A 135,643-nucleotide genomic window follows, 5' to 3' on the forward strand; every position below is an offset into this window, starting at 1 on the left:
TCAAATTTGTCTCAAATTGTGTTAGTGATCTTATCCTCACATTGGGATTAGAATTTTCTGGAGAGCCCCAGCAAGATTCAGACCACTCACCCAAATTCTCCAAGGCTGCCTTCAGTTTGTGGACTGTCAGGGTGAACTTTTGTGCTGAGAAAAGCAGCAAGTGTCTACAGAGGCCTCCTGGTGAGTTATAGTCTGATTCCGTTTTTTTTTTTTTTTTTTTTTTTTGAAGACAGAGTTTCTCTGTGTAGCTTTGTAGACCAGGCTAACCTTGAACTCACAGAGATCCACCTGCCTCTGCCTCCTGAGCACTGGCACCTAGTTGTACCATTTCTGTAAAAAAACAAAAAAAAACAAAAACCATGCTTTCAGTAATGACATACAAAAACAACTGCAGGTATAAGATCCTGTCACTATTGGAATACTTACGCTTCACTTAGCAAACAGAATAGAATTACTAGGGGAAATGAGATCACAAGGAACTGTATTATTTTCTCTAGAAACTCCCTGAGAATTCATTTATCTGAACAATAGGGGCTCAAGTAGCCCTGGTTAGGATTCAGCTGTTGCTAAGCTGCAATAACTGCTGCAGCAGCCCTCCCCCCTCCCAGAGACCTGCAGGCACTCTACTCACTGTGAGTCCTTAGCCCACAGGTAACGAGGTACCAAGGCTCTTACCTAGAGGTGAGCACTGGTGGTCATAATGCCTGTTCCCCATCCACTCCCTTGACTCTTGCTGGTGCTGTGGAGAGCACCTCCTCTCCCTTTTCAAAAAGGTGTAGGGAGAGACTCCAATTTGTGCCAGTGGACTCTGATTTCCTCTCTTCAGAACTCTTCAGAGTTTCTTCACAAAGAAACTAGGACAAGTCCCACTCAATAACTGTGGCTCCTCCCAGCATTAGCCTAAATCTCTCCGTCCCAGGGCTGGACTTCATTTCACTTCCCTCAGATTCTCTTTTCTATATAATTCAGCCATTTTGGCTACACACTCTCTTGGTCCTCTTGGTTCCCTCTCTCCTCTTTTCCTCTCTTGTGCTCCCCCATACACACTCTTTTCATGGCCTGGTCTGTTCTGCTAGCCGTGTTCCAGATGCTCCTGGCTGTGCTCTCCCTCATATCTTCAAAGAACCTTTTCCTCAACCATACCTAGGATAGTCATGTCCTCAGTTTCATTCACCCACCATGCTGTCTGTCTCAGGTACAGAGTCCCTGCCATGCTGCCCATGACATTGAATAAATCTTCTGGCATCAGGGAATAATTGGAGACTCTCAGGAAGACTCCCATTTCCACTGTGACCTTTCAAGACTTCCTTTCTTTCTTCAGACTGGGAAAGAAGTAAGAGCCTTACATGGCTCTGGCCCATACCTGGATCTACCCCAACCATGATCCTAGAAGCTTTATCCAAATTTCTCATGCTTGACATTGAAAAAAAAACACTCTGAAAATCCCCTAAATGTCCTGTCTTTGAAACTCCTTCTCCTTTATACACTTTGGTTCATTTTCTTTCACACAAAATCCACAATAATTTTTTAACTTTTTTGTTGTTGTTGTTGGGGTTTTTTTTTTTTGTTTTTTGTTTTGGTTTTGTTTTGGTTTTGGTTTTGGTTTTGGTTTTGCAGTGACGGTGGTTAAACCCAGGGCTTTGTGTTGGTTAGCAAGTGCCCATGATCTAGCTGTACTCAATCTGTAAGTCTGCCTCTTAGTTTCTGCCAACCTTCCAAGTAATGTAATTATAGTCATCAGCCACCAGGCCCAGGTAAACTTTTATTTTTTAGCTTGAGTTAATATGTGTACAAGAGTTATAGTTTTATCAAATTTTGAAAGCTAAAATAATATTTGAATGTGATGATCCCTACCTTTAACACCAGTATTTGGGATGCAGAGGCAGGTGGATCTCTCTCTGTGAGTTCAAAGCCAGCCTGATCTACATAGTGGGTTCCAGACCAGCCAGAGCTTTGTAATGAAATCCTGTATTAGAGGGGATGAGGAATTAAAATTATATGTAAAATGTACAAGATTTAACATATATGAGCCTTGGTTCCAAGACACATTCCCAAATGCTGCACCAAGGAAACTGATATTCCCCTGAGGAAATACACTTCCCAGCTTCTCTTGTGGACTGTAGAAGTTGTTTCTGCCTATAAGGGGCTTCATCTCATCTTCTGTAGGCATTTTGGCCATCTTCACATGTTTGTGACACAAAGTACCCTCTTGCAGTAAATAAACATGGTCCTACCTAAGGTCAGACAAAGCCTCTCTTACTTTCTGCATCTCTGTACTGCTTTTATTAACTTTAAATAATCTATCATATGGTCATTCTCAATACAGATGCAATTTATTTACAGAAACAAGGTGGAGGGAGAGACAACTTTTTTTTTAATGTCCTGTATAGTCGTCGTCGTCTTCTTCTTCTTCTTCTTCTTCTTCTTCTTCTTCTTCTTCTTCTTCTTCTTCTTCTTCTTCTTCTTCTTCTCCTTCTTCTTCTTTGAGACAGGGTTTCTCTGTGTAGCTTTGGAGCCTATCCTGGCTCTCCTTCCATAGACCAGGCTGGCCTCGAACTCACAGAGATCTGCCTGCCTCTGCCTCCCAAGTGCTAGGATTAAAGGCATGCACCACCAACACCCGGCCTGTATAGTCTTCTTTTATTTCTGTCTTATAGAATTCTGCCATATATTGTTAAAAAAATTCTCAAGCCAGTAAAAAAAAGTTTAAAGCGAACTTGAAGTATTTTTAATATAAAATAATATTCAAAATCAGGTACATAAAATTGGTCATAAAAGACTGAATGTTTGGCAAGTTGGCGGTGGGGCATGTATCTTTAATCACAGCACTTGAGAGGCAAAGGCAGAGGCAGATGAATCTCTGAGTTCAAAGCCATCCTGGTCTACAGAGTCAGTTAGTTCTAGGACAGTCAGGGATACATAGTAAAACTGTCTCAAAAAGAAAAACAAAAAAAATATGACTGAATTAGTAAAATGGGTTAAATTTATAATACACCCAGACTCAAGTAGTTATGTTGGATGGACACAGATTCTCTTGAATGGGACACAATCTCAGCAAAGTAGCATACTAGCCTCATTTCAGGTCAAGGATTGTGATGGGTCCTTTTGGTTGTCAACTTGACTACATCAGGAATCAACTAAAACACAAAAATGGAGGGCTCACCTATGAGAGATTTCTGTTTAATCTGAAGTAGGAAAATCTACATCTAATCCAGATATTTGAGGTAGGAAGACACACCATTAATACAGAACTCTAATCCATATCTAATCTGGGTCATGCCTTCTGCTGGAAGCCTATATAAGGACAAGGAAGGTCGGGCGGTGGTGGCGCATGCCTTTAATCCCAGCTCTCGGGAGGCAAAGGCAGGCGGATCCCCGTGAGTTCGAGACCAGCCTGGTCTATAAGAGCTAGTTCCAGGACAGCCTCCAAAGCCACAGAGAAACCCTGTCTCAAAATAAACAACAAAAAAAAAGGGCACGGAAGAAAGAAGCTTTTGATCTTTGCTGGAAGTCCATTCCTTCACTGGCATTAGTGCCTACTTCTTCAGGACCCAAGCATATATTGAAAACCAAGTAAGGCAACCTGCCTTGTGGACTGAAGAAGTTCTGGATTCTTGGACTTTCTGTTCAAAACCAACCATTGTTGGATTAGCTGTACTGCAGCCTGTAACTCTTTCTAATAAATCCCCCTTCTCGTGTGTGTGTGTGTGTGTGTGTGTGTGTGTGTGTGTGTGTGTGTGTGCATTCTATAAGTTCTGTTACTCTAGAGAATCCTGACTAACACAAGGATGCTTGGGAAATAAGACCTGCCAGAAGTTTGCTGCTACATACTCTGGCTGCATAGGCCTGGCTAGCTCCAGCCATGTAGGCCAAACCAAAAAATTACCTCCTATTTATCTACAGAAAATTCAAATTACTCCTCATGTCTCATATGACAGGGTGTATTAGTAAGGGTTCTCTAGAGTCACAGAACTTATGGAATGAATATATATTCTATCTATAGACAGACAGATTAAAAAGGAAATTTATTGGAATTACTTACAGGATACAGTCAAACAATGGCTAGCTATGAATGGAAAGACCAAGAATCTAGTAGTTGCTCAGTCCCATGGGGCTGGGTGTCTCAGTTGGTCTTCTGTATACCCTGGAATCCTGAAAAAGGAGGCTACAATGCCAGTGAAGGAATGGATGTGCTAACAAGGAGAAGGCAAGCAGGCAAAGAAGGAACCCTTCCTTCTTCCATTGTCCTTATATGGGCTTCCAGTAGAAGTTGTGGCCCAGATTAAAGGTGTGCCTTCCAGCGTCAAAATCCAGGTAAAAGGCATGTTGTCTTCTTGCCTCAGGTCTAGATCACAAGTGTGCCCTCCATTTCTGGATTGAAGTTCATTCCAGATATAGGCAAGTAGATAAGTAAGAATAGCCATCCCACGGGGCATGGATTATCTTGCCCAGTGGAGGATCTCAGAGGCAAATAAGAATGACTCTGCCCACTGGTGGTGGCACATGCTTTTAATCTCAGCACTCTGGAGGCAGAGGAAGAGGATCTCTGTGAGTTCGAGACCAGCCTGGTCTACAAGAACTAGTTCCAGGACAGCCTCCAAAGCCACAGAGAAAACCTGTATCAAAAAACAAAACAAAAAAGAAAGAGAGAGAGAGAGGGAGAGAGAGAGAGAAACATGCTTACTGCTGTCAGCACATGGTAGCCTGGATATTTATTCATGAACAAAAGGGGTAAAGAGTTGGTTTTAGCCCTCTGTTAATTCAGTCCATGTTACATGTAATTATTTGGTATAGATTTGACATCTTTCATCTGGAATGAAAATGTTGTAAAGAATTTTTAAAGGGTTCCGCTAATAAGGTTAATTTTTAGAGACATTGTGAAGTAAATCATTTTCTCTTGACAGGGCAAGAGTATACTTTCTAAATTAAAAGTTAAAAATCATTTCTTTTCGGGGAATACAACTTAGAATTAAGTTGACTCTTTATATAGCCTGACAATATAAAGTATATTCACTATATAATCTTCAAATATAAGTATAATAATTTGATTTTAACAAAAATATGTATTGTCATGTTTTCAAATACCAGATATGGCCATTTAAGGTAATAGTCCCAATTAAAAACTTTTTACCAGTTGGGTGGTGAACACCTTTAATCCCAGCACTCAGGAGGCGGAGGCTGGTGGATTTCTGTGAATTCGAGGCCAGCCTGGTCTACAGAGGGAGTGCCAGGATAGGTTCCAAAGCTACACAGAGAAACCCTGTCTCAAAAAACCAAAAAAAAAAAAAAATTAACCTTATTAAATTGTTTTTAACCGGAAATCTGTTTTATTCAAGATTCTTTTTGTTAATTAAATAATAGCTGATATTGTTAATATCTGAAATAAGTATACAAAGTTTATCATAAGTGGATGCAAGGATTATTGCTTATATACTTTCTGTTCAAATTCATTCAGGTGCTGACTTTAACTTCTACTTTTCGTTTTTTGTTTTTTGAGATAGGTTTTCTCTGTGTAGCCCTGGCTGTCCTGGAACTCACTCTGTAGACCAGGCTGGCCTTGAACCCACAAAGGTTCACCTGCCTCTGCCTCCCAAGTGATGGGATTAAAGGACTTTTTTTTTCGACTCATGTTAATCTCAATGTAAAAGTTTTTCTCATTAATGTTGTCTCTTGATGCTTCCCACAAAGTTGTGCTGTTACTGCCTCTTGGCTTATGGTCTGGGTCTCCACCAACTGGCAAGCTTTATCATTGTCCCTTGGATGGACTCTCCTCTGAGGCACTTTAACTGTTGCTCTGCTTGTCACCCCTCTGTCAGCCTCAAAGTAGCTCCTGAGAGATCGATGACCCCAAACCTCCAAAAGGGGTGACCTCTAAAAGGGGACTAATGAGCCATGAGCATCTAACTCACCCCTCTCCTCACTGTGGACACTGATGTTGGGACTCAGAAAGGACAGCTGGACCGAAGCCTCCTTTCTGTCAGTTACCCTTCCTGTCTCACCAGCTGACATCAGCTTAGCATCCTGCAGGACCAACTGACTGCCTGCTGCAGTACTCCAAGGTTAAGAAGCAGCAGATCTGGATGCTGCTAAGATGGGATCTGTGCCCTCTTTGAACAATGTTGCTTCACACCAACAAATCCTAAATGGCTTAAAATATTGTCTAAATATCAGGGACCTGATGGGGAAAGTCCTTTTGTGTATGTTTATCTTATTGGTTGTTGAATAAAGTACTGTTGGCCAATAGGGAAGCAAGTTAGGTGGGACTAGGAGTCCAAGAGGATTCTGGGAAATGTAGTAAAGAGTAGTCTTGTGATCCAGGCAGGAAGTGACATAGCAGGCAGACTCAGAATATAAGCAGGGACAAGCAGGAAATCGCTCTCTTCCTCTTCCTCTTCCTCTTCTTCCCCCTCTCTTTCTCTGGAGTCGCCATGTGAGCCTGGGAAGACAGGACACTTGCTCCTGGCATCCTCTATAAGTCATTAAAAATATATAGATTAATGGTTATGGTTGATACTTAAGATAGAGCTAGCAATGAAGAAATCCTAGTTATTGGCCAGCAGCATTGTGCCTAATATAAGTCTCTGTGTGTTATTTTGGGTGCCCATGTGGTGGCAGGGCTCGGGTGGCTGTCAGAAAACTTTATCGTTACAAAATGGTGTCAGGACATGGTTTTACAAACTTGCACATAAAAACTTCACAAAAGCTTGAAAAGGGATTTTAGAAGCAAAAGAACAGAGACAAACATGACTTCTTGGTAGCAGCATTTTCTCACGTGGTCACTTTTTTGCTAGAAGACAAGCAGAGACACAAGCAGCTCCTTTAAGGGAGGTTTCCTGACTCAGAGGAAAAAAAACTGCAGGGCTCTTGCTAACAATTCAATGGTGTGTACTAGCAGGTGGCCTTCCAAGTTTGCAGCCTGTTGCTTGATGGCAGCATAGACCAAGGCAGTGAGCACAGCTGCAGTGCTGGTGGTAAATGTACTGCTGCCATCTTGTAAAGATAGCAGCTAAAACAGCCACCACTTTAATTTTAGCAATGTTTAGCAGCTAAAACACCAGGTGGCCAGAAAAAGATAAAGATATACAATAAAGACAGATTCAGAGGGAAAAAGAAAAACCTCTAAAGGTTTACAGTGTGTTTAAAATTATACATAGGCTTACGAGAGAAAAGGAAACAGGATAAAGTGTTTTAAAAAAAAGAAAAATAAGAAAATACAGTAACTGGGTGTGTCGACTTTAATACCAGAACTTGGGAGGCAGAGGCCAGCCTGGTGTACAGAGTGAATTCAAGGGCAATCAAAGTTACACAGAGAAACCCTGTCTCAAAAAGGAAAAAAATAAAAGTAAATGAAATAGAGTAATGAAAAAGCCATGTAAAGATGGAAAATACACAGAGTCTGGATATATTAAATGCTATATTGTTGTCTTCAAATTGTTTGGTTGCCAAGAAAAGAGCTACAACTGCTAAAATACATTTGATTATAGGTGCTGCTGAACTAATCTGACTTATGTATTTTAAAAATGCTTTGACTTCTAAATTTAAATATAAGGACAGGTTACTTGGGAAAAGAGATTTTGCTTGTGTTTCCACAGAAAATGGAAATCTATGGATTCCTTCCAGACTAATATGGTTTGATCAAGCAAGAACCCCTGGAGCAGTGGCCCAGCTGATCCTACATCCAAAAGAGCTGAGATAATGCAGACATAGACCACTAAAGCCAGATTTCTGTGTTTTATCATGATCCCCATGGTATGGACATTGCCCCCTTTCCTTTGGGAGGTTTCTATCTAGTTTATGATATATACCTTAGTAGAATACCTGTCATTTCTCCTTGTCAAGATGTTTTTCCTTTTCAATTCGAATCTTGATCAACTTTGATGGTATTCAAAGTTTTTCTTCTCCTGTGGAAACAAATGCAAAACCCCTTCCCCAATGTAACACATGCCTGGTTTCCATACAGAGGTTAGTACATCTTTGAAGTATACCACCTGATTCAGTTCAGCAGTTTTTTCCATAGTCTAGTATCTTTCTGAAGCTGTTTGTCCTTTCTCATTGTCTTTAAGAAAGTTTAGTGTTAATAAGGCATTATGCAACCTATGTTTGGGGGGTTTTGTTTTCCCAGCCTGTCTATGGAGCATCTCCTTTAGTGTTCTATTAGATCTCTCAACCACTGCTTGTCCCATAGGATTGTGTGGTATACTGGTGACATGCTTTATGTTATAATATTTGAAAAACTGTTCCAATTTTGTGGAGACATATGCTGGAGCATTGTCAGATTTTATTCGTGCAGGTATACCCATAACTGCCATCACCTCTAGCAGGTGTGTAATAACAGAATCGGCTTTTTCAGAGTTAAGAGAAGTAGCCTGTTGGAACCCTGAATATGTGTCTATAATATGATACACATATTTCAAATTTCCAAATTCTGCAAATTGAAAGACATCCATCTGCCAAACCTCATTTCTCCGAATGCCCTTAAGATTACAGCCTGCTGGCAATGGAATTTGATTATAAAAGAACAAGTAGGACAGTTTCTCACTATCTCCTTGACTTGTTGCCAAGTGATGGAGAAGTCCTTTTTCAAATCTTTGCTATTTACATGATGTTTCTTATGAAATTCTGAGGCTTCTAGCACACTTCCAATTAACAATCAATCAATTTCATTCATCATTGCCTTGTGCTAGTGGGCCTGGCAGACCTGTATGGGATCTGATATGTGTAATATATACAGGATTAATTCTGTTTCTGATTGTTTCCTGTAATTGTATAAACAGTGAAGTTAATTCTGTATTATCAGGAATGAATTCTCCAGTCTCAATGTGTAACACCACTCTGTCTACATATTGAGAATCAGTAACTATATTAAGAGGCTCTGTAAAATTCATGAGTACCATGACAATCGAGTATAATTCTGCCTTTTGTACAGATGTATATGTACTTTGAACTACCTTACATACCTCACTTGCTTTTTAACCTACCTTACCTGATTTGTTGGCATCACTGTAGAAGGTGAGAACTCCAGAAACGGGAGTTTGTCTTACACAATATGTGGGGGAATCCAGACTGCTTTTTTTTATGAATTAAATTCTGTCAGTTTTGGGATAATTGTTGCTAATCGTTCTGAAAATATCAGTAAGAGCTATTTGCCAATGTTCAATATCCTGCCACAAGGAGGAAATTTCCTCATTAGTTAAAGGTACTATAATTTCTGCTGTATCGCTTCCAGTCAGTTGACTGAGTTTTAATTTGCCCTTTAAAATCAAATCAGAAATCTTTTCTATATGTCTTTAACTTTTTATTCTGTTTATGTGGCAGAAATATCCACTCCAATATGGTATCTTTCCTCTGCATCAGAATCCCAGAAGGGTATTCTCTGGATGGCAAGATAACCAGAATACAGTCTAAATCAAGGTTTATTCAATCTATATGTGCATCCAATATTCTGTTTTCTATCCATTATAATTCTCTGTATGCCTCAGCAGATAATATTTGTGGAGTGTTTAGGTCCTTATCACCTTTAAGGGTCATTTTTAAATGTTTTAAGTCATGTCCTTCTACCCCAATAACCGTCTGTAATTGAGAAATTTCCCCTAATAATTTCTGAAGAAAATTAAGAGTTTGATAGCAATCTCTCCTAATGTAAACCTTCTGTGGCCTGATTCTTTGTAAGTCTATCTTGTAACCTAAATAGTTAATAGAATCTCCTCTTTGTATCTTTTCTGGGGCAATCTGTAACCCCCAATGAGGAAGAACTTCCTTCACCATATCAAACATATATTCCAGAGTTCCTTATTAGAATCTGATAAAAGAATATCATCCATGTAATGGGAAACAAGTGATTGTGAAAATTTCTTATGAATTATTTCCAAAGGTTGCTGTACAGAGTGTTGACACAAAGTAGAACTATTTAGCATTCCTTGTGGCAAAACCCTCCACTGATAATCTCCTAACTGGCTGTGAATTATTAAGATTTGGTACAGTAAATGCAAATTTTTCTCTATCATTTTCTTGTAATGGTATTGTAAAAAAAAAAAAAAAAACAGTCTTTCAGATCGATGACTATGAGGAGCCATCCCTTAGGAATCAAGGAAGGCAATGGCATTCCAGACTGTAGAGAGCCCATAGGTTGAATGACATTATTAATGGCTCTCAAGTCTGTAAGCATTCTTCATTTCCCTGATTTCTTTTTAATAACAAATACAGGAGAATTCCACGGGCTGGTAGATTCCTCTATATGTCCAGCATCTACCTGTTCCTGAACTAGTCTTTCCACAGCCTCTAGCTTCTCAGAGGTCATAGGCCATTATCCTACCCAAACAGGTTCATCTGTAAGCCACTTCAATGGTAGGGCCTTTGACTCCTCTGAAGGTCTATCATTTGTACTTATTTTCTGTACAGCCTGGATGGTTGGTAACCTTTTTCCATAGCATCTTATCAGGTCTTTTCTACTATCTAAAGATCGTATATAATTCATATCCAACACTGGAGGAATATTAATCTGAGTATTCAATTGCTGTAAAAGATCACGACCCCAGAGATTTATAGCTATACCTGCCACATATGGTTTCAGTCTCCCTTTCTATCCTCCTGGTCCAATGCAGAACACCGAGTGAACACTGTCGAACTCTAGATAAAGTTCCAATTCCTAAAAATTGTACATTCACCTCTCTAAGAGGTCAGCTCTGAGGCCAGGACTTTTGTGTAATAATAGTTATGTTTGCGCCAGTGTCTATGATTCCATTAATAACCTTATTATTAATTCTTACATTCAAATGGGCCCTTTTATCATTGATAGAGGTCTGCCAAAATATGCATTTCTCATCTTGTCCATTCACATTTGATTCTTCGTCACTATCCAAACTACCATCTAGAGCAGTATCATTTTTCACAATAGGCAAAGAACTATCTATTCGTCCTGTGATATATTGTCTCCCACTGCTACTGGGAACAATCTGACCTTTCTCGATGTGGGGGTGTTCTTGAGTCCCCCCTCGGAGTTTCCCTGCATTAACAGGTTTCCTTGCATGTCCCTGGTCAATCTACATTCATTGGTCCAGTGTCTGCCCTTACCACAACTTCTACTACAATACCTTCTGTATGGGGCATTGTTAGAATTCTCTTGTCTACAGTTTCTCTTAATATGTCCCATTCTACCACAGCTGAAACATCTAGGTTCCTGGTGCCTTTGTGGTCTCCTGGAGAAGGCTCTTCCTACCCAAGGTTCTGGTTCATAGTAGTGATAACCTCCGGCCTCTTGGTACCTATGTTGACCTCTATAAGGTGCTTCTCCTTCCCAAGCCCTTGCGTCCTCATCTCTAGAACTTTTAATCTCCTGTTGCCTTTTTAAACTTTTTGAAATGGCTTCCCCTACCCCATCTCCAGTATCTTGCACATTATAGTCGATGTTGGCTGCATGCAAAACCCATTCTTCTAGCAGAGCTGATCTGATCTATTCTTTTGCATATTGGGTTTGCATTTTCACAAGCTATTTTATATATAATTGATTGTCTTGTTTCTGGATCTGTTACCTGTAATTCTACTGCCCTAATTAACCTTTGTAAGAAGTCCTGGAACTGTTCTGTAGGTCCCTGTTCTATTCTGGTATAGGCTTCTAGTCTTTCTCCTGGCTCACAAACCTTATCCCAGGTGTTTAATTCTGCTTTCCTGCATATGGACAGTATATGGTCATCATATTCACCCTGAACCTGTGGGTTAGCATAAATGCCCTCACCAAGAATCTTATCCAGGAGGGCTTCATAACCATCCTTTATGCCTTGACGCTTGAGGAGTTTCACCCCTTCCCTAAAGAAGGCCCTCTACTGAATTTGGCGTGAACCTCAAGTACAACTGCCACCAATCATTCCCAGTTCGTGGGTGTCACCCTGTTAAAAGTTGCCCATGAATGTAATAGCTGTTTTACATATGGGCTATGGAGACCATATGAGACAACTGATTCTTTAATGTTCTTAAGATCCTGCAGCTGTATAGGTTGCCATACATAAGCCATCCGTCCCTGAGTGTGTTTCTTAGAAGGTGGCTTTTCTACCATGTTTGCTGGGAACACTAATTGTGTACACGTAACAACCTTAGAAGAGTAGTCATGATGCTTGGGTGCAGTAGGTGCCTCAGATTACAGTGATTCTGTCTCTGAGGCATCCCAATTAACTTTCAGCCTAGCAATAATATCCTCATGAAAAGTTTCTATTTCCTGAATCATAAAGGATCCCAAGCATGTTAGCTAATCTGTAAACTTCTCTAACTGCTTATCTACCCATTTTTCTAGGTCTTTAATATGCTCATCCTTAGACTGCATCTGGATGGCATGGACATTGCCTTCTACATATGGGAGCCTAGACTCAAGGTCGTGACGTGTAGAGGTGGAGACCTCAGCAATCGACCGAATGGACCTATACAATCTGTCAGCCCTGTTCTGTAAATTATCTTCCAAACATTGGAACCTAGACTCAAATTTGTGATCTGCTGCCTTAGATCCTTCAACAATTGATTGAATGGCACTACCCAGTTCTTCAAACCTATCCTGGGTATTTTGCAACTTTGCATCTAAATTCTGGGACACAGAACCTATCTGAATTTCTAGTTGGCTACAGACATTCTTTTTAATTCATCACCATCCTCTGACAGCCTAGCCTCTAATGCCTCAGACATGGAGCATCTCTCTGTGTTTATCTTATCATAAATACACTGCATCTCATCTTGGGTAACAGACAGCTCTGCCTTTAGTGTATTGGACATAGAGCAAAGCTTATCATCCAACTTCTGTTCTACATGCTGCACAATTGTTGTCTGACCTAATCTGTTCTCCAAAACCTCATTGCGTAAAGCTTTTATTTCCTGTGGGCAGGTGGTGAGGTTATCTTTGTCCCTATTCCTGAGTCCTCTGGCTACTAATATTACGTGTGCCAGCACACTAACTGCTAATATTACATACAGGCAGGTAATTGGCAAATCAGCAACCTCCTCGAACATTGAATTCACTTAAGAAGCAAAGATATTACCATTGAAGCAAATGATAAATATTCTGCCATGATTTTACCTGGTGGTGTCTACTCCAGATGTAGTAACTATATTTGACCAGCAGGTGGCACAGGTGTTCAACTAGTTGAATCTGAAAAACACTATGAGCTCTGCACCCAAGTTAAGAGCAGGTGGGAAATGGTAGGCTTTTGGGATAAGGTATTAGAAAGAAACCTCAAAAGGTACTGGGCAGTAATTGCACTCGGTTGCGGCGGCGGTAGGTGGCTTTGGCTGGAACTCTGACATCCACGCAGCTTTCGGCAGCAGCGACAGCCTTTGGGCTCCTCCATGTGGCCCTCAACTGCTGAGAGCAGACTGCTTTATGGCCAGGAGAAGCCATGGATCCTGCTGAGAGCCGAGGCTGGCTTGGCTCAGGGCATTATGCAGCGGGCCCCAGGGCGAGCAAAGGGCAAGTGCTTCTGGCTGTGGGCGGGCCTCAATCCAGGCCCTCTTGTGCACATGGTGGTTTTTCCTGCCTGCGTCAGTAAAACCTGTGGGGATGTCTGTAGAACTCTCCAGCTGGGCAGACTGTTCTCTGAGAGGCTCAGCGGCAGCAGGAACACACCTGTATTGCTCAGCGGGCGGGTACAGCTAGCAGGTTGGCTGCAGAGCTGGGAGAACCTGTGTAGAAAGGGGGCTTTCCCGGTGGGCTAGTCTGCTGTCCAGGTGGGACCGGCGAACACTCCCAAAAGGGGCCTAGTTTTGCAATATCCCACTCCTGACACCAGATAATGGGAGAATTACCAATTCAGAGTCAGGTAAAAATATAAGGGTATTTATTAGGGAGATGCCTTACTTACAGAGTGACCTAGCCAGCCGGCCTGGCAGGAGTAAGTACAGCAAGCTGATGATAAAAAAAAAAGGAAGAAGGGGCCTCCACGTGCATGCTCCTCACTCTTTTTTTTTTTTTTTCCAGTTGATGGAGGCTTTATTTTGGAAAATACAATTGAATTGGGTTTGGGAGGGAGGCAGGGGTGAGAGGGGTACTTCAAATCGAACATTCCTCCCAAGTTTACCAGAGGGCTAGAGCTGATCCTCTGGTGGGTCTCTTATTCCCTGCACTCTGCCATACATCTGTCTCCCCTGGGCAGCTGCAGGAGCTCAGGCTGGCAACGGCTCTGGTGGCTGTTCACTTGGGCAGGATATCAGAGGACTCCGACACCAGCTTCCCATCGCGGGTTTCAATCTTCTTCACAACCACAGCCTTGGTGTGACTATACGTGCTGGAGCCCCCGACAGAGCTGAAGCCGGGCTGGAAGGAGCTCATGCCATAGCTGAAACCAGGGCTGGTGAATCCCCCATAAGCTGAGCTCAGCCCTCCTGAGTAGCCACTGGTGGTCTTTGTATGGGTACTCAAGTTCTGCATTCTAGACTCCAGCCTGCTCTCCTCGCCCTCCAGCAGCTTGCGGTAGATGTCAAGCGCCAGCTTGACGTTCATCAGCTCCTGGTACTCGCGCAGTTGCCGGGCCATATCCTGCTGCAGGGCGGTCTCCAGCTGAGCCAGTTTGGCATTGGCAACCTTAATGGCCATCTCCCCACGTTGCTCAGCATCAGCGATGGCAGCCTCCAGCATTGCTTTCGGGCCTTTGAGGCCTTCGATCTCTGCCTGCAGGCGGCTGATGTTGCGGTTCATCTCAGAGATCTCAGTCTTTGTACAGCACAAGTCATCCCCGTGCTTCCCAGTCAGGGTCTGCAATTCCTCGTACTTAATCTGGTACATGCTTTCAGCCTCAGCCGGACTGCAGTTGGCGATGTCCTCATACTGGGCACGGACTTCAGCGATGATGCTGTCCATGTCCAGGGAGTGGCTGTTGTCCATAGACAGCACCACAGACGTGTCTGAGATCTGAGACTGCAGCTCTCTGATCTCCTCTTCATGAATCAGCCGAAGGAGGTTGATCTTATCAGTCAGCCCTTCCAGTCGGGACTCCAGTTCTACCTTGTTCATGTATGCTTCGTCCACATCCTTCTTGATGAGGACAAAATCGTTCTCCAACTCTGTACACTTGTTGATCTCGTCCTCATACTTAGTCTTGAAGTCCTCCACCAGGCCCTGCATGTTGCCAAGCTCTGCCTCCCACTTAAGCTTCTCTTGGCCCAGGGCTTCCAGCTGCCGTCGAAGGTTGTTGATATAGCTCTCAAACATGTTGTCCATGTTGCTCCTTGATGTCTTCTGCTGCTGCAACAGGCTCCATTTGGTCTCCAGCATCTTGTTCTGCTGCTCCAGGAAGCGCACTTTGTCAATGAAGGAGTCGAACTTGTTAAGGGATTTAATCTGCTCCTTCTCCTGGATGCACACAGCATGGGTGTTGGGGTCCACCTCCAGCTTCAAGGGGCTCCTCAGGTTCTGGTTCACCGTGACTGCTGTGATACCCCCTACACTAGCCCCGCCGAAGCCGCCCAGACCCATGCTGGTACCCAGGCTTCCCCCGAAAGCTGCTGCTGTTGCCCACCCAGGAAAAGCTGGAAGAGCTGATGTGCGCACCGGGTGCACTGGTGTATGAGCGGCTGCTGAAGGCCTGGGGGCCGTAGGTGGACACCTGGTAGGACTTCTGGGTCACCCTGATGGACATGGTGAAGTCTGGAGGGAAGGCAGTGAGCCGAAGATGGAGGTTCGAGAGTGAGTGGAGCAGCTGCTGCTTCTCACTCTTAAACCTTCCCTACATTGGCGCGGTCAGGCATACCTGTAGCCAGTCCCTAGCAGGCATGGTTATAGTGTCCTCTACACTCCAGTTTATGTCAAATTGACAAGCCAGCACATATAGTTAATAGATGACTAGAAAAATATTGTAAGTATATTTTGTAATTCATTACTTACATTTTGAAAATTTTAAATGAATTTGTTATTATTCAGTGTGCATATGGGTGGGTATGCATGAGAGGTCAGAGGAAAACTTTGTGGAGTTGGTTCTCTCCTTCCTACTTTATGTGTGTTGAGAATAGAGTGGCTGGACTGGAAACATGGCTCAGCCGTTTAAGGCTAGGCTCACAACCAAAAATATAAGAGAATACAGTGGCCTATGCTCTATTCCCTTCTTTCCTACTGTGTAAAATAGTGGTTTTTCAGGCTGTGTCTTATCCTGAGAGTTTCCATTTTACAACCAGTCTTTTAGTACATTTTGAGGGTGGAGAATTGTGCTCCGGGGTGGATAAGTAAATAACACCTATCATGTAATATATAAGTAAATAACGTCTATCATATAATATATAAGTAAATAACGTCTATCATATAATATATAAGTAAATAACATCTATCATGAAGTGCAGACTGACAAATTACTTATTCCTGTTAGTAGAATGGATGCACTCTATAAATTTATCCAGATGAATTGAGACTGCAGGGGCACATGGGAATATTGAAATCATATTATAGAAACCAGACTCAAGGGGCTGGAGAGATGGCTCAGCAGTTAAGAGCACTGCCTGCTCTTCCAAAGGTCCGGAGTTCAATTCCCAGCAACCACATGGTGACTCATAACCATCTGTAATGGGATCTGTTGCCCTCTTCTGGCGTGCAGGTATACATGCAGGCAGAACACTGTACACATAATAAATAAATCTTTTAAAAAAAGAAACCAGACTCAAGAATTTATTGAACATGTCAAACCACCAAATGGTACAACTCTCTTACTTGAACTCTATGAAGTGCTGACAGCAACACCCAGCACTGACTGTTCGTCTGATAATCCATGCAGCATCAAGGTGGAACACTCCTGCTTGTTCCTGGAGCTTCAACTCCATTTGGTCCCCTTCTGTTGATGCAATTTATGGCGTGAAGGGTTTTCTGTCTAGCCTTCTAACACAAGATGGCCCAGTTTAGATGAGTTTACAAGCTGAATGTGTTTTCACTGAGCTCAGTTGCTGGCTGACAAGCAGTTCTAACACCTTGGTGGGTGCCTATGTTCTGATCTATGAGTGGTGATCTGAGCAGTCTCTTTTTTCCCAGTGGTCAGTGTTTAACACACATTAGGCATTGTTCTAGTCTTATACAGCAGAGTGGATCAGGATGCCTCCTGGGAAGCGAACACTATGCCCAAGGAAGCAGTCTTCATCACACACTCACCAAGCTGTGCCAGTTCACCATGAGGAAGAAGGCTTGATTATTGTTGAACTGTAACTGCCTTCTAATTATCCTGATGAGTTTACTGCAGTTGACATGGTTGGGTACCATGGTCCCGTACAAGGAACTTAGTTTAGTCCAAGACCAGCAGCTGCCTCTCCCCTTGCATCGCTTATCCTCGAGATCTTGGTAGGGTGCAAGATGTTTTCCACTCTTTGAGGATGTAGTACTACTAGAAGATCTCCCACAACATGGCATGAGTGTCTCGTGTCAGCAGGCTCTGGCTCCAGCGACAGCCCATTCCCTTGACTCACTCTTTATTTTTTTCAATTTTTCGAGACAGGGTTTCTCTGTGTAGCTTTGGAGCCTGTCCTGGAACTAGCTCTTGTAGATCAGAATGACCTCAAACTCACAGAGATCCACCTGCCTCTGCCTCCCAAGTGCTGGGATTAAAGTCATGTGCCACCAATGTCCCAGCTATTGCTATTTATTTATTTATTTATTTATTTATTTATTGACAGGATCTCTCTACATAGCCTAGGCTGATTTGGAACTCTCTGCTGTATGATATGAGAGTTAATATTAGTCACTAAGATTTGAATAAAGAATCTTGTCCAGGCTGGCCTTGAACATACCTGGTGCCTGCTTTTGTCTCCCAAAGGCTAGGATTAAAGCCATGTACCATCATGCTTGGCAGTTTTAAATTTTCTTCTTAAGGTTCATTACACTCAGTTTATAACCCACATGTATTTAAGACTTTTCCAAAGACTAAATAAATAAATAAACAACCCCCACAAGTGCTTTCTTCTGTAACAATAAACAAATGGATGCTTTATTGAGACACCATCTCTCTATATAGGCCCTGATTGACTTGTAACTCACTATGTAAACCAGGCTGCCTCGAACTCAACAGAGATCTGCCTGCCCCTGCCTCCAGATTGCTAGGATAGAGAGATTACTTAAATGATGACTTTCATATAGTTTAGGAAAATGAAGAGTTATGAAATTGGTTTGTTACCTTGTAATCGATACTCTAAAGTTAAATCATGTAGACTGAAGGGGCCAGCCCCCTGCTTTAACAGCCACGGCAGGCTATAGAAAAGACTCAACACGTGCTTGCCTGACCGTGCTTGGCCTGCCCTAGTCAGATACCCTCCTCGTGGTTAGGAACCAGTCAGATGTTAGCTAGCTCTAGGTGTGCTTTATGGTACAAGTCTATAACAGTGACGTGCAGAGCATAGCAACCACCCTGGGAGGGCCTATAGGCCATAACAGCCAGTTGACCCATCAACACAGGGTCGTCCAAGCTCAGAAGCGCACCTATCCTGAGTCTGTGCTTACTCCTAGACACTCCCCTTGCTCTACCCAATATACCTGCCCCCTCCCCTCGTGTCTTGAAGGGAAGAAGGGCCTGAGCTAATGGGATTAGCTCCTTAAACAATGAAAGTCTCTTTGCTTTTGCATAGAAATGGGTCTCTTAGTGATTTTGGGGGTTCAGAATTTTGGCACAATATAAACACTGAAAGGTGAACTCAAGACACACAAGCACAGCAACAGTTAACCATGTAACAGGTCAAAATACTCAAAATGTCTTGTATTAAAGGGATGAACCTCTAAGAAGTAAGGAATATGGACTACAGAGAAAGCATTAACAGAAATTGGCTTTTGCTTTTCTTTCAAATATTGAGCTTAATGATTCATTGAGCAGAAATCCTAAACCTAACATTGCTTTTTAGTGACAACAGTAGTTTTATCTTGATAACTGTAGAATGTACATATATGTTAAATTAGATATTAAAATTCCAAAATTATAACATAACACTATTTAGAAAAAAAAGTGTATTATCCATTAGCAATCATTACAACAGCAAAATTAGCCCACTTCAACACTGACAACAAAATGTAAGTAGGTTTCACGGAGACTGAGCGCACGCTCACCTGCGCGCATGCGTATAAGGACACAGGACTACATTTCCCACAATCCCTTTACTTCCGGCGTGGCCCGGCAGCGGGATCGCTCCGCTTCCGCGTTCGGGCCTGGCTCTATGTAAGAGGCGGCTGCGGTGGCGGCGGCTGTGGCTGTGGCGGCGAGGTACGCGAGCTACGGGCATGGACGTTTCGGGGCAGGAGACCGACTGGCGTAGCGCCGCCTTTCGGCAGAAGCTGGTCAGCCAAATGTGAGTGTAACCGGGGGCGAGGACCGGGTGGTCGGACTTAACCCGCCGGGAGGGTGAGGCCAGACCGGACCCGCCGTAGATCCTGGCGGGAACCTGCGGGGTCCTCTGGGCGCCGGGGACGTGCGGGGTGTGTGTGTGAGGTCCTTCTGCCGTCTCCCTGGCTTGTCTGGGCGTATAGTTTTTCTGGGGTCGAACTCTGCAAACCCAGCAGCCCTGGCTAGTGAGTCATCGTCCTGAGCCGCCTCGTCATTTGTGTGCTTGAATGCAAATTTTCCTCTGCTTAGATTCGCACTGAATACAGAAAGAGAAGGAGGCAGCCAAAGATTTACCAGGAGTGTCGCGCGGCCTGTTTAAGAAAAAGAGAAACAAAACCACATCAATGAGTTGGAGGAGGGTGGAAGGAAGATAAAATTGGAAGATTATTGGAAGATGAGTAGGTGTTCGGGCTGTGGGCAATGGGGACAGAGAATAATGTTCTCTTCCACAAGGTGTGTGAACTTGGCCCAATGGTGACAGGAAGCCGCTGTGGAGGATCAGGGAATGAAGGAGCTGGGATGCCCTCTGCTCATGGAGCATTGCTGAGTGCTTGTTTCACTTAGCCCTTTTACTGAGCTTCCGGAAGTGTTGAGAAAATTGCTTTTGGCACAGTCTTTTCCCTGAGGGTTGGTACTGTTGGTAAAGGAACAGATAGTACAGTTATGTCAATGCTCGATCATGTTGTGGGTGCTAAAGTGTTAGATGAGTAGGACTGGAGCAGCCTGGTGACAGATTGAGCTCTAGAAAGAAAAGTAGGAGGGTGACAGGCCACCATTCCCGGCTTATCATCGTGAAGGACTGTTGTAGGTGGAGACTTCTGGGTTTTGGAAGCAAAATAGTCAAGGAGATAGGGATGAGGGTGAGCAGGTGCTGGCATGGTTGGTGATGGGCAGGCAACTTGCACCCGTGTTTTACATGTGGTCTGCCTTGAGCTGGTCCATCATGAGTGTTGGGAAGGTCCCTGAGTCCCTGGAGATGAATTAAGGACCCAAGAGAGGCTAGGTAGGCAATTTGGGGAGTGTTTTCGCTCTGGAGGGGTTGGTGGGGTTCTTTTTTCACTCATGTTCCTAATGCTATATCACTGTCCATCATATCGGTTCATTAATTGATTGTAGAAGATACAGTTGGCAAAGATTATAAAGGCCCACATTAGATGATGGAAATTGAAAGAGGAAGACAGATTCCAGAGAAAGGGGAATGTGTGGACACATTTGTGACTTACTGGGTGGAGGGGGTGGGGTGAAGCAGTGTGGAAGGAAGGAAGCTGGGCTAAATTCGGGGAAGCATCAGTACATCGGAAGGAGTGGGTACTGTATCAGTGGCTTGGTACCACACAGAATAACTATCAGACAGTTTTGCAAACAGTTCAGCAAACAAGTGTTTTTGTTTTTGTTTTGTTTTTGGCCTTTTGAGACAGGGTTTCTCTGTGTAACAGCTATGGCTGTCCTGGAACTTGCTCTGTAGGCCAGACTGGTCTGGAGCCCACAGAGACCCACCTGCCTCTGCGTCCCAATTGCTGGGATTAAAGGCATGCAACACCATAGCACAGCTAATGTACGCTTCTTGATGGAACCTTTGGGGGCATAACCTGCTTATAACCCCATTGAAGTTGCTGGCCAAAATCTACTGCTTACACTTGTAAAACTGAACTATCCTCTTTCCTTCCTGGCCACTTGCCAGGGTCAGTGTTTGTTCCTGGAGATTGTACCTTGTGCTTTCTTTGTGACCTATTCTAACATTGGCTGGTTTTTCTGACACTCCAGATCAGGCTTGGAGAACATTCTCTGAATTTCACAGGTCAGTTTAGAATAATGGAACATGATCTTATTGTCTGCATCCTTAACCACATCTATAAGTCCCTTTTGAGGTATGGTGAAGGATATTCACAGGTTCCAGGGAGTAGGATCTGTGTATCTTTGTGGAGGCAGGCAACATTTGCCCACCACATTCGGGTGAACATATCAAAGGTTGGCTTTTAAGAGCAAGCAGGTGTCTTAGTTTGCTTTCTATTGCTGTAAAAAACACCATGACCAAACAGCAACTTGGGGAGGAAAGGGTTTATTTCATGTTACACTTTATCCCCACCATCAAGGAAAGCAAAGATAGGAACTCAACCAGGGTAGGAGGGGCTAGAGGGATGACTCAGTTAAGACCACTTGTTACTCTTGCAAAGGCCCCAGGGTTCAATTTCAGGCACCTGCATGGTGTCTCACAGCCATCCATAAGTCCAGTTGCAAGGGATCGAAAGCCCTCTTCTGACTTGAGCAGGTACCAGGCATAAACTGGTGCATCTCCATACATGCAGGCAAAACTTTTGTACACATAAAAAGTAAATAAAAGTAGGAGAGCTGTGGTGGCACATGCCTTTAATCTCAGCACTTGGGAGGCAAATCTCTGAGTTTGATGCCAGCCTGGTCTATAAAGTTCCTGGACAGCCAGGGCTGTCGAGAGACCCTGTCTCAAAACAACCAAACATATGTATATGCAGAGCAGCCAAGATTGGAGGAGTGCTGTCTACTTTCTTCTTCATGGCTTGTTGGCTTGCTTTTCTTTACAACCCAGGAGCACCTACCCAGTGGTGGCACTGCCCACAGTGGGCTGGGCCCTCCCGAATCAATGATTAATCAACAAAATTCCCCACAGGCTTGCAGGCCAATCTGATGAGGAAGTTTTTTTTTGTTTGTTTGTTTTTGATTTTGATTTTTTTTTTGTCTTTTTTTTTTTTTTTTTTAAGTTGAGGTTCATTCTTCCCAGATGACCATAGCCTGTGTCAAGTTGACAAACAACTAAGCAAGCTTATTGGGTGCTCTCATTTCTTTGGTTTGCTTGTTTTCTCTCCAGGGTTTACCTTATGACTCAATTTCTGTGTTCATAGAGTTTAAGAGATTTATATTGTGCTAATCTACACTTTTTTTTTTTTTTTTTTTTTTGGAGAAAGGGTTTCTCTGTGTAACAACCTTACCTGTCCTGGAATTGGCTCTATAGACCAGGCTGGCCTTGAACTCGAAGAGATCCACCTGTCTCTGCCTCCCAGAAGTCACATGCTGCCACCACCCAAATCTGCACATCTTTTGTTCTGACTTCTTCCAGTGTTTAAGCTGTTGTTTAATTAGGCCATTTTAGGAAATGCTTCAAATTCTAGTGATTTATAATAGATTAGGAATAATGAAAGCCTGGGGCCTATGTATCTTTGTGGGGGGGGCAACATTTGCCAACCACATTTGGGTGAGCATATCAAAGGTTATAGGGAGTAGCTCAGTAGGAGATCATTTATGTAGTTCCCAGGAAGCCCTGGGTTCAGTTGTCAGTTGTTGGGGAGCATGGAACTACCTGGGATGTTCTGAAAACTTTCAGTGGAGAGGCAACACCTCTCATTGAGGAAAAAGCAAGTTTGACAGTTCTAACTGGCAGTCTAGTCTTCTTAGCCTTCCATTGTGTCTACCTTTCTGGACTTTAATAGATTGCACAAATGAGGGCAATGTGTATAGCCCAATGCCATCATCAGGCAGTCCACTGGTTTGTACTCGGATTTATTTTTTTTGTAGCTCTCTTTATGGTCCAGCTTCTCTGATCTTTCCATTTTAGCATTCAAAGGTCTTGTTTTAGTTCTTTGTTTTTACTTGCTGGAGATTGAGCCCAGGGTCAGTATATACTCTTGATACTGATCTGCACCTCTAGCTATTGTCTCTTTTTAAACAGCTGTTACTAAGTATTTAGGGTGTCCAGAAGATTGTGACTGAAGACTGTCTCTACTGTTGTCATGAGCTGCTTGCTCTTTTTCCTTTCAGTGTCTGCTTTGGTGTCAGATACTTAGGATCCGTCCCTGTCCCCTCATCTAAAATGGGTCACCCTCTGCTAAGTTTAATTCAGCTCCTTTTAGTTTCTTAGGACAGTCCAGTCCTCTGTAGGATGAAGAGTACAGGAAGCAATGTTTTCCTGGGGACCACCTGCTCAACCTCTCGTGTTACAGTGACCATTGTATTATGTGTTGTAAAACTGGAATCTTCCCCTTCTCTACTCATTGCCTTTGTGACCTTTCATCTGTGAAATACTAGTCTAGTTTGTCTCACTAGGATGCTTGGAGCAACATTGGAGAGACTTCTGTGCGAGCTTTACGAGGTCTGGGGACTGACTGAGCAGAAAACTCTTCCAGTGGCCTCGCAGTGATTGGAGACACTATGGTTTGGGTTGATGAAGGTGGTATCTCTAAGCCCAGATAGTTTGATGCAGTGACATCTAAAGAAACCCAAAGAAGGAAAGTAGGTAGGAAACAATTGATTGGTTCGCATTGATTCATTTTTTTGTTTTGTTTTTTCGAGACAGGGTTTCTCTATTGCTTTGGAGGCTGTCCTGGAACTTGCTCTGGAGACCAGGCTGATCTTGAACTCACAGAGATCTGCCTGCCTCTGCCTCCCAAGTGCTGGGATTAAAGGCATGTGCCACCAACGCCCGGCCTCATGTTGACTCTTAATGAAGCACCCATACTCCCTGCAGAACCCTAGGGGAGACCCTTCTTATATCTTCCTGAACAGGGCTTTGTGGGGCTTCCTTGAGGGATTTTTGATTCATGCATATATGTCTCTGGTCTTCAGGCTCTTGGAAAGCAAGTGCGCATCTGCCCTGACTTGTTCATACCTAACATCAAGTAGGTCTACAGCAAATGGCATGAACAGTTAGTGAATGCCAGAACATCGCCAGCTACTTCTCAGGGTTTCTATGTGTACGTGTAAGCCACAAATTGATAACTGTTCGAAACTTCTCTCTACCATGTTTTGAGACAGTATCTCTCACTGAGTCCGGAGCTTACTGATTCAGCTACACAGATTGGCAGCAAGCCCCAGGGATCCTCTTTCTACCTCCCCAGCTCTGGAATTACATGTTTGTGCATCCAGCTTTGTACATAGGTGCTAGATCTCAAACTTAGGTCCTTATGCTTTCCAGCAAGCCCTTTACCCACTGAGCCATCTCCCTAGCCTGTTCCCTGTTCTTAATTTTCCTGCTGTGCCACCCTCCCTCTCCCGCCACAACCCAGGTAAGAACCTTAATAAACTGAGCACTGTTATTGAGTAACATAACATAAAAACTGATAGAATATATGCAAAATGATCATATACTTTATGTTGAGGGAAACTTATTCTTGAGGCTTTTAGCTCTGGTACTCTTTAGTGTAAAACATTTCTCTTTTTTTGTTTTGTTTTGGTTTTTCTGTTTTTTGAGATAGAGTTTCTCTGTGTAGCTTTGGAGACTGTCCTGGAACTTGTTCTATATACTAGGCTGGCCTCGAACTCTCAGAGATCCACCTGCCTCTGCCACCCAAGTGCTGAGATTAAAAGCGTGTGCCACCACTGCCCAGGCATTTCTAAACAGATGCAGGAAGGAGTAGCTGCAGCTGGGGAAAGATAGGTCTGTTTTAGTGTCCTGGTAAAATGTCAGAAGGCCAAGGAGAACGTGCTGTGGGGCCAGGGGCTAGTGATTTTTGGTGTTTGTCCACGCCCCCCAAAGTATCACTTTTCATGGTAGCACATACATGTATTTATTTTTTTTAAAGATTTTATTTATTATATATACAACATTCTGCTTCCATGTATATCTGCACACCAGATCTCATAAGGGATGGTTGTGAGCCACCATGTGGTTGCTGGGAATTGAACTCAGGACCTTTGGAAGAGCAGTCGGTGCTCTTAACCTCTGAGCCATCTCTCCAGCCCACATGTCTTTATTTTTATCTATCTATCTATCTATCTATCTATCTATCTATCTATCTATCTATCTATCTATTTTTTGAGACAGGGTTACTCTGTGGCTTTGGAGACTTTCCTGGAACTCGCTCTGTAGACAGGCTGGTCTCGAACTCACAGAGATCCGCCTACCTCTGCCTCCCGAATGCTGGGATTAAAGGCATGTTCCACCGTCAGGCCACATACATGTCCTTAATTCCAGCACTACCATCCCTAGGGAGGCAGATGCCGGCAGATCTCTGTGAGTTCAATGACAGCCTGGTCTACAAGCTAGTTCTAGGATAGTCGGGGCTACACAGAGAAACCCTGTTTTGAAAAACCAAATAAACAAACAAAAAGACAAGGGTCTCATGTAGCCCAGGCTAGCGTTGAACTCTGTGTATCAGAGGTTGACCTTGAACTGATCAATCAACCCATACCCAGCTAGCTGTGTTAACACTTGTCATCATATACCGTGTGTGTGTGTGTGTGTGTGTGTGTGTGTGTGTGTGTGTGTGTGTGTGTGTGTGTTTGAGATAGGATATCACTGGGTAAACTGGGTAACTTGAACTGGTTTGGAGATGCTAATATTGTAGGCATGGGCCAGTCACCATGCTCAGAGCTGGATGTATTTGTTCCCATTGTAAGGTGAGGAAGAGGGCCTAGAGAAGAGCTCATTGCTGTTGTAGTTAGTTTACTCTTTATATTACAGTTGGATGCTGATTGGACCATACTATGATATTAAAGACAAATAACTTTTAAGTATCTGGGAGAACAAGGTTGTATCCATTTCATGAACCTGGGTAAGGGGATACTCAAAATTAATCCCAGCCAAGTGCAGTGGAAGCCTTTAGGGAGGAGCCTGCTGCTACTGAGTCTCCAATTTATGTTCGGATTCTCCATAGGCCCTTAGAGACTGGAGTATGAACCCCTAATGCCTTTTATTTCCCTTTAGGGAGGCAAGTTGAGAGTCTTTCACACAGCCTGGGGTGGCCTTGAATTCTAGGTCCTCTTACCTTGCTGGGGTTGGGATTATAGTCACCACACCTAATTTCCTGATGATCTTTGACCTCTTGCCACAGAATGAGCCCTACCATGAACCTACTAGAGCTGACATACTTATATCATTCTGATCAGAGATCTTTCAGCTGTTGTCTGATGGTGACCAAACCTATGACTCCTTGACAGTAGTGCTAGACATTCTGAGGTTGGGGACTAGAGTACAATATTACCTGCCTACTGCAGTCACTGACTGGGGCAAAGCCATTGCCTTAAAGCATTCCTTATGCTAATAATAGTTTCAGTTAGATACCTGAGGGAAAATTTCAAAGGAATTCTAGTGAACTTTCCAAACTTCAAGTGGGCAATTAAAATCACAAAGCCAAGCAGGATAGTTCAAAGACCCTTATGTCCTATTTTTTTGTATTCTACCTTCTCCCCTCAGCTGTTCCGACACCGAAGTTGTGTTTAGTGGCTGCCCATTGCCTATAGACTCAACTCTTGAGTATCCGTTCTTCCTCCTGGGCCCACACCTGTGTGTCTCACCCTCATTCTACATTATATCTAACCAGGCTACCAGTGAATCCTTGTATGAACCAAACTCTTTCCTTGACTGCTGTGTGCCTTGTTTGTTCTGCCTGAAAGACTCATCCTTTCTGTGGCTGAGCTGGGCAGCTCTTCTTCCAGGACAGTGGGCCTCCTGTCTATCCCTTGTCCCCTGCAAGTCAGTGAAGACAAGGCAGTTTGTACATGACTATTTGAAGGCTTATTTCCTATTAGTCTTAATTCTATGGGGAAGGAACAGCATGAATACTTTTGAAATTAGCATCTACTCCTATCTGGCCACAAGTGTTAGAATGCACAAGATTCTTGAGTCTGTCTGACACAGGTTTCATGAGCACTCATGTGGGCCTGTTGAGATGTGGAGCTGGGGATCACTGTTGGGTACTTAGCTTGAGTAAAGACAGAAGTGACACATGAAGATGTTGGTCAACCAATTAAATCAGCTTGGGATACATAAATGAGGATGAGCCACCTAGTAATACTCTATTCTAGTCATCTTCAAGTGTTCATTTCCTTCGCCATTTCTTCCCAAGACATAATCCAAGAGTGTTCATACTCTGGTGAGATGGGATGCTCACTATTGCATCGTGGAATGGAGCTTTTTTATTTTTTAAGATTATTTTTGTTTTTATTGTGTGCACAAACTTGTGTGTGCATGTATATGTATGCACTTGGATACAGGCAGCCTTGGAGGTTAGAGTCCCTTGGAGCTGGAACTATAAGTTTCGGGAATCAAATTTAAAACCTCTGCAGGAGTAATATGCTCTCTTCATCTCTGAGCCATCTCTCCATTTCCTAAAGTGGAACTTTTTTTTTTTTTTTTTTTTTTTTTAAGACAGGGTTTCTTTATGTAGTCCCAGCTGTCCTGGAACTCTGCTCTGTAGACTAGACTGGCCTTGAACTTGGAGATCTGCCTGTCTCTTCCTCCTGAGTGGTGGGATCAAAGGTGTGCGCCAATGCCTGGCGACTGAGACTTTTATCAGTTGTGCTCCTGATGCCTGTGGAGAACAGTAGAAGGGGCCAGAACCCCTGGAACTGGAGTTACAGATGGTTGTGAGCCACCATGTGACTGTTGGGCATCTGCCCAGGTCCTTTGGAAGAGCAGCCAGTGCTCCTAACTGCTGAGTCATTTCACCAGTCCCCTTTTCTCATTAACACTGACTTTTAAAGAAAAAAAAAGATTTATTTTTATTTCATGTGTATAAGTGCTTGCTTGCATGTATGTAAGCACATTGAGTATGTACCTGGTCCCTCAAAGGCCAGAAGAGGGAGGGTGACAGATCCCTGGAATTGGAATTACAGATAGTTGTAAGCATTATGTAGGTGCTAGAAACTGAACCTCGGTCTTCTGTAAGTAGCAGGTGCTCTAAACCACCAAGCCATTTCTCCTGCCCATTGTGGTTTTGTTTTTTGTTTTTTTGTTTTTGCTGCTGCTGTTTTGGTTTTTTGAGTTAGGATTTCTCTGTGTAGCCCTTGCTGTCCTAGAACTCTGTAGACCAGGCTCACCTTGAACTCAGAAATCTACCTGCCTCTGCCTCCTGAGTGCTAGGATTAAAGGCATTCACCACCACTGCCTGGCTCTTTTTTTTTTTTTTTTTTTTTTTTAAATGGATCCTGATGAGTAGTCCAGAGCTATAAATCAAGATCTTCCCATTGTTGGGTGTGTTCCACCAACCTTTTCAGAAACGTATGTCTGTAATTCTAGTTTTTGCATGCAATTCCAGGGTTTCAAGGCTAGCTTGGGCTACACAATTAGGTCTTACCAAGAAAAGATAATAAATAAGGGGAGTCAACTCTTTTTATCTGGTGTTTCATAGATAAACAAATAGACACCTGTCTGAATTTAGAGAGCCAAAGGTATTGAACTTATTGTCCCCAGTGAGAGGCTCACTTCAACTCCCAACTAGTTTCTCTTTTTTTTTCCTTAAAATTACTTTATTTTTGAGGATACCTCCCATAATAAACTTGTCTCTCTTCTTTGAAAATTATTTATTTATGATTTTGTTTTTCAAGACACTCACTTTGACTGGGCAGCAGTGACACATGCCTTTAATCTCAGCACTCAAGAGGCAGAGGCAGGCAGATCTCTGAGTTCGAGGCCAGCCTAGTCTACAGAGTGAGTTCCAGGACAGCCAGGGCTGTTACACAGAGAAGCCCTGTCTCAACAAACAAAACAAAACAAAACAAAACACTCACTTTGGCAGGATGACCAAGAACTTCTGAACCTACTGCCTCAACCTCATGAATATAGGATTGGCATGTTGGGAATTGAACCCAAGGCTTTGAGTGTGCTAGGCAAGCATGCTCCAATAAATCCCCAAATCCCTCCCTCCCTCCCTCCCTCCTCCCTCCCTCCCTCCTCCCTCCCTCGTCTTACTGTGTAGCCCAGGCTGGCTTTGAACTTAGAATACTCCAGCTTCTGAGCTGGGCTTATAGGTGTCTACCACCATGCCTGGACTTCTGTCCTGCTCTTAAAGTTTTTATTTTTACCTTTATTTTATCTGTATGAGTGTTTTGCCTGTATATATGTACACCATGTGCATTCAGTGCCAATGGAAGCCCAAAGAGGGTACCAGATTCACTAGAACTAGGGTTGCTATGGTTGTAACTTGCTCTGTGGGTATTAGGAACCTAATCCAAGGTGGATGTAGCCACTTTTCTTTCTGGGCTGTTGGTGTCAGAATGGAGTCAGGCTGTGTTGGGACGTGTCCCTTATTTACCACATTGACCTGAGCAGTTTCCTTTTTGGTTTTTCAAGACAAAGTTTCTCTGTGTAACTCTGGCTGTCCTGGAACTCACTGTATAGACCAAGCTGGCTTCGAACCCAGAGATCCACCTGCCTCACCTCCCAAGTGTTGGGATTACAAGTGTGCACCGTTGTAACGATAACTCTTTCCGCCAGCCATTTGAGTTCCGCCGTCACGTTAGGGCCCCAAATAACACACAGAGTCTTATATTATTTACAGTGCTGCTGGCCAATGACTAAGATTTCTCATTTGCTAGCTCTGTACTAAGTATCAACCATAACCATTAATCTATATATTTTATAAAGACTTATCTTATCAAGGACACCCGCCTTATGTGTCCTGTCTTCCCAGGGATCTCATGGCTACTCTTGCTACATTTCCCAGAATCCTCCTTCTCTCCTAGTCCCGCCTAACTTGCTTCCCTATTGGCCAACAATGCTTTATTTATCAACCAATAAGACAAACGTATACACAAAAGGACTTCCCCCATCACACCTGGCTGAGCAGTTTTCTTAAATGGTGCCATTTTATATATACAGCAGTGTCAGGAGTATTGCCTGCTCAATGCTTGGGCCTGGTGTTTTCACAGCATCTACCTGTATAGCAAGCGATCTTTCTGAATTTGAATGCACATTCAAATTTGAGACCCTCTCAGGTACAGTGGCAATAGGACTGGAAGGGATGGTTTTAGGAGAAAGCCTCTGAAGGAAGGAAAGGTTGGCTCTGGTGAGTGTGTGTATATACTTGTACATGTGTGAGTGTGGTTGCATATATGAACTTGCAGAGGACAGAAGGGAGGCGCAAGCCAGGTATCCACCCTGCAGAGAAAGCCTTGGTGCTGCATTGATTCTGAGTGATGGATTCGAGGTGATTTGGGTTGTGGGTGTCAGTACCAATGCTTCTAAGGAGAAATGTTCCAGCAGCAGTGGTATGGAGAGTATGCCTGGAAGCAGCCTTCTGAAAGGGGCATAGGATGAGCCTGCTCTACAACTAGAACCTGTCTTTGTTAAAAATGGGGTGAATGGTTCAGGCACTTACCTGAATTGTGATCCTTGGAACTCACATAGAGGAGAAAGGAAGAATGAAATCTACAAAGTTATCCTCTAACCTCCACACGTCTGTCTGTCTGTCTGTCTGTCTGTCTGTCTCCGTTTCTCCTCAACTCCCCTTCCACGCACACATGGTAAAATTTTGTTTTTAATTTTTGAAAAATAAAACAACTGTTATGATGAGAGAGTAAGGGATCACTTAAGGCGGTTCTGTTTGGTAAGCAAAACAAAAACGTAGTCTAGAGAACAGAAGGGAAGGAAGTAGGAGCCAAGGCTTAATGGCCTCTCAGCTACTACTCCATAGAGTAGTATCTCACTTCTGCTTTCCTCTAGAGGGGCTGTTGGATGAGGGGATACAGACTTCAGACCCTTGGCCTCAAAGAAGTGGCTCTGTGGCAGCAGCCTCAGCCCTGCCTCTCTCCTCAGCTCTGCCTCCCTCTCTCCCCTCAGCCCTGCCTCTGTCTCTCCTCAGCCCAGCCTCTCTCTCCTGTTTTGGTCAGTATAGCCAGAATTTTGGGTGTAGCACTTCACTGTCTACCAGATAACATTTATAGGGGGTTGAAAAACAGGAAAGTGTTTCTGTAATCTCTCTGCCCAGTTGTGCCAATATTGACATAGGGATACATTTCCCCTAGACCTGTGTGCTTCTGGCTGGTGGGCACACACACATATGACTGAATGTCTGTTATGTTGGTAGGCACACATACATATGACTGAATGTCTGTCATGTTGGTAGGCACACACACAGACTTTCCTGAGTCCAGTTTTGAGTTGTTTTTTTCCTGCCCGAGGCTGTTTTCTCTGCAGAGGCTGGTTCTAGCTGGCCACTGTGTGCCCACAGATTTCATTCACAAGAGGAATAGACTATGCATAGCTCTCCACTTGCTTAAGATAAACATACTACTTAATGTTTGGGGGGGCAGTTCTTCTATGGACCTTTGAACATTCCCAGAAGTAGAGCTAATAGGAAAAAATTTTCCAAATCCTTTGAGAGGTAACAACGTGTGACCAGTTCTTTTTCACTTGCACTTTCTATTCCCTTCAGGACTATTTTACCCTCCCACCCAGGATGTCTTGTGATTTTAGCTGTGAGTGCCAGTCTCTAAAGATAGGGCTCCTTGCCCCAGCACCACAAAATCATATTGGCACAGTGTGGTGTAATTGCTTGGTGGCAGTTGAGATATTCTGGATCCCAGACTGGCATCAGGTCAGAGGGTCTTTCCAGCTCTTGGTTCATGTGTGTGTGTGTGTGTGTGTGAGAGAGAGAGAGAGAGAGAGAGAGAGAGAGAGAGAGAGAGAGAGAGAGAGAGAGAGAGAGTGTGTGTGTCAGGGTCTCACTATCTAGCTCTGGCTGTTCTGTAATTCACTGTGTAGACCATGCGCTCACAGAGGTCCGCCTGCCTCCTGAATGCCAGGACTAAAGGCATGTACCACCACTCCCATCATCTTAGTTCTTTTAAGGTTGGAAATACCAGAAGCTCATGTCATTTGAGCCAGTTCAGAGTTTAAAGGGCAGTAGGCAGGCTGTTCTTCAGGCTAGCCCTCATTGATTTTGCTCTCTGGCCTTCCTGGAGGAAACAGGAGGAGAAGAGTTTAGCTGAGCAACTGAAAAAAAGTGTGAAGAGGAAAATGTGCAAGTCTCTGCTCTCTTCAAGTCCAAAATACCCATTCCTATGTGTGGGCAAATAGTTAAATTCTGAAATATGCTACTTTTTGTCTTGTGAACCTGGGGCTGGAGAGATGCCTCAGTGGTTGGGAGTGCTTCCTGTTCAATTATGAGAATGGAAGTTTCAATCCCAGCACCATGCAGCAAGCTGAGCATTTTACAAACACACCTGTAACTCCAGCTCTGAAGAATTTAGCACTCTTTCTGGCCTCTGTGTGTGCATAGACATGCACCTACACACACATGAATGAATGAATTGCAGGGAACCTGCAAATGTTTGTTAACTGCATGTCAACTAATAAAAGAAAGACTTTGTGCTATAGTTTAGCAGATGTGCCTCAGCTGCCTGTTACGTCTAAGAGCCCAGGTGTTGCTTTGGTGGCCAAACAATTGATGTCTCACCATTTCCTTCCTAGAAGGTGAGACCACCTGGATACAGGGGCAGTTAATTGCTGCTGTGCATTAGAAGGTGAGCAGTGGGGCTGGAGAGATGGCTCAGAGGTTAAGAGCACTGGCTGCTCTTCCAGAGGTCCTGAGTTCAATTCCCAGCAACCACATGGTGGCTCACAACCATCTATAATGAGATCTGCAGGAATACATGCAGGCAGAACACGGTATACATAATAAATCTTAAAATAAAAAAAAAAAAGAAAAGAAAAAAGAAAAAGGTGAGCAGTGATGTGGGATGCTGCCACTTTAAGGACTTCAGGGAAGCAGAAAACTAGATGAGAGGCAGGCCTGTGTGGGGCAGACAGAGGCCTTTCCTCTGGGGTATAGCTTTATTGAAGCTGTAGCTAGAAGGTACCATGTGTGGGCATGGTGACCTTACCCACCTTAACGTCCCTACCAGCTTCTTACCCTGGGAACTGAAGAATGTATGGTTTGTTGCTAGGAGAGAAGCTTCATGTCTTTAGCTGACGCAGGAAGGTTTAGAAATGTGAATAAGCTGGGAGTGGAGCCAAGAGCCCAGCATGCACAGCCCAGACTCCATCCCGAGCACCACAGAAAGGAAAATGAATCAGATTTTCCTCAACAGTGGCTGAAGTTCACTGTGTAGTTCTTAAGAACAGAAAGGCATTTTAATTTATACTCTAAGCAAGCAAATCTCCCAAGTTTTTGAATTAGCTTTAAACTTTAAGGTCTTCCTTCCTTCCTTCCTTCCTTCCTTCCTTCCTTCCTTCCTTCCTTCCTTCCTTCCTTCCTTCCTTCCTTTTTTCCCCTTTTGGTTTTTCCGAGACAGGGTTTCTCTGTGGCTTTGGAGGCTGTCGTGAAACTTGCTCTTGTAGACCAGGCTGGTCTCCAGCTCACAGGGATCTGCCTGCCTCTACCTCCCAAGTGCTGGGATTAAAAGCGTGTACCACCACCACCCAGCCAAGTTTTTTCTTTTAAGATTTATTTTAAATTGTGTTTCAGGAGGTAGTGCATGCAGATACCTGAGGAGGCCAGGAGAGGGTGTCAGGTCTCCAGGAGCTGTATTGCAGGTGGATGTGAGCCCCCCAATATAGGTTCTGGGAATCCTCTGGAAGAGCAGTACAGAGTCTTAACCTCCGAGCCATCTCTCTAGCCCCAGGATTTTTCTGTGTCTGTGATACTTCATGAGCATTTTGCCTTTTTAAAATCACTATTTATATTTTATGTACATGAGTGTTTTGCCTGTGTGTATGTATGTGCACTAGTGGTGCTTATGGAGGTCAGAAGACGCATCAGATCCCCGAAATGTGGGTGCTGGGAAATGAACATGGGTCCTCTATAGGAGCAGCAAGTGCTCTTAACAACAGAGCCATCTCTCTAGTCCTTCTCTACCCCCTACCTCCTTCTGAGACAAATTCTCACTGTTGCAGCCCTGACCGAAGTGTACCACCACACCCTGGCTAGCCTAGTGCCCCTGTCCCTGCGTTTTAACACAAGGTCTCATTCTGTAACCCAGGCTGATTTCAAATTTGCTTTCATCTTCCTGCCTTGGCTGCTCAAGTGCCTTATATTACAGATCTGAGCCGTCATACCTCACTAATTCATGATTAATGTTTAATGACAGTATTATCTCAGTCTCTAGTCCAGGAGAACCTGGAACTCACTCTGTGGGATAGACTGGCCTCAAACTCCTGGAAATCTGCCAGCCTCAGCCACTAGTCATAGAACTGAGATTAGAAGGGTGAACCACCATATTCAGCTTTCATTATTTTATTCTTTTTCCCCCTACAAATAACTTTGGTGTGTGTGTGTGTGTGTGTGTGTGTGTGTGTGTTTCCTAAGACAGGGTTTCTCTGTAATAGCCCTGGCTGTCCTGGAACTCTCTCTGTAGACCAGGCTGGCCTCAAACTCAAGAGATCCACCTGTCTCTGCCTCCCACATGCTGGGATTAGAGGTATGGGCCACCACCACCTGCCTATAGGGGCCAGTTTTATTCAAACCATTACAGCAGACAATTTAATTTTTAATGACTAAAAATTTTTTTGTGTCTGGGCATGTTGGTGCACATTTTTAGCCCCAGCACTCAGGAGTGACTTGCAGGACAGCCAAGGCTACATGATGAGACACTCTCTCAATAACAAAAAGTAATACATCTATTAGGTTGGGCATGGTGGCACATGCCTTTAATCCCAGGGTTTGGGAAGTAGGGGCAGGAAGGCAGATCTCTAGAAGAGTTTGAGCCCAGCCTAGTCAACATAGTAGATACAGTTCCAGACTAGCCAAGGCTACATAGTGAGACACTGTCTTTATTATCCTTTTGTGTGGTGTAGGTGTAGGGGCTGCAGGTCAGCATCAGGTATGTTCCTCTGTCCGAGCTCTCTGCCTTATTTCTTGAGGCTCCAGGATCTGCCTCTCTGCACTCCCAGCACTGTGTTACAGATGAGTGCCACTGACTAGCTTTCTATGTGGTGCCAGGCACAACATTCGGGTCCTCATGCTTGTGCAGCAAATGCCTTACCCACTGAGACATCTCCCCAGTCCCTTCATATTTAGAATGCATATGAATTTCAACAGTCATTGGCCCTCTACTTATGTACTCTTCTCAAAGGTAGCAACCACCTTTGACTCTTGTCCTCTGGCATATGCCTGTGTTCATATTAGCTTGCACACACTGCTTCCTTGTGAGTTACATGAATGATGAATGATCTGCAGACTTGCTTTGTAGCCCTATGCTCTATTATCTGTGTTTCTGCTCCCAGTGTTTGGCTGAGTATATCAGTAATGAATGTTCACATTTTATGCCTATACAAATAATGCACTACTGTGCATAGAGGTATACTACTGTTGGTAGTTGTTTTTGCCTTTGGACAGGCGCTTCTCTGTGTACTTGTTGATAATTCTTCCCATGTTTTATACTTGTGTCTCAGCACAGTTAACTTGGGCTTCTTGCTACTGGGTTCTCTGTCAGTTATAGTCTTTTCCTGGGACCTGCCTTCTATAGCCTATAGGTGTGGCATTAGGGACTTTTCCAAAGAGTAAGTCCCTTAGTAGTTTCTCATTGTGAAGAGGGAGGTAGGAATGGTGGGCAGAGCCTCCCTCTGAATGCATGGAACAGAAGGGACGCCTTTCCTTTTCTCCTTGACAGACAATGGTAAAAAGGTGGCACACATCTTCATTATTTATCTCTGGTGACAAGCCTACCAAAACCTTTGTCATCCTGATATTATATAACCCTTCCCCAGTTATCTTCTAGTACTTTATTACTAGTGGTTTAGGTTTTAAACATTCAGGGTGAGGGATCTCACATGCAAACTGTGTGCTTCTGTCCTTGGTGGGTGAACAAACTGTATACACAGGTATACAGCAGTCCACTTAGATAAGATGGTATGGACAGAAATTCCTAGCACTTGGCAAAGGAGGCAGGACCAGACTTCAAGGTCATTTTCAGCTTCATAAGGAGTTTAAATAGCCAGCCTGGGCTACTTGAACCCTGTCTCAAAATCAAAACAAACAACAATAACAACAATAAACCCCACAACAAAAACCAAGGCCAGATAATCCCAGCAATCAAGAGGAAGGAAGGAGGATTTCTGAGTTCAAGGCCTATCCATGATAGTCAGAACTATATAGAGAGACACTGTCTCAAAAAGCCAACACCAACAAAAACAAAAGCACACACAAAAAATAAACCTTAAAAATGGGGGAAAGCCACCTGTCCTTTGAGCTCAGGATGGTGAGTTCTAATGCCCAGAGGGAAAAGAATCTTTGTTAGACATCTGCAGGAGACTACAGGAGTGGTGTCCTTTTCCTTCAGTGTTAAAGAAGGCAAGCCAAGGTAGGAGCCGGGCATGGCCTGTGGCGGAAGGCAGTGATGAAGAGAGTGGGGTCAAAGAGCTCTAGCAGAGCTGAGCTGGGTCCCTGAGTGATAACCAGGGCTCTAAGAACAGGGCATGAGAAAGGGTCAGGAGGCTCAGGGATGAAGGGTAGGAGAGACTGGTCTGTGCTTGTTAAAACAGCCTTTGGAGGGCCTTTGTGCTGGAGTGGTAGAATGCCCCACTGTTGAGGGTGCCCAAGATGAGTCAGTTCAGGTGGGAACAGCTTTGTATGCTGGACTTTATTATAGAGGATGTCATCTCACTGCACAGGAAGGTTCTCTCACCTTTTTTTTTTTTTTGGGATAGGGTCTCATTGTGTAGCTCAGGCTGTTGTGGAACTATGTAGACCTGACTGGCCTCAAACTCACAGAGATCTCACAGAGATCCACTTGCCATTGCCTCTCAAGGGCTGGGATTAAAGCAGTGGCTCTCAACCTTCCTAAGGCTGTGACCCTTTAATACATTTCTTTTGCTGTGGTTACCCCAACCACAAAATTATTTTTGTTGCTACTTCATAACTAATTTTGCTACTGTTATGAATCATAATGTAAAATATATGATATACAGGATGGTCTTAGGTGACCCCTGTGAAAGGGTTGTTCAAGCTCTGAAGGAATCCTGACCCACAGGTTGAGAACTGCTGGATTAAAAGCTTGTTCTCTGGATGCCCAGTCCCAGCAGGGTTTCTTAATGTTTCACTCATTTCTGCTTAGATAGTGCTGGGCAGTGTCTTTCAGATATACCATGCTTCAAGGGTGGCTGTGGAAGCCAGGGCACCTTCCAGCCCTTCTTGTGAAGGGAGATGTAGGCCTGTAATGATTGATCAGTCCCCAGGAGGCTGCTTGGAAAGCGTCCTGTGGATGGGTTGGGAAGATGGGAAACCCTCATTCAGGGTGGTCAGAGGGAGCTAGATAGCAGCCAGGTTTATTCTAGGGAGTGCTACACCTGATCACAGCCTCTGACAATGCTGGTGCTCTTACAGTACAGGAGGACCTGAACCTCAGTAAGAGCCTGAATCAGGCCACACCCAAGACCTGCAGGGGTAAGGTGCTTGTCTAGGACAAAGTGCAGTGTAGAGGAAGGTTGGGTACTTGGCTGCTTTCCACTCTACTTGACTAGAACTAAGCAAAGACATTTCAAAATATGGTTCGCAGGACTGAAAACAGCAGTCAGGGCATCTGGCTTTATTAAATATGAAGAGACTATGCAGGCATCATGAATGGGATGTGAGATTGGCAGAGCATGATATTGTTCTGCACAGCTCACAGCAGATCTGGCTTCTTCCAGTTGAGCTGGTATCCTGTCCATGTGGTATGGTGTGTTGTTGTGGTAAGTGTGGTCATCACCCCGCCCCCACCCCACCCCCAGTGTATTCAAGATTGTCAGAATAGGATTTTCTTTGGCGTCTAGCTAGTTTGATGCACCTTGAATGCTGGGTCTCTCCAACATTTGATTCCCACACCATATATATCATGTGACGTGACTCTGATGGGAGGGTAGAGCTCACACTTCAGCAATGTCCCCTGGCATCTGGTGATGCAGAAGAAACTTGAAGTAATAAATTGATGCTGAGGAGCTCTGCTTTCGATATTACTGGAAGCTAAGTAGTACCCTGACCTGACCAGGCTTATTAGGAACTGTTGGAAAGAAAATGAAGTTAGGGCTACTGGAAAGTTTCTGCTAGTGTTTGTTAAGCTTGACCTGGATTAGGTTCTATTCCCATAACAAAAGGAGACAGCCCTGATTTACAACAGGCCCTTAGGCCTCTAAAGGGCAACTCAAGGGGCAGCTAAGGGTCTCAAAGCTTTTTGCTGTTAAGTAAGTCCCTGTGCTCTTTTCAGGAGGGGCCTCATTTGACTGGTTTTCTGCTTTGACTGGGACCCTGTAACAACCGTGAAAAGAGCAACACTCATATGCTTCAGAAAGAAAGAGTCTGGCAGTGTGGTCTGCAGTGTACCGCTCCATCTGCCCAAGTGGCCAGACTTACATTTTGCTCTCTCTGCTTAAATTGTTCCAAATGTAACCTGGGACCTCAGGGAGATTTAGGGATGACAGACAGACAGCATATGTGGAATGTATAAGCCCAAGGCCTATGTAAGCAGGTAAAGTTTCCTGTTCCCTTTTATGTTAGTCAGACCCAGTCATGTGCTTTTCTTTTTGCCTTTATTAACTTTGAGTAGTCCTAGTGATTTCTCACTGAGAAGGCACATTAATTCAGTGACACTGAATTAATGTGCCTACTGCTCACCAAGCACATTTCTTTGTCCGGGTCACTGATTGTGGTTTGTTGTCCTACTGTCTCAAAGCTGTCACAATCTGCTATGTCCTGGATCTGTCTGTTCTCTGCAGAAAGCTACCAGGTGCTCTTACTGAGCTAGGCTGTACTGTGTCGTGAAAGTAACTGGTAGCAGCTTGGGAGAGCCCTCTTAAGAGTTTGGCTTGGTCTTAGGTGACAGCTGCTTATGACTGTATCACCTCAGGCTCCTGTGCATGCTCCCCTCATCCTGGGTCCATGTGAATGTCTGTCTGTGCTATCTATTCATCTGCAAGTTTGTGACTTGTTGCTCTCCCTTGGGACCTTGGTGTCGGTAGATTGTACTGTACTTCTAAATTCTTACTTAAGTTTCTGTGACTGTTTACCTCTCAGTTCCTTTTTCATATCTTCCAGAAGGCAGAAAGAGGAAGAGGTAGGTAGGGCTTTGGGCACACAGGTAAGGCATGTGCTAATTCCTGAGAGTCTCCAGAGAAAAACCAGCTCCACCATTTTGGGTCAGATTAAAGCAATCTTTTATTAAAGTACTAAATACTGACCAAGATGGAAATTCATCAGGAATACTCCCTGGAACTTGCAGCTGAGTCGCCCCAAGACTTGTGTTGTTGCAGCTTTTTCGTTTTTATTTTATATGCATTGGTGGGAAGGTGTTGCATCCCCTGGAACTGGAGTTACAGGCAGTTGTGAGCTGCCATGTGGGGGCTGAGAATTGAACATGGGTCCTCTGGAAGCACAGCCAGGGCTTTTAACTACTGAGCCATCTCTCCAGCCCATTGTTGCAGCTTTTATGGACAAAACCCATAGGCCACCTTACCTTCCTATGAAGCTTTGTTATTTTTCAAGAACTACAACTCCCAGAATCCCAGGAAGTTACCTGCTCCTTGGGCTGGTGGGGCTTACAGGTTCTTTAGGGTATAACACATGCTTCTGAACACAGGTCTGCTTCATCTCAGTGATTTTATTACCTACTAGGTGATGTTTCCATTTGCACTGTGGAGGCCTTGCAGCCTCAGCCTTTTGCCCTGGGTCTCCATTGGCCCTACTCCTGCATGTGTCTGTTCCTACACTTCCTGTGGACTGGTTCTTGGTACTATTCTACTTCATTACTATTGTGTCTCTTGTGGCTCCAGGGACCTTTCTCTTCATGTGTTTGCTTCTCACCAGGATGCCTTGTAGTCAGGCATCTGCTGATGCCATCTTGTCAGAGCCAGAGCTTCAGAAGTAGATAGGGGAGGCCAGAACTTCATATATGCCAGTTAATGAAGGATTTAGCAATGTGATGTTTAATTTATTAATTATTGTGGGTGGAGAGGGTAAGTGTGCTGTGACATGCTTGTGGGGATCAGAGGACAACTTTATAGTGCCAGTTTTTTCCTCCCACTTTTTATGGGTCCTAGGGGTCAAACTCTGGCCAGCAGGCTTGTGCAGCACTTGTTTTTACCTGCTGAGCCGGCTTACTCAGCCCATGCTGTGTTGGTCTATCTCACATTGATACTCCCACCTCTGCTCTTTCCATGATTTCATGGGTGCAGCTCTTCAGTAAGTAGACTGTTGGTTTGTGTTTGGGATGTCAGAATGCTTTTGAGTATCAACTGGGCTGGGCTTTTATCCCATGCTAAATTAAACTACAGAGCCCCCAACTTGCTGATTGGTTTACCAGCAAGCCCAGTACTGCAAAGAGAAGACAAGCATCCAACAGACCAGAGTATCCAGGCCTTAGGCCCCCAGCTTAATACCTCTCTTCCTTCCTTTTTAAAGAAATACTTCTTTTCTTTTAAAGATTTTGTTTATTAAGTATACAGTGTTCTGTCTGGATGTATACCTGCAGTCCAGAAGAGGGTACCAGATCCCAGTATAGATGGTTGTGAGCCACCATGTGGTTGCTAGGAATTGAACTCAGGACCTCAGGTCAGTGTGCTCTTTACCTCTGAGCCATCTCTCCAGCCTTTCTTATTTTCTTTTATGTGTATGAGTGTGTTGCTTGTATGAATGTATACATACGCTTGCAGTGCCCTCAGAGGCTAGAGAAGATGATGCATTTCCTGGAATAGGAGTTACAGGTGTTTGTGAGCACATGTGGATGCTGAGAATCAAACTCAGGTCCTCTGAAAGAGCAGCAAGTGCTTTTAACCCCTGAACCATCTCTCCAGCTCCCCATACCTGTTTTTTCTATGTGTTTGTACAGGCAGAGGGAGGCAGTATGTGCTCTCAGAGCTCTGTTTGACCCATGTCCATCGCTCTTTCTCCCATAGTGTGAAGTAGAACGTTTCCTAGGCTAGTCCTTTTATATCTGTGCATAAAATGATTTTAGATGTTTTGCTATTGTTTTATATTAATGTGGACTATTTCCTGTTGTTCTCAGTAGTTAGATGTTGGAGCTGGTCTCTTTGGCTCTGTTAGGAAAACATGAATTGCTCCACACAGACTCTTGCCTTAGCGGGAATGGGCTATGATGTGTGTGAACTGTTCATTTTACATGGGAGGAATCTAGAACTGCAGTCCACTGTACTCAGATGTAGAGCTGGGTAGTGGCTCAGGTTATTCAGAGGCCTAGAAATAGGGGCTGGTTGGCCACCCTCTAACCTAATTAACAATCTCAGTGATGATTGTGAGCAGTCTCTTGGGACAGTTCCATTGTCCTATCTGTTTCCCCTTCTTGGCCCTGCTCTTACTCTGGTTAGCTCTGGCCACTGCCCTGCTGAGTGCCCTCCTTTCATCCCTCTTCAGGACTCAGCTAGGTTGGCTTCCTGGGGACAGCACCTGTCCACCAGGGGAGACCTGCTAGTGTATGTAAATATCTCTTCTTTTGTGTTTCAGTGAGGATGCCATGAGGAAAGCTGGTGTGGCCCACAGTAAATCTAGCAAGGATATGGAGAGTCATGTGTTCCTGAAGGCCAAGACCCGGGTAAGACCCTGCTGGCCAAAGTCCCCAGCAGAGCAGTTCCAAGAGGGGAGTGTTGCTGAGACTGAGACCCTTCTACGTGGATCCTGGAGAGGGGGAGTGCTTGCTTGCTGATCTCAGATACACCACAGTCTGAAACCTCCCATATCTATGGAATAGGCAAGACTCCTGGATGGGCACTGAGGTTACAGGCCCTGCTTCTGACCCTGGTCTCATTATTCACCCTGATATATATATAGTCAGCTCCTTGGAGCCCACTGCTTCTATGAAGGAGAAGCTAGCTTCATGCTCCCAGAACTTACACATTCCTGATGCGCAGGGGTCCATTCCTCTTTGGTTCCTCTGTTCAGAGAGGTGGGCAATGTTTGGTAAAGTTGAGATTGGAACCTCCCAGGTGGAATTAGAAGAATTTCCAGGCTGGTGCAGCACCCTGGCCTTTAGGTGATCTTCTTCTAATGTTAGTTCCTAGGAGTGGAGGTTAGAAGTGAAACAAGGGGCTGGAAAAATGGCTCAGCAATTATGAGACTGTGCTGTTCTTGAAGAGGACTCAAGTTCAGTTCCCAGTTCCCGTGTAGGATGGTTCACAACAGCCTAAAACTCCAGCTCCATGGGATCTTCTGGTCTCCACAGGCACCTGCACTCCCTTGCACATTACCTACCTACCCATCCTGCCCTTCTCCCTCCACCACCCCTACCCCACACAATTTTAATTTAAAGCTGGGTGTGGTGATGTATGGTTTTAATCTTAGCACTTAGTATTTGAGGCCAGCCTGGTCTACATATGAGTTAGGCTGGCCAGGTCTACAAGTGAGACCATCTCCAAATGAATGAATAAATGAATAAGTAAGCAAACAAATAAATGAGTAATAAATCAATAAAGTGAATAATCCATTTTAAAGAAGTGATTCAAGGGCTGGAGAGGTGGCTCAGAGGTTAAGAGCATGGCCGCTCTTCCAGAGGTCCTGAGTTCAATTCCCAGCAACTACATGGTGACTGACAACCATCTAAATTGGGATCTGGTGCCCTCTTCTGGCCTGCAGGCATACATTCAGGGAGAACACTGTATATATGATTAATAAATAAAATATTAAAAATGAAGTGAAATTGAAGTAGAGATGGAAGTGTGTTTCTATTTACATATATATGGAAGGACAAGTCTGAGAGCTTACAGACTCCTCTGTGGGTGAGTGACATGCATTTTGTTTTTCTTTTAAAAGCATTATTGAGATTGAATTAAGGACGTATGAAATTTGCCCACTTGAGGTATATAATTCAGCCATCTAGGATATTCTGAGTCGTGAACAATTTTTGCAGTGTAATATTAGAATATTTTACAGAAGCCTGATACACATTAGCAGTCATGCTCCATTTCCCCCTAACCACAGTGGCCACTCACCTACTTTATTGCTATGAATTTTCCCATTTGAAACTTGCTTTATAAACACAATCATAGGGCTGGAGAGATGGCTCAGCGGTTAAGAGCACTGACTGTTCTTCCAGAGGTTCTGAGTTCAATTCCCAGCAACCACATGGTGGCTCACAACCACCTTGAATAAGAGCTGGTGTCCTCTGCTGGCATGTAGGCACAAGACTGTATACATAATAAATAAATAAAATCTTTAAAAAAAATAAACACAATCATAATGATTTTTGCAACTTACTACTACTACTTTTTTTTTCGGGGGGCTTGGGAGTGGGGTGGGGGGGGGTTCTGAGGCAGGGTTTCTTTGTGGCTTTGGAGGTTATCCTGGAACTTGCTCTGTAGACCAGGCTGGCCTTGAACTCACAGAGATCCACCTGCCTCTGCCTCCCAAGTGCTGGGATTAAAGGGGTGCACCACCTCTGCCCCCTGCAGTTTACTTCTGTCACATAGCATGATCTTGTCAGGGTTCATACATTAACCGTGTTGTAGTGCATACCTGATTCTTTTTTATCAAGACAAGGTTTCATAGTGTAGATTAGGCTGTCTTCAAGAGAAATGACCTGCTTCTGTTACTCCCTACATTTGTCACTGTCATTGTCACTACAGTCACTGGTAACTGTGGTCTGATTGGTGTTTGTCTGGTCAGTAATGGCGTCACACATCTGTTTAGTGCTTTTCAGCCATTGTAAACATCTGTGGTGAAGTGTCTATTTTTGTCCTTTGATGTTTTTAAATAGTTCTTTATATATTTGGATACATAGATCATCTAATTTGCAAATATCTGGGAGATGGGATATTGTATTGTTTAGGTCTATCTTTTGTGTTGTTTCATTTGATTTGCAGTGGTCCTGCTGTTGTCAGAGACTTGGGTAAAGCACTCCACCACTTAGCTTTTTTTAACCTATATTTTTGAGACATGGTCTTTGTAGCTTTGATTGTCCTGGAACTTGCTATGTAAACCAGGCTGACCTTGAACTCACAGATATCTGCGTGCCTCTAGGTCTTCCAAGTACTGGGATTAAAGGCATCCACTGCGGTTAAAGGAATTTCAGTAAAAGCATCCACTGAAGTTAAAAGAATTTTGGTAAAGACTTATTGGAAGCCAGGCATAGTGGTGAATGTCTTTAATCCCAGCACTCAGGAGGCAGAGTCAGGCAGATCTCTGTGAGTTCAAGGCCAGCCTGGTCTTCAGAGTGAGGGACAGCCGAAGCTACAAACAAAACAAAAAAAGGGGTTGAAATGAATCAACCATCTCTATTTCTAAACTGTAAATTTCATTGGTTTAGCTTTGTTTATTGTCTTAGTTCATGACAAGCCGGTGGTATAAAGAAATAGCCCTTTAGTTTTCCTAGGTCTGTGGGTCTGGAGTTGAGGTGGTTGGAATTGTCTAGCTGTGCGTTTCTACTAGTCTGTCTTCTGCCTTTTCTTGGGGCTGCTTTTCAGGGGTGGCTGGCCTGGGCTAGGCTGGGCTGGAAGATCCATTAGAGGCTTCACTAACAATTGTGTGTTGCTTTTACTATGTGACCGTCACATAGTATCACTAGTGATGTAGCTGAGACTCAGTGTATCACTGTGTTTGTGTTTCTGGAGAGAAGAGCTGGAACTTCTAGTCCTCAAGTCCTTTGTATATAGGAAGTTTAAGGCCAGTGTGGCAGGTTCAGGAAGGGGAAGTTGCCTCTGCCTTTTGGTGTGATAAGTGGCATGAATGGGCAGGGAGTTCAGTGTCTGTTGCGTTTCTACCACAGAGACTAGCCATCTGGAGAAAGCTTTCTAGTGGCTAATGGATAAACCTTAGATCCCAAAGGAGGTGCTCAGAGGTTCCTCAGCCCATCACCAGTGCAGTTCACTCTTGAGACAGGGTCTGACCATAAATCTTCTGACTGGCCTGGAACTTGGAGAGACCAGCTTGCCTCTGCCTCCCACCAGCCGGGATTAATGGTGTGCACCACCACACCTGGAAATGTCTGTATTTTTTAATGACAGTGTGCTTGAACACTGCCGGATGTCTGCTTGCCCTCATTTTACCTGCTGTTCTCCGTGGATGTAGATGCCTATTGTAGTGAGAGCCTTCCTACCCAAGGATCCTTGACAGCCCAGGTTCACATGCACCTGCTGTGACTCCCAAGGCTTTGTTAGAACAGTTGTGAAGAGATTTAAAAGGTAGCACTCCAGAGTATTGAGGAGAATGAGGAAGGGGAAGAACTGGAAAGTCAAGAGTCATGGAGGAAGGGAACAATGCAAGTACAGGAGACAGCACCCTCTTCTGGCTTCTGCAGGCCCTGCACTCATGTACACCATTCTTCACATATACACATAATTAAAAATAAAATAAAATAAAATCAGAGATCTTAGAGCTTCATTAGGGATTTGAGTAATAATAGGAGGCAAAGGTGAAGTATTTTTTTAAACAGATCTTTCCTCAAGTTTATTTGTAAAAGCATCATAGGGTTCTGATCGTCTGCAAATAGTGTGTAGGTGTCACACCAGTCCATCTGTCTTCACATGGCAGGGGCTTCACAGGGGCCTGGTCACCTGAGCTTGAGCTGAAGCCAGGGCCTGGGCCTTGGGCCTCTGAGGCCTCTGAGGCCTCTGCCTTGGTTTGAACTTTGGGCTTCGGTTGGCTGAGCCTATGACCCTTGGCCGTGTAGCTTCTGATCTGCTTCCCAAGCTTGGGGTGAGCAATGGAAGGAAGATGGCTGAGTTTGCAGCTGGGGCTCTTTGGCATCTTGTGCTTCACAGGGGCCTTGATGGCCTCTGTGTATGCTCTCATGGTCTTCGCATTGTTTGCCTGCATCTTCTTCAGGCCTTTCTTGTTGTGTTTCTAGGCAAAGCACATGCTCCTCTGGAACTTGGGGTCGACCCTCTTAAGATTTCATGTTTTTTGTAACAAAGATTTCTTGATGCTATTTGTGCCATTTTCAGGATTGGTTGTGTGTGGTGTGGTACTTGGACTTGGCCATGTGTGAATAGCAACCCAAGGCTCCCAAAGTGCCTGAGACCAGAAGAGAAACTAGGTGAAGGCAATTTTAAAACGGTCTGTTTCTTGTCTCCCCACTTGCTAGACAAGTGCTTTACCAGCTCTATTTGTAAAATGTGAAGAATTTTAATACAAGACAAAGGATTCCATTGACAGAGGACAGTTTTAGAATTAATAGTTTAAAGTTTATTCATTAGGTTCTCTATAGTATGTACTGTTAGCATGAATTTAAGATAACAAAGCTGGCATGGTCGTTTAATCCCGGCACTCAGGGATTAGAAACAGCGCATTTGAGTTGAAGCCAGCCTGGTCTACTAAGTGAGTTCTGAGTTCTAGGCCAGCCCCGCTCCAGTGCTATATAAAACTTTTTTTTTTTTTTTTTTTTTTTTTGAGGCAGAGTTTCTCTGTGTAGCCCTGGCTGTCCTGGAACTCACCCTATAGATTAGGCTGGCCTCAAACTTAGAGATCTGCCTACCTCTGCTTTCCAAGTGCTGTGACTGAAAGTGTGCACTACCACTGTATGGCCAACAGTTTTGTTTTTTGTTTTTTGTTTTTAGATACTAGCTAAGCTTTCTAAGTCCTCATTCCTTAAAGGGCTAGTGTGAGCCACCCCCACCCCCCAGTATCATTCTAGTTTGATCATTTTATCTATGAAAAAGGACCTTTATGGAAATCAATTATTTTTACATATCTACTCTTTTTTGGTTGAGACTTCATATTTGTCACATAATTTCATAAACAGAGCCAATCCGTTTTCATCTAAGCCCCAGCCCACAAGTTACATACAGAGAAAACAACCTAGGCATCCTAGCATTCTATAAAAGAAGTAGAGGTAGCAACAGAGCACAAGAGGGAGGTACTTAGTTAATGCTTGAAAGACTAACAAGAGACTTATTTATTTATTCATTTATTTGTTTATTATAATCAGGGTGGGGTCTGTGTTCTTCTTGCTACCAAGAAGCTAAGTTCAAAATTTATGTTTTTAATTAGGGCAGCAGTAATGGTTGACACTGTCTTATACACTCCTGTAGTTTCATAGTAATTAGCTCAGTCACATACAGATCTCATTTGTTAGTTACATCTACAGTTTGGTTTCATAGTGTTTTAGAGCCAACAGCAATCAGTTCCAGATCCTAAGTCATACTCATCAGCTATGAAAAGCCTGTGCATTTTATTTGTTCTGTGTGTGGTGTGTTCATTGAGCAGTCTAAGCAAACATCAGCAGAGTGACTGGTACTGTAGTCCAGTTGTTGCTGACCAGTGTCCTTGGCTGCTGTGGCAACTCTAAAGAGGACACTTCCTTAAGAAATAACTCCACATCCTCGTGGACAGTCACTTCTGTCATCTCCCTCCCCAGCTACCTGGCTGGGCCCAGTGCCCCAACATTTTTCTTCTGAACTGCTTGCATCTTTATTTGCCCTCTGAGTGCTGGGGTCACAGGCTTGTGTCAGCACACCCAGTTTGTACAGTGCTGGTGATTAAAGCCAAGGCTTTGTGCATCTAGGATGCACTGTCCTATCAACAGGCCTACATCCCTAGCCATAGGCAACTACTTTATGGCTTTAACTCCAAAAGCACAAGCAACAGAAGAAAGCAGGCAGTTCTGACTTCATCAAAACAACCCTTTGGAGGCTGGTGAGATGACTCAGTGGGGAAGGCACCCTCCATTCTATCCCTGCCACCTACATGGTAGAAGAGAGTCAGTTCCTGCAAGTTGTTCTCTGACCTCTACTTGCGTGTCCATAGCATGTCTACCCACATGCAGATAGTTAATTAAAATACAAACTTCTTGTGCATTATAGGACACATCAAGAGAGCAAAAAACAACTCATGGCATTATATATTGCCAGAAAATATAAATAATATTTGATGAGAATTTACTCTTAGTTTATATAAACAACATTTAAAAAATAGGCAAAGGATTTGAATAGACATTTCCCCAAAGAAGGCATAAAATGGCTACTACGCACATGGGAATATTCAACACCGCTAGTGAGTAGGCTGGTGAGGTAAAAGCTCAGGGCGAAAAGCTATCAAAGAAGCAACTCGTGAAAGTTGCCCTCTGACTGACCTTCACACATGTGCCATGACACAAAGTGCCCACACACATATCACACACACAAGCACAAATAATAGGTGAACTAAATTAAAAAATAACACCATGAGGTGTGGACATGATGACATACTCTTGTAACCCTAGCACTAAGGAGGCTAAGGCAGGAAGATTGTCACAAGTTCAAACCAGTCAGAGATAGTAAGATCCTGCTTCAAAAATAAAATAAACAAAGAAACCCAAACCACAGTGAGATACCAGTTCATACATATTATGATGGCTGTGATTTAAAAATATATATATTATAGCTAGTAGTGGTGGTGTACCTGTAGTTCTTGTTACTAGGGACCTGAGACAGGAGGATTACTTGAGCATAATATAGCAAGACCCCATTTAAAAATAAAACAAAAAAAGACAAGAAGTAGTGTTAACAAGATGTAGAGAAATCAGAGCCCTTTTACATTGCAGATAGGAAAGGAAGATGGTACCCCTGCTATGAAGAACAGTATGGTGATTTCTCAAAGAATGATGACACACTGTGTATCTATTCCTTTGATATGGGATGTCCTTTATGCTGCAAATATGTGTTGCTTTTTTTTTTATTTTATTAGTTCTAGTTAGGGAACAAGCTTATTTCAAGTCCCTTCTCCTTCTCCCTCCCCTCACCCCCAACCCTCCTCCCCACCCCCAGTCTACCCCCCACCCCATCCACCCACCACTCCCCAGGCAGGGTAGGGCCCTCAACTGGGGCTCTGCAAAGTCCACCAAGTCTTCCTATGCTGGTCCTGGGCCCTTCCCCATGTGTCCAGGGCCAGAGTGTAACCCTTCACATGGGATGGGCTCTCAAAGTCCCTTCTTGCACCAGGGAAAAATACTAATCCACCACCAGAGGCTCCCTGGAGTGCAGAGGCCTCCTTATTGACATCCATGTTCAGGGGTCTGGATCAGTCTTGTACTGGCCTCCCCGACAGCATCTGGGGTCGATGTGCTCTCCCTTGTTCAGGTCAACTGTTCCTGTGGGTTACAGACCCCTTCGTTCTTCATTCCTCCCTCTCTTCAACTAAATTCCCGATTTCGGCTCAGTGTATATCTGTGGATGTCTGTCTCTGCTTCCTTCAGCCACTGGGTGAGGGCTCTAGGATGGCATAAAGAGAAGTCATCAATCTCATTTTAGGGGAAGGGCTTTTGGGTTATCTTTTCCACCATTGCCTGGATTGTCAAATCGTGTCATCCTTGTAGGTCTCTGGAGATCTCCCTAGTTCCAGATCTGTTCTCTGGCCTATAGTGGCTCCCTCTGATATGGTATCTCTCATCCTGCTCTCTTTCCTCTATTCCTCCCACAACTCAATGTTCCTGCCCCTCCATTTCCTCTCCTCTTCTCCTCTTCTCTTTCTCTTATTGTAGCAGCTCCTTCCCCCCCCCCACCTCTTGCCCCCAATTAGTTCAGGAGTTCATGCCACTTCCATTCCTGGGGACCATTTATCCCTTAGAGTCCTTCATGTTTCCTAGTTTCTTTGGTGAAGAGCATTATAGACTGGTAATCCTTTGCTCTATGTCTAAAAATGTGTTGTTTTTATTGGCTGATGAATAAAGCTGCTTTGGCCTATGGTGGGAAAGCCAAACTAAATATAGGGAGAAAGAAGGCAGGGTGGAGAGAAATCACCAGCGACCACTGAGGAAGCAAGACATGTAGAAAATGAGGTAATACCACGGCCTTGTTTTGCTACAGCTGCAGGTGATGAAACACAAACCACAAAACTCAACAAAACCCACATGGAGCTTATTGGAGAAAGGGAGGGGTTGGTAGGTATTGGCCAACCGGGAACAGAGATGAAAGGGGAAGGGGGGACAGAGATTGAAGGGAAAGGGAGAAGAAGAAGGGAAGAAGGGGTGGGAGGCACTTAAAAGGGAAACCTTGCACATATGTATAGAGTCCTTACCAGCCAATGTAACCCATGATGGTAGCCATGCAACACAGGACCTTTTGAGCTATGTAAGTATCTGCCTGAATGCCAATTGTCAGGGAGTGGAATCAGCATAATGCCTGAATCCTTACACAGATTAATAGAAATGGGTTCATTTTCATGTAAGAGCTAGCTAGTAATAAGCCTGAGCCAAAGAATTATAATTAATATTAAATCTCTGAGTGATCATTTTATAAGTGGCTGTGGGACAGGCCAGGACACAGAAAATCTCATAGGTATTATTTAACATAAATGAAAATCTCCAGATTAAATCTTGTACTAGTGTGTCCATATTACAATTCACAAAAGCTAGAAGTGGAGGAAATGGAGAGATAGCTCAGTGGTCAAGAACACAGGCTGCTCTTCCAGAGGACCGTGGCTCAATTCCCAGCACCCATATGTTGGCTCACAACAGTGGTAACTCCAATTTCAGAGCATCTGATGCCCATTTCTGGCCTCTTGGGGCACTGCATACACATAATGCACAGACATATGAGGCAAAATACCCATACACAAACTAAAGTAATAACTCTTCCTTCCTTCCTTCCTTCCTTCCTTCCTTCCTTCCTTCCTTCCTTCCTTCCTTCCTTCCTTCCTTTTTCTGAGACAGGAATCCTTTGTATAACTTTTGAGCCTGTCCTGGAACTCACTACACCACGCTGGCCTCAAATTCACAGAGATCCACCTGCCTCTGCTTTCCAAGTGCTGGGATTAAAGATGTGTGCCACCGCCCAGAGAAATAACTTTTCTTAAAGCCCAAAATAGAGACATTCCAATTGCTTATTAACTGATGGGTAGATAAACAGAATGTGTCAGTATCTGGCAGTATTGTTTGGCCATATAAAGTATGAAATATTCATGATACCACAAAGTGACTCTCAATTATGTGATAGACATTCTGTATGTGATGTAAAACAGTCACAAAGAACTGCATTTTTATGCATTTGCTAAGATATTCATAATTGGCAAACTAATGATGAATTACTAGTGTCCTGTGGCTGGTGTAATAAATGACTGCAGATCTAGAGGCTTTGGTCGCTGGGTCCCATGGCTCTATCTTGGGGCTTTCATTTCTCTTCAAGGGTAACATGATGGGGAATGTCCTTCTGTGTATGTTTATCTTATTGGTTGTTGAATAAAGTACTGTTGGCCAATAGGAAAGCAAGATAGGTGGGACTAGGAGTCAAGGAGGATTCCGGGATGTAGTAAAAGCAAGTCTTGTAATCCAAGCAGGAAGGGACATAGAAGGCAGACTCAGAATATAAGCAGGAAATCACTCTCTTGCTCTTCTTCCTGCTCTCTCTGTGGAGACACCATGTGAGCCCGGGAAGAGGACACCAGCGGAAGGTGTCCTCAATAAGATAAGTCTTATAAAATATATAGATTTATGATAATTAAGTCTGAGCTAGCATATAAGAAATCCTAGTCAAAATGGCCAGCAGCATTGTAAACTAATATAAGTGTGTTATTCTGGGTGCCCACGTGGCAGCAGGACTCAGGTGGATGAAATAAAGACTTATCGTTACAGTAACACATGCTTGTAGTTGGCTAGTTTTGTTTCTGCCTGCCTTCCTTCCTTCCTTCCTTCCTTCCTTCCTTCCTTTCTTCCTTCCTTCCTTCCTGATAGGGTCTCACTTCCTAGATGAAGTAATGAATAAAGCTCCATAATTTCCCTTTGTTTTCAGTTGAGATTAACCTTACACTTTCATCTGGAACCATGTATGTTATGCATGAATACCTTGGCTTCTAATGTCATTGGCTGATAGTCTCCACTAGTGACCAAGTATGGTCATTGTTAAGTTTAAGATTCTTTTGCAATGGGCTGTAGAGATGGCTCAGAGGTTAAGAGCACTGACCGCTCTTCCAGAGGTCCTGAGTTCAATTCCCAGCAACCACATGGTGGCTCACAACCATCTGTTATGAGATCTGGTGCCCTCTTCTGGTGTGCAGATATACATGGAAGCAGAATGTTGTATACATAATAAATAAAATAAAATAAAATAAATAAAATAAACCTTAAAAAAATTCTTTTGCAAGCTTTGCTTGTGTCCCTAGTCTTCCACTGAGAACTGATACAGTTTGGGGTTTTGTTTCTGTTTTTTTCTTCTCTAGCAGAAAAGGACCACCTAAAAGATGCTTTTTTTTTTTTTCTCTTATAGTATTCTGCCAACAACTTGATACTGATTTGTTTCTGTTGCATTTTTCTTTTGGTTTCTGTCATTTTCTCAGTTGTGAAAGCTTGACATGGTTTCTGAGTGCAAAGCAGCAGCACAGAGTGTTTGGAAAGTTTGGAAAAGGCTGCTTTCTGCCTGCTTCCTGACACTTGATACTTTCCTGTGACTAGTGTAACCTAAGTGACTGTATTCAAATTCCTTGGGTCTTTTACAAAAGGTAGCATGTGGTACAGAGTGGTGGGTGATAATTGGTGGTTCCTTCTGATTTCTTGTGGGTGCTCATCCAGGCTGCTGCTGTTTGTTCTTCCTGCAGGACTGATGGGTATTTTGAAAGCCTGTAAGGCTGACACCCACACTCTTGTGGTGGTGGGGGGGTGCATGAGCTCAGGCCTTAACATATGCCCTGCTGCCAAGCTACATCCCCAGCCGCTTCTGAGCCTTTTCATCATTTCTCTGTAAACTAGCCAGTGATAGTCATCTTTATATCAGTCAGTGTTGAGATTATGAAAGTTGTTAATACATGTGAAGTCTTCATACTTGAGCCTGCTAACATGTTCCTTTTAGGCATGTTGTTGTTTCTAATCTCATAATACCCAGCATTGGGTGCAGCCTGAACACATGGAATTGTGATGCTGAGCAGAGCAGGAGGAGTGAAGAGATAAGGACAGTTAGAGATCTACCCCTCAGCCGCTTTTCTCAGTCCTCAGATCCTCGGTGTTTTAGAGGCCTTTGGAGACAAAAGAAGGGCCATACTCTCTTTTAGAACAGAGGCTGGGAATGCTCACACATGTGGGAAGGTCAGTTTGACCACCAGTGCCCACCACTGAAGATAAGCAGTCAAGGAACAAAAGGCAGCCAAACCTTGGGGTCAAGGGTACAATGACAGTAGCCGAAGTCTCCTATGGAATGCCTCCTTGGCAATTTACCCAAACACCCAACATGTTCCTAGATGACTAGCCCTTGGGAGATGCATAAAATATGCTCTGCATGAGAGTCCTGAAACTAAGTGCTTTCTGTGCCTCACCCCTCTGTCCTGGTCTATAGAGATGAATTGGACTTTGATGACTGTCATACTGTAAGCCAGAGGTGGTACAGGTCATCTCAATATGATCTGTCTACACACCTGGCTCCAGGCACTGGATTGTTTGTCTCAGCCTACGTGTGGAAAAGACTTTGGGGACATACTCCTGTGCTTGTGTTTCTTAGGTCTAAGTAAATATATGTCATTCCGTCATGTCTTTAGTAGAAAAAACTTGTCAAACTCTTAAAAGATCACAGGAGAAAACAGTCCAGGCCTTTAACAGAAAGTCACATATGCACCTGTCTGGCTCTAGGGTTCTCTTCAACTGGACCTCAGCCATCTCATTTCCATTACTGATTTTTTGACCCCAAACATCCCTGTTCCCATTCACCACAAGATCATACTTTGGATAGCAGGCCTCAACAGACCTTCAACTGTGGGGTTTCATTCATCCTTGGCAGATTGTCTTTCAGTCAGAAATTGATGGGGTATTGGAAAGGGCTATGTTGACAGAACCTCTTTAGTGTCCCTCCTTTCCAACTGTGTGTCCTTTCCTTCTGTCTGACCCCCACCCCTTGGTGACAGATTTCCCCCAGCTTCCCCTTCACCTGACTCTGCACCTGTTCCTTTAGTTGGGAAACAGTGATAAATGGAGTGTGGACGTTCATGAAAGATAACAGCTGTAGACAGTCCTGACTGGCCAGGCAGTGGTGGTGCAGGCCTTTAGTCCCAGCACTCAGGAGGCAGAGGCAGACGGATCTCTGCGAGTTCCAGACCAGCCTGGTCTACAAGAGCTAGTTCCAGGACAACCTCCAAAGCCACAGAGAAACCCTGTCTTGAAAAAACAAAACAAAACAAAAAAACAAAAAACAAAAGACATTCCTGACTGAACAAGTTTCCATACTCGTTCAGTCTGTGTTCATCTTCTATCATTCCTTTGTCAACTTGTCAGTCCCAGGATGACTTTGCAGAACAGCTCTTGTAAATGGCAGATACTGAGGGCTTTGTTCTTCTGAACTGCCATGCTGGCAGAATGGGCATTTCAGTGGAGGGAAGGATGGATGGCATGAGATTTTAACCCAGTCATCTTTTTGATGGCCTCAGTATAGACTCACAGTAGTTGTTTCCCTAGAAAACCCAGAAGTGTCCTTAGATATACAGAAGTCAATCAGTGGAAAGCAAATCCCACTGGGCAGTTTCAGAAATGGGACAGCACAGAGAGAAGGCCTGTGCAGGCAGTGGTCTGAAGGTGGATATTTGAGAGGGACTTTGCTCTTTCTCTCATCTGTTCAGCTAACAGAAGAGCATCTTCATTCATCCTGGAAGTTCTGGAGGGCTTTGGAGAAAAAAGAAAGACCATATCTCACTTTTGGAACACTCATGCAAATTTGTGTGTAAATACCTGTCTCACCAACAGGGGAAAGGCCACCACAGTGTTGTCACAAAAAGCAAAAGTACTAACATATCAATAGTGTATGTCTTGTGGCCTTGGGCCAAATCCTTGGACAAAACCAGTAGACACACATTGAGTGCCCTGTGATAAGAGGGGACTTGCAATGGGCTTTCTTAGCTGAAGTGTTCTCATCCGGGTGGAACCTTTCTACACCCTTCTTAATTTGTGCCTCTGAGAGGGGAAATGACAGCCTCCCTGTGAAAGATGGATTCCAGAGGAGGCCAAGAGGGTGAGGACTATGGCCCTCAAGGGGTGACAAGGGGGAGTCACATACCTTTTCCTCTCCATTTGGGATTAAAGTACTTCCTGTTTTTACTTTTAGGACGAATACCTTTCCCTTGTGGCCCGACTCATTATCCATTTTCGAGATATTCGTAAGTAAGAGTTCATATTTTTGGGTAGCTGTTTGTTGAAGGGCTTGTTTTGGGGCTGTGTAGGGGGAACTGTCAGGCAGGCCTTAGCATCTGAGTTAGAACATTGCATGTTTCTGGGCCACCACCATCCTAGGCCTCAGCCTCAAAAATGTGGATTTTGACTTATAGAAATGTTGGTCTCAAAGTGATTTAAAGTGGGCTGCTGTTCTCACTCCTTATGACTTTCACATTTGCAGTTTACTTTGTAATGGGGTGTTAGTCCCTAAAAGCTGATTTTGTTAACCCTACGAGGGTCAGAACTGTGTGTTTGTATGAGCCTGAAGTTTTAGAAGTCAGTTCCCCAAGTCCCTGTTCCCTCTGTCTGCTGTGCAGAGGACTCTCACTTCAACCCTTGTCCTCTGATTCTGAGGGGACTGTGGTATTAGCCGCCTGATGAGCAGCTCTCTCCCTGGCTTTTTGTTTGTTTGTTTGTTTGTTTTATTTTTGTGTGTGTAGCCTTGGCTATCCTGGAACTCACTCTGGAGACCAGGCTGACCTCAAGGTCACAGTGATCTGCCTGCCTCTGCCTCCCAAGTGCTGGGACTAAAGGTGTGGATTTTCAGTCAGGAATTGTCATAACCTCCAGGAGCAACACTGTTACCACATTTGTGTTAGGCAGAGGCAAACCAAGTGTTCCTGAATGGCCACAGCCTATGAAGGGCACCAGAGCTGGTGAACACTAAGTTCCAGCTGACAGTTGTATAGCTTGTCTTGGGCCCATCCCATGTTGGGGACAGAATGTAGGTTGTAGTGGCAGTCACAGCTTTCAGTGTCAGGTCACTGAGAGCAAGAGAAGACATTGTGAATTCTAACACTCAGTGATAATTACTTCACACTAACTTCTTTTTTTCTTTCTTTTTTCCCTCCAAGACAGGGTTTCTCTGTGTAGCCATGGCTGTCCTGGAACTTGCTCTGTAGACCAGGCTGGTCTCAAGATCACAGTGATCTGTCTACCTCTGCCTCCTGTGCTGGGGTGAAAAAGGTGGACCCTCATGCCTGCCTATTCCTCACTGACTTTTTAAAAAAGATTACTAAATTATGTGTATGTACAAAAATACATACATGTACATATGCATGCATATACACACATATACATCCATACATACATACACCCCCCCACCCCCACCCCCACACACATATGTGTATGTATAGTGTGTCTGTGTATGGGTACACATATGTGAGTGCAGGTGCCCATGGAGCCCAGAGGTATCAGGTGCCCTGGAGCTGAAATTACAGGCAGTTGTGAGATGCTAGATGTCGATGTTGGGAGCCAAACTCTGGTCCTCTGCCAGAGTAGTGCATTCTTAACCAAGTATGGTGGCACACACCTTTAGTCCCAGCACTCCAGGAGGCAGAGCAGATGGATTTCTGTGAGTTTGAGGCCAGCCAAAATACAGGAAAGGGGCGGGTCATGTTCTTAAGCACACTTAGTTTCTACTACTCTGATAAAACATGACCAAAAGCAGCTTGAGGAGGAAAGCTTTTATTTTGTCTTACACTTCCAGGTAAGAGTCCATCATCACCGAGGACATAAGGGCAGGAACCCGGAGGCAGGAACTAAAGCAAAAGCCATAGATAAGTCCTGCTTACTATCTAGCTCTCCTGGCTTGCTCAGCCTGCTTTCTTATAGCACTCAGGACCACCAGCCCAGGTGGTACTGCCCACAGTGAGCTGGGCTCTCCTACATCAATCATCAATCAAGAAAATGCATTACAGGTTTACCCACAGGCCAGTCTGATAGGTGCATTTTCTCAGTTGAGGCTCCTTTTAAAATGACTATTCTGGGTGGTAGCACACAACTTTAATCCCAGTACTTGGGAGGCAGGGGCAGGCAGATCTCTGTAAACTCGAGGCCAGCCTGGTCTACGGAGTGTGAGTTCCAGGACAGCCAAGGCTACACAAAGAAACCCTGTCTCTGACTCCCCTCCCCCCAAATGTCTACAGCTTTGTCAAGTTGATAAAACTAACCAGCACAACCATTGAACCATTTCTCCAGCCCAGTTCCACACTAAGTTTTTACCAGAATGCCAACAAGGTAGACTTCACTGATCTTACTTTCTTTGGGGTATTGGGAGGAACTTAAGGGCATGTAGGAGAAGAGAAAGTCTGGAGAGCAAGCAGCTGGAGATACTGTATGGATTTCCATGCCCAACTCTTTGGGATGGTAGTCAGGGATGCTCACAGGCCACATGCTCCCATGGAGGACTAAGCAAAAGGCTCTGGACCACCAGTTGTTAGGACACTCCTTTTGTAGGGCTGGGTCCAGCAGACAAGTGTTCCAGCTGTGAGCAGTGTCAGGTAGACTCAGGTCCCTCACCTAGAACCTGGAGATGATATCACTCTAGAATGAGCTGAAAGTGGAGATGCCGAGTTCTCAGCACTGCTCTTCTAGCCCGGCATGGATTCCTGTCAGTCCTTTGGTGATTCATCATCTAAGCCAAGACTGTAACTTGGGGGAGTTCACTGAGATGGACCCCCAAGTTTCTTTGCCTTCTCTGCTCCCAAATTCTGTTTGTGTGCAGCAGTGCTGGGGGTAGGTATCTCCTCCCTAGTTAGAACACCAGTAGCTCCTTGGAATTAAGGATCTAGGTTCTGTTGGCCTTCTTTCTATGCATGGTCAGTTGAGTTTTAGCAAATGACTCCTGGGCAGACACCTACAGAACTGACCTATCCAGGGAAATGTATGTTTTATGCAAAGCTATTTACATGGGTTTTGTGTTTATGTTTCTCTGTAGATAACAAGAAATCACAAGCTTCTGTCAGTGGTAAGTTTTCCTTTTGAAGTACAGTTTTTCCCAACCTCCAGTTTGGGGTGGCAGGAATGAGACAGTGCATGCCTTGTATGTGGGGGTCAACCACTTATTGGACTGGAACATTTAAAAGCCCTCAGGTGGAATGTCAGCTGACCAGCTATGCCCCAGCCTCTTCTCCACCCTTTGCTTTCTTATAACTGAAGTCACCCTAATGCTTTTCCATCTTGTTTTATTTAGCAAAAAGACCATAAAAATTTACAAGGCTTTGTTTGATTCATTACCTGGAAGAAGCATTGTGGCATATTAGTATAATGACCCGTATTAATATGTCATATTAGCTTTGGGGGCATGTTGTGAAACAGGTTCTGTCTTTATGTAGCCCTGGCTGTCCTGGAAATATATGTACAGCAGGCTGGCCTCAAATTCATAGAAAACTGCCTGCCTCTGCCTCCTGGAGTGTTGGGACATAAGAAAGATGTACACCACCACACACCCAACTGTATTCCCTTTTTGTTGTTGTTTTGTCTTGTTGTTTTTTTTCTTTTTTTGAGACAGGGTTTTCCTGTGTAGCCCCGGCTGTCCTGGAACTCACTTTGTAGACCAGGCTGACCTCAAACTCAGATCTGCCAGCCTCTGCCTCCCAAGTGCTGGGATTAAAGGCGTGTGCTGCCACTGCCCGGCATATTCATTATCTTAAGTTACAAAATTGTTTGTGAATTCGGAAATATTTTTATTGTAATTCCAAGGTTTATCATATAAGGGGAAATGTGTCCATTGAATCAAACCCTGGGCTCTGCTTTCGAGCTGTCATCATGAGGTTTGCAGATCCACTCTGGCCAGCTGATCTTCAGCCTGCTGTCAGAAAAGGATGTGAGGCTCTGTGGGAGAGTGCTTGCCTAGCATGTGTAAGGTACTGGGCTCTTTCTGCAGAACCGCCACCCCACCTCACCCCCAAAAGAAAAAAACTGTACACTAGCACTGCAGACTGTGGTTGTGTGTCTAGCACTAGGCCTGGAGTTGTAAGTGCCTCTGCTTGAATAGCTCACTTGCCTGCAGCCCAGGGCTGGTCAAGTACATATGGCCCAAAGAATGCCTGGCCTCTGTAGTGTTGAGGCATAGGCTCATTGGGCACCACCCACTTCTCTAGTGACCAGCCAGGCAATACCTGTCTAGAGGCAGTTGTCTGCTATGAGTTTACACTGCAGTGATGATGACATCTGGTTCCTTGTCCTTGGTTGTGGCATGGCTCACTGATCTATACTTGCTCTCCTGAGTCTTAGTGGGCATGGCTTTGCCCCTCGGGACTGTGGAGTCCTCTCATATTCCTGTACTTGCTCTGATGTGCTGCTCCTGGCCTCAGATCTGTGCTGGAGTGGATTTGTATAGAAATTTGGCTGCAAAAAATGGGACATTGGTGTGTCAGCCTACTTGTGCTCTCCCTAGGAGTGCCTGCCAGTGCCCTCTTTCTCTACTCTAGCCACCGTGTTCCCTGCCTGCTAGGAAGAAGGGCCTCCTACTTCAGTGTCTCTGGATGTCTGTGATGGGTTTCCCCGTAGGAGGCCTGGACAGGGAGGAAGGGTCCAGTCACTAGTTGACTTGACGTGAAGTGCACGTCACAGGGTCCCATTGTAACCCAGCATTAGGACACTGTCACAGGCTAGGCTGACACATGGAGTATGTTCCCTGGTTCTGAGGCTCATGTTCTAGCAGTACCCAGGGTCTTGTCCCCTGGGAACTGGGGAGAATTTCAGGCCCCTGGCTACTACTTGTTTTGGAATTTGAATTGGTCAAATACATAGGCAGGAGGAGATCCATGCCCCAGGAGCCATCGATTGCCCACTTTGAGTTGCTTTCCTCAGACACTGCCCTTCTGTTCCCACAGACCCCATGAATGCTCTGCAGAGCCTTACTGGTGGACCCACTCCAGGAGCAGCTGGGATTGGCATGCCTCCTCGGGGCCCAGGACAGTCCCTAGGTGGAATGGGTGGCCTTGGTGCCATGGGACAGCCAATGCCCATTTCTGGGCAGCCACCCCCTGGAACCTCTGGGATGGCCCCTCATGGCATGGCTGTGGTGTCTACAGCAACTCCACAGAGTAAGTACTGTCTTCCTTGGCAGGTACACTGCATGCTGTTCTGTGTTTAAGGTGTCACTGGGAAAAGTGTCAAGTAGCATCAGCTAGCTCTGTCCTGGATAGCAGGATGTACAGAGAGCACCAATCCTTCTCTGTCCTGGACAGCAGTGCATACAGAGGAGAACACCAAGCCTTCTCTAGGTCTGGATAGCGGGGTGTACAGAGGACACCAAGCCTTCTCTGTCCTGGATAGCGGAGCATACAGAGCACCAAGCCTTCTCTAGACTTAGAGAAGTGAGCACTGCTGACCTTCCCAGCTGGAGCTGTGAGGATTGGGAGAGGCTTGGGTATTTGGTTGATTGTGCTTTATTTGGTTGATTGATTGGTTTTGTTTCTTGTTTGGGGGGTTGTTGTTTTTTGTTTGTTTTAGTATTTCAAGATAGAGTCTCTCTGTGTAGTCTGGCTGTCCTAGAACTCTGTAGACCAGGCTGGCTTTGAACTCAGGATCCACCTGTCTCTGTCTCCCGAGTGCTGGGATTAAAGGCATGCTCCACCACTGCCGGGCAAGGCTTGTGTTTTATTAGTGAAATAGAAACTATCTGTTGAGATTTGTGGACACAAATAAGTGATATTGTTTGCACCTTATGCCCCCACAGTGTGCCTGGAGGTTGTGGATGTCTGCTGCTACTTTTATTCCACAGTCTTGGCTATTGATTTCAGTCATTCCTCTATTGGCTCCCCTCTCTTGAAGGAGGTGCTTTGCCCTTCTCACACCTTTCTGTAGGGTACACCCTGATTCCTGCATGCAGTTGCCTGGCTGGGACTTAGGTTGTAGTCAGCTGTGTTAGTAGATTCTTTTGTTTGTTTGAGACAAAGTCTCCATATATAGTCTTGTCTGGCCTTGAACTTGCTCAGTACTGCTGCTGCCTCTGCCTCCTGAGTGCTGCAGAGATTATAAACTTGTGCCCTATTCCTGGCTACTACTTGCTATTTTACAGTAAGAGATTGCTTTAGAATGTTGGGATTGGAATGCTTTTGTGATTTATAATTTGTCTTGTAATCCACTCCTAAGAATTGGTCTTAAATAAATTATTTTCCAGATATTCAGTGGAGAGGCTGTGGTATCCTGTCCATACATACCCTCTCTCCAGTTCGATGTTGGCCCACATCCTGTTTTCAGCTTCCAGGGGGCTGGTCTGCTGGGTGGCTCTAGTTGAAAGCTAAAGTGGCTGTCCACTTCTACGTCCTGCTGTGCTCTCTGCCCTTGCCCTTGCCCTTGCCCTTGCCCTTGCCCTTGCCCTTGCCCTTGCCCTTGCCCTTGCCCTTGCCCTTGCCCTTGCCCTTGCCTCCTGTGTTCACCTGAAGTAGATGCTGCTGGCCTCCTGGTCTGTCTCCCTGATGCCTTCCGAAGGCACTCCTATGTCATTTAGCCCAGTTCGAGTCTTCAACCATTGTCCCTAAAAGGGCCCAGCCTAGGTCATAGGTTGCAGAAATAGAAGCCGCCGATACACTTAGCAGTAGAAAACCTCTCCGGAGTTCTCAGGACCCTGGTTCAGTCCTTAGCACTGGTGCGGGGGGGGGGGGGGACGACGACTTGGTAAATGTTGATAAGAAGAAGAATCTCCTGCTGAACCTGGTGCCCTGAGTTTAATCCCTAGAAGCCACATTTTGGAGAGATCTGTCTTCTATCAGTTGTCTTCTGACCTTTACATGTGTGCCATGGTATGCATGTGCCCCCTATTAAATCAATGTAAAAAATTTAGAAAGTATATTTGTACTTTTTATTATATATAATAAGTTGAAAATTATTCATAAGACATTAGAAATAAGCTATAAATTTCAAAGCACTAGGAAAAATGGAATAAGAAACAAGCAACAAACAGGAGAAGTTTTACTTCCTATCAGTATTCACAGTAGCTTAGATGTGGAAGTAATTATCAGTTCATGACTGAATAGACAAAGTAAGGGTGGAAGTACAATAGAATGTTATTTGGCAATACAAATAATGCCAGTGAAGCTGATAACCTCCACAATCTGAGTGACCTTTGTGAATGCTATCTAAGTAAAAGTAGAGCACATGTGGTTTCTAATGCCATTTGTATGACATGTTCAGATAGACAAATCTTTAGATAATATTATTGCTTTCCAGAGGCTGGGTACCTTGTCCATCCTAAAGACTCACTCCTCGTTTTCTCTTCGAGGGTTAGAGAGTAATTCATGATGTTAAATTCCATAACCAACACAAATGCCACTTCCTACTTGCTTTGTCAGTAGGCAATGGCTATTGCTGCCTTCCTTGTCACGTTGCTCTGGGATACCTGCAGGGTGGCACAGCCTAAGTCTAGATGCCCTCTCCAGCTCAGCTGCAGCTCCAGCAAGTGGCATTGCAGCAGCAGCAGCAGCAGCAGTTCCAGCAACAGCAGGCAGCACTGCAACAGCAGCAGCAGCAGCAACAGCAACAGCAACAGCAGTTCCAGGCACAACAGAATGCCATGCAGCAGCAGTTCCAAGCAGTAGTACAGCAGCAGCACCTCCAGCAGCAGCAGCAGCAGCACCTGATTAAGTTACACCACCAAAGCCAGCAACAGCAGGTACAAAGTTCCCTTGTTAGTCCTGGGGCTGGGACAAATGTCAGCTAAGGTCTTCGGCTTGCTCCATCTTCTGGAATCTCCTTTCCCGATGCTGACAGTTAATCTTTAGCCTTACATACGGTCTTTATGGCCATCCTCATGAGGATCAGACTTCCGGAGACAAAGAGCCTGTCCCAAGAGGTATAAGCATCTGCAGTTGCCTGAACTTCAGGCCTACCTGCTATGGGAATTGAACCTATTTCACTTGAATCATCCTAGTTGTGAACCATCCTTTAGTGGTCAGGGCACAAGAACAAATTTAGTTTGTTCTTAGTCTATAAAACAGCTACTGTTGGTCTAAAGGGCTCTGAGTCCTGATTTTGGCATGCTGCCCTTTCCATTGTGGGAGGCTATCCAGGCAGGTCTTCCTGAAGGCTGTGCCCGTTTCACTTACCCCAGGCTAAGGCTAGCCCCCCAGGGACTCTTGAGTGATAACTGAGTATTATTATTTTGTCCTCAGATACAACAGCAGCAACTGCAGAGGATGGCGCAATTGCAGCTGCAGCAGCAACAGCAGCAACAGCAGCAAGCTTTGCAGGCCCAGCCACCAATGCAGCAGCCACCAATGCAGCAGCCACCGCCTCCCCCTTCTCAGGCCCTGCCCCAGCAGCTGCAGCAGATGCATCATCCACAGCATCACCAGCCACCACCTCAGGCCCAGCAATCACCAGTTGCTCAGAACCAACCACCACAACTCCCACCACAGTCACAAAGCCAGCCTTTGGTGTCACAGGCACAAGCCCTCCCTGGACCAATGCTGTATGCTGCCCAACAGCAGCTGAAATTTGTGAGTACCCAAGTCCTGGGGCATAGCAGCTACATCTCTTGGGGTGTTGTGTGTGGTCGTCTCTGTGGATGTAGGTAGTGTGTCCTTTGTGCACTGGCTTCAGGCAACCTTATTCGAGTCTTCTTATCCAGTTCCATAGCACATGTAGGAGAGGGGGTGTTTCCTGCAGCTCTTTCCACTTACTTCAGGCTGTCACATCTTCTAAACTACATGGCTGATTTCAGTAGTATCTGTGGCATGTCTGGTACACATGGTTAGATTAAGAGGTAATCTCACCGTGTGGGAGGATATGCTCATCAGCTGTTCTGTGGGTTTGTTTTTCTGTTGGTGCCGGGGGTTGAACCTGGGAGCTTTATGCAAACTAAAAATGTGCTGTAACACAAGCTCTAGCCCTTTAGGCCTCATTATTACCATACTTCTGAGACAAATATTCATATAAAACTTAATAATTTGCTGCCTCATTGCACATCTTGATATAAAGTAAATCTCACAGCATCACAGGAAACAGACTACTGCTACCAATACTAGTTGCCATGAAAAGAGACAATTTGAGCATCCTTTCTGCTCCTGAGGGTTTTGTGGCCTTTTCTACCTGTAATTCATGAAGTGACATGGGATCTCACCTTGGCTGAATGTCAGGGTAAAGAAGAGTTGGCTGGAAGGGTTGTGAGTTGCAGGTACAGTCACTCACCAATTACCTGGAGCTAGCCTTTTGGGAACAGAACTGTGTGTACTCCCTGACAGGGTGCCTTCTAGAATTTGGGCCTGGTAGCTTGGAAATCTAAAGAGAAGCTACCAATGTAGATCTGGCCAGGACCTGCCCTGTGCCTGTAGTGGCGTCTCCAAATGGTAGTCCCACAGTTATGTGTGTTTCCTGTCTTGCATCACCCAAGGTCATCTTTCTAGGTAAGCCATCTGCCAGCTGGCCAGCCTGCTTTCCTTCATGGAGTCTGGGCTCTCAGTGCCACTCTTACCAACTGAGCAGGCCAGGCTGTGTGCTCAGCTTTGGAAGTTGTTGCTTAGCTTGTGTTGTGAGGGCTGTCTTGTTTCTTGCCAGATTTGGGGAGGTGGGACTTGGTTTTGCCAACTCATAGGCAGGCTAGAGTGGGATATTTCTTTTGACCTTGTGTGATCAGGTACAGACAGTAAGGTGACATCATAGCTCATGGTGTCATTGCAGTCCCATCCCTCATCCCAAAAGGAGGCTTCTTCTTTAAAAAAAGTTTTTGATGGGGGGAAGGGGTTTCGTGTGAGCCACAATTGGAGTGTAGAGGTCAGGGGACAACTTTATAAGGAGTCAGTTCTCTCCTACCACATAGGTCATCAGGCTTGGCGATGGGCACCTTTACCCACTCAACCATCTCGCCAGCTCTGAAAGTTCCTTTCTTAAAGCTCCCACAAAGGTAGTGGGTGCTCTACTCTCTCTGCAGGTTCCAAGTTGCTTTTTCCTTCCTCCTTCAAGGTCCGTGCTCCGATGGTGGTCCAGCAGCCGCAGGTGCAACCCCAGGTGCAGCAGGTACAGCCCCAGGTGCAGCAGCAGGCGGCAGTGCAGACAGCACAGGCTGCCCAGATGGTAGCTCCCGGCGTCCAGGTGAGGGCCTTGGGAGCCCAGGGTTTCTTTCGTCACTAGCAAGTGCGCTCCTGCCTATGCACAAAGCTCTGTGATGAAAGTTCTGTTGGATTAGAGGCTAAGATGGTAAAGTGGCCGTCTCTGCTTGGTACTTGCCTGGTGTGTGTTGTTTTTCTTTGGGTACCCTCACCTTCCTTCCTTTATAGCACTTGAAGGTGATGCTTTAGAGGAAAGCTTCAAAGTTTCATCCTCTTTCAGCTTCTACTGGAACCGCTGAACTCAGCTGCTGGGATGGAGGGCAGCTCTTTAGAGGGTGATGGGAATGGTATTTGGTATCTTATTATGCTCTGGCATGTGCCATAGCAGGGTCAGGGAGAGAGCATCCTGGGCTTGCTATCCTCAGAGGCTTGTGCTCTGTGAGGAAAGTGTTTTACAACATTCCTGTCACTGACAGGTCACACCTGTTCTCTGTATGTTGATGACAGCATGCAGGAGGCTTGGGCTAGCTTTTCTTGGTGTCTGAGGAATTGGACCTCTGGGTCCTTGTGATTTGTCTCAAAGATCTGCTTCGTCTTTGTGCTGGCCACAGTTCTTCCCATCAAGTAGGCACACTGAGAATCCTGACTTGGGGCTTAGCCAGGAGCTCTGGCAAGACTCTTGCTGGGTCCGGTCTACAGAAAGGACCACTGACTACACTGTGCTGAAGCTCATGAGCCAGGTGAGCTTAGGGTCCAGATGCACAACTGTGAGTCAGGTGCTTAGGATGTGTCTGGCACCATTGTGCATTGTTGAGGAGTGCTTAACGACAGCCCTTCCTGATCCTCAGTGCTACATCCGCGAGGGTACCTGGGTCCAGGGTTCTTGTGCCACCTACACAACCAGAGTCACGTGTGTGAAGACACCGTGGGTTTCCTGTGTGTGACGTGGGGAGGCTGAGCACCTGTGGGGTTGCAATCCATTTCCCATCACTACTCTGTGTCTTTGGCTTCTGGTGGCTCCTTCCTTTTGATGAACTGTGCAGAAGAGGTATGGTTGAGAGTCAGCACAGTAATGACACAGTGACTGCCCTGCTGCTGGAAGCTATTTTTCTGGTTACTTTATGACCTTCTCTCCATTGACCTGGGACTCAGAAGCTGTGAACCTCTGCATTTCTAGCTCAGCCCAGTAAAAAACAGAGGGTGTCCCCTGTCATCCATCTCTTAGCATTGGACAACAAGTAGCCATGAAAGAACAACAGATGCCGCCGGTGTGGGCCTATTCTGATTGTTTGCTGGCTTCTTGCTGGAGGAAGTGTGTATCTTGTTGCTAGCTTTGTTTTGGTGTCTTGTCAGCCACCAGAAACCATGTGGCCATGTGTGCTTAGTGCTCCACAGCAGACCTCTGTGTCAAGTGCACACACGGCTTCCTTCGGTCCCTTGCCCCTGCCTTGCTACTTCAGGAGTGTGGCCAGCTGTCAGCAGTCACCTGGAGCACACAGCTCTTGTCATTGTCCCTTCTACCCCAGTGGGAGATCAGTGGCAGGTGCAGTTTAAGGTAGGCATAGGCTCTTCCTGATCAGGTGGAACAATGAGAAATTGTCTTACCTGGTGGTTAAGAAGGTGGTGGCCCTTCTGGTTTATTTCCTCATGGAATTGGTTTTTAGGACTATGCTGTCGGTGTTCTGGTGCTGCCTTCAATGCCTTCTTTGGGCCTGTTGTTTCTAGTGCACTGTGCTCTTCAGTCCAAATGTGATGTCTCAGGAGTCAATCCTGCCACTGCTGATTTTATTTTTTGAGATGAATGTAATTACAACCTCTTTTTTAAAAACTGTTATTATATGCACAGATGCCTAAATGTATGTATATCAATTATATTTCTTAACATAACCTATTCAGTCCATATACTGTACTTGTATGCATGTTTTGGGGTCGTATCGTTAGTACTCAGCAACCAGCTGATGTGCTCTTCCTTCCCTGGGGAGACCACTGCTTGTGCCCCCAGCTTTTCTTCAGTTGCCTCTATGTCAGTTGAGGCCTCATAGCTTTTCCCTGTCCTCTTTGGCATGTCCTTGAGTGTCATCTTGTCCGGCTCACATTTGGGCAGTCTTGTTGGTGAGACTTCTGATGTTACTAGGAGACACAATCTCACAACAAACTCCCTGATCCTTTGGCTCTTACAGTCTTTGTGCCCCCTATTCTTGAAATGTTCCCTTAACCTTAGGTGAGGGAGAGTTTTGTAGACATATCCACTGGGACTGGCTTCATAATTCTGCATATCAACTGGCTATTGTTTTCTGTAATGATCTGTGTCTGTTGCAAAGAAAAGTTTTCTTAATGAGGGGTGAGAACTACACTTCTCTAGTACTGAAGTAGTTGGCTAGGTTTCCAGTACCAGACTTAATTCCTTCTTGTTAAGTCGGTCTTATGTCCCATTACAAAGCTGTTCATTACTGTCATATGTGTGCCAGTGACTGCATTCTTAGGGCTATCCTGCCTTGCTGGTCGTTAATATGGTTCATAGACATCATAGCTGGGTAGGACCGCTGGCCGCCTTCCTCTTTGGAAGGAAGTGCATGGTGCTTTCTGATACAATGAAGGTTGGCTAGTCCTCGGGGTCATTTCAGTTCCGGGGTCTGTGGGCTGTTTCTGAACTCCATGGTGTCTTCAGCAATAAGGGGCTTGTTTTCCACCTATGGGGGAAGTAATCAAGGGCAACAGCAATAGACTGTATGTTTGGGAATCTCTTGGACTGCCCTGGCCAACAACTCAAAAGAGGGCTTCTCATGTCTACTATGGGGTTTTGTTAATATGGTCTTTGGGTCTTAAAGGGAGCACTTCCAGCCCTGATGAGAAAAGTTCATTAAAACTTGTGTGTGTGTGTGTAAGGGGGGGGACAGATTTTATACTGTGTCACAGTTTTGTGGGACCGATGGCTGGTCTCATTGCATTTTCTGGGGAGAGGAGCATGGCTGGGTGCCTTGGGAATGATAGGCCCTCCTGAAGAAAAGGGCCCTGGAATCAAGGCTTCTTTGAAATTCAGGTTGCCTCTGTCAGGAAAAGGGCTGTAGTACTCTTATCTGTGAACCTTAACAAAGGGTGATAACTGCAGGAAGAGAGAAGCGGGGGAGGGAGAGAGACAGATAGGTGTAAGAGAAGCTGTAGGGGAAGCTGGAGCCAGCCCCTAAGTAGGACCTCTAGAAGCACCCAGAGCAAGAAGCAGTGGCTGCTGTTTCTGTTTTTTTTTTTGTTTTGTTTTGTTTTGTTTTTTAATTTGGGCTTGCCTCAGGAACACCCGGCTGACCTTTAACTTCCTGTGGCTGAGGCTGAACTTGAGTGTCTCATCCTTTTTCCACCAGTAAGTGTGCAGGTTACAAGTGTGCACCACACTCAGTGGATGCAGTATTGGTAGAGCCAGGACTCCATCATCTGTATCCCAGCCCCTGTGCAATTTCTATGCCATGTTTTCCACAAGGGTGTAAAGTACCCAAGGTGGTGGTGTGTAGAAGGAAGGGTCATTTTGGCTCCCAGGCGTGGAGGATTCTGCTTACAGCTGCTTGACTCCATTGCTTGGGGCCCTTGTTGGGGCAGTGCCTCATGACAGGGAGCATGTGGTAGATGGAAGCTGCCCCTTGAGGCAACTGGGACATAAAAGAGAGGAAGGGACCCACACTCCAGTTTCTGTAGTCCTATCCTTTAGTAGTTACTTTTCCTGTTGCTGTAGTGAAATACTCTGACAAAAGAAATTTGAGGAGTTTTTCTGGCTCACAGTTTAGGGTCCAGTCCATAATGGTAGGAGTCAAGGTTGTAGAAGCTTGAGGCAGCAGGCCACATTGTATGTTACAGTCAAGAAGCAGAGAGCAACCAGGCATAGTAGTGCACACTTTAATCCCACCACTCCGGAAGAAGAGGCCAGCAGATCTCGGAGTTCAAGGCCAGCCTGGTCTAAATAGCAAGTTCCAGACATATTCCACCTACAAAAGCAGAGAGCAGTGGTTTCTTGTACTCAGGTTACCTTCTCAGGCCCAGCCCCGGGAGTGGAGTCATGCACCTTGGTTAGTGTAGTTAAGGTAATCCCTCACAGGGATGCTGGGAACTTGTCTGCAAGGTGATTCAAAAGACGATCAAGTTGACAGTTAACACTATCACTTCTACACACACTGGCCTAAAGTAGAAGTCTTATCTCTTCCAGTAATACTAACCTGAGAAATGAGCTTTAAAAACATTTGTTTAAGGGCTGGAGAGATGTCTCAGTGGTTAAGAGCACCAACTGCTTTTCCAAAGGATCTGGGTTCAATTCCCAGAACCCACATAGCAGCTCACAACTGTGCCAGTTCCAGGGGCCCCTACACTCTCACAGCAACTTACATGCAGGCAAAACACTAATGCTCATAATATAAAAATAAGTTAATATTTTAAAAAGTTTTCAAAAAAGTATCCTATTTAACCCCAGCACTCAGGAGGCAGAGGCACTGAATGTCTCTGAATTTGAGGCCAACATGGTCTACAAAGTGGGTTCCAGGACAGCCAGGGCTACACAGAGAAACCCTGTATCAAACAAAACAAAACAAAAAGAACCCCATGAGCATGGTAAGCAAGTGCTCTGCCACTGACCTCAGCCCACAACCAAGCTTCTAAGGCTTATGATTTGAGATCAGAGAGCGCCCTCTGCAGGCAGAGACTCCTGTGCAGCCTTATTGGAGTGAAGCTATCCTTACTGCTGTGGTCAAGTATTGCCTTGTTTTTGGATCTTGAAGTGATTTTGCAGTGTATGGTTGGGTTCAAGTCAGTTTTTTGTAGATTCTCAGGAGTGGTGGCTTTGAGGGCTCTTGCACAACATGGCCAGTTATCTAATTAACCAGGAGCTCAAAGACGGGATTTCCTACCTGGTACCCATGTATTCTGCCTGGACAAAGAAACCACATGCCGCAGCTTTGTGTGTGTGTGAACTACCACATGCCACAAAACAGCCACCAGCCAGCCCTGTGAAATTTGTTGGCATTAATTCCTGAAGTGAATCCCCAGTAGCAAAGGTATCCTGGTAGAACCTGTACCAGTGCCAGGGTGACAGGTATGGTGATTTGTGTGGTGATGGTAGTAGAGCTCTTTGCCTGGGGTGAATGTTCTAGAAGGATCCGCAGCCCTATGCTGTTTGGTTTATTCAGCTCTCTTATCTGATGGTGTTCATGTTGCTGAGAGAGATGAAGTCACCTTCAGTGGAATTTACTGGGGTCCAGCAGTAAAACCAGAGTAGAGTATGTCTTTATTTTCCTAATGCATTGGCCTTTTCACTTTCTGTTCTTCTAGTAATACAAAACTGAGCAATAACTTAGGTGACAGAGAAATGCCAACCAAGACGGACGGACATCTGTCATGTGTACACATACAGTATAGCTGACTTAGAATTGATCTTTGACTGAACCTTGACCCAAAGAGTCCCTGTGTCCCTCAGCCTTCTTGTACAGTGGCCACAGCTGGGAACTAGGCTGACTGTTCTGGTCTTTTTGGTGGAATTCCTTTGCAGTATATTGAGAAATACAGAAAGGTTCATTGACAGCAAGTTGCACTTGGTAGCTGCTCATCTGATCCTATAAATGTTTGTGGTGCTTTCCCCTGGGATTTCTGCCTGGAAGAAAATGAGCTTTCCTTATCAGAAGTTCTTCATAAAGAAAACCATGAGGGCCTGGGGAGAGCGTATAGAGCATAAGAGCACTGGCTGTTGTTAAGGACTCGGATTTAGTTCCCAGCACCCATGTGGTAGCTTACAGCATGTGTAACTAGCTCTCTCTTCTGCCCTCCAAGAATACTGCATGTTCATGGTGCACAGACATACATGCAGGCAAAACACTCATACACGGGAAATTAAAGAATCCTTAAAAATAAACTAGACCTATCTGGAGAGACAGCTCGGAGGTTAAGAACACTTGTTACTCCCCCAGAGAATATGGGTTCAGTTCCCAGCACCCACATGGTGGCTCACAACCATCTGTAACAACCATCTGTAACTCCAGTTTCAGGGGGTCCAATGCCCTCTTCTGCCCTCTGTAGGTACTAGGCATGCTCATGGTACAATATATTCATATAGGCAAACTCATAAATGTAAAATAAAGGGGTTGGAGAGATGGCTCAGAGGTTAAAAACACTGACTGCTCTTCCAGAGATCCTGAGTTCAATTCCCAGCAGCCACATGGTGGCTCACAACCATCCATAATGAGACCTGGTACCCTCTTCTGTCATGTCGGGATACATGGAGACAGAACAATGTGTACATAATAAATAAATCTTTTTTAAAAAAAGTAAAATAAATCTTTAATAAATACATAAGAAAACCAACCAGAGGGTCCATAGTGTTTCCTTTTCTGTGGCTTTTGTTGTTTCTGGAGACAAGTTGGCACCTCTCACCTCACGCGGTTTTCTTCTGGATACTCTGTCACTTGGAAGGAGTGTTGCAGATGGCACTGCAGCCACCAGTGTGAATGGAGCTTCCTGAGTGACCACCAATTCTATCAAGAACCCTGAAATAAATTATCTTTATCTCCTTCTCATTCAGGGTAGGCAGAGGGCTCTTGAACACCTAGCCCTCTTTGTGTCTGCCAGTGACCCGTTGAGGGATGGGCTGTTTGAGGCAATATTCCTGGTTTGACAGCTACCATCAGGACCAACAGGTTTGTTTACTGCAGGAGTGGTGAGGGTTGTGCCTTTCTTGGCTCTTAGGATGTTCTCTTTGGAGTCTTCTGTGGTGCTTGCTGCATGCACCTCCTGTGTGTGAACATGACTTTGTGTGGTACCATGGAGCCCTCAGGGGCCTCTCCTGCTCTGGTAGCTCAACTCATAGCTTCCCGGGACTCAACGGTTTGCTTTTTTGAAGTGAGGTCTAACCACGTTGCCTCTGCTAATCTCTTAACTCCCGGGTTGAAGTGATTACCTCACATCCGTTATTGGGTTTGTTTTGTTTTGGTGGTTAGGTCTTACTTTCTGTACCAGGTAGTGTTATTTTGTTCTAATTTGTGACATGCAGAGTGCATGTAGGCCTTGCTTTCCAGGAGTTAGGTTGGGTTCCATACCTACCTCAGAACACAGAGTAAGGGCAGCCAGCCCCAAAGCCATGACAGTGATAGCCTGCCCTTGACTGGCTGTATGAATCAAGAAATAGAAGTTGATCCAGGAGAAGGTCTCTATTGGCCTTAAAGCTCCTGACTCTGGGGCTGTTTTTATGTCTTTGTGGAGAGCCCTTCATCATTTGTGAGGAAGCTCCTTAGGAGAACCCCAGGCTTTCCTTCTATCCACCCCCCATTCCCTCTACACTTCCAGAACCAGTGTCCCCAAGAGGCCAGATAGATCGGTTTGCCTTGGCCTCCAGGTGCACTTCTAAGAGAATGCTGTGCTGAGCAGGTTGCTACTTCAGTCCTCTTTCTAAGTTTGTCCCAAGAACTTGGTCTCCCTAAACTGCCACCTGAACAGTCTGGCTTTGACACTGCCCAGGCCATAGCATGTGTTCACCTACAGCTCAGAGGTGTGTCCAGGACAAACACCCTGAGCTACAAATGTGTGCTTGAACATGTCCTTGAGCATCCCTGCACATCCGTGTCACTTGAAGAGGCCTCACCTCTGTGGCCACTCCACGAGGCTGCACACACCCTCACCCGGCATGCACTGCAGTTCTTGTTGCAATTACCTTGTCTGTTGTCCCTCTATCCTCAAAGATGATTGCTGAAGCCTTGGCCCAAGGCGGGATGCACGTAAGAGCCCGGTTCCCGCCCACCTCCACCATGTCTGCTGGCCCATCAAGCTCCATCTCTTTGGGCGGACAGCCCACAGCACAGGTATTTACAGATCGGGCTTTGTACAGAGCTCGGCCCAAAAACTTGGGGTTCCTCTGAGCACCTCCATGAAACATACCTCCTTTCACTGTCGGTGGCTTCCTTCCTGGTGGCTTTCATAGCAAGTAAACAAGGGTTACATTTTGTGTGAGGCCAAGCCCTACTGGTCGGTCGGCCCTCCCTCCCTCCCTCCTCCCTCCCTCCCTCCCTTCCTCCCTTCCTCCATCCCTCCCTCCCTCCCGCTCTCCCTCCCTCCCTCCCTTCCTTCCTTTCTTCCTTTCATTTGAGACAGGGTAGCCTGGGTAACTCCCTACTAGGGTACCTCTGTGTAACCCTGGCTGTCCTGGAACTCACTCTAGACCAGACTGACCTCGAACTTGAGATCTGCCTGCCTCTGCCTCTGCTTTCTGAGTTCTGGGACTAAAGGTGTATCACCATGCTTGACTCTTGCTGATGTTTCTTCAATGGCTTTTTCTTTACTTTAAAATTGTCATACTACTTTTGTTTTCATGGTAAAATAAAACAGAAGACATGGGCTAGGGATATAGTCAAGTTGGCAAAGTACTTGCCTAGCATGCACAAGGCTCTGGGTTTGATCACTAAGCTCTATGTATAAAATTGAGTGTGACAGTAATTCTAGAACTCTTGAAGTGAGTTTGAAGCAAACCTGGGCTCTGCTGTCTGATGCTGTAGCACTGTCTGCAGCTATTATGTTCCAACCAAGCATCTGGTTCTCAGTAGTACTAGTCACATTTTAAGTACTCACTGCTGTTGAGTTGTATGGTCCAGATTACTGCAGACAACCATCATGGGGAAACATTTTGCTGGGCCAGAATATCCTAGAGTTTGCTGGGAGGAGTGAGTCATTGACACATAGAAACTTTGTGGACTACATTCTGTGCACTTGATGATCTCATGGAAATATGCTGTGTACTACCATGTGCAATTTGGAGTCACATCTCCCCCCCACCCCCCACCCCTGTGTATTCATTTGCTTAACAGCATTCCATGTGTCAGGCATTGTTTGAAGATTATGAGGGTAGGCTGGTGTTAATGTCCTTTCATTACAGAGCTTTCCATTTTAGTGAGTTTATCATAAAAATCCTGATCCCTAAAAGAACGTTAGAATTCCTTTTCCTACAAAGGAAAGTGCATCTACGATGGAGTCGCTGCTCTTGCCTAAGGGCCCACGTGATGGACTAATCCCCCCCATGACATAGTCAGACATGGAACAGTTGTGTAGCTTCCTTCAAAGAGGGTGCAGAGGCCTCTAGCTCAGTATACATTGGGTTCTCAGAGTCAGGTGAAATTGTGGGGACAAATGATTTAACAGCACAGAAGACTGTTAGGAGAAACTGAAAGTCCCCAGCATTTTGAGGGTGTGATGTATGCCAGATCTTGAGTGACGTTCTTTGTGTGTAGAGCCATGTTAGTTCTCATTGTGGCAGGTAAATTCAAGCATTTAGTTTCTTTACAAGTGGAAAGGAGCTGGGAGGGAGCATGTTGAGGATCAAGACTTAAGTCCTGTCAGTAGATTCTCTTAGGACCCCTCAGCTGCTTTTGTTGCTGCTCTGACAGCCTTGCTCTCTGCTAACTGACAGAGCCTGTCAATGTGTCTCTTTAACTAGGTTCTGTCCTCGGCCTCACCCTGCCTCCATTCCTACTGTGAGGTAGCTCTTGAGTTGTCAAGAATCTATAATACTTCCTAACCCCAGAAGGCAGGAAAGTTGGTTGAAGGAGAGGGAAAAATAGATAAAGGCTAAAATAAAAAGTACTTGGAAAAATTTGGGTCACCCTCATAGAGCATTGTTGCTTGATTAACTGAGCCATCACTGGTAGATGGCAACTTGAGTCCACCCAGCCTTACTCATAGTCCTCCTGTGAAGTGCCGGCAGGTACGGGATGTGTCCATGCAGCTGTTGGAATCAGGAGGCAAGGTTGTGCTTTGTTTTGGTGTGATTTTTATTCTATTTATTTTGTTTCATTTTATTGTTTTTTGTTTTGTTTTGTTTTGTTTTGAAGCATGGTTTCTCTGTGTAACCCTGGCTGTCCTGGAACTCACTCTGTAGACCAGGCTGGTTTTGGACCCAGAGATCCACCTGCCTCTACCTTCGTAGTGTTGGGATTAAAGGCGTGTGCCACTGTGGTCCATCTGGTTTGATTTTTTTTTTTTTTTCAAGTACATTCATTTTTGCTTGCCTGCTCAGAAGATAAAGGCCCTGAGAATACTTATGGGAGAGAAGTCTGTGGAGAAAAGCCGGGAGACTCCCCTCTGGCCATACAGTACAGCTGTCTGATTTCAGCCCTTCCCACCTTCACAAGGGCCAGGACAGCAGCATCCACATTGCCTGTCTGTGCTACATGGTGAATATAAGCAGACAGCACCATGACAAGAGTGTTCCTTGGTTCTCTGGAGTGGGACTCCACATTCATGCTCAGGACTGTCAGAAGCAAGGGCAGTTTTAAGTGCTAGGCAGGTATAGGGTCCAGAGAGAAACAGAATCACAGTGCCATCCTGTCTCAAGGTTCTCTGTGGCCCTTTGGATTAGCCTCCCTCCCCAGCTGTGGTCCCTCTGACCTCCCCTTCTTTGGTTTTTCAAGACAGGGTTTCTCTGTATTGCTTTGCAGCCTGTCCTGGCACTCACTCTGTAGCTGGTCTTGAACTCACAGAGATCCGCCTGCCTCTGCCTCCAGAGTGCTGGGATTAAAGGCATGCGCCACCACCACCAGGCTGATCTCCTGTTTGTTCTTTTTCAACAGTCTTCCCAGACTCTTCTGACCCAGCTATGATGTGTAGCTCCCTCATGATCTATCCTAGCAGACTGTCACCACTGCTGAAGCACCATGTTTGTGGTGCCGGGGCTTTCCCTGAGACTCTGAGCAAGCCACCCCACTGGTCGCCGTGGTCCATGCCTATAACGTGCAAGTGACAGATGGTGTGCACAGGTCTGTCAGAAGCTCTTCCTCAGGGGCCACGCTAGCCTTTGTTAGCACCTGTGACATGCCCATGCCTGGGCCAAGAATGTGACCTGAGAAAGCACAGCCAGTGCCCATCCATCCATCCGTTGTGTCCCCCCACCCCCAAGAGGCCTCTGCTCCTTGCTAGGTCACTCCGGCTAGAGATAAGTCTTTGCATTGCTTCTTGTACCAGGGGTGTCTGTGATGACTAGGACTTGAGTAACTTGGCCCTGACTCCTAGAATGTTCTTCTAATGGGCTGGAGTTTCCCGGTCATGGAGGTGAAAGGTGCCCTTGGTTTGTTTTCCTTCCTGTTAGAAATCCAGGCTTCCCGATAGAGGAGAGACCCTCATTTGTTTGTTTTGTTTTGTTTTGTTTTTCGAAACAGGGTTTCTCTGTGTAATAAACCTAGCTTTTCTGGAACTAGCTCTGTAGACTAGGCCTTCCTCTGCCTCCCAAGTGTTGGCATTATAGGCATGTGCCACCACCGGCAGGAGAGACCCTCTTGTCCCCAAAGGCATGTCCCTTTGGCTGGGTCCTGGGGTTTTCCCTATATTGGAGGCTTCTCTGTCTCCCATGCTCTCCTGATTATTGCTTCATTTCTTAGACTACAGCATCATGTCTTGGGACTGCTATGTCCTCAGCAAGGGCAAAGGGTGTCAAAGCATGTGTCCTGTGCCCAAGTTGGGTGTTAAGGTGGGACATGAACTGTGAGATTTCTTCCTACTACGTGGCCCTGTTCAGTCTTGTGTCCCTCTGAGTGCCTAACTGTCCCATGTAATATGCCTGAGCTTTAAACTGTGGCCAAGGACAACTGCTGCAGCCAGTATCAAGTGTGTAGGCAGTTGGCACAGAGAAAGAGAAGGGGTTCCAGGGTCTCTTGAGAACATGTGAGGGGCAATAACTCACTATAGCGAAGGCCTGTCCAACAGGGCAGGGCTTGGACCCCAGTCTTTTTTGTACCCTCTGTAGTCTGCATGGAACTGTATGTTTCTGGGTCTTTTGATAAGTTGATTCCAAGCAATTTTAATGATCTGTGTGACATGTGCCTCCTGTGTCCATGGATTCTGATGCATCCCGGCACCACAGGTGTGCTGGATGCTCATAAGAGACCCCACATTGTCCACCCAGCCCACCTCTGACCTCAAGTCAGGGTATATCTCTGCTCAGAGGAAGGCTGGGGTGACTGCCCAGCAGCCTGATGCCTGAATTTGCTCTCCTGCTCCCCACTGTGCAGGGCTTTCTTGGTCACAGCATGATAGCATTGTCTGGGACACTTTTTTATTTTTAGATTTTATTTTTAATTATGTGTTTATGTTTGTGTGTGTATCTATGTGGAGGTTTGTACATGTGAGGGCAGTGCCCACAGAAACCAGAAGGCGGCACTGGGTCCTCTGGAGCTGGAATTTTATAGGTGGGTGTGAGCTGCTCCAGGTGGGTTCTAGGAACTAAACTTGGGTCTGTGAGCTTAGTCAGTAGTTCAGAGATGGCTGAACAGGCTGTCATGCCAGGACCCATGTCGTCCTTGGCCTGGCCAGTGTGGGTGGGGCGAGCAGGTGCGTGAAAGAATCATTTTCCTTGTTGAATCTGCACCTATTTCCAGTTGAGAAGTTAAGAACCTATTCATGGATAGTAATCTTTACCCAGCAGTCCCCATGATGTGGCAGAGATGGTGTGGGGGGATGTGGAGGTGTGGCCCCACATGGGCATCGGTGTCTAGTAAACTGGGAGAGGCAACTGGTTGACCTGGTCTGTGGAACTGGCTGGTCTGTAAGCCACGATACAGGCTGTGGAGTTGCTTGGTGCACAGTGATTGCCTGGGGTGTAAGAGGTGCTCCCTTGGATGCTTGGGGCCTTTCGAGTTGGTATGGCTCCAGGGTGTCCCAGGATCATAAGAGAACAATGGGCAGCATCTTACGCTTCTCTGCTGAAAAGTGGGGGTGTGTATATCCTGTTGCCTTTGCCTGGCTCTGTGATTTCTTCAGTTCTAGGAATTCTTAGATAAAAGTCAGTGGCCCTGGTGCTAGTGGTGGTACAGTCCACCCTATGTCTGTTGTTCAAATGTGCATTGTCAGTAGAGGCCAGCTACCTCTGTGAACAGAGCCAGGCCTCTGAAGCCATCCTTAGGTTCTCTGAGCCCAGGGAGCTCTGATACAAGTCACTCGTCCTTTCAAGTAGGCTCTGCCATGCTATCCAGAGGTGCTGTGGAGTCAGTAAGTACCACTTATAGATATGCATGTGGCTCCTTGGCCACCTCACCCCAGGTAAGATCAGGTGAGGCAGCAGTTTCTGCACACACAAGTCACTTCATCCAAGGCCATGTCCTTGGAGCTAGAGTCAGACTGGAAGACTCATGGTGGCATACAGGAAGACTGTCCATATAGGCTAGCCAAGGACAGTCTTTTTTGTTTCGGGTTTTTTTTTTTTTGTTTTGTTGTTTTGTTTTGTTTTGTTTTGTTTTTTTGGGGGGTTTTTCTAGCCAGGTTTTCTCTGTGGCTTTGGAGGCTGTCCTGGAACTAGCTCTTATAGACCAGGCTGGTCTCGAACTCACAGAGATCCGCCTGCCTCTGCCTCCCAAGTGCTGGGATTAAAGGCGTGCGCCACCACCACCTGGCAAGGACAGTCTTTACTAACCCTTAATGAAGTGTTTCCGAGGCTATGCAGAATATGACAGAGCATAAGGCCTTCCTAGGTTCCCTCCTTACACATCAATACTTGAGAAGCAGGCCTTTACCACAGCTATCCCAGTCCAGAAACCTGAAATCCTCATGTCCCCCTCCCCCGCCAAGGACCGAGGCTGTCCACCTGGCCTTCCTCCAGCCCTTGGATACCAGGTGCTATGTGCACCCAGAGGCCAGGCTTTTGCCTGGGTGTGTAGCATCTTGAAGAGAAAAAGGGGTGGATAAGACAGAAGGTGGGGCAGGGTGTGTGTGTAGCGTGGAGCTAGCTAAATCTCCTCACTTCCAGGTCAGCCAAAGCAGCCTCACCATGCTGTCTTCACCATCACCGGGCCAGCAGGTGCAGACCCCACAGTCGATGCCCCCTCCCCCACAGCCATCCCCACAACCTGGCTCACAACCCAACTCCAATGTCAGGTAGGCTGCTGGGGATGCACACAGCCCCCTCCTCCCTCTGCTCCAACCTCAGAGCTGGCATGGTGTTCTGGGCTCAGACCTGTTTTTATTCACCTGGCTGCAGCTCCGGCCCCGCCCCATCCCCCAGCAGCTTCCTGCCTAGTCCCTCACCGCAGCCTTCTCAGAGCCCAGTGACAGCACGTACCCCGCAGAATTTCAGTGTCCCCTCTCCTGGACCTTTAAACACCCCTGGTAAGTTGGGCCTGGGCTGTTTGGACAGCTCTACAAGGTGCCTAATGCCCCTTCCCCTCCCAAGGTCTCAAACTGTGTAAAGGGCTCATGGGACCCTCGGACCTGTTGTGACACCTGCCCCACAGGTTGTAGCCATCCATCTTACCTCTCCTGTCTTCTCCAGTAAACCCCAGCTCTGTCATGAGCCCAGCTGGCTCCAGCCAGGCGGAAGAGCAGCAGTACCTGGATAAGCTGAAGCAGTTGTCCAAGTACATCGAGCCCCTGAGACGCATGATCAACAAGATCGACAAGAATGAAGGTAGGCTGGCCCAGACTAGGGCAGGGCGGGGCTTCCAGGGCCTGCTTCTTAGTGTCCCTCTCTCCCAGACAGAAAAAAGGACCTGAGTAAGATGAAGAGCCTGCTGGACATCCTCACTGACCCCTCTAAGCGGTGAGCACTGCTCTAGGGCCCTGGGCAGGACTGTGCTATACCGCTATACTGCCATACTGCTCACAGACAGTCCCCAAGACTTGGTGACAAGGTGGCTTTAACAAAGGGTCCGGCAGCTCTTTGGCCCATACATGAAATACAGACGGCTTCACAAGTAGGTGTGTGCCAAAACTTCAACCCTGCCTGCACCATCCAGCACCTACCCCTCAACCCTGTTCAAGGCTTCTTGGGCCTCACATTTCCACCTGTCACTGTCAGACCATAGTTCATGGGCCACTATAGTCCTGGCTTGTAGTGGCCCCACCTTTAACTACCTATGACTGGCTAGCTGAGTCTGCCTTTGAGCTCTCCCTGACTTGCCAGTGACCTTTGGCAGACAGCTGTGTCTCGCTTACCCCATGGGCTGTAGGCCCAGCTGCAGCCATGTGCACAAGTTATAAAGATGAACACTGGCTGCCAGGCTTCCAGCTTCTGCCTACCAGCCACAGGGTGTTAACACCAATGTTCAGGACTGTGTGCATGGGTGTATCTCCACACCCACTGAAGTGTCACAGCTCAGCTCACCTTAGACTCTGCTATCCTTCAGGAGGGTCCTCCCAGCTGTCTGTCAGTCACTGCTGGGTGGGCCTGTTGGAGCAACACAGTCCTCCAGAGCCAAGATGGGCCCAGAGCTGGCCTGGGTGAGATTGAGACCCGACTTGCTGGGTCTGTTCTGGAAGAAGCTAGTGGGCTGGGACTCCTGTGATGGTTTCCAGTGGCCAAGACCCCAGAGGCTGCCTGGATGATGATAGGAACTAGCACCCAAGGATCACCTGGTCTAGCCCTTCAGCAGTGTCAGATCATGTGCCTCTCCTTAGGTGTCCCCTGAAAACCCTGCAGAAGTGTGAGATTGCCCTGGAGAAACTCAAGAATGACATGGCAGTGGTGAGTGGAGCCCAGGACCCTCCCTGTGGAAGGAGTTAGCGCTGTCAAGGACAGAACCTGACCTGGAAATGCTCCCTAAGGGAGCGAGAAGGGAAGAAGTCACAGCCCCCAGTCCTGTGTCTGCCAGCTCTGTTCGGGGTGAGGGTACTGGGGTGGGAGTGAGGCTGCAAGGTTGGAGATAGGTTCAGAGTCAGCCATCATTGTTTGCACTCCATCAGGGTGGGGGCTGTTGAGGACCCTGGGGTCTGGAAGACCCCTCAGAATGATGAGGCCTTGAGCCTAGGACACTGACCTTGTCTCCCATCTTGTCTCTAGCCCACACCCCCACCACCACCAGTTCTCCCAACCAAACAGCAGGACTTGTGCCAGCCACTCCTAGATGCAGTCCTGGCTAACATCCGTTCGCCTGTCTTCAACCATTCCCTGTACCGCACATTCGTGCCAGCTATGATGGCCATCCATGGCCCACCTATCGTGTATGTACACCCAGGTTGGGCCTAGTGATAAGCAGCCGGCCAGAGGTTGTGTGACATCTGCATAATCACTTTAGTCCCCTCCTCCAGGTCCCCAGTGGTGTGTTCCCGGAAGCGCAGGTTTGAGGAGGATGAGCGGCAGAGCATTCCCAATGTGCTGCAAGGTGAAGTAGCCAGGTTGGACCCCAAGTTCCTGGTGAACTTGGACCCTTCTCACTGTAGCAACAACGGCACTGTCCACCTGATCTGCAAGCTGGGTGAGTGTCTGGGGACGGGGTGAGTGCTTACCATCCATGCTGGAGGCCAATCACCAGGGCCTTCAAGCCGCACACTTGCAGACTGCCCTGTGCTTCCATGGCCTGCCACACTGCTGCTCTAGCCTCACTTTTCATTCCCTGACCCAACTCCTCAGATCCTCCAGCCCCTAAGTCACAAAGGTAGCTGTGGTTGCTAGAGGCCCTGGGGAAACAGCTGGCAGGATCCTGTCTGCACAGGTGCTTCCTGGCTTTAGAGCCTGAGAATCTTTAGAGCCTCTGGGTCTGCAGCAGGCTTCAGTGGAACCCTGTGGAGAACAGAGAGCCCTTTCAGGAGCAGGCTGAGCTGGGCAGGGTTGTGTTAGTGTTTGCCAGGCTTTTGGCCAGGTCATATGTGCAGTTTTTGTGTCACAGATGACAAGGACCTCCCTAGTGTGCCACCACTGGAGATCAGTGTGCCTGCTGACTACCCTGCTCAGAGCCCAATGTGGATCGACCATCAGTGGCAGTACGGTGGGTGAACCTAGAGAAACCATCTGGAGACCCAAGGCAGGCAGGGGTCGTCTCTGGGTATTCAGTGTCCCTATACAGCAGAAAGATGCTTCCCATCTCCCCAGTGGGCAGGGTAGGCTCACAGCAGTTGCCTGGAGATAGAAGAGCCACTGTGTCCTTTACTGTCCCTTGTAGAGTTCCAGGGTACCTGTCAAGTGGGGGAGGGCAGTCAAGTTCATGATACTCCTTTGGAGCTCTACAAGGTGACCCAGGGCCACCAGCATGAGCTCATGCAGCTCCATCTGTGTGATAGGGCTCCAAGGAGAGCCCCTTGGGTGGGAACAGTACCCCATACGACATACGAATTCCAGTTTTTAACTGAAAGTGTGACTTGAAGATCCCACCACCATGGAGCGCTGGGGACTAAGGAATGGTGCTCCTTCCCAGAAGTGGGGCAAGAGCTGACTCGGGCGGTGGCTGCCTCACCAGGCTTGGCCCTCACAGCTCCCGCTGCTGTGTTACAGATGCCAACCCCTTTCTGCAGTCAGTGCACCAGTGCATGACCTCCAGGCTGCTGCAGCTCCCTGACAAGCACTCAGTCACAGCCCTGCTCAACACCTGGGCCCAGAGCATCCACCAGGCCTGCCTCTCAGCCGCCTAGCGAACCTGAACTTCTGGCTACAGATTTTACACCACCTACCAGACGTTACTAAGCATTGGCTTCTTCGAGGGCCTGGGTTAGGTTAGCTTTCCTGCTTTTACTTTCTGTCTTGGGGGCCTGCCACATGTTCCCCATGCTTTGTGCAGTATTGGCCAGATAGCTGTGGAGCTGACTGCATGAGGGCCTACGGTGTTCCCAGGAAGGTTTTCCATGGTTTCTTCCAGAAGTCAGGCCCCACACTTCCTACAGCCATGCTTCCTACAGCCCTTCTGGACTTCATGTACACTCAGTAGCATGAGAACTCAGGTCCATCTAAGCGTCTCTGTGTCACAGTACCATTGTACTTGTGTCTGGAGAATGGAGGACATAGGAAACCCTCACTAGACACAGTTCCCCAGCCACAGGCATGTGGACACATCACAGGAATACTTCTGCATCGAGGGCACAGGTTTCAGTTTGAAGGAAAGGCCAGTGAGGCAGCAGCAGGTTCTCTGCTGCTAGCAGGACTTCCCCAGAGTGCTGTTGGGAGGAGGGCCAGCTGGGGTGGGTAGGGGCTGTCCCTGTGTTAGTGCTATGAGACATGACTGTCATTGGGACCCACAGCCTCAGAACACCATATTCTTACTCTCTCCACCACCAGGAGTACGGGCTTCCTTCAGAGTGCTGTGGCCGTAAGGCACCTGCCACACTGGGCAGCAATGGGTAGAGCTCTGATGAAAAATTTCCCTTTTTATATGTGCACTACTCTGTCATATGATTCTTATAATAAATTTATTATTCCTGTGTTTGTCAGGAGTTGGCTGCATTTACCTTTTTGTGAGTCTGGGCCCACTGTTATGGTGCTGTCTGTCGTGGGAGACTGGGCTTGATCCACTTGCTGACATTGTATCCTGATTCAGGCCCCGGGCTTGGTCCAGTTCTACTGAGGTTAATACAGGGAGTGGCAGTGGTGCTGTGAGGTCTGTGCTGCTGGGCAGGAGTAGGCATAAGTTGACCTCTTCTGGGTTGCAGCAGCTGCTCTGGGTTAGTGTGACCTGGAGAGGACAGTTCTCCCTCAGCTGTTGTCCTGGGATCCCCCAAACAGCTCAGTGCAGCCTGATTGTTGTCCAGGCAGTTCAGGACAGTGTCTTATTTGAGAAGTGATGCCTTCAGGCCAGTCCAGTAATGAAGCCAACTGGCTCCAGAATGCCATTGAGACTGCTGGTGCACCTGGCTGCCTAGAGAGGGCACTTCCAGAGCAGGAGGGATACCTGGCAACTGTGAGGAAGGAGGCTTAGGACTTGGAGAAACAATTTTTATTTTCATTCAACAGGTGAATAACATTTTATAATGTGCTTTTGCATAAATGCAGTAGTAAAATAATAGAGAAAATAGACAGTTTCCTCAGTTCTGAATGCAAGTACTTTATCTATCATGGGTTCTGTCTGCCTTGGAATTTCGTGTGGCTGAAAAATAGGGTTGTTGTGAACCACCATCGAGAGAGGACGGCCGGACTCCGGGGCGCCGGCTCAGCAGCACGGAGCGGTGCAAGCGCCGACTCTGCACCACTTGCAGCCTCTTCTGCCGCTCAGCAAAGTTGTTTTTCAGGCTTTGTTTGAGTGCAGGCAAGATGGCCCGCTCTGCTGCAGGCATTGGGCTCAGAATTAGGCTGGGTGGAGGAAAGGACAGTCATGACAAGCAGCCGCCAGCTGCCTCAAGGGTGCCCTGGAATTAATGGCTGTGCTGGGAGCAGGGCCTGCCTGGCTTTACTCTGGACACCCTACCCTCCTGTCCCTTGCAGCATCAAACTGGGGGTACCCACTCCACTCCCTGTGCCTGGGACTCACCACTTCTTAGAGAGGCCCTTGGCAGTGACCTTGGGGAACTGCGTGGACTCCTGGTCCCTGGGAAAGGAAGTTAGCCATGAGGCCCACACCTCCTCTGGGCTGGGGCAGGGTGCCGGGCACAAGGCACTCACTTTGGAGAGCCCAGCCCAGCCTCCTCGGCTGCAGCTTTGGGCCTTTGGGTCCCTTCCAGGAGTGACTTGAGGTGCTGTAGCTGAAAGGCAGGGGAAGACATGGTGGGTACAGTGTCCTGTGCCACTGGCATTAAGGGTCACATGCCTGCCCAGGGCCTCACCTCCTGGGCCTGCAGGAGGTTGGCGTTCCACAGCTGACGGATGACCACCTCACACTGCTGCACTGTGGTGGGCTTGCGCAGGTGCGGGGGCAGGCTCAGTAAGGGGACCATCCCTGTCCCTTGCCGGCCATGGCTGCCCCCCACCAATGTGGCCCCTGAATTAGAAGGCTCTGCATCCTCGTCTCTGAAACATTACAGCAGCCCAGAGGCGACCTGTGGGAATGAATGGTCTAGCCACCCACCCACAACCTCCCTGGGGCAGCACTCATGCCTGCCAGTGTGGATGAGGCCTATTTCCATGACCCACTAGCCAGGGTGCTCTGCAGCCAGCTTTGACCCAGGTCTGTCTCTTCTCCTGCTGTATTGAGGAGGCAACCAGCTGGCTGCCAGGTAACCCCACCCAGCATGCTTCTTGCCCAGAGTGGATCCAGGAGTTGGGGCTTCAGAGAAGTAGGCGCCTGACTTCTGGGGAAAGTGGGGTCGCAGAGCTTGGTCTTGCTCTGTACTGTTAGCTCGTGCCTCCCAAAGGCAGACTGATCAGACATGTGCCTGCTCCAGTCTTGTCAGGCCCAGGGATCCAACTCAAGTGTTCTTGGTAAAAACAAACTAATAACCAGGTGTGGTGGTACACACCTGTGGTCCTCATTCGTAGGAGGCAGAGGCAGGTAAAGAAAGGCCTGCAGAGTACGTTCCAGGCCAGCCAGGACTGTACATCAAGACCCAGGTCCCCCATCCCACCCCCCTCCCAGCAAACTAATTAGGAGGCCACATCACATTTTTTTTCTCTTCTCTGAGAAAACAGTAATTTAGGGGTTTCCACTGGTCCCCTGTAGATGAGGTCAGCCAGGGGTCTTGGCAGGACCCCCCACCCCAGGGGAGAGAAGAAAATAGTGTCCAGTAGATGGACAGCAACCCGACAACTGGCTGCTCCCTGGAGCCTATTTTCATCATAATGGAGTCAGGTCTGTGGAGACAAGGTAGCCTGCTGGTCCCAAGGGGAAACCTAGTTAAGGGTAAGCTTGGGGCCCTTGGGGTGCAGGGCTGGTTCTCAGGTGCAAAGCAGGCCTTACTTGGCCTGTCCCTGTGCCCCCAGGGCTCTGTCCAGCTTGCTGCTGTGGAACAGGGCAGCACTGCTGAGTGACTGTTCTTCCAGGTCTGTCTTTTGGAGGGCGTCAGACTTCAGCTCTTGCTTCTTGAAGGAGGTGGGCTGGGGCCTGGTCTTGCCTTGAGAGTTGGCTGCAAAGCACACCAACAGGGCCATCATAAAGGGCCTTGGAAGCCACAGACCTATTCTCTAGGCTCAAACAATGTACCCAAGAGGCCCTCTGCTGTCCTGAAGAGAGAGAAACTCTCCAGAGGGCTACAGAGAGTGAAGCCTGTGGTGGTGCCTGCTGAACGTGCCAGAAAAATCAGTGGTGGATGCTGGCTTCTTTTGGGTAGAAGAAACTGTAGAGGCCTGGGATCTGGCGTGTATGTGTTTATTTTCCAAAGCCTGCTAGTCAGCTGGGGCTGCTTCTAGTGAAGGCATCTAGCCTCCTCTAGGAGGTGAATGGAAGGACAGCCTGGGCAGGGGGTCAGGGCTGTGGGTGGAGCGGCATACCCTCCTCCCACAAGGAAATGGGCTGGGGACTTATTGCTTGAGTTCCTCTGTAAATGATACAACTACTCACTACCCTACCTGTGTGGGCCTGCTACATCATCTGGCTGTACCACACTGACAGCCAGACCTCCCCTCAAGGGCTCCTGGCCCACAGTCCCCTTTCTGGTTGTTTCTGTACACAGGATATTGGGACTGCCCCCCTTTACCACAGAGAAGGGTTTTCAACTCTAGGCTGCCCCAGTCTGGGTCCCTTGCTCACTGGATGCTGTGGAGTTGGTGGTGGACTTGTTGGAGTGAAGGCTGGATGTAGAGACGCTGCCTGTGGAGGGAAATGCAGGGCTCAGCCTGAGAGGAAACTGACCCTTCATGCTCAAGCAGGGCCTCCCCAAGCCTGGCAAGGCTGTGTTCCACATTACCTTACGGTAGCTACACACCTAGATGAGCCCCCACAGGAGCAGTTACCTCTGGAAAGGCTTCTGCAGGGGCCAGCTGCAAAGCAGAGGACCTGTGACCAAAGGAGCAGCTGGCCCTGAGGCAGGTCCTGGACCAAGCACAGCCTCCACTCCCACCTCTACGTCCTGACAGGGCCACCAGGAACTTCACTGGTGGGGCCACCAACTTGGGCTGCAGTGGGCTCAAACAGTATGCCAACTCATGCTGCTGTGCTGGAGAAGAGCCCTCCCACCACTGCTCTCTGCATGTCTTCATGAAGAGCAAGCCTGGGCATGCCAGGATTGGAATATTTCCAAGCAAACATCTTTAACAATCAGATCACCAGATGACCTGAAAGCTTACTAGAGAAGAGAACCTTGGAACTCAATTGATGTGCCCTTGGGCTGTGCTGTTGGAGGACCGACAAGATGAAGCCACTATGGGCAAGTGGAAGGTTCTCAGATCCCTAAGGTTGCTGTGGAGATGGCAGGAAGGAGTCCCCAAAGTGACAATCACCTCACTGTGGTGATGGCACCACAGCTGCCATCAACTTCCCAGAGTAATGAGGTCCAGGGGATGGAGGCTGCCACAGCCACTCCTATTTCAGGAGTTCTGCTCAGCAGAGAGAGGGTCTGCAGCCTCCCTACTGTTCCTACTATACAGACCTCATCATGCTTTTGGTGCTGAGAGCAAGCAAGCCAGCTGTGGCTGGGGAAAGTGGCATGTGTCCAAATGCCCAGAACTGGTCCCCCCCTGAGTTAGCATGCAGGGCTTGGTGTTGCCACATGAGCACGAGTGCTAAGTGGTAGCTCCCAGCAAGCAGCTGAGTCCTACCTTTTTTCTGAGGCTTCTCATTCATGATTAGCTTGTAGTGGAGTTCTGAAAGCAAGTAAATACTCATTATCACACCTAAAATCTACAGCCACTCGAAACAGAAATGTGGCCTCTTTCCATGGGTCCCACCAGCTTTTTCCACCAAGCCTTGACCTCAGGCACCTCAGGTCAGAAATGCCTCTGGCTGATCCCTGTCATCCCCAACAAGGAGCCTATCCACTGGGCCAGTCAGGGACAGGAGCCCCTAGCAATGGGTTAGTGGGGTGTGACATTCAGACACAGGGAGAACCTCAGGAAAGCATCAAAAGAGGGTCCTACTGTAGTAAGGTGCCCAGAGAGGATCTTCGGCATTCCAGGAAGAGAGCACAGGCCCTGGGTGGGAAGAAGCTGAGGAGCGCTAGCTAAGGTGTGAGGCAGACTGAGGAGCCCGTTCATGTCACACAGAGGCCTGAAGTTCTGAGAGGTGGAAGGGATGTAGGGCAGTATCCAAGCAATCCCTGCCTATGATCTTTATGCTATTAGTTGGTGACCATTTACTTGCACTTGCTTTGCTGTTTAACTTCCGCAACGGTTTTAGAAAAACGAGGTGGGCCATACCCTGCTCTGGGCAGAGTGCACAAGAGGGTCAGCGTCTGTCTGGGCTGGTGGGCACAAAAGGACCACACGAGGACCAAGCCTGTCGGCGGGCTCTACTAAAGAGAAGCCGCCCACGTTCTTCTCCAAGACTGTTCAGAGTTGATGGCCGTGGCCTTAGCGCTGTAAATGCCGGGCCAGCACCCAGGGGCTCACCCTTGTTCTCCCGCTTCAGGTGCTCTATCTCCTCGTGGAGTTTGACCAGCGTCTCCGAGTGCTGCTGCTGTAGAAACTGCAGACTCTTCTCCAGGTCCAGGATCCGCTTCTGTGCCTCGTTGATCCCGAGCGGAGCCGGCGGCGGCCCCGCGTGCTGCAGGCCGACTGGAGGGCGCGGGCGTGGGCGGGCCGCAGTCCGGGAGCCTGGGGTTGCAGAGCTGAGGGGCCGCGCCCCGGCCGCCACCCCCGCCCCGCTCATGAAGGCGCTGCGGCCGCGCTCAGTACCCGCTGCGGGAGCCTGGCGCCAGGTCGCCATGGGAACGGGCGCGCCGGAGAGGGCGGGGCGCGCCATGGGGCGGGGCCTGCGGCTGCGTTCCGCCCGAAGGAACGCTCTCGACTCTTGAACCAGTCAGAACCGCCCACCTTTACAGCTTGTTTGCGGGTGCCTGTGGCCACCAGCGCTCTACATCGGGTCTCACTCCCCACCTTTAGCTTTTGAGCTGCGCTCTCTCTTCGTTGCTAGCTGGGCAGGCCCGCGAACCCCAGGATCCTCCCATCTCCCTGCCGCCCTGTGCTAAGATCCCGGGTGTACTACCGAATTTAGGTCCTCATACTTGGGCAGCAATCACTATACCTACTTTTGAACAGGGTCTCGCTCTGTAATGCAAGCTAGTCTGGAACGGTGATTATAGGTGTGTGCCACAGCACTGCTTTTTTTAAAGTCGGTCTTAGTCTCTCACTTTGTTTTAAAGTTTGCTTCTTAAACACATAGCAATAGCTTAAAAAGAGGGAATCCTTGTTGATATTAAGCAGAAAGAAAAAAAAAAAAGCTGTCTGAACACATACAGGAGAGACATCTAAAGAACAGGAGGACCTTTTATCCCAAAGCTTAGGAGGCAGGCAGGTGGATCTTTGTGAGTTTGAGGTCAGCCTGCCCTACAAAGCGAAATCCAGTCTTCAAAACAAATAAAAAAGACCATTTCAAACTGATCATGGAAACTAATATCTATAATCCTAGCCTTAGGATACATATCGAGTTTCATCATAGGCTACAGTGAGATCCTATTTAGAAAAGCAAAACAGGGAGATGGTTATAGTCCATCATGCAAAAGCCAAGACAGGAACTCAAGGCAGGACCCTGAAGCAGAAACCAATGAAGTAACACTGCTAGCTGGTCCCTCCCAGGCCCACCTGTCTAGAGATGGTACCACCCACAGCAGGCTAGGCCTACGTTAACAGTCAAGAAAAGGTTCCACCGGTTCAAGTTTGCTTTCCCTGGGTGTACCAAGTTGACAACTAAAGCTGTGACAGCAGGCAAGGACTTGCTGGGAAGCCTGACAGAGTTAAATTCCTCAAACCCACAAGATAGGAATGCTCACTCCACTCCTTCAACTTCTACTCTGACCTCTACACATACACCATGGAACATATATGCATTCAATCCATTCTTTTTCAGCATAAGTAAGTGTAAAAAAAATTAACTCTGGGGCAGGTGGAGGGGTAGTCATGGTAAATATGACCAATATATCGTATATATTATGAAACTGTCAGAGTAAAAAAAAAAATTAAAAGGATTCACTCCATAAATATTGATAGACTAGGCAGTGGTGATGCATTCCTTTAACCCCAGCGCTTAGGAGGCAGAAGCAGGATCTCTGAATTCTGAGACCAGCCTGGTCTACAGAGTTCCAGGACAGCCAAGGCTACATAAAGAAACTGTCTCAACAACCCCCCTCCCCCCCAAAAAAACAAGACCCTGATAGTCAGGGTTATTGATAAGGGTAATCATTCAGAAGCTTTGACCAGGGGAATTGAGAACACTGGACCCTCAAATGGCAACATCTCCTCCCCGATGAGGGGTTGCACTGGGAAGATGCTGCCCTGGAGCTGCTAGGACTCTTCTGGGGGCTGAAGGGATGGCTCAGCAGTTGGTCAAGGGCACTGCATAAGACTGGGGTTTGGCCCCAGCACCTCCAACACCTCTCTGGTCCCCTCCAGTAATGCATGCATGTGATGCACACACTAGCAGCACTTTTTCAAATAAACATTCTTGAAAAAAAAAAAAAAAAAAAAAAAAAGCTTTTGGAAGCCAGAGGCGATGCTTGTTCCAGATGGGCAGGAGCCAGCTCTGAGACGTGGGGAGGGGAAAGGTCACAGCTCTCTTGTGACACCCAGTGTTAAAGTGAATCTCATCGGCAACTCCCAGGCAGAAAGGATTACATGAAGTAAAGAGGTGCCACCATGTCCAGTAGCTTGCTCCATAGTTCCTGAGTGCCCGGGGACCCCATGCAGGCAAATGTGTTAAAGACTGAGCCCAGACAGTGAGTCTCCAAAGAATGTTTTATTCGGATCCTTGGTCAGTTATGTTTTGGGCAGACTTCTGGTCATGGGTCCCATGATGTATTCTGAAATTACATTGAAATACAAAGTCCAGTACTAAAACTTTAAAAAAAAAATTTTGTTTTGTTTTTTCTTAAAAACCAGCCGTATACACCAGAACAAAGGATTGCCCTTTAAAAACACTGTGGAGATGCTGCTGTTGCTAGTGTCACCTGTGGGATGAAGAGGAGGCCTTTGGTATCTGAGCTTTTTGCTGTGAATATGTTGTTCTTTCATACAGGTATTGCGACAAAGGTGACCTTCCCTTAAAGTAAGTCCTCGGTTTTACAAATGAAACCAACACTGTTGCATTTTATGTCCACAGAAGCTGGTAGGACCCAACTCCATCCCCAAGCGGCTTGAGGACCAGCGGCCATCTTCAATACTTGCCCGTCACTTGGCACTGTGGGGCCTGGAACCCACTCTGAGTAACACCTCACTTAATGGCTTGTGGACCATGCACCAGGCCCTGACCTGTCATGCCTGCTGCTGAGCGTCTCTAGGGGCTGACTAGCTGGGGGAACAAAGACCAAAGGCAGTAGCAAAATTGATGTTTACAGTGAATCAAGAGCTGACTTTTCTGTTTCTCCTTTGGAGGGATGTGGAGCTGCTGTCTGGTATTTCACGGAGAGAGAAGATATCACAACCCATTCTGCACACCTCACAGAGAGGCCTAGGCAGAATCAGCTCCCACAAAGTCCAGCCCTAGAGGCTGTTTGGGCATACTAGTTCCTGAGCTCTGCACAGAAAAACAGTAAAATGGTTACCAAGGCCCTGATTACTAGCCCAGCTGCTTGTGGGACCTTGGGCTGAAGGTGAGGACCCATGGTCAACACTGATTGTCCTACAGATGGCTCCTGAACCTGACATCATCCCTTCCATGCCTGGTCTGGACCACTGTCCCTTCCTACTTTAGGTTCTTCTGAATAACTCCATCTTTGTAGGGAAACCACTCCCAAGAACTCTGAAGATGACCAGACCCTGTATTCCTGGCTTCGAAGCAGCCTGCGAAGGGCCTCTCAGACCCAGGACAGGGTCAAATGAAAATTCCCTTAAGTCTGACCAGGAGAGATGGTCGGCAGGTCAGAGCTGGTGCAGCTTCCCCCTCTCAGTGAGCAGTGTCATAGCTACGGCATAGAGAAGGTAGCCGAGGATCAGGAGCAAGGAGCAGGGCAGGGGCCCAATGCAGAACAGAGAGGCCACAAAGAAAGCCATCAGGAGCAGGAGCAGTGTCCGGTAACTGCCCAGGAAACGCAGGCTGAGCCTGGGGCCCCGGGCAGGACTGGTCACCGGCCTCCGGCCCACAGGACTCAGCAGGTGTCTATTGCTCAGTGCTGACTCGGTGAGGTGATAGCGACAGAAGCTGCCAAGGAAGTCATTCCGGGAGCACAGAGCTGCCATCTGGCCTGCAAACTGAGTAAGAAACAAGGATTCAGCAGCATTGGGGACAGCAAACACCCTCTCTTCAGGCTGCCTCTAGGACTAGGTGCTTTCCACGGGCTCACTATCAGGGCTGTGAAGGGCAAGATGCTGTTTAGGGCAGGAGCACTCTGGATGCAATGTCCAGAAGCATCCCGGCTGCCCCTGGGCTCACTTACTCTGTGGTTGATGGCAGAGGACAGCCGGAAGAGTGCTCGGACCAGACTGGTGATTTCATAGCTCCGGATGGGCTGCAGCTCTAAGTCCCCCTGGTACTCAATTTCAAACCTTCGCAGACCATTAATGATCTAAAAACCCAGGCAGTGGGGAAAGTTCCAAAAATACATCTTGGCAAACAACACGGGGAAGGGGGTAGGGGAAGCCAAGGACAGATCGTGTGACCATTATGCGCCCCCATTGACAGAGGTGTAGTGGCCTGTTCGTGACCTACCTGGTAGCGACCCAGGGGTGTAAGGATGAGCCCTTCTTCCCCCACAATGCAATCTGGTAGCTGCTGCTTTCCATTCTCATCCCGTGAGTTCCCCAGGGCAAGCGTGAGTTGGGCCAGCTGGGCTTCACTGAGCTGCCAAAGAGAAGAAAGGCTTCTGCTTTCAGAGGGAATTTCAAAAGGAAGGAAGGGGAGAGCTCTTCACCCCCACCGGAGTGAGTCCCTCACAGAGCGAACTGTGTAGGACATACTCGGAAAATCTGACGGAGGTACTCCAGGGCCTTCTCCAGGTACTCATCTGTCTTGCGGACACTGTCCTGACCCATCTCATCCAGGTCATTGCCTGGGTAGCAGCTATTTGGGTCTGTGGTGCCAAAGCCCAGCCATGACAAGAAGGAATGGCTAGCTGGGCTCTCCGCATACTGATCAGAGATGGACTTGGCAGTCTGCTTGGCCTGTGTGATGAGCTGAGCAAGGCGTAAGACCTGCAAGGGAGACACAGGCATGACAAATGGGCTCAAGGGGACACCCAAGGAGGCGTCACTGCCATTTGGGCAAGGTGGCCCTGGGGAACTAGCTCTACGAAGAATGCCCACCCAGAGCAAAAACTGACATTTGCTGGGCATTGGTGGCGCACGCCTTTAATCCCAGCACTTGGGAGGCAGAGGCAGGCGGATCTTCATTGCTTCAGGGACCTCACATAAGGATGGACCTTTGGCCACTCACCAGGGTCCGGACTTCAGGACCAAACATTGGGGTGTATTTGCAGTCTTGGCCCTCCAGGCTGTAGACATGGCTCTTCACCTTGAATGAGGCATCTGTCACAACCGGGGGCCATGATGACAGGAAGCTGCTGGTGACTGTGAAATGCCGATGTTGGCGGTGGGGAATGATGAGTTCTGGCTCCAGGAACAGCTGTTCTCCTAGAAAGCAAGATACAAGCCAAATCTGGAACCTGCTTCCTGGGAGCTACTGGTAGAATTCCAGAACATTTTCTCAGGATCCTGAAGAACTGTGACAATGCTGTACCTCCAAGGCCTACCTGAGTACTGTCTTAGGGGATTGTAGCTTGAGGACCCAGGCCCAGCAACACCAACAGTAGACAAGTACTAGGAGAGCAAGAGCAGCCAACGCCTGTCATTGCCCACCAGTTTACAGGAACAGCAGTTCTGAGAGAGTTGCAGCTTAGAGCTCCACTGCCCATCTTTGAGTTCAGTACAGTCATTACCTGGCTGCCAGCACTAGGAACGGGAGAGTCAACCAAGCTCGGAGCTTTTATTACACTTCTGATGTGCCCTCAAAGTTCCCAAGCCAGCCTGTTCTAAGCCACAGTGAAAGTCCTTGAGTCCCGCAGCACCTTTGGGTTCCTCCGCCCTCTTCAGCACCTCAGGTCCTAGCTCAGTAGAGCTGGCCCAAGGCTGAAGACTCACCTTTCTGGATCATCTCGGTCAGGTTGGGTTGAGCAAAGACCTTAGCCACTCGGAAAACCATGAGTGCGTTCTTGGGGCTGACCAGGTCTGTGCGGAGTGCACGATTCAGGAAGCTCACAAACAGCTTGGTGTACATCAGCAGGTTTTCCTGGATGAAAGGTGCCCTGGAGAAGTGGCAGGATGGGGCAAGCCAGAGGAAGACTATGCTATAGACCTCTTGTTGGAGGACAGAGCCACACTGGTCCTTACTCTGTACAGCTCACCCCCTCCTGACTCCCCCAGCTGCTGCTGCCATACAAGGGAGTCACAGACATTAGGCAGGAGAGGAGTGGAACACCTTAGTCCTCTGGTATGACTGGGCATCGAACATACAACCCTTCTCAAGAGGGCATGAGAATCACAGCAAGTTCTGTTGGGACAGGATATGAAGGGGAAGACCAAGACCTGGGAGATGAAAGGCCATTGTGACCCCAGCCCCACAGGAATGTAAGAGAACGGGGACACGGCAGCTGCTCTATGCTGCTAAGGGTGAAATGGGGGCCTTTGGGATGATCATGAAGCCAGGCTAGATCAAGGCAAGGAGATGGGGTTCAAGGTCACTTCATGCCCATTTTGTAAGACTGAAGCACCACACACCCAGGCAGCACACTTCTGCACAAGAGGACAGTGGCATCACCAGGGCAGATGGGCTGGAGGCACTCACCATTTCTCTGACACACATCGTGGCTGGGAATCACTGCTCTGAGCCTGCTTCTCAGGGGCATACCTCCATGGCTGCAGGTAGCTCAGCCACATCTCCAGAACCTAGTGAGGGACATATGCACCCTGAAGGCACTTGACTTTCAGGCACATCCTTTGATGGTCTGGGCCTGCTCCAAAGATAGTCCATAAAAAGATCCCACTGGGCCTGGACTTTTCCCCAACTTCAACGTAGATGCCTCCAGGAACACGCTGTAGAAACTCAGTACCTCAGGCCAGCCCCTTGGGGAGGGCCATGGGAGCTGAGCATGGTTCTTCTGTCCCCAGGAGTCAATAGTATGGCAAAACTCACCAAGGCTTCATCTCTAAGGCCTATGATGACAGCCCTCCTGTCAGCCCACCCCACAGGCTGCCAGCATCATGGCACAGAGGGCATGAGTGAGGGAAAGGGCGGGGGCAGTTGCTTACAGCTCTGAAGGATGCATCCAGAGGCCAGTGGCCGAAACAGTGCTGCAGGAAGACATATAACTTCTGCTGGACAAACCGTGGCACTGCAGCCCTGTGGGGGAGGGTCATGAGCTGTCACTTGCCCAGGGTGGCGTGCCTGCTCACAGGGCCAGCCCTGGCCTGCAAGTCTGTTCTCCCAGTAGGAAACACCGAGCACTCCCCTGAGGGGCTATCTGTTTCTAGCTCTGTTCTCCAGAGGGGAGCAGAGGTCAAGAACACAGTATGTACATTGTCTTTGATGTCAGACCCTGGCATCAGCCTGCCCCCTGGCTGAGGAAGGGGTTAGACAGAACAGCAAGGCTGGCCAGTAGCCCTTCCCACTGCATAGTGAGCATCCGGAGTAGTGTTGCTCTGCATGTATACCTTTATGCCAGAAGAGGGCACCAGATCCCACCATAGATGGGTGTGAGCCACCAGGTGTTTGCTGAGAATTGAACTCAGGACCTCTGGAAAGCAGCTTAACCTCTGATCCATCTCTTTAGCCTCCAAAGTGGTGGTTCCCAACCTGTGGGTCGTGACCCCTTTGGGGCTTACATTATGATTCATAACAGTAGCAAAATTACAGTTATGAAGTAGCAACAAATAACTTTATAGTTGGGGTCACCACAACATGGGGAACTGTACTAAAGGGTCACAGCATTAGGAAGGTTGTGAACCTCTGGCCTAGAGGGCAGGCTTTAAGAGCAGAAGCAGCTAGGCAGCCCCAGCCCTCTGGCCTCTGGCCTCAAATATGCCAACAGGGATCAGTCACAGTGGGCATAAGGCAAACAGAGGCCTAGGAGCCCTAGCACATCCTACACCCACCGCTTGAATTCCTCCAGGGGGCTGGTGGCATGGGAGTGTGTCGACGGTGAAGCCTGGTCTGGCTTCAGGCTGTTGGCAAAGGCGTGCAGGTGCTTGAGCAGCAGACGCACCACCAGCACGTGCTCCTCAGTAGGCGTGAAGGACTCCTAGGGAGGAGGGGGTCAAGGCCACATGAGATCTCATGGTTCTGCAGCCTCACAGGAAACCAGCACCAGGCCAGGAAGGTCACCCTTGTGCTGCTGGATCTACACTGACACCAGCTCAGAGCACTGAGGCATGTGACCTTGTGCCTGCCCTGGGTGGGCTGGTGAAGCAGACAGTCAGCAAAGAGCACCTCATACCCCACCTTGGCAACATCTGGCCATGCACCCTCAGATACTGCAGCCTGTGCTGGGCCTCCAGAGGGTGAGAACAGGTAGGCCACTAGCCCACCTAGGCTCTGGATCAAAAGGTTGTCTGGCTGCCTCCCAACACATTCAAAAGCTCACCTTGCTCAAGTGAGAGTGTTTCTTTTCTCCCCAGTTCCTTCTCCAGCCACAAGCTCAGGCCTGCCCAGCTGCCTGTCCTAGTCACAACCAGACGGGGACTTAACCCTGGAGGAAGCCAGGGAGTTACTTCCACCACTGCCAGTAGATCTAGAGTCAGCTAAAGTCCCCAGGACTAGAGCTTTCATCCTCAAGCTTGTGAGGTGAGCTTTAGACCCTCACAAACACAAAATCTTTGGACCACAAGTAGTCTCTCTGGTTGTTGAGCATCACCTGGGAGTAGGTAGTGCTTGTCGGGCAAGGAGTAGAGATACCACCTGGAGTCAGGAGTGAGTTTAGTCAGGCAAACCCCCTCCCCTGCATCTTTTGGGCCCTGATGACTTGTGGGGCTGGCAAAGGGTTTGGCCCTGTGGTACACATGAGTCCAGGAGACCATACACAGGCTCTATGTACAGCAATGTCCACTTAGGCCTCCCTGTCATTAAAATGCTTCCACAACAGTTGGACATGACGGCACACACTTACAATCCCAGCATTTGGGAGGCAAAGACAGGGAACTTGTAAGTTCTAGGCTATCACAGGCTACACATCAGGCCAGCCAAGGCTACATGATAAACTGTCTCAGAAAGAAGGGCAGAAAAGGCCCCACACCCAGGTCACACCACACTAGCTATAAGAGGGCTGTTCTCTTCTGCTTATCTAGAACTTTAAAGTCTTCCTGGAGGACATCCTGCTTCCAAGGAAGAACAGATGAGACCGTCTACACCCTCTGAAACAGGAGATCTAACCTAATTCCCACTTTGCAACATTAACAAGGCGGGCCTGGTGATCTTGACGATCACCATCTCATCAGGGCTCTGACCTCAGGAGGGGCCAATCCCATCATATGATCAGTGGTTTAATGGTTCACATCCAGAGCCAGTGCCATAAAGCCAGCCAGGTTCTGCAAGACCTTAGCCACTGAACTGCCCTGCCAGCCTGGGCTTTTTGAGACAGTCCCACCATGTAGCTCAGATTGACCTCAAAGTGGCAGCCTGCCTGCCTCCTCACAAGTGCTGATCTAGTTTGGTCTCAAAAGCACTTGTCTCCTGCCATGAAGCCAGTCAGCATTATAGCCATCATCAGATGTACCCCTCTTCCACTCTGGACCAGCACTGAGTGAAAACAAAAGCAAAACCCTTTTTGTCTTGTTTGTTTGTTTTTTCAAGACAGGGTTTCTCTGTGTAGCCTTGGCTATCCTCAAACTCACAGAGTTCCTCCTGCCTCTGCCCACAGAGTGCTAGAATTAAAGGTGTGCACCACCACTGCTCGGCCCTTTTTGTCTTTATAATTGACTAGTTTATGACACTGTTAATAATAGAAAATGGACTAGAACATATAATAGTAACACAGACTAATCAATACTAATGACTACAGCTCCTGCTCATCCCCTCTACATACAGCTCCTCTCCTGGCAGCTGTTCTGACACCTGAGCAGTGACATCAGCTCAGTCCCTCAGCTTAGAAAGCAAACAGCACCATCTCAGGAGCCACAGGCCATCTCCCCCAGCAGCAAGCACTGCCTTATCTTACCTAGCTTTTCATGGAGGTTCTAGATGACCAGCCCTAGGCACCCTTCCCAGTCAATGTCCTCCCCTCTCCTATGGAGTTGGATGGGGGGGGCTCACATTCTAGAGGGGCATTACAGGTGACTCCCGTGCCATCTGCATTTTCCTTCTTTTTCTTTTTTTGGTTTCTTTCTTTTTTGGGTTTTTGAGACAGGGTTTCTCTGTGTAGCCTTGGCTGTCCTGGCACTCACTCCGTAGACCAGGCTGGCCTGGAACTCACAGAGATCTGCCTGACTCTGCCTCCCAAGTGCTGGGATTAAAGGCGTGCGCTACCAACGCCCAGCCCATCTGCACTTTCTAATGACAAGAGGATGTGCTCCCAAAGCCCATAGCAACTCCCACCGTGCCCAGCCTCCTTGGGCTCATCTTCATAGCTTCTGCTAAGGGGTCTTCCCTGGAAACTGCTTCACTGCTGAGCCCTCCCACGGGAGCTCACAAGCTGCTGCATCTGAGCAGGAACCCCACTGTGAGAAGCATTTATTATCCAATGCCAGCAACACGCACTGTTTTTTTTTTTTTCATCTTTGCTCTTCCCCAGGGTAAATCAGACACAGCCCTGTTTTGGAGCACATCTCCACATTTCTATGGTTTCACACAAATCAGCCAACTCCACTCCCCTAAATACCTGAGTTCTGAGCTTCACTCGACTGACTGACCTCAAATCCATTCACACACTGGTCATTTCTGCCTACGCAGGCAGCCATCTCCATGAGGTCACCACTTGCTCTCATTTGCCTCTGAGTCTGTAAGTGGCTGGGGCCTAAGGGCTCTGGGGGAAACCCATGTTCTCCCTACTCTCTTCAGGCTGGGTAACATCTCTGAACAGGGCAGGAGTCACATTACACATAAGTCCTCTGTGTAGTCAGACCACTGCAAGGCTCCCTGACAAATCCTGAGAAGTTGAGACAGCTCTGCAGGCTAGGGGCAGAGGAGGAAGATTCCATAATCTATGGCCAGCCTCGCATAGCCACAGGACCATACACCAAAACCAGGCTAGCCTGAAAACCCGTAGGGCAAGTCAAGCTAAAGGAACTGGGCCTGCCTCTAACACATGGGTGTCATTTTGCTCAGGACTCTCTCTTAGGGACCACAGCAACTCTCTCTTCTGGGAGACCCTTACTGTACCAACACACACTCTTGCGCCACCTTGGGGCAGGGGAAGGGAAGGAAAGGCCAGTACTTGATAGGCGTGGAGGGCCTGGAGGCTGGGTTGGGCAGGGCTGTGGAGGGCGCTGGAGACATTGAGTCGGTAGTGTAGAACCTCCAACTGAGAGACAACAAACAGAGAAAGGCCAAGAAGAGGCAGATAGGAGAACATACAGGGTGGGGAAGGGAAAGGGGTAAGGACAGGGGAAGGGAGGTGGGGAGAGAAAACATGAGGAGCCCAGGAGAAAGAACAAAGGAGAAAAAACAAAAAACAAGAACAAAAGTTCATCAGTGGCAATACCCAACAAACTGCCCAGCAGCCCTGGTCACCCGCAGGCAAGCCCCAGCTGAGACAGATGAACCCTCAGGATCCCCTACACAGCTGGTCAGCCCTCACAGGATCCCCTACACAGCTGGTCAGCCCTCGAAGGATCAGCAAGAAGTCCTGGGCTGCTGGGGATGAAGGCCTCAGCAGCTCTGAGGCCTGCAGTTATGTTTTTCCAGAAGCATAACACTGTCCCACTGATATGCACATCAGGGTCTCACTGTCACTGTGTGATTATATATATATGACAATGTATGTACATCAGGATCTCAGATTATATATATATATATATATATATATATATATATATATATATATGACAACGTATGCACATCAGGGACATGATGCTGCTACCAAGGTCTACAAGTCGAGGCTCAGAAAAGAAACCTCTGAGCCAAGCACAGAAGGGCTAGAGGGAGGGGGTTGCAACTGGCCCTCTGTATATATGGGATCCATATGGACTTGACCAACCTAATTTAAAATATTTTAGAAAGGCATCTGTCCTGAATGTATGTGTACATGAGCTATTATAAGTAACCTTAAGTATTTTGTTTTGAAACAGGGTCTCACATTGCAGCCTATATGGTCCTGGAGCTTGCAATTCTTCTGCCTCAGCCTCTTGTGTGCCAGGATTACAGGCACATGTAGGGAAAACCTTAAAGCAGGATAGTCAGTTATGTGCAAGAGCATTTTATTACAGGGGAATAAATGGTGCAAAGATCTAGAATCCTGAGAAGCAGACTCTGAGACTGTCCCTTGATACTGAATGAGGAAGTACTGAGGAACAAAAAGTTTACCAAATTCGTTGGGAATACAGCTCAGTGGAGAGCATGCCTAGCAATGTGTGAGGCCCGTTCAACTCCCAGTACCAGGAAAAGGAAAGAGGGGACCTATTCACCAAATCGGTAGCTAAGTATATAACAAAACCAATTCTCATACATCTAAAACCCATAAATATCCTTCCATGAATGGTTCTCTCCAATCTAAGCAGGGGGACCAGGCTCAGTCCAACAGGCTGCTCTCTGTCCCTACACTAGAAACTGCTAAAGGCGGGCACTTACTAGCTACAACTGGAGAGACAGACTTCTCTACCTCTTGTCTCTCAGGGAAGGAACCCCCACGAACCTGATAGTCATATTCCCCTAGAGGCTGGGGCAGCCCAGGACAGCAGAGATAACAGCCAAGCCAGCAAGCCTCCCAGCCCCACCCAAGCACCCTCTACCCTACCTCCCTCACCACTGCCTACTAAAGCACTCCTTCATCAAAGCACAGCCAATGCCAGCGCAGTCATGCCCCACAAAGGTCATGCCCTATCAGCATGCCCACCAACCACAGGAGAGAAAAGAATGGACTTGCCAGACACTGAGGAGCCTCCAATAAGGTGAGCAAACACCCTTCCTTCCTCACAGGCTTCCTCTGTGCCAGACCCCAGGCTCAACTGCAGTGCTCCGAAAGGAACCTGCAGGCCACAGCCAGCACTGACCCCAGTCACTGAGAGTGAACATGGACTCTGGACCCAGTCTGACCAGAGTGGACTCCAGGTGCCACATTTCATGCATGGGGCAGTCAGGGCTTGGTGGGGACTGGAGGGGATTTCTAGAAGGTACAATACAGGTCCCAGTAACAGAATGAACTGTGGAGGAGGGCAACTACTGCAGCTGTCTTTCCTGGTTTCCAGCCACTGGAAACCTCTGGGTTCTATGTTCTCGCAGGAGAAGGCAGAGAAGTACAGCTGGCCAAGGAGCAGCAACCTTCCCAGCACACCTCACCCACCCAAGGTCTGGCCAAGAAGAAGCAACTGTGGGGACAAGAAGGAAGTCCTCTTCCCCACACAGAGATAGCCCACAGATTCTTCACTCTGACCAGAGAAGACAAAAAGGCCTTTTTGGTTGGCTCTTTAGAGCGTGTGTGGCTTCCACTCACTGGAAAGACAGCAAGAGTGACAGGAAGACACTGCAGCAAAGCAAGCCTACCTCATCAAGGCCAAGCCATGTAAGCAAGGCTGAGCCAGCTATGGGCTGGGAACCTGGAGAAACCCAGTCCCAGCCTTCTGCATGTTAGCCGAGAGCATGAGCAAGTCTGGCTGGAAGCAGGAAGGGTGTCACAGGCTCTCCATGGTGCCCAAGGCCCAGAAGAAACCTTCAGCCTTTCCCTGTCCTCCTTCTCCAATGTGATGCTATGAATAGACATTAAGGGGGCTTTGCACTTTGAGGGTAGTGGGCGTCGCCATCTCCAACACAGTAGAATGTTGGAGTCACAGAAATGACTACAGGGATGCTGTGGTAGCAGGACCCAGGGTCACTACTGAGTTACAGGACACACTTCTCAATGTGAGTACCATCATCCACACACTCTTCATTTTAAAGGAAGTGCTTGAGAAGTCACCTGGCAGTGACAAAAATCAGTCTACAGAGTAAGAAGATACAAGCAGCAGTATGTGCTGATGCTGCCTATATGTGACTCTATGACTCTCAACGCCCACCAGGCCACTCGCTAACAGAACAAAATCATTTTACTCTGACCAGCCACTAGAGTACTTGCCTAAGGGACACCACCACCAAGAGGTCTCAGGGACTCTGGCACCTCCATATCTCTGCAAATGAGTATGCTACCCAGGAGGGAAGGCAAGGGAAAAGGCGGAGGGAGAAGCAAGCCAGGCCACATGCAAGAGGGTCCCAGAGCCCACACATCACAAATGGCTGCTTGCTGGTGCTCTGCAAATCTGAGCGGCAAGCAGGCCAAAGAGGCGTAAGGTCACCATAGTATATAGGGGCCTGCTCAGGACCACCTGAGAGGATCAGGGCACTGCTGACAGCAGCAGAAAAACTGGACATGAATCCCAAATGGACTCATAGCTTTCTCTGTCCCAGAAGACCAAGATCATCAGACCTGAGCCATTCCCAGTGGTGGGAAGGGACTGTGGAGCTGTACAGCAAGGACTTCAAAGAGGACAGACCTCAGGCTCAAGGGTCACTTATGTACAGTATCCAGGTGAAGGGTGAACAATGGGCTTCTGCTTCCCTCCATCAAAGCTGAGACAAGTGACTCATGCTGAAGACAAGATACAGCAGGCTAGCAAGGGCAGGAGACAGGAATGGATTAATAACCACAGAAACATACCTTGGCATGAGGGGACTGCATTTTTTGGTACATCTCCAGGGAATAATGATGAAGCCACATTTCAACAAAAACCTGCAAAAAGACATTAACTGATCAAATTGTCAACAGGGCACTACACCATCAGATGGTGAAGTCTTTCCAACAAATGGTGCTGGAAACAGGCTGACCACATACCAAAGAAGCAAGCTGTGAGGTACCTGACCCCACACACAAGAATTAATGCAAAATGGAATGCTGGCCTATGTACAAGAGCTAAAACCACAAAACTCAGAAGAAAACATGGGAGGAGCATGGCCATAACTTCTTTGAAATGACTATATATATATATATATATATGTGTGTGTATACACACACACACACACACACACACACACACACACACACACCAGGAATGTTACCAAAAACAAAGCTTTTGTGCAACAAAGACACTTTACTAGAGTGAAAGCAATCTACAAAACAGAAAACAGCCAGGCGGCAGTGAAGCACTCCTTCAATCCCAGCACTTAAGAGGCAGAAGCAGGCAGATCTCTGTGAATCTGAGGCCAGTCTGGTCTACAAGAGTTCTAGGACAGCCAGGACTGTTACACAGAGAACCCTGTCTCAAAAAAACAAACTAAACCAAACAAACAACAACCCTCAAGGCTGGCTGTGGTGAGGAAAAAAACCTCAACCGAAACACCCAATGCTCACAATCTAATTAAAAATGCACATATGTCTCCTCTCCTCCAAATAAGATAGACAAAAGCCAATAAGCATAAAAAGACAGCCAACATTGCTAGCCATTAGGGAAATGTAAATCAAATGGCACCACTTTATACCCACTGAGTGGCTACAGCAGCTACTCTGTTCCCATGAACAGCTTACAAGCTCTGTAACTACTGTTCTAAAGAATCTGTTGCCTTCTTTTGATTTTTTTTTAAAGATTTTATTTAATTTTATTTCATGTGCATTGGTGTTTTATCTGCATTCATGTCTGTGTAAGGATGTTGGATCCTTTGGAACTATAAGTTACAGACAGTTATGAGCGCCATGTGGGTGTTGGGAATTGAACCCTGGTCCTCTAGAAGAGCAGCCAGTACTCTTAACCACTGAGCCATCTCTCCAGCCCCCCTGCTGCCCTATTTCCCATGTGAAAAAAACAGAACCCCATGTACTCTGGGGGGGGGGGCGCTATAAAACAGAAAACAGTAGTAAGCAGAACTACCATGTGACCTTGCAATGTTATTTATAAATACATTATACCCCCAAAATCTAAAAGCATGCGGGGCGGGGGTGGGAGGCACTGGAGAGATAGATGGCTGTGGATAAGCACTTGTTGCTCTTCCAGAGGATCTTGGTTCAGTCAGTTCCCAGCACCCTCTAAGGCAGTTCAGATTCAAAACTCTTCTGGCCTCTGTACTTAAATGGCATATACTCACACATTCATATACACATAAATAAAAGTAACACTAAATAAATCTAGAAGTAAATAATTGTACATCAACATCACAGCAGGCTAATACTCCCAATAGCTAAAAAGCAAACATACCCCAAATGTCTACAGACAGATGAATGGATATAGTCATCTAACCATTAAAAATGAGAGATTAGAGACAAGGTCTTACTATGAAGTGCAGGCTGGCCTTGAACTTAGATCCTTGGGTCTCAGCTACTTAAATTTGGGATTACTAGGATGTGATACCAAGTCCAGCACAAGGAAGGAAATTCTGATCATGCTACAAGAATGAGGACATTGTGTTTAAAAAAAAAAAAAAAAAAAAAAAAAAAGGCAAATGAGTCACAAAAAATATTTCAGCCAGGCGGTGGCAGTGCACACCTTTAACCCTGGCACTCGGGATGCAGAGGCAGGCAGATCTCTGTTAGAGGCTAGCCCTGTCTATAGAGCTAGTTCCAGGACAAGCTTCAAAGCTACAGAGAAACCCTGTTTTGGAAAAAAAAAGTAAATAAATTCATGTAATGTAGATAAATCATCTAGAAACAAGGTGCCTAGATTAATACAAACTGAAGCAAAATAGTGTTTCCTGGAACAAGACAGAAAGGAAAATGGAGAACAGCGAAAAGGGTTAATTTGTTTTTCAAGAAAGCTCAGGGAGCAATTATAAGAGCCAGAGGTCAGGGAGAACTGGAGTCCAGTGTCTTCTGGACATGACAGGACCACTGTACTCATGAACTCCAGCACAAGATCAGCACAAAACCACACTAGCCAACATCCCAGCATGGAGAGAGGACCTCACAAGCTAACTAACTACCCTAACTAAGGAGCTTCCAACCACTGATGACTTCTGGGAGTGTGTGGGGGGAGTGCTCTTTGGTGGTGTAGCTCTCTGCAGGTCAAATGAGCTCCAGGGGATAGCTCCATTCTCACAAGTACGTGGGCAGCACAAAATGGGCTCAGTGAGTTACAAAGGCAAAAAAGTAAGGGAGAGAAAGAGGAAAGAAGGAAAAGCAAGCACCGGAAAGCTGGGAGAAGTAGGGGAATTGGGGAGCAGATCTGGGAGGAGTAGTGGGGATAAGTGCTCCAAATACACTGTATGCATGTATGGAATTCTCAAAAGTTAGTAAAATTATATATTTAACCATTATATTTAATGCAATTTGGAGGGGCTCAGCAGTTAAGAGTACCTGCTACTGCTGAGTGTTGGTGGCGCACACCTTTAATCCCAGCACTTAGGAGGCAGTGGCAGGTGGATCTCTGTGAGTCGGGGCTAGTCTGGTCTACAGAGCGAGTTCCAGGAGAGCTGGGTCTGTTTCACAGAGACACCCTGTCTCCAAAAACCAGAGTACTTGCTACTGTTGCAATGATTGAGTTCCCAGCAGCCATACAGTGCTTACAGCCATCTGTAGCTCCTTTCCAGGGAAGCTGATGCCCTCTCCTGGCACATGGTACACATAAACTCGCAAAGGCACACACACAGGTGCATACACTTTTTAAAAGTGTATCACGTGCACAGCAATCAATGTACTCAGTACTTAGTACTACTTGAAAATGGTTAAGATGCACTTAGCGGGCACTGGAGAGATGGCTCAGAGGTTAAGAGCACTGACTGCTCTTCCAGAGGTCCTGAGTTCGGTTCCCAGCAATCACATGGTGGCTCACAACCATCCGTTATGAGATCTGGTGCCCTCTTCTGGTGTGCAGATATACAAGGAAGCAGAATGTTGTATACATAATAAATAAAATCTTAAAAAAAAAAATACTTAAAAAAAAAAAAAAAAAAGATGCACTTAGGAGGCTGAGGTACATGGATATGAAGTTCTAAGCCAGCCTGGAGTACATAGAAAGCATCTCAAAAAAACAAAAACCCAAAAGTAAAAAAGTTAAGATGATAAAGTTCATGTTATATATTTTTTTTCTACAATCAATATTTTATAAAAAATAAAAAGAAATGGTGCTCTGGTTCAGGAAACAGAACCCTCCTACTCTTCTGTCCTCATGGCAGATCCCGTGAGCCATCTGTACCAACACAAACTCCTCTGGGAACACTGATGACAATGGCCTACAAGGTCAACTATGAAAATAAGTAGGAGGCTTCTAAAAGCACAGCACCCCATGTTCCAGTTGTGTAAAGTTGGGGACTGAATTCCAGCCTATCCAGTCTCTGTCAGGAGGAACACTAGCTACCACAGCAGCCCCAGAATCCAGCCCAGGAATAAGCTGATCTCCCAGACACGGGGACATGGAAGAGGGTCCCCGAGGGCCTCAGTCCTTCCACTTGTATCTTCTGCTCAATGGGTGGGAGCTCACCGATGACCAAGGTGGTGGTGTTGGGGGCCCTCACACCTTCTTTGTATGATGCAGCATCATACAAAGAAATCTCTACAGCAGAACCTAATATCCAACAAAGGAAACCAACACTAGCAACACACACCAGTGTCAGGGAAATAAGAGAGGACACATGGAACATGTTCATAGATGGATTCATTGGAAACCAAAAGCCCGGTGAATGAATATATCCTTGTGAGAAAAAAAAAAAAAAAAAAAAAAAAAAAAAACCACTGTGGACAAGGACAAGGGAATCTGTGACAGAAACACTGTCTATGACACTTAGCAGTTTCTCCTCCTCATCTGCTATCTAAATGCCACAGCAAGAAAATGTCATTTAGACCCAGCCTCCAGCTGACTAGGTGTCTTTGGGATTTGTGCCCCACAGGGTGGAAGGTGTTAGCTAAGTAGTTTGCTCTGAAAGAGAAGCAGGGACTGGCTTCCTTTGTTTTTACCTGGAGCAGAGTTTCTGAGCGCCAGATCTCATGGGACGCAGGGTCTGCATTCACAGATGTCTGATGAGAGATGTGTCGCTTCAAAAGGCTAGTGTGGAGACCATAGGAGGCAAAGGGCATGGCTGGTGTCCTAACAGGAGATACAGAGACAACAGTAAGTTAGGGACCCCTGCTGACACCAAAATCAATGATACCAATAGTCAACTACAGCATACTGAATCACACAGTGCCACAAGGTCCATACTGATACACTTGACATCTTTACTAAGAACTGTCCAAAAGCAAACGGGATTCTAAAAAAGCCATGAAATCAGAATGTCACAACTTAACAGCATGCTCTATTAATAACTATGTGATTTAGAAAAGCAGATGCTAGCATAAATGACAATTTAACATTCTTTCCCACCAAGTCCTTGATCCAGGTAGAGTACATATTTGAATTTATAGTAGAAAAACCTGGTTAACATTCTTAAGCACAATGACCAAGCACCTATTACCACTAATGGAGCACAGGGATGGCAAAGATCTGATAGGACACTTGGAAGAACTCGGTACTACTGTGGTGGACCTAGGCATGAGCAGATACCCAAGGAAGAGAGTATTTACATCCACCCTGGCAAAAACACATAGGGACCTCTGCCACAGCAAGGCAGTACAGGAGGGATAAGGGACCAAGGGCTACAGAGATGACTTCTGTCCTAGTTGGTTTTTTGTCAACTCAACAAGTTGGAGTTATCTGGGAAGAGGAAGCTTAATTGAAAAAAAAAAAAAAAAGGCATCAAACTGCCTATAGCAAGTCTGCATGCATCTTCTTGTTTAACAGTTGATAAAGGAAGGTCCAGCCTAAGGAGGGTGGGGGCAGGACCACCCCTGTGCAGGGAGTCCTCAGTTGCATTAGAAAGTAGGCTGAACAAGCCGTGAGGAGCAAGCTAGTATAAAGTGTTGCTCCATAGTTTCTGCTTTAGTTCCTGCCGACTTCCCTGAGTGATGGAGATGAGACAGACCCTTTCCTCCCCACACTGCTGTACTCATAGTCTGTATCACAGCAATAGAAATCCAAGACAAGACCAGGCATTGGTGGAGCACGCCTTTAATCCCAGCACATGGGAGGCAGAGGCAGGTGGATATCTGTGAGTTTAAGGCCAGCTTGGTCTACAGAGTGAGTTCCAGGACAGGCTCCAAAACAATACAGAGAAACCCTGTCTCGGAAAAAAAAGAAAGAAAGAAAGAAAGAAAGAAAGAAAGAAAGAAAGAAAGAAAGAAAGAAAGAAAGAAAGAAAAGAAAAGAAAAAAAGAAATCCCAGACAACTGTGCACAGTGAGTAGCCAGCAAGTACCAGATTCAGCCAGCAGACATGGGTGGAGTAGCTAGTGCTGAACACTAACAGTCTCTTAAGATCTGACAATGGCTTAGCAGCATACCAGCCTCCCAAGGTGGACAAATGCACTGTGCTCAATCAAGAAGAATATGATGGCCTTTAGGAAACACAATGGAATACCAAATGGTCTAGGGAAGCCAGGCATATTTGTAACCCAACACTCAGGAGTTGGAAACAAAAGGGTCATGAATTTGAAGGCAGCCTAGGCTACACAGTGTGAGTGACAAGACAAAACAAAACAACCATATATCCTTTATAAACAGAGGGCCATAGCTGTGTCAACAATTTGGAAATCTGGGTTAAAAAGCCTGTGAAAGTTCTATCTGGCAACTTTTCTTTATGTGTGACATTTCTTCAAAATAAAAAGTTAAAGCAAGTTAACAAACTATGCCCAGGCAATCACTTAGCACCTGAATTCCACCTTGGAGAGATTAGGAATTTACTGGACCTCCAAGACCTCCTCCTTAGCTATAGCACTACCAATGTATCAGGGTCATGTCACCAGCCGTCACCACCTCAGCAGCCTCACCTCCCAGGTCTCCTCCGTATTTTGAGGGCATTTGCCCACATGGTGAGTTGTAGATGAAGGCATGCCTGGTATGCAAATACCAGCAGACATGGACTGAACCAGAGCCTGCATCAGTGCCTGCCTACAGTCTCCTAGAACAGGTAGTGGGTCAATGAGGTCAGGGAGGGAGCAGAGAATCTCAGACAACTGCTGCTGGGGCAGAAAGGTTCCTAAGGAGAACGATCAAGAGGCTCTGGGCTAAGGGCCCATTAAAATCTTAGAAAAGGCCAGACAGTGGTGGCGCACACCTTTAATCCCAGCGCTCAGGAGGCAGAGGCAGTTGGATCTGTGTGAGTTCAAGTCCAGCTTGTTCTAAAGAGCAAGTTCCAGGACAGCCAGAACTGTTACACAGAGAAACCCGTCTTGAAAAACAAAAACAAAATAGAAAAGGGCTGGAGAGATGTCTCAGTGGTTAGGAACACTGGCTGCTCTTCCAGAGGACTTGTGTTCAATTCCCTATCCCCATGGCATTCCATAACTGTCTGTTACTCCAGACAGGGAACCTGACACCCATGGCAAAACACCAACACACACTAATAATAAATAAATAACCTTAGAAAAACCCCAAACTGTTGCCTCCAAGTGTACTGTACGCCAAGTGTACATGCTGTACTATGCAGCAGTATAGCATTACTCTTAGCTTGTGGCCTGGCACAAAAAGCTTTGAAGCCCAGGCTCTCCCCTTTGACCCCCCCCTCCACTGATTTCTATGTACAATGATCTCTTTTGAACACAAGACAACCCTTCCCTCTCCACTCTACTCACTGCCTTAGTAAGACTCAGAAGCCATCTGCAGTGAGGGCTACTCCATGGCAAGGCCTTGTCAATGAGGCCAGAAACAAGTCTTACCCCCTTCCTGTCTTTGTCAGGGCAAGGGAAGTTGAGAATTGGACCCCAGAAAGTTTGGGGAACCTTGGACACAGATACCAATACTTAACTGGGCAATTCCACTAATGAGGCCACTCCCAGCAGAAGAACCAGGTCTTAATAGTCAAGGCAGCCTTACCTGGGAGCTGGTGAGGGGCTGGATCCCCCTGGACTGGAGGAGAGTGGTGGAGGCACACTGCCTTCAGTGGGCAGGAACCACGACAGGTACCTGTCCACCAGGATGAAATAGGCACAGTCTGAAGTACGAACATGGAGGGACATAGGCATTGGCTAGAAAACCAAAATTGTTATTAGTGCTGTAAGCACTGGCATTTACAAGGCTGAGCCCTGGCCCTTCACTGTGGGGTCTGTACAAGCCACATTCAGAGGTATCCCTTCATTACCTTTTGAGAGATGAGGCTCAAAGCAAAGAAGAACATATAGTATTCAAATGGATCTGGTGACAGTGTCAAGGGGCAAATACAGAGGTAGTAGACCACCTTCCAGTGTCCTGGCCACTCACTCAACCTCCCATACCTTGGGCCACCAAAGGATACTGAGAGCTAGGTTCAAGCCAAGGCCTCCAGTGGGGGGAAATTGGACCTTGTTGTGGTACAGAGGACTGTCAGGAAGGACATTCTCCTGGATGGATGCCTTCACAGGGCCCTGCAAAGAGAGGAAGATTGGTGGGCAATCAACAACATGGTACCCTCCAGCTGCTGCAGTCTTTGAAGGCTGCTGAGGCAGACACCAACACAAAGATCCTGCTTTACGGATACAGGGTCTGACCTCTCTGGGCAGGGCTTTGCTTAGAATTTTCCTCTAGCCCTCATAAAGCTTCACACACATCAGTGTGGTAACTGGGTGTTTTTAAGTCCTACCTCCTGTTTCTCACACCTCTTGAGCATCACACTGCAACCTTCCCTGAAGGTCTAGAGACTCAGGAGAACAGGGTAATACAGTCACATGGGCCTGCCTGTTATGTGAGCCACCGCACAGTACAGTCTCCATCAGCAACTTGTAATGAATTTTTAAAAATGTCACACTGGAACTTGTAAACTGTGATGCTCTAAGGCCCTGAGAGACCTCCCTGCCCAGCCACCTATCTGGCCCTCTGCTCCCCAGTGCTGCTCACCACCATGGCCATGGCTTACTCACAGGAAGGTAGCAGACAGGAAAGTCAAAGTTATAGTCTTCAGCTTGAAGCTTATAAACCAACTTCATCATGGGGCCACTGAACACAAGATTTAAAAAGGAAAGGGGGGTCTGTCAACATGAGGAAGTACTCAGCCCCCCCTTCTCAAGCAGGAAACCTACCTACCTTGGGTCTAGAAATTCCATTGCTATGCTGTACTCCACAGGGTTCACACGCCCCTGGAGGCATCGGAGATTCCAACCAACAAGGACACCATCCAGGCTGCCAAAGATGCTCTCCACCAGCCATGGGAAGATGGCATGCAATTCCTGAAACAGTGTACAGTGAGTTAGTTGGCATGCTCACTGAGGACCAGTGCCCATCCTGTCTCTGTTCTAGTTTGCAACATACACTACCTGCCTGAGGTCACTCTGATATAGGGCCACAGAAGCTCTGCTGCAATGGTGAAGAGTGAACTCTTCCACTATTGTCACATAACACACCAACTTAGATTTGGGCCAATTCGGTGTTGGTGGCTCACACTTTTAATCCCAGCATTCGGGAGGCAGAGGCAGGTGGATCTATGTGAGTTCGAGGCCAACCTGGTCTACAAAGTTACACAGAGAAACCCTGTCTCAAACCCCCACCCCCCCCAAAAAAAAAATCACTGAAACGTAATGTAACAGCAGTATTAATTTGGTGTCCAGGACAACTTTAGGGGCTCATCAATTCCAGTGTGTATTAAATTCACATTTTCAAATTATTTATATCAGAGGTTCTCAATTTCAGTACTATGGATATTTGGGGCTGGATACTTTGTTGTTGTTTCTGAGACAATGTCTCACAAAACCCAGGTGGGCCTTGAACTCCTGATCCTTCTGCCTTACAAGTGTTGGGACTACAGTATGCATTACTATGCCAGGCTTTAGGCTGGATACTTATTGTTGCAGGGAGCTGTCCTGTGTATTGTAGGATGTTTCTAGCATTTCTGGCTTCAAACCACTACAGACATTCAAGGATTATAGGAGATACCCAAAGGGAGCTGCAAGCAAAGCTGTACCTTGGCTGGAAAATCCTCAATGACTTTCACCAAGTCTTGGCAGCGCTGTGCAAAGGGCTTATTTAGAGAGTCAGCTTTCAGGGTAGCCTAGAAGATAGTGAGAAGAAAGGTAGTAAACAGTGTCTGCAAACAGTCTTCCTCTAATCAAGAGAAACATAAGCAATGAGTCCACCACTTCAGGCAAAGGCCCACAGGAAGCTTCTAGAAGAGAGACACTATATAATTCTACCACCTGTAGACCAGAAATTCTCAGGTGCTCTTTTAGGCATTCTGTTACTTCAGAGTGCTGCATCACCAAAAGGAAACTGACTCCCATTGGCCCACAAACAGGGTCAGCATTCGATCAGCCCCACAGTTAGAACAGGATCCCTGGTGTATGGAGGACCTTTACGCAGTTCACAGGTGTTGAGTTTATACACAGGAGACGCAAACTACCCACCTCCTCAAGCACCCATGATTGTACCCCTCCTTCCTTTTTTTTTTCATCTTTCTTTCTTTCTTTCTTTCTTTCTTTTTTTTTTTTTTTTTTTTTTTGAGGCAGGATTTCTCTGTGTAGCCCTAGCTGTCCTGAAACTCACTCTGTAGACCAGGCTATCCTAGAACTCACAGAGATCCACCTGCCTCAGCCTCCTGAGTATTGGGATTAAAGGAGTACACCAGTACCACCCAGCCACCTCTTTTCTCTTAACCAGTGGACAGCAACTTACTGGAGTCAAGACCATAAAAAAAAATATAAGGCAATGATGTAGTTAAATTATAAACTCAATCTGAAACTACAAATGGCCTCTGTCAACTCAATATTCATCAAGACAACCAATAAGATAGAGAAACACTCAGGACAGAAACCAAGGAGATCTACTAAGGTCATGGGATGTGGGGATAACACATTGACTCCATGGAGCAAACAGACTGAGATCAGGAAATGCTAGACTTTCAACAAGCAGGCTTGAACCACGCCAGTCTAATGCCCTGACCACCTCCAAACAAGGAACTGCATGGGGCCTATAGCAGAGAGGCAAATCTGACTATTAAGGCCATGGGCCAAGCCAGCTGGCTCCAAAGGTGTACACTAAGGAAGAATATTCCATTTTGTTTTTGTTTTTCAAGACAGGGGTTCTCTGTATAACAGCCCTAGCTGTCCTGGAACCTGCTCTGTAGACGAGGCTGGGCTCAAACTCACAGAGATCCACCTGCCTCTGCCTTCTGGGTGCTGGGATTAAAGGTGTGCGCCAGGCGATGGTGGTGCATGTCTTTAATCCCAGCACTCAGGGAGGCAGAGGCAGGAGGATCTCTGTGAGTTCGAGGCCAGCCTGGTCTACAGAGTAAGTTCTAGGAGAGCCAAGGCTACACAGAGAAACCCTGTCTCAAAAAAACAGAAAAAAAAAAAAGTTTACAAAACATATCTTCTGGGAACTGAAATGAAAAATCTTTTTTTTTTTTTTTTTTTTTTTCTGAGACAGAGTTTTTCTATGTAGCCTTGGGTGTCCTGGAACTCCCTTTGTAGACCAGGCTGTCCTCAAACTCACTGAGATCTGCCTGCCTCTGCCTCCCAAGTGCTGGGATTAATGGCATTGGTCACCACCGCCTGGTGAAACAAAGAACTTTTCATCACTCACATCTGTCTCACATTCTGCTTTCCTAGCTTCCTATTCTAATCTTTAAATTAGAGCCCTAATGGCAGCAGTGTCCCTTTAGTTTTCACTGATAACAATTATACACATAGAGTTTATGCATCACGACCACTCTGATACATATTCTCACTTTGGGGACTCAGGAAAATAACATTTGAATCAACTCTTGTTTTTGTTTGCAAATGGCTGTTCATCACGTAGCTCTGGCTGACTAGGAATTCACTATGTAGCCCAGGCTGGCCTCAAACTCTTTACAATCTTCCAATCTCAGCCTCCCCAGTACTGGCTGAATCAACCAACTTGGTGAATGAGAAAATTAGAGTTCAGAGATTAAATACATGCAACATCCTGCACTAAGAGAAGGCATAGAAAGTATTCTAACACTGATTTTGGTATTGTTTCCTATTTAAAAAAGAAAAAAAATCAGTAGAGAGTTTTTCAAGTCGGCTGAGTACGGCGGCACATGCCCACTATAATCCCAGCATTTGGGGAACTGAGGCAGGAAGGACTAGACTTCAAGAGGCCTGCACAGCCAGGCGTGGTAGTGCATTCATTTAATCACAGCACTTAGGAGGCAGAGGCAGTTGCATCTGTGAGCTCAAAGCCAATCTGGTCTACATGGCAAGTTCCATGACATCAGAGCTACATATAGAGACCCTGTCTCAAAAAGCAAAGAAACAGGGCAGCGTGGCACTATAGCAAGGCTCCTTGTCCCCTAAAAATGAGTCTTCCAATTAGCAGAAAGAAGCCCTAAGTCTCTCAGCTACAGAACCATCAACAGCACACTTCCAAAGGCAGCTGACACTTACCAGGAGGAAGCTGGGCTGTTGTAGGTGAGGGAACGCCATAGCAGCCTCTGGGAAGGCAGAAATGGCTGCCTTAGGGAACCACTGTGGAAAAACAAAGACAAAAATCTCCACATCTTCTGTACAACAGATTAGACAATTTCACAATGCCCAGGAGAACAGATGTTGAACTCAGCACAAATCACACCACATCTGCCTTTGACTTCTAAAATGCAATACGCATACATACCACAGTAGCCACAAAGTTAACTCTGAAACACTTGCTAGATGTCAGGACTGGTTTAAAAGCTTTCCATTTATTTCCTTATCTAATTACCCGTGACCATCACCAAGAGTCTTCTTGCTTGGCTATTCAATCAAACGCACATCTAAGCACTGTTGGACAGAATCAACTGAAGTACAATGTCAGTGTACTTTAAGATAGAAAGCAGAGTCCAGCTAGAAGTTAAGATCTCAAACTGGATTCTGAGAACCATTTGAAAAAGCTTGGAAGCATATCTCCCCTTCGAGCCTGCAGATTTCGGCCCTTCTAAGGCCCCACGCAGATAGTTCACTATGGCATGAAAAAACAAAAGACCCAGAGACAGATTTTGGGGTTCAAGCTTCAAGCTGAAGGTCAGAAAAGCAAAGCAACAGGCCACTAGCTCTTACCTCTCTCTACCTCAGCTCAGTCCAAAGGGGCGATCCTCAGACTGCTCCCAATTTCACTTCTCCTCAGATTCACTCAGACTGCTATGCTCTCCTCAATGTGGCTAGAGACTAAACTCTCAAACTGAATGCCAGCTCTGAGACCCTGCTCCTGTCTTATATGCCTCCCTAATGCTGGGATTCAAGGTGTGTGATCCCTGATGCTGAGATCACCTTTGTGTGAGCTGTTTCTTTTGGGACTGGATCAAGTTCATGTAGTCAGCGTGGTCTTGAACTAACAGAGATCTGTCTACCTCTCAATCCTGAGTCCTGGGATCAAAGGTGTGTATCACCACTGCCTGATCTCTAAAACTTGAGGCTGGCTTTTTTTTCTGAATCCTCAGGCAAGCTTTAATAAATCATAAATAATATATCACCACACCTCACATATGTCTGGACTTGTGACTATGTAACTAAGAAAAAGCAAATACAAAAGGTGCTAAGTTAGGAAGAATAGAAAGAACACCTTCACAACCCCCCCCAGGCTGACACAAATACGGTAACAGGTAGAGAACGGCAAGATTTCTCAACACCCCACCAGTATGCAGCAGAGCAAAGACTTCAGTAAACTCCTTACAAGTCTCTTATTTGAAAGAGAAGGGCAAAGCATATAACGTGCTCTTTGCAAAAAATGAAGAGCAAGTTCTAGGAAGCCTTTGAAATGGCCAACAAAAATCAGGAATAGCTCTGCCAATTCCTACCTCTCTGTGCCCGTGGTCTGAAACACTAAATAATCCTAGTTAGGGCAGAGAGGAAACTTGCCTTCCACTGGTAAACCAGTGCTATCCTTTCTGACACACCTCTGCCCACTTCAGGAGTAAAGTTGCCAGGGTGGCAACTGGCAGTCTGTGAGGAAAGAAGTTGCGCAGTAGGAGCTGAAGGGAGTTGCAGTTTTGAGGAGACCACCAGTCTTTGACATTGACAAGAGAATCACTTCCCAGGTTTTCCCAATCCCTAAACTAGCTATCAGTTTCAGTGTTAAGGAAAATTTAAAATGTTTCAGTCTGACCCACATTGCAAACTACTCCAAAATGTGTGGACTATTTGATAAGGGCGGAGCTCTAGAGGCGACAAGTAACTCTGTCCTCACAGAAAGCAGGCAGCTGAAAGTGAGGGCCAGAGATGTCAAACGTGGGTCTTTCCACAACTCCTACCCACTCGTTAGACCCAGTCAGCCACCACCCCCCTGTGCCAGTGTGCACGCAGTGACAAAGGCGATCGCGTCACCCGACCCCTCAATACCCACTTTCTTCGAGCGCTGCTTCCAACTCTCTTGTTGAGGTTGCTAACGATTGCGAGTCAACGCTCTCAGGCCAAACTTATCGCGCCACAGCCAAGACCTCCTTTGGCTGTCCCCATTTATTGATCACAATTGTTCTATACGCAAAGTTTCGAGACTACCCTATTACAGAGGCGGAAACAGAGGCTCGGAGAAGTCAGAAGGTAGAACCTGGACCCACACCGAGTTCTACGACCAACATCGCTAGCTGAGCCCAAGGCTCAATTTTTCACCCCAAGTCCTCCCTCCCTCCCTCCCTCAACTCCCGCATCGAGCGTTCACCGAGCCTCTACCGGGACTGCCTGTGCGGACCACGCAGGAAGGCGGCAGAAAGGCATGGCCCTGGGGGTGGCGTGAGGGTGCAGCTGGGCCCTCAGCTGCCCGCCGGCCCCGCTCAGGCGGAGCGGCCGGGAGGCCCGAGTCCCACGGCTCGAGGGGGAACGGAGCCGGCCTCGGCGGGGACTCGAGGAAACAGCACGGTGCGGGGCTGCCTCGCGCGTGGCTCCCGCCACTCACCTGCCGGACGGATGGCACAAATCTCGAGCTTCTCCGAAATGGAAGCCGCCATTCGGCCACTGGGCGCCGCAATGTCGTCATCAAGCGGCGCCGGACGCCACGCCCCCTTGGCTTGGCGGGAATCAGAGTAAGGTCTGAAACGCAGAGGAAAGCCAAGAAGTACACTTCCAGAAAAATAGATGTAGGCGCCGGGCGTTGGTGGTACACGCTCTTAATCCCAGCACTCGGAAGACAGAGGCAGAGGCAGGCGGATCTCTGTGAGTTCCAGGCCAGCTTGGTCTACAAGAAAAATAGATATAAGCAAAAGTTCTCTACACATGACTTCACTGACACAGAAACAGTCCGGAGAATTAAAACTGGGTCTATATGAAATTAAAAGTTCCTACAAAGGAAATTAAGTACAGCCAGCTTAAAGAATGGGAGAAAAACCTTTCCCAGCTGTACTTGGGGGCGGGGAAGGTGATGTTAATATCTAGAATGTATAAAGAACTACGAAAATTAAGCACCCAAACAACCAATCGATAAATAGGCAAACATGAGCCGACAGTTCCCCCAAAGAAACATGGGGCAGGAGAGGTGGCCTCCAAAGGACCCCAACGCCCATATCTGCATATGTAGTAAAACAGCAGGGATGTAGGTGTGGGCTATGAAGCTAGAAAGGAGATGTCAAGAGAGGCATTGAGGAAGAGGGTGGTGGAAGAGGAGAATATAGAGGAAAGGGGGCAACAGGAGTGGGAAGGTACGGAGGCAGGGGGCGGGGCGGGGGGGATGAGAAAAGTGAGGAGGTGAATCAACAACAAGAGATTGTTTGAAAATGCCATTTAAACAAATCCTCATACTTTATAAGCTAATTAAAAATTTTAAAAGGAAGAACATGCACAAAATAGTTGTATGTAATCATGAATACCCTTCATCCAACAGGCATTTACCAGGCACAGTTCTGGGTGTTGCTACCTAAGTGAACCGTGTGATCCCCGTACAGCAGACAGCTTTGCATCACACTATCCCGCTGCCTAACACAATGCCCTGTGCACACTACGCACTCAAGCAGTCAACTATGTAAATATTCCTCTGGACCCCCCCCCCCCTCGCCCATCTAAAGCTGCCTGGCTGGAACCTATGGGGAGCCTGCATGCATGGAAACGGGTGGCCAGTAGGAGGCGCTGTGGGATCTCCTGGTGACCTGGGCCTCAAGAAGACAGAGGGGTGGAAGGTGGGGGATTGAGTGTTTTGACTACGGGTATGTCTCTGCACCATGTTTGTGCCTGGTGACAAAGAAGGTCAGAATAGGGCATCAGATCCCCTGGGACTGGAGTTACAGACAGTTGTAAACTGCTTTGTGGGTGCTGGAAATTGAACCTCTGTCTTTTGGAAGAGCAGCCAGTGATCTCTTCAGACCCATATAGTCCTCTTTAAAAAGAAAAAATAAAGTGTGTGTGTGTGTGTGTGTGTGTGTGTGTGTGTGTGTGTGTGTGTGTGTGTGTGTCTGCATGTATGTCTGTGTACTATGTGCATGTCTGGTGCTGGCAGAGACCAGAAAAGAGTTTTGGATCCCCTGAGACTGGAGTCAAAGTTGTGAGTCGACATGTTGGTTCTGGGAATCAAACCTAGGTCCTCTGGAAGTGCTCTTGATCATTGCATGATCCTTCCAGCTTCCTTTCTTCCTTCCTCCTTCCCTCCCTCCCTTCCTTCCTTCCTTTTTTTGACACAGTACCTAGAACACAGAAGCCCCTGGCCTCTGCCTTCTGAGTGCTTAGACTGAAGGTATGCACCACCTTTCTCAATAAAGCCTTTCATTTATAAGCTTTTATACAGTAGTCAGCATGCCCCATCAACGAAGAAGCCTCCCAAATAGCAGATTTGGTGATGGGGTGGGAGTGGGGAACCCCCCCAACTCTTAAATTAAAAAAATTATGTGTGTGTGTGTGTGTGTGTGTGTGTGTGTGTGTGTGTGTGTGTGCCAATGTGTGGCTTTGGCTTTGTGTGAGTGAGTGTGGGTGGGTGTGCCTGTGGGCCATGCAATATGGTGTGTATGAAGAAGTCAAAGTTAACAGACAACTTCTGGAAGTTGGTTCTCTCCTTCCACCATGTGGGGTTTAGGAATCAAAGCATGTGCAGCAATGCTGCCCTTGCTAACAGAGTGGACAAGAGCCTTCACGAATACTCCACGATTCTGTTCACTCCTGAGCAAAGGCAGGTAGCACAGTAGAGATGGGTTTCTACAGAATCTTTAGTTGTAAATGATGCAAATGCAGTCATGCTGAGGGGCTGCAGGAGAAACTGGAGGAGACACCTGCACCTTCATACTAGCACTCCTCTTATTTAATCTCTGTGACTTTTGTGCTCGCCCCTCCACAGTCCTCCAGGGCTGCCAGGTCCACCTGGACCTCCCACGAATCTCTTCATGCCTTCTCGGCATACATGAGATTGAACATGTAACTCAATGAGCCCAAGCTTCTGCTGTGATGTTGATATTGGTCCACATTCACACAGTCACCTGCACCTGGGCCAGGCCTCCAGGAGACTGGGGACAGACTGGAGGTTACTGCTCACCTGCCTGGGAAGGGACAAAAGCACCCCATGCTTGAGTCCTGAAATAGTGACTACTTTCCTTTACACAGAAGACACACTTTTTTTTTGTTCCCTCCCATGGCCCCCTTCTCCCAACACTCTGAGGATATCATTATTTCTACACACACCGAAACACTAAGCTCTTGTTTGTGCCAGTCACAGTGCTGGGACAGTGGGAAGACTGTGCCAGTCACGGGAAAAGTAGGAAAGAGGAACTTTGGAATTGGTTACACTGGCTGGGTTCCCCAAAGGCCTGAAGGGCTGTCTCCCAGCAACTGTGATGTGTTGTGCCCAGGGAAGGGGATAATTTTCTCCATAGCCTTCAGCAAGGTGATGGGTCATTGTAGTAGTACTTTGATATTCAGTGTGCTGTATTCAACTGTGATACCCCTGGGAAGATCATCCTCATGCTGACCCTAAGTCCTACAAGTAAACAGGCATATGCACAAGGGGCATGCCAAGGGCCAGAGGTCCTGTGAACCCTGCAGCTACTACAGTATAGGAGCAATGTATTCTGTGCTCCAATGGAGGGGAAGATGACACTCCGAAGTGGGAAAGGCACTGTGAGTTTCAGAAGTAAAAAACCGCAGCAGTATATAGGATTAAATGGGGCACAGACCAGCAAATAGTTCTCAAAGGGTAATAAACTACTAACAGTTGCAAGCTTTACCACTGCTTTGTCACAAATGTTCAATTCTGCTGATGTACTGCAGAAAACACACACATGCAATCTATACAGGATTGTGCAGGTTTTCCACATAAAATACGGCACCTGGCCCAACATCCAGAAGGAGACAATCCCAGAGCAAAAAGTCTTCATTATAGCCAGTGTACATAAGTGGTGGTGCACACCTTTAGTCCTAACACTCAGGAGGCAGAGGCAGGCAGATCTCCATTAGCTCCAGGACAGGGATACAGGAAAAAAGAATCTTCATTAAGAATGTAAACTGGGTGTTGGTGGCTCACGCCTTTAATCCCAGCACTCGGGAAGAAGAGGCAGGTGGATCTCTGTGAGTTTGAGGCCAGCCAGATCTACAGTGAGTTATAGGACAGCCAAGGCTACACAGAGAAGCCCTATTTCAAAACAAACAAACAAACAAAAAATGATGAGATCTGTAGGTTTGGTTTTTTTGTTTTGTTTTCTTGTTTGTTTGTTTTCTTTAATTCACATCTACCAGGCAAGATGTGCCTAGAGTGTAATAGTGGTATGGCTGTTATAGGATCACCAATGACTCTGTAATTCTATAATTGGTCTTAATATAATCTGCTCTACAGGAGGGAATTTGTGCCTATACTGTGAACTGGAGGTGGAATTTCTTTCCCGCCTACCAGTTCCCAAATCACAATATGGAGACTTCTTATTAATTATGAAAGCTGGGCCAATAGCTTGGGCTTGTTCTATCCAGCTCTTCTAACTTTAATAAGCCCATATTTTATTAATCTGTGTTCTACCATAAGGCTTTTACCTCTATCCCATTTTGTGTTTCCAACTCATTCTGCATCTAGCTGGCTTCTCCACTCTTCTCTCTCAGAGAGAGAGAGAGAGAGAGAGAGAGAGAGAGAGAGAGAGAGAGAGAGAGAGAGAAAGAACATGTGGAGGTGCTCACTTAAAGGGAGAAGCTTGCACATTGTGTATTGAGTCCTTACGCAGTCCCGTAACTCGTGATGTAGCCATGACGTGGCCACACAACACAGGGCCCCTTGAGTGAAGTATCTGCCTGAATGCCGATATGCCTGTCCCACCCATTGTCAAGAGGTAGGGTCAGCATAACGGAGGGTTCCAACAGACATATCTTCACACAGTGTAAAGGAATATTCCACAACAGTAAATAAAGCTGGTCAAAGTCAGTGCAGTGGTGCATGACTTTAATACCAGCATTGGAACAGAGGCAAGCAGATCTTGATGTGGTTAGGTCTGACATTGCCTGTGACAGGGCTACATGGCTCCAAGAAGCTGCTTTTCTAACTAGGTAAAAGTGCCACACAAATCTACTAAGGTTTTAGAATTAGAATAAACTATTTTAACATGTTGGGCAGCGGTGGCGTACGCCTTTAATCCCAGCACTTGGGAGGCAGAGACTGGTGGATCTCTGTGAGTTCGAGGCCAGCCTGGTCTAAAGAGTGCCAGGACAGACTCCAAAGCTACACAGAGAAACCCTGCCTTGAAAAATCAAAATCAAAACAAAACAAAACAAAACAGAAAGCTCCTGTGAATGTGTAGCTCAGGGAGAACTTGGGAAGGCACAGACAAAACCAGGACCCAAGGGTAGATGCCCAGGTGCCAGACAAGCTGTTGCCAGCAGGCAGCTAGACAGGTAGTTACCACAGCTGAAGGCAGAGAATCAGTCTGCCTACAGGAGGCAGGAGATTCCTGCTATGATGGGTCCTGATGCCTTAATCCCAAAACTGCATGTGGTAAATGTTTTGTTTGTTTGTTTGTCTCTCTGTGTAGCCCTTGCTGTCCTGGAACCCACTATGTAGACCAGGCTGGTCTCAAACTCACAGAGATCCACCTGCCTCTGAGTCCCAAATGCTGGACTAAAAGTGTGTACCACCACTCCAGACTGCCTGTGATAATTTATAATGTGGCGTTTCTAATCCTCGCAGGTCTAATCCTGACTGGCAGCCCTCTTTAAAAAGGGAAGTCCACCCTGAGCACTAGAGTGCTTGCCTCCTAGCTAGGTTGGAAAACATATTATGAATTTACAGATTACAAATTTGAGAAAAAGGGCTAAAGGGAATAATTAAAGGAAATACTAGAGTTTTGTCTCTAAGATCTCCCTGTTTCATATATCCTACAACTTGATCTCTTTGTAGGGGACCGGATACTTGTTAGGTTTCTGTGGGTGGCCTAAGAACAGATAGAAGGCTGAAAGAGCTGGTAGTCTGATTGTAGATAGTCAGGAACATGTTTATTCATGGCAGGAAGGCATGCTCTGTGGATGGATGAATGAATGCCCCTATCATGTGGGCAGATGAGAGAATGCCCACAGGAAGACGCTGCAAGCTCTATGCGGGTGGATAACTGCCATTATGTTTATCTCCCACAGTTCCTCCCTTCCAGAGTCCTCTTGCCTGGCCAAGTCTGGGCTGGAAACAGTTTCAGCAGTAAATTTTTAGTATTTATTAAGTTTTTCAGGTCATCTGCCTCTATTTGCAGGCAAACCCAAACTAACTGTGAGTATAGGCTCCCAAGAGGTTGGTTACCCCAAGTCTATCCAGGGAGTCTGAGGTGAGACACTGGTAAAGGTCATGCATCTGTCTGCTTCATACTGAGAAGTCATGGATTCCGGTTGCCATGAACTTGTGACCTTATGACATTTTTGTTTTTGTTTGTTTTGTTTTTCGAGACAGGGTTTCTCTGTGACTTTGGAGGCTGTCCTGGAACTAGCTCTTGTAGACCAGGCTGGTCTCGAACTCACAGAGATCCACCTGCCCCTGTCTCCCGAGTGTGCTGGGATTAAAGGCATGTGCCAACACAGCTCTGCGTGACTTTATGACATTTAAAGGTATCAGACAGTGGCCCTCAGAAGTAAGTGTTCTCTCTTGTATAGCTCTCGTGTGTGTGTGTGTGTGTGTGTGTGTGTGTGTGTGTGTGTGTGTGTGTGTGTGTTTGTGTGTGTGTTTTCTGTCGATTGTCAATTCCTGTTCCCAATGTAAAACCCAATAAGTAATAAGACCCATTTGAACAAATCTATGCTGATTATAGGGCAGGGGCTTTGTCACTGGACTCAACAGCAAGTCCTCCTGTCCAGTGAAGACCAATGGTTCCGTTTTTTGTTTTGTTTTTGTTTTTGTTTTTTGTTTTTTGTTTTTTGGTTTCTTGAGACAGGGTTTCTCTGTGTAGCTTTGGAGCCTATCCTGGCACTCGCTCTGGAGACCAAGCTGGCCTCGAACTCACAGAGATCCGCCTGCCTCTGCCTCCCAAGTGCTGGGAATAAAGGCATGTGCCACCAACACCCAGCCCAATGGTTCAGTTTTATAAAGGAACAATATCTTTTGTAAGCACTCTTGTTTATCTCACGAGATAAACAGTGGTAAAAGCAGCTAGTGGCATGCTCACCGTGGAGATCATAGAGAGGACTCTTTCTAAAGATCTCTCAGTAGCTACTCCAGCATCACAGAAGGGATCCCTTAGTAGAGTTTTTGCCAGATGTGGTAACATCTATTTGATGATGCCTTACTGTGTATTTACTCCTTCTCTATGATTGTTAGACATACTCATCCAAAACCAAGGGCACAGTACAGGAGGGACTCCATGGACTGTACACACACTGTCTTGTGTTTTCCAATATGTTGATCTGGGAACTTACAAAGTTTCATAGTTTAACAGTATGCACACAGGTAATGTTAATTTATCCCATTAACCTATGTGTGTAGTTTGGATTCAGCCTTTTTTATTAAGTGGGTAGTGCCCAGCACTAACATCTAAGCCAAACACCTGCCATCTTTGTAAGACCCATGATGGCTATTCATGAAATATGACAGCTGGGCTTGATTGCAGATAATTCCTTCACAGAGCAGGGGTGAGAAGGGTCACTGGACCCTCACTGAGTCCCCAGCCTCTCCTCTCAGCCAGCTGTATAAAATTCAGGCATGGGCGTTGGTGGCACACGCCTTTAATCCCAGCACTCGGGAGGCAGAGGCAGGTAGATCTCTGTGAGTTCGAGGCCAGCCTGGTCTCCAGAGCGAGTGCCAGGATAGGCTCCAAAGCTACACAGAGAAACCCTGTCTCGAAAGACAAAAAAAAAAAAAAAAAGTGACAAAATTCAGGCATAACTGCATGTGACCTTGTGATGTGAAGGAAGAGTTAGAGTGTGTAGGTTGGGGAGACTAAGGAGAGAGGGGTCATCCTACACAGAAACAGGGAAGCCATCATAGGCACTGAGAGAAGACATTACAGTGTGGCTGCTTTCAGAACACCCACACTCCTGTTGGAAGCCCTTCATCCTTGTGTAAGCCCAATACACACATCCCTGGTGCCCCAAGGTGAACTTTGACGGTTTGTCATGGGGATTCTTTCTTTTAAGGTTTGTTTATTTATTGTGTGTATATAAGTGATCTACCTGTGTGTCTGCACACCAGAAGAAGGCATTAGATCCCACTAGAGATGGATGTGGTTGCTGGGAATTGAACTCGGGACATCTGGAAGAACAGTCAGCAGCCACTGAGCCATCTCTCCCACCCTGTGGTGGGGATCTTCTGAGGAAGAGACATCGCTTATCCCCCAAGAGGAGAAACTTCTCACAGCAGCCGGTATTGTGTCTCATGGTGTTAAGAAAGACAGCCAGTGAGTGGAGTGCAAGGCAGAAGGGTGTACAAATGCAAACAGTTTAGTAAACAAGGACTCGTGTGTGAAGATTAAGATGGCTGGATGTTTCCAAAATGGAAAAGAAAACTAAAAAGCCTATGCAAGCTATGAAGGTCCGAGTGAGTTGTTTAGGCTTGTTAGAGATGAAACTTTAAAGATCGCGCGTGTGGCCACCTGGCGGTAGCACACACCCTTAATCCCAGCTCTTGGGAGGCAGAGGCAGGCAGGTCTCTGTGAGTTCAAAGTCATCCTGGTCTACAAAATGAGTTCCAGCACAGCTAGGGCTACACAGAGAAACCCTGTCTCAAAAACTCCCACCCACCCCAAGACAAAAAAAAGAAAAGAAAAGAGGCAAAGAAAAAGAAAGTTCAGAGGAGAGTTCCTGTCAAGCCCGAGTAATTCTTGAGGACAAACTTCTCAGTGACTTTGACAGTAAAAACAAATGATTAATTATGGCCACTTACATGGTAATAAACAAACATCCGGCAAGGTATTATAACCAAACCTAAAATGATTGATTGATTTTTTTTTTAACAATCCAAGGGATTGCACTGCCCAGACATTAGACTTAAATCCACATGGGATATTATTTAGACACATTTCTCATTAATGATTTCTGTCTTGTGATAGGGTCTCTCTGTGTAGCCCTGGCTGACCCAGAACTTGCTATGTAGACCAGGCTGGCCTCAAACTCACAAATATCTGCCTGCCTCTGCCTCCCAATGCTGGGATTAGAGGTATGCGGCATCTCATTGGTAGGAGAACGATGCTCAGATAGAGTATTTCACCCTTTGTCTCACTTCAGAGCCTGTCCATGGTCAAGGACAGGTCTATTTAAAAAAAATAAGCCAGTGCGTTTGGACATACCCTGCGTGCTGGCTTCCCCTGCCTGGAACGTGGAAAGCTAACCCTCTTGCCTTCTCTTTCTCCTCACATTTCTTCCCAAACACCAGTCAGTGACTTCCTTTTTTACCTACTTCTTACAGATGGGGTCATGTTAATAGGCTCTCTGGAGGGGTGCCTCAAAACTGTCACATCCAACACCCTAGATTCAGCTGAGAGAAGCCAGATGGGTCATTGTCTCAATCCCACAATGGTAGTTAAAGTTACCTCTTCAGAGGAAGGCGCTTAATAGAAACAGAAGGTAGAAACTGGCTAGCAGGTTAGGTTACAAAGAGCCCAAAGAAAAGTATCAGTTTTTCTCTTGGCTAAAAGTAAAAAAAAAAAAAAAAAAAAAAAAAAAAAAAAATGTCCTTGGGAACCTTGGCAGCCTTGTCCCGGCCAGAGACCAGACAGCACTTCATGAAGGAGAACATAAAATACCAGCAAAGGACCAGTGAGACAAAACTCTGATCAAGAAAACAGAATTTCTGGCTTGGGTGAAAACTTCACATTGCACTTGGGCCAGGTCAAAGGATCATCCCTGGGAAGGCAGCTTAAACCAGTGTCTCACTTGTAACAAAAATCCACTCCTACTAGAGACTTCAAAAAGCCAATGTCCACTGGCAAAGTTTGAAAAAAGAAACATAATAAAGAGGAAATAATTGTGAGAAACTTTAAAATAAGAAATAAAAGGTAGTTAGTCCCGGGAGGACTTGTTTCCTGATTGCTCCTGTCCTTTGTGCCGATTAGCCAATCTCATCAGATGGTGACACTGGGCTCTCACCAATGGGCTGAGGACCAGTCACCCACTATGCCAGGGATACAGACGGGAGCCATGTTGGCCCCAGCTGCTTGCTGCCTGGGTTGGCTCTGGCCCACCCTATCTACAGAAAGAATTGCCTTGCTGAGCTGCTTCTGCTTTGTGTGTGTCTCTGTGGGACACAGAGACAGTTGGTTAACATCACCACATCCCTTTATATTACGTCAGACTAAGGAGGGAGCACCAGAGCGCTTCTTGAATTTTTCTTTTTATTTATTTATTTATTTATTTATTTATTTATTTATTTATTGCTTTGTCTTGTTTCAATTTTGACACATTGTTTTATATGATGTATGTACTGGTTTTCTAGAGAAGACCAAATAATTTTTCCAGCCATATGGCTCCAACGTATTAGAAATAAGTTCAGAGTTGCAATGAAAAGGACCAGCATTCCAACTGCACAATTTCAACATGGCTAACTTTACTCTAGATCAAAGGGGCAAGCTGCTCATAAAAGCAGAAGAGCATGCATACTGGGGCAGGAAGTGTAGTTGGTTTTTATTCTAGCGTGGTGACTGTGCCTTGCCTGCAGCTGGGGTCTGCTTGATTGTCTTAGGTGATTGGTTAGCAGGAAGGAGATGAACCGGTAAGGTGGCTGCACTAAGGCCAACAAGTTCTGTGAATGGGGGCCCCAAGCTCAGTGTAAACAAAAGTGGGGCCATGTAAACATTTGTATAAAGGTTTTTATAAGGTTCAGAAGATAAAGACTTGAATTCCTCTTCAGAAACAAGAGTTTTACAATGTTTGACAGAAAAGACTAGTAGTTAATATTTCTTATGGTCTCATTGGCAGCAAGCAGACTGCATAGGGAGTGTTAATGAAGGCAGCCTGTCAATCATTCCAAAAGTCAGTCTTGCTCACTCTGGTCAGCCTGTTTCTTAGATTCTATTTTCCCCTCATTGCTTCTCTCTGTGTAGCAGAGGAATCACATACACCTAGCGTGCCAGTGGGAGGAACCCTGTGTCTAACATTCCTCCTGAATTAGCAGATGTATTGCATCCAGGGTAAAGGTTAACTCAGAATAAACACACCATTACTGATGTGGTATTCCAGAGTGTCTTCTATACTATGGAGTATATATGTGCTCTTACAACATAAACTATAAAGATGCTCTGATCTGTTCCTCCTGTCCCCCATCACCTGGACCCTCTTGTCTTTTCCTCTTTCCAAGAAGCATTCATTAAGCAGCATCTTTCAGCAGCATCCTTGTCTATTTAGTTGGTTTTGGGGGATAGGGTTATAAGTTTAATGGGGATGCTGCAGGCAGGACCTCAGTCCTCACATTCCAGTCACTGTTTCCCTGGCCACAGACATAAGATGCGTGTCCTAGAGAGAGGCTGCTGAAGTGGTGGGATCCATTTGTTTGTTTGTTTGAGACAAGGTCTCACTATATAGCCCTGCCTGCTTGGAACTTGCTATGTAGACCAGGATAGCCTCAACTCACAGAGATCCTCAGGCCTCTGCCCCCTCCATGCTGGTTTTAAAGTCATGTACCATCACAACTGGCCATGGAATTCTTTTTAAGATCCCAAAATCAAGTCTCAAGCTGGCCATGGTGATATGAATGCATAGCTCTAGTCATTGGGAGGTAGGGGCTAGATAATCGAGAGTTCAAGGCCTTGCGGAGTTATATTAAAAAGTTCAAGACCAGCCAGAGATACACAAGATCCTATTTGGAAAAAAAAAAGCAAAAAACCAGAAAACAGGATTTCTCTCAAGATATCCTAAGGAAGCAAGACGCTTCTTGTTAATGAGGCATGTAAGATTGAGATAACCAAGAAAAACTCCTCAGAGACTTGGCATCTTTGAACAAAGGGACACTGTTAGATTCCAGTAGGTTGTTGCCTTGGACCGGTCTAACAAGCTACTCAGCTGGTGAAGAACAGCGCTCTCAGCTCTGGTCACAAAGCCATGGCTTCAAGATAAGGAATGACCCCAGAAGAGAGGTCCCTCCACCAATAAACTACACAAGACCGGTGTAATTGATGTAAGACAGATTAGTAGGAAAAAGGCATATAAAATGATACTAATTTATGTGATATAGGAACCCTTTAAACAAATGAAGGTGCCCCCCCCCCAAGGTGAAAGGTTCAAGCAGATACCTAGGCAGCTTAAAGGGCCCTGTGTTGCATGGCCAAGTCATAGCTACATCACTCATTATGGGGCTGCATAGGGACTCAGTGCACATGCGAGAGCTCCTCCTTTTAAACCCACAACATTATTCTCCTCTCTCTCTCTCTGTTTCTGGTGATCGGCCACTAACTCTCCTCTCTTCTCTCTGTTACTCTTCTCTCCACTTATGCTCTCTCTCTCTTCTCCTCTCGATCTTCCACCCTATAATAAACCGGTTAATGTACTCTCTATAGTCCATGTCCATCTCTCTCGAATTTCTAATTTAAGCAAAAAATAACACAAGGGGCAGTTGCTTATTTATTCCATTTGATAAAAAGAAATAGGAAATTGAGAATAAGCAACTGAATTACAAGGTGACTGGCTCTCTCTCTTTTCCATGGGATCTAGGCATCAAATTCAGATTGTCAAGCCTACAGAGCAAGCGCTTTTACCCAGTGAACCATCTCACTGCACTGGTTTTTGTTTTTGTTTTTGTTTTGAGACAGAATCTCCTGTATTCCAGGCTCCCCAGCCATTTGTATGCTTACTTTGTAGTCAGGGACTAGCTGGAACTTCTCATCCTCTTGCCCTCAATTCCCAAGTGCTGTGATCACAGGCATGCTCCATCATCCCCAGTTCATGCTGTGGTGAAGACTAGACCCAAGGCCTCTCCATGCTGGGCAAGCACTCTGCAGCCAGCCCTCTTTGGTCATCTTACATTCCTTAAAATGTAGTGTGTGTGTGTGTGTGTGTGTGTGTGTGTGTGTGTGTGTGTTCTCCAAAGCCAGATGCAAGTGTTGGATCTCCTGGTCCTGGAATTACAGGCAGTTGTGGGCTACCTGAAATGGGTACTGGGAATCAAACATGGTCCTTTGCCAGAGAAGCAAATGCTGTTAACCAATGGGCCATGTCTTTAGCTCTCCTTTTAATGAATTGTTTGTGTGTGTGTGTGTGTGTGTATGTGTGTGTGTGTGTGTGTGTGTGTGTGTGTCTGTTTGTTTTTGTGACAGGGTTTCTCTATGTAACAGCTCTGTCTGTCCTGGAACTCTCTCTGTAGACCAGGCTGGCCTTGAACTCCCAGATATCGGCCTGCCTCTCCCTCCCAGGGACTGACAGTAAAGGCACGGGGCACAGGCTAAGTCTTTATGCTTCCTCAGTGCTGACTGAGTGGCACAAAAGCCTTTTGTTAGCAAAATAAAAAACCTCTACATGGATACTTATAAAAGCATTATTCATAATTTCTGAAACTTTGGATCTACCAAAGATATCTTTGAGCAGGCAACCAAATAAATAGAAGAATTATCAAGTCACAAAGACATAGAAGAATCATAAATACATAATACTCAATCAAAAAACTAATCTAAAATTTTCAATACTGTGTAATTGGTTTTCTTTTTTAAATTTTATTTTTCTTTTCAATTGTTTTGTGTAGCCAAGCAGTGCTTGCTCATGCCTTTAATCCCAGCACTCAGGAGGCAGAGGCAGGCAGATCTTTGAGTTTGAGGCCAGCATAGTCTACAGATTAAGTTCTAGGAAAGCCAAGGATACACAGAGAAACCCTGTCTCAAAAAAATCCCACAAAATAATAAATAAATAAACAAATAAATAAATAAACAGAATAGAATAGAATAGAATAGAATGTGTTAATGCTAGAGGTGTGCATGTGAGTGCAGTACCTGAGGAGGCCAGAAGAGGGCATTAGATCCCCTGGAACTGGAGAAACATGCCCTGGAGCACCACCCACCTGGGTACTTCTAACTGAACTGGGATCCTCTACAAAAGTAGCACACATTTTTCACACTGATCAAGCTCTCTATCCCGGCTACCTATTTTCAACTATTCACCAGTCTAAGGAAGGAATAACTAGAGGCAAGGTGAGTGTGACGTTGTCCACCAGTAATTCCACCCTTCAGAAGGCTGAGGCAGGAGGATGGTGAGTTCCGTGCCAGCCTGGACTGTATGGTGGGTGAGACCCTGTTTTAAACGTCCAAGGGCTTGATGGCTTCATGTCTGAAATCCTAGCATCTGGGAGGCTGAGGCAGGAAGACAAGCAAGGGTTTGATCCTGCCTTACATAGTTCCAGAAACGCGTGGGCTGCAGAGTGAAATCTTGTCTTACAAAACAAAAAACAAAATCATCATCAAAGCTAAGGGTGTAGCTCAGTGGTGATCATTCACCTGCCCTGTGCAAAGCCCAGCGCAAGAAAGAAAGAAAAAAGTAGTTATGAAGACAATAAAAATGCCAATGGTGTCCAGAGACTAGGAGGAAGGGGGTTTGACTAGAGGAGCTCGGGGGATGGGCGAGCAGTGAAAGGCTTCTGCGAGATACTGTATCCCCCAAACTCCTGGGACATGCAGCCCTGGGGGCCTAACATAAACCACGGACCATGGATGTCAGTGCCCACGGGGGGGGGGTGTGGGTTGTCGGAAATGTGCCCTTTCAGATGCCTGATATCGGCAGTGAGAAAGGCTGTGTACCTAGAGGCAGGGAGTTTCAGGAACTCACTGTACTTTCTGTCCAATATTGATGTGAACTTAAATTTTCTTTCATAATTAACGTCTGTTTTTAAAACCAACTGATCCTACGTCTAAGGTTTGATTTCTGGATTTTTTTTTTTTTTTTGAGACAGGATTTCTCTATGTAGCCTAGACTATCCTGGAACCCTCTATGTAGACGACGCTGGCTTCAAACTCAGACACCTGCCTGCCTCTGCCTCCTGGTTGCTGGGATTTAAGTCATGTGCCACCAGGTCCGGATTGATATCTGGATTTTTAATTCTAGTCAGTTAATGTCTCTGCTACCCATATGTTAATACTCATCTTAATTATTGTTACTTGGAAATCAGTTTAAAAATCAGCAACTCCAGGGCTGGAGAGCTGGCTCAGTAGTTAAGAACACTTAATTGTTCTTTTGGAGGACTGAGGTTCGGATCCCAGCATCCAAATGGTGACTCCACTTCTAGAGGATCCGATGACATCTGCTGCCTTCGGCAAGCATGTATGTGTTGCACATGTACACATGCAATATATAAATCTTTTTAAAAACAAAATGAAAATCAGGAACTTAGCTAGGTGTGGCACTGCCTGCCTTTAATTCCAGCACTCAGAAATGTAGGCAGATCACTTGACTCCAAGGCCAGTGTTCTGCATAACAAGTTCCAGGCCAACTGTGAGACCCTGTCTCTAAGCAAATAAATATTGGAAAATGGAGCTGGAGAAATAGCACAGTGGTTAAGAGTACTTGCTGCTTTTGCAGAGGACCCAGGGGATTTTAATGGGGACTGCAGTGAACACGCTGAGCATCTGGGGGTGTCGTATCTCAGCAATACAAAACCTTGCAGCTGGGCTGCAGATACATCTTGGAGAACCATGCAGGAGACCCTGGGTTTGATTCATAGCACCACTAGAAAGGAAAAGTAATGTTCTAGTCTGTAATCATGGTATATATTTCCTTCTTAAAGGTTGTTTTTACATTTTTAATAATGTTTAGTGGTTTGCAATGTATATTTAAAAAAATATATTCTTCTTTCTTTCTCTTTTTTCTTTTCTGGTTTGCTGAGAAAGGGTCTCATATATCCCAGGTTGGTATTGACCTCCTGCTCCTCCTGCCTCAACGTCAAGTGCTGGGATTACAGATGTATAAAACCCCAAGAACTCTGCCTCAACAAGGTGGAGGCAGAAGCTGAATTCCCAAAGCCATCTGGCCTCCACATGCATTCCATGGGATGTGCATATGTGCACAAGTGTAAACACATAATAAGTTAAGTAAAATATATTCCAAGTGTCTTATTTTTATGTTGTATGACCAGAATTATCTCTTTAATCTCGTTCCATGCTAGTCCATTACCACTGTGCAGAAGTACAATTGATTGTTTTGTATTAATCTCGTATCTGGCTCTTTTGCTGAACTTACTAGTTCTAATGCTATTTATTTATTTATTTATTTATTGGTTTTTCGAGACAGGGTTTCTCTGTGTAGCTCTGGAGCCTATACTGGCACTTTCTCTGGAGACCAGGCTGGCCTTGAACTCATAGAGATCCGCCTGCCTCTGCCTCCCGAGTGCTGGGATTAAAGGCGTGCGCCACCAACGCCCAGCTGCTTTTTATTTTTTATTTGGGGTTTTTGTTTGTTTGTTTGAGGCAGGATTTCACTGTGTAGGCTGTCCTGGAACTCACTCTGTAGACCAGGTTGGCCTCAAACTCAGAGATTCTCCTGCCTCTGCCTCCTGAGTGCAGGGACTAAAGATGTGTGCCACCACACCTGGCTCTAATGCAAAAACAAAAAACAAAAAACATAGACTTCTTGGGCCTTTATATATATAGGGGATGGTTTTCCTTCTTTCTATTCCAGATTTCTTTTACTTAGTTTTCTTGCCCCATTTCCTTGTCTAGACCCATCACTACGACCTGCAGACAAGTGTTGAGAGTGAGCATCCTCATGCTGTTGCTGATCTCAGGCAAAGGCATTCAGTCTTTTCACATTTACTGCAGTAGCTGTATATGGTGTCTTAGTCACTGTTTTATTGCTGTGAAAAGACACCATGACCAAGGCAACTCTCACAAAAGAAAGCATTTACACATTCAGAGGGTTAGGTTAGTCCACTATCCTGATAGGGAACATGGCGGGGTGCAGGCAGACATGGTGCTGGAGCACATCCTGATCCACAGGCACAGAGATAGGAGGTGTGGCCTGTCACTGGAAGTGGGCTTGGAGGTTCCAAAAGCCCATACAAGGCCCAGGCTCTCTCTAATTCTTCTAATCCTTCCAAATAGTGCCACTCCTTGGCCATTCTTATTCAAACTAACACTGGGCTTGTTTAATATTTTTCCCGTGTTAATTGGGACTTTTGTGGGTTTATTTATTTATTTATTTATTTATTTATTTATTTATTGAGGTTTCTCTGTGGCTTTGGAAGCTGTCCTGGAACTAGCTCTTGTAGACCAGTCTGGTCTCAAACTCACAGATATCTACCTGTCTCTGCCTGCCAGGTGCTGGGATTAAAGGCATATGCTACCACCACCCAGCTTTCTTTTTTTTAATTATTTATTTTATTACTATGGCATATTACACAAATTGATTTTCATATGTCAAATCATCCTTGCATTCCTGAGATAAATATTACTTGGGATGTGTGTGTGTGTGTGTGTGTGTGTGTGTGTGTGTGTGTTTGATTTGTTAATATTGCTTTATTTAAAACATTATTTTAGGCCGGGCATTGGTGGCGCATGCCTTTAATCCCAGCACTTGGGAGGCAGAGCAGGTGGATCTCTGTGAGTTCGAGACCAGCCTGGTCTACAAGAGCTAGTTCCAGGACAGACACCAAAGCCACAGAGAAACCCTGTCTCCAAAAACAAAACAAAACAAAACACATTGTTTTAGTTAAAGGCTGGAGAGATAGATGGCTTAGTGGGGTTTTGTTTTGTTTTGTTTTGGATTGGTTTTTCGAGACACGGTTTCTCTGTGTAGCTTTGGAGCCTATCCTGGCACTCGCTCTAGAGACCAGGCTGGTCTCGAACTCACAGAGATCCGCCTGCCTCTGCTTCCCGAGTGCCGGGATTAAAGGCGTGCGCCACCAACAACCGTTGGCTTAGTGGTTAAGAGCACTCACTGGCTGTTCTTTTAGAGGACTAGTGTTTAATTCCCACATGCCAGCTCATAACTGTCTGCAACTCCAGCTCTAGGGGATCCAACACCGTCACACAGACATGCATGCAGGCAAAATGCCAATGCACATAAATTAAAAATAAATAGATAAAAACAAAATCTTAAGAATATTAATTATTGGCCGGGTGGTGGTGGCACATGCCTTTAATCCCAGCACTCAGGAGGCAGAGGCAGGTGGATCTCTGTGAGTACGAGACCAGCCTGGTCTACAAGAGCTAGTTCCAGGACAGCCTCCAAAGCCACAGAGAAACCCTGTCTCAAAAAAACCAAAAACAAAAAAACATTAATTATTACCCAGTCATGGTGTTACACACCTTTAATCCCAGCATTTGGGAGGCAGAAGCAGGCAAATCTCTGTGGGCTTGAGGCCAGCCTGGTCTACAGAGAGAGTTCCAGGACAGTCAAGGCTATATGGAGAAACCCTGTCTGGAAAAAGTTATTATTATTATTATTATTATTATTATTATTATTATTATTTATTATTTTGTGTGTGTGCAAGCACATTCATGCACATGCCATAGTGCACATGTAGAGGTCAGAGGAAAACTTATTGCAGTAAGTTCTCTTTTTCTATCATGCTTTGGGTCAACAATCAATACCTTACCACGTCAGCATTCTCATATATATATATATATATATATATATATATATGTATATATGCTCTCACTATATATACATACTTTCATTATATAAACATATGCTCTATATCATATATATATACATATATATATATATATATATATGTTTATGGAGAGAAAGAGAGAGGGGGGAGGTCCCTTGCCCCAGCTAGTTTCAATCTCCCACGTGCCAGCATTACAGGCATGGGCCACCAAGCCTAGCTAGCATTTTTGCTTTTCAAGTGAGAACAGAAAAAAAAAAGACGACTCCTCAGATGTAAGCAAATACAAAGCAGAGTGGACTCTGGAGCCCTTACGCCAGAGCAGGCACAGGCACCCACGCAGTGTGAATGCTGGTGAGAAGTACAGATTACACTTGGCTATCACTAGTGGAGAGTTGACACTGGCGTCCCTTGAGAATCCCAAGGCCTGTCAGGTGCTCTGAGGCTGTCTTTGACATTTGAGGGCACCCCAGGTATAGAGCTGCAAGCTGTCTTACGATGCCGGTTGCTGTCTTTTTATGGGACACTATCAGACAATGGCTCTCCAAATTCTGCCAATGCACAGAACACTCCCCAAAGTCTGGTCTCTCTAGCCTATTGTGTAAGGTAGTTCCTGCCACCCCACTGAGGTTGAGAGATTGCCAAACCACTCGGCCAGACCCCTGTCTTCATCTCACTGTGTTGAACATTTGCAAACCCCACATGACTCGGTCGATAGTGAGGGACCGTATGACGTCCAATTGGCTGGAGTAATTGTGTTGGGTGGGAGAGATCGAGGAGTTATCCGCTGCAGTGCTACAGGGTGCAGTGCTCCCGCCCCAACCTGGACCCACTGAAGGAGATCAGCAGGTGGTGGAGCAGGCATCCTCACCAGTCAAAATGACGGAGTGAGCCCCAGGACTGTCAGCTGTGGTCTACTCACTAAGAGGGTTCTACTGATATGCAATGCAGTGCGGGGCCTTGTACAGAAACCCACAGGGGATGAATTGTGAGGCTCCGGTTTTTCCTGTGCCTGGGAGCCAGGGGCGGGCCCTGCACGCAGGCGTTGTCAGCTGGCGGGGCAGGCGCAGTGCGCACGGTGGCGGCAGCGGCGACAGCAGGTGGGTCGCAGCGGGTCTAGCGGGACGGCTGCTGTGGGGATGTAAATGCACGCGAAGGCTTGAATGTCTGGGGGCCAGGGGCATAGCGGAGGCAGCCAGCCCCAGCAGCTGCGGCTGGGGCGCATATGGCGAGGGCAGGCGCCCCACAGCTTCCACATCCGGG

At 46.5% G+C, this 135,643-nt stretch overlaps 4 protein-coding genes across 12 annotated transcripts; 1 reads left to right on the forward strand and 3 right to left on the reverse strand.

Moving 5' to 3' along the window:
• Positions 1-14,164: 14,164 nt before the first annotated feature.
• LOC100753205 (keratin, type II cytoskeletal 8-like) lies at positions 14,165-15,608 on the reverse strand. Its single transcript, XM_035444384.1, is given in 2 exon segments — positions 14,165-15,470; positions 15,472-15,608. Coding segments are annotated over 2 exon segments (1,443 nt in total).
• Positions 15,609-19,107: 3,499 nt separating this feature from the next.
• Med15 (mediator complex subunit 15) lies at positions 19,108-82,909 on the forward strand. 7 transcript variants are annotated; one of them, XM_027413170.2, is made up of 19 exons: positions 19,131-19,272; positions 19,557-19,705; positions 41,426-41,513; positions 54,898-54,949; positions 57,724-57,753; positions 59,624-59,836; positions 62,174-62,406; positions 62,906-63,232; positions 64,695-64,823; positions 72,481-72,600; positions 78,522-78,649; positions 78,753-78,880; positions 79,044-79,178; positions 79,247-79,310; positions 80,168-80,234; positions 80,550-80,710; positions 80,798-80,964; positions 81,376-81,474; positions 81,978-82,909. In XM_027413170.2, the coding sequence occupies exons 3-19, from the start codon at positions 41,436-41,438 to the stop codon at positions 82,112-82,114; spliced, it is 2,268 nt and encodes a 755-aa protein (XP_027268971.1). In that variant the 5' UTR covers positions 19,131-19,272; positions 19,557-19,705; positions 41,426-41,435; the 3' UTR covers positions 82,115-82,909. The 7 variants fall into 7 exon arrangements, with proteins under 7 accessions (XP_027268976.1, XP_027268970.1, XP_027268973.1 ...); XM_027413175.1 differs by lacking the exon at positions 19,557-19,705 and having other exon boundaries at positions 19,108-19,272; positions 81,376-81,478; XM_027413169.1 differs by lacking the exon at positions 19,557-19,705 and having other exon boundaries at positions 19,109-19,272.
• A 491-nt stretch (positions 82,910-83,400) lies between these two features.
• On the reverse strand, positions 83,401-88,329 carry Ccdc74b (coiled-coil domain containing 74B). The gene is made up of 8 exons (XM_027413176.2): positions 87,888-88,329; positions 87,099-87,143; positions 86,092-86,151; positions 85,303-85,468; positions 84,233-84,416; positions 84,072-84,151; positions 83,941-83,997; positions 83,401-83,762 (listed from the first exon to the last, which is right to left on the reverse strand). Exons 1-8 carry the CDS (start codon positions 88,237-88,239, stop codon positions 83,519-83,521), a joined length of 1,188 nt encoding a protein of 395 aa, XP_027268977.2. The 5' UTR covers positions 88,240-88,329; the 3' UTR covers positions 83,401-83,518.
• A 1,880-nt stretch (positions 88,330-90,209) lies between these two features.
• Positions 90,210-116,508, reverse strand: Smpd4 (sphingomyelin phosphodiesterase 4). 3 transcript variants are annotated; one of them, XM_027413165.2, is made up of 20 exons: positions 116,402-116,508; positions 113,923-114,003; positions 111,483-111,569; positions 110,609-110,751; positions 110,446-110,521; positions 109,845-109,953; positions 109,692-109,744; positions 109,427-109,578; positions 106,475-106,604; positions 102,257-102,328; positions 98,846-98,932; positions 95,574-95,719; positions 94,731-94,821; positions 94,267-94,367; positions 93,564-93,727; positions 92,860-93,056; positions 92,385-92,618; positions 92,137-92,268; positions 91,865-91,993; positions 90,210-91,679 (listed from the first exon to the last, which is right to left on the reverse strand). In XM_027413165.2, exons 1-20 carry the CDS (start codon positions 116,480-116,482, stop codon positions 91,350-91,352), a joined length of 2,595 nt encoding a protein of 864 aa, XP_027268966.1. In that variant the 5' UTR covers positions 116,483-116,508; the 3' UTR covers positions 90,210-91,349. The 3 variants fall into 3 exon arrangements, with proteins under 3 accessions (XP_027268966.1, XP_027268967.1, XP_027268969.1); XM_027413166.2 differs by lacking the exon at positions 113,923-114,003 and having other exon boundaries at positions 116,402-116,497; XM_027413168.2 differs by lacking the exon at positions 98,846-98,932 and having other exon boundaries at positions 91,350-91,679.
• Between the last annotated feature and the right edge of the window lie 19,135 nt (positions 116,509-135,643).

The sequence above is a fragment of the Cricetulus griseus genome, chromosome 4 (assembly GCF_003668045.3).
Source record: "Cricetulus griseus strain 17A/GY chromosome 4, alternate assembly CriGri-PICRH-1.0, whole genome shotgun sequence".
NCBI classification, from domain to species: Eukaryota; Metazoa; Chordata; class Mammalia; order Rodentia; family Cricetidae; genus Cricetulus; species Cricetulus griseus.

Excerpts from the sequence above, each read along its gene's own strand:
- Smpd4 (XM_027413165.2), bottom strand. The coding sequence starts at position 116,482 with ATGACGACATTGCGGCGCCCAGTGGCCGAATGGCGGCTTCCATTTCGG. Across the intron at positions 110,522-110,608 it reads ATGGAATTTCTAGACCCAAG|TGGCCCCATGATGAAGTTGG; the intron begins GTAGGTAGGTTT and ends TCTTGTGTTCAG. Across the intron at positions 109,579-109,691 it reads TGAGCCTCATCTCTCAAAAG|CCAATGCCTATGTCCCTCCA; the intron begins GTAATGAAGGGA and ends TTGGTTTTCTAG.
- Ccdc74b (XM_027413176.2), bottom strand. The coding sequence starts at position 88,239 with ATGGCGCGCCCCGCCCTCTCCGGCGCGCCCGTTCCCATGGCGACCTGG. Across the intron at positions 87,144-87,887 it reads CCTGAAGCGGGAGAACAAGG|AACTCCACTACAAGCTAATC; the intron begins GTGAGCCCCTGG and ends ACTTGCTTTCAG. Across the intron at positions 85,469-86,091 it reads CACCAACTCCACAGCATCCA|CCAACTCTCAAGGCAAGACC; the intron begins GTGAGCAAGGGA and ends TGTGCTTTGCAG.
- Med15 (XM_027413169.1), top strand. The coding sequence starts at position 19,205 with ATGGACGTTTCGGGGCAGGAGACCGACTGGCGTAGCGCCGCCTTTCGG. Across the intron at positions 64,824-72,480 it reads TGGTAGCTCCCGGCGTCCAG|ATGATTGCTGAAGCCTTGGC; the intron begins GTGAGGGCCTTG and ends CTATCCTCAAAG. Across the intron at positions 72,601-78,521 it reads GCGGACAGCCCACAGCACAG|GTCAGCCAAAGCAGCCTCAC; the intron begins GTATTTACAGAT and ends CCTCACTTCCAG.